This window comes from Oncorhynchus gorbuscha, unplaced genomic scaffold, assembly GCF_021184085.1.
Source record: "Oncorhynchus gorbuscha isolate QuinsamMale2020 ecotype Even-year unplaced genomic scaffold, OgorEven_v1.0 Un_scaffold_1115, whole genome shotgun sequence".
NCBI classification, from domain to species: domain Eukaryota; kingdom Metazoa; phylum Chordata; class Actinopteri; order Salmoniformes; family Salmonidae; genus Oncorhynchus; species Oncorhynchus gorbuscha.
Genome location: NW_025745990.1, coordinates 52,285 through 167,500, shown reverse-complemented (window position 1 = coordinate 167,500; position 115,216 = coordinate 52,285). Strand labels below are relative to the sequence as shown.

General features: G+C 43.9%; 4 protein-coding genes and 1 non-coding gene across 8 annotated transcripts in view; 4 read left to right on the top strand and 1 right to left on the bottom strand.

Moving 5' to 3' along the window:
* Positions 1 to 12,379, top strand: part of LOC124021434 (putative oxidoreductase GLYR1) — a 26,360-nt gene extending 13,981 nt beyond the window's left edge. The window contains 10 exon segments of the mRNA XM_046336622.1: positions 989 to 1,039; positions 3,337 to 3,410; positions 4,550 to 4,649; positions 4,900 to 4,929; positions 4,931 to 5,011; positions 6,308 to 6,409; positions 8,125 to 8,287; positions 8,521 to 8,700; positions 10,483 to 10,607; positions 12,143 to 12,379. Coding sequence (XP_046192578.1) covers positions 989 to 1,039; positions 3,337 to 3,410; positions 4,550 to 4,649; positions 4,900 to 4,929; positions 4,931 to 5,011; positions 6,308 to 6,409; positions 8,125 to 8,287; positions 8,521 to 8,700; positions 10,483 to 10,607; positions 12,143 to 12,217 — 981 coding nt within the window. The 3' untranslated portion in view covers positions 12,218 to 12,379.
* LOC124021441 lies at positions 3,882 to 3,965 on the top strand. Its single transcript, XR_006836237.1, has one exon. It is a non-coding gene; the product is annotated as a small nucleolar RNA SNORD35 (small nucleolar RNA).
* A 3,597-nt stretch (positions 12,380 to 15,976) lies between the features above and the next one.
* On the top strand, positions 15,977 to 58,640 carry rogdi (rogdi atypical leucine zipper). 4 transcript variants are annotated; one of them, XR_006836235.1, is made up of 13 exons: positions 15,977 to 16,037; positions 17,322 to 17,393; positions 21,839 to 21,921; positions 23,535 to 23,579; positions 24,065 to 24,119; positions 48,080 to 48,160; positions 49,930 to 50,025; positions 52,420 to 52,518; positions 52,641 to 52,754; positions 52,908 to 52,957; positions 54,029 to 54,155; positions 56,859 to 57,482; positions 57,526 to 58,640. XR_006836235.1 is itself a non-coding variant. In XM_046336624.1 (12 exons), the coding sequence occupies exons 1-12, from the start codon at positions 16,002 to 16,004 to the stop codon at positions 56,898 to 56,900; spliced, it is 900 nt and encodes a 299-aa protein (XP_046192580.1). In that variant the 5' UTR covers positions 15,977 to 16,001; the 3' UTR covers positions 56,901 to 58,640. The 4 variants fall into 4 exon arrangements, 2 of the variants coding, with proteins under 2 accessions (XP_046192580.1, XP_046192581.1); XR_006836236.1 differs by having other exon boundaries at positions 56,859 to 57,568; positions 57,639 to 58,640; XM_046336624.1 differs by having other exon boundaries at positions 56,859 to 58,640.
* A 4,816-nt stretch (positions 58,641 to 63,456) lies between these two features.
* LOC124021435 (small integral membrane protein 22-like) lies at positions 63,457 to 68,824 on the bottom strand. Its single transcript, XM_046336623.1, has 4 exons — positions 68,709 to 68,824; positions 67,810 to 67,982; positions 67,558 to 67,625; positions 63,457 to 64,041 (listed from the first exon to the last, which is right to left on the bottom strand). The coding sequence occupies exons 2-4, from the start codon at positions 67,937 to 67,939 to the stop codon at positions 63,994 to 63,996; spliced, it is 246 nt and encodes an 81-aa protein (XP_046192579.1). The 5' UTR covers positions 67,940 to 67,982; positions 68,709 to 68,824; the 3' UTR covers positions 63,457 to 63,993.
* Positions 68,825 to 69,087: 263 nt separating this feature from the next.
* Positions 69,088 to 111,384, top strand: LOC124021439 (conserved oligomeric Golgi complex subunit 1-like). The gene is given in 18 exon segments (XM_046336628.1): positions 69,088 to 69,788; positions 70,972 to 71,074; positions 71,394 to 71,527; positions 72,116 to 72,297; positions 74,839 to 75,015; positions 75,751 to 75,907; positions 80,572 to 80,782; positions 81,452 to 81,554; positions 81,591 to 81,824; positions 83,390 to 83,841; positions 84,361 to 84,409; positions 84,412 to 84,506; positions 84,687 to 84,848; positions 87,281 to 87,405; positions 90,951 to 91,059; positions 93,297 to 93,406; positions 94,210 to 94,291; positions 111,039 to 111,384. Coding segments are annotated over 18 exon segments (2,943 nt in total). The 5' UTR covers positions 69,088 to 69,465; the 3' UTR covers positions 111,174 to 111,384.
* The last annotated feature ends 3,832 nt before the right edge of the window (positions 111,385 to 115,216 follow it).

Here is a 115,216-nt window from a genome sequence, read left to right as displayed (position 1 = left end):
TATGCACTCCGGATCTCCCCCTCCTCGGGCAACACTATGCACTCTGAATCTCCCCCTCAGGCAACACTATGCACTCTTGAGTTCCATAATGCCTTGCCTTATTTTAGTACAGCACAAACCGCCAACGTCTAGTCACACAGCAGAAACTACTAGTACACCAGAAACTACTAGTACACCAGAAACTACTAGTACACCAGAAACTACTAGTACAGCACAAACCTCCAACGTCTAGACAGTCAGGAAGCATCAAATTTCCCCAAAAATGATGGATAGAGGACTATTTTGGCACATTTTGACAGAGGATCATTTCTACATTTTCATTGCGGCCCTCCGGAACTGGTGGGAGATTGAATGCGGCTCCTGGGGAAAGTGGGTTTGACACCTCCGCTATAGTCACACACACACACACACACACACACACACACACACACACACACACACACACACACACACACACACACAGACTATGTATATTGTCTGAGGGAGATTCAGAGTGAATTTACACAAACTCAAGAAGACGCTCCATAACACAGCTCGGGTGGAAAGTTAGCAACTCTGTATGTGTATAAAACTATTTAAAAATATATATTTTAAAAATATAAATCCCCCTCTCGTTTTCTACTTCCTCCTTGAATTGGATGAATCAACTCGAAAACTGAATTAGTGAAATCACACCGTCCTCGTCTGTGTTACCAAAGCAGGCCTAGCAGCCTGCTACAAACCCTAGCTAGCATTAGCTTAGCCGTTCAACGACACCACCAGAACTGGGAATAAAAAGTGTCTCTGTTTAGTCAGTGAGTGAATGGCTACGTTTGGCCAAAGCCCCGTCTGGGCCCTGGTCACCAGTAGTGCACTATAAAGGGAACGCAGTGCTGTTTTGGGATGCATCCAGTGTGCTGGTTTTAAGGGGACGTTAGCATTAGCACCAGTGTTTGTTTGTGTGTAAACTAATGTCTGTCCGTTGAACCTTTTCCTCTCCCCTCCTCAGCCTGCCTCGTCTATGGAGCCGATCAGTAAACGCCTGAAGATCGTTGAGGAGGTGAGCAAGCAGTCTGTCTCAAATGGCTCCTGTAATTAGGGCCCTGGGTTCTTCCCTAGGGAATAGGGTGCCAATTGTGACCGTCTATATAGGGAATAGGGTGCCAATTGTGTCCGTCTATATAGGGAATAGGGTGCCAATTGTGACCGTCTATATGGGGAATATGGTGCCAATTGTGTCCGTCTATATGGGGAATAGGGTGCCAATTGTGACAGTCTATATAGGGAATAGGGTGCCAATTGTGACAGTCTATATAGGGAATAGGGTGCCAATTGTGACAGTCTATATAGGGAATAGGGTGGCAATTGTGACAGTCTATATAGGGAATAGGGTGCCAATTGTGACAGTCTTAATGCTTGACCTCTTCACTCACTCACGGTACCATTCTCTATTTGCTGTCTGAGTCTACTTTGGCTCGCCTTAGGAGGTGCAGCTGGAGGTGTATGTTATGTAGAGGTACAGCTGGAGGTGTATGTTATGTAGAGGTGGAGGTGTATGTTATGTAGAGGGGTACAGATGGAGGTGTATGTTATGTAGAGGGGTACAGATGGAGGTGTATGTTATGTAGAGGGGTACAGATGGAGGTGTATGTTATGTAGCGGGGTACAGATGGAGGTGTATGTTATGTAGAGGGGTACAGATGGAGGTGTATGTTATGTAGAGGGGTACAGATGGAGGTGTATGTTATGTAGAGGGGTACAGATGGAGGTGTATGTTATGTAGAGGGGTACAGATGGAGGTGTATGTTATGTAGAGGGGTACAGATGGAGGTGTATGTTATGTAGAGGGGTACAGATGGAGGTGTATGTTATGTAGGGGTACAGATGGAGGTGTATGTTATGTAGAGGGGTACAGATGGAGGTGTATGTTATGTAGAGGGGTACAGATGGAGGTGTATGTTATGTAGAGGGGTACAGATGGAGGTGTATGTTATGTAGAGGGGTACAGATGGAGGTGTATGTTATGTAGAGGGGTACAGATGGAGGTGTATGTTATGTAGAGGGGTACAGCTGGAGGTGTATGTTATGTAGGGGTACAGATGGAGGTGTATGTTATGTAGCGGGGTACAGATGGAGGTGTATGTTATAAAGAGAGGTACAGCTGGAGGTGTATGTTATGTAGAGGGGTACAGCTGGAGGTGTATGTTATGTAGAGGGGTACAGCTGGAGGTGTATGTTATGTAGAGGGGTACAGCTGGAGGTGTATGTTATGTAGAGGGGTACAGCTGGAGGTGTATGTTATGTAGAGGGGTGGGGGTACAGTAGAGGGGTGGAGGTGTATGTTATGTAGAGGGGTGGAGGTGTATGTTATGTAGAGGGGTGGAGGTGTATGTTATGTAGAGGGTGGAGGGTATGTTATGTAGAGGGGTGGAGGTGTATGTTATGTAGAGGGGTGGAGGTGTATGTTATGTAGAGGGGTGGAGGTGTATGTTATGTAGAGGGGTGGAGGTGTATGTTATGTAGAGGGGTGGAGGTGTATGTTATGTAGAGGGGTGGAGGTGTATGTTATGTAGAGGGGTGGAGGTGTATGTTATGTAGAGGGGTGGAGGTGTATGTTATGTAGAGGTGGAGGTGTATGTTATGTAGAGGTGGAGGTGTATGTTATGTAGAGGTGGAGGTGTATGTTATGTAGAGGTGGAGGTGTATGTTATGTAGAGGTGGAGGTGTATGTTATGTAGAGGTGGAGGTGTATGTTATGTAGAGGTGGAGGTGTATGTTATGTAGAGGGTGGAGGTGTATGTTATGTAGAGGGGTGGAGGTGTATGTTATGTAGAGGGGTACAGATGGAGGTGTATGTTATGTAGAGGGGTGGAGGTGTATGTTATGTAGAGGGATGGAGGTGTATGTTATGTAGAGGGATGGAGGTGTATGTTATGTAGAGGGGTGGAGGTGTATGTTATGTAGAGGGGTACAGATGGAGGTGTATGTTATGTAGAGGTACAGCTGGCTACTACCAGTGTTGGTTTTGCATGTGTGTTTCAGACGTGTGTATATTTATCACATGAATGTATGTCCTTGGTTTCAGTCTTCACTCTGAGGAAGACTATTTATACCACAGAGCCCTGTGGTGCTTCCTACATACACATACTGAATGGCATTTATTTTCATCCAGACAGCAAGTACTAGATCAGATAGTAAGACCCAGTAGATACAGTATGTTTGTTCTCCTCTGTGGTCGGGAACTCTCATCCAGACAGCAAGTACTAGATCAGATAGTAAGACCCAGTAGATACAGTATGTTTCTACTCTCGATGCGCCTGTTAAAATGACGGTGGTGTTTTTGTTTGGTCTGTACAGGACACGAGGTCAACGTCTATCCAAGCTGCAGACAGCACTGCCATCAATGGCAGTATTACTCCCACAGACAAACGGTAGGAGATGCTGTATGTATGTATGTATGTATGTGTGTGTGTGTGTGTGTGTGTGTGTGTGTGTGTGTGTGTGTGTGTGTGTGTGTGTGTGTGTGTGTGTGTGTGTGTGTGTGTGTGTGTGTGTTACATTTACATTACATTTAAGTCATTGTGTGTGTGTGTGTGTGTGTGTATATGCATGTGTGTGTGTGTGTGCGTAACAGTATCACTCCCAGTAATATATATAACTGTATTATCTCCATGTCTCTCCTATATTCCATCAGTAATACAGGCTGTTCACTCTGTGTGTATTAACAAGGAATGGAATAAAATCAACTCTGCTGCAAGTGATGTTTTTCTCACGGCGGTCTTCCAAGCCGTTGTGGCGTTGACGAAACGTCCCCTAGTCAACTCTGCTGCAAGTGATGTTTTTCTCACGGCGGTCTTCCAAGCCGTTGTGGCGTTGACGAAACGTCCCCTAGTCAACTCTGCTGCAAGTGATGTTTTCCTCACGGCGGTCTTCCAAGCCGTTGTGGCGTTGACGAAACGTCCCCTAGTCAACTCTGCTGCAGTGTAACTTGCTGATGGAGTGACGTGTTGGTCACCTGCTACACCCATATAGTGGACCAGGATCTGTATTTACACACTGTGCTGATTGGGCCTCAGATTTCCCTTTTACATTACCTGATCCTAGACCAGCTCTATGACTGAATACTGGTCCTATTAGATTACATGGACAGGGTGGACCTGATCCTAGACCAGCTGTATGACTGAATACTGGTCCTATTAGATTACATGGACAGGGTGGACCTGATCCTAGACCAGCTGTATGACTGAATACTGGTCCTATTAGATTACATGGACAGGGGGGACCTGATCCTAGACCAGCTGTATGACTGAATACTGGTCCTATTAGATTACATGGACAGGGGGACCTGATCCTAGACCAGCTGTATGACTGAATACTGGTCCTATTAGATTACATGGACAGGGGGGACCTGATCCTAGACCAGCTGTATGACTGAATACTGGTCCTATTAGATTACATGGACAGGGGGGACCTGATCCTAGACCAGCTCTATGACTGAATCCTGGCCCCAGTTTTTTTTTTTGTCCATTAAGAAAAGGAATAAAAATGTAAACTTGTCTTTCCTTTACAGGATAGGGTTCCTGGGGCTGGGGCTTATGGGTAGCGGAATCGTGTCCAACCTGTTAAAGATGGGCCACATCGTTACAGTGTGGAATCGCACAGTAGAAAAGGTACCACAAGACAACCAACATGTGAGAAAATACGATACAGAATTTACTCCTGTGATTCCGTCAAAAACTATTATTATTTAAACCACAGTTATTTGGTACAGTATTTTATTTTATGCAAAAAAAAAATCATTTATTTATAATGTAAAGTAACAACGTTTGGGTTTGGTGCTGATTTTGACCTACGTCCTGTTGTGACATCACTTCCTGTGAGCTCACTTCCTGCCTTGTTCCTGTTGTCTTCCCGCTGCAGTGTGACCTGTTCATTCAGGAGGGGGCCAGGGCTGGGGCGGACCCCAGCGGAGGTGGTCTCCATGTGTGACATCACCTTCTCCTGCGTCTCAGACCCCAAGGCTGCCAGGGATGTAAGTAACTAAGGAAACATCTCAACAGACGATGTTTGTACGTGTGTAGTCAGGCCAGATTTCCAGGCAGGTGAGAGAGTGAGATGTTTGTATGTGTGTAGTCAGGCCAGATTTCCAGGCAGGTGAGAGAGTGAGATGTTTGTATGTGTGTAGTCAGGCCAGATTTCCAGGCAGGTGAGAGAGTGAGATGTTTGTATGTGTGTAGTCAGGCCAGATTTCCAGGCAGATGAGATGTTTGTATGTGTGTAGTCAGGCCAGATTTCCAGGCAGGTGAGAGAGTGAGATGTTTGTATGTGTGTAGTCAGGCCAGATTTCCAGGCAGGTGTGAGAGTGAGATGTTTGTATGTGTGTAGTCAGGCCAGATTTCCAGGCAGGTGAGAGAGTGAGATGTTTGTATGTGTGTAGTCAGGCCAGATTTCCAGGCAGGTGAGAGAGTGAGATGTTTGTATGTGTGTAGTCAGGCCAGATTTCCAGGCAGGTGTGAGAGTGAGATGTTTGTATGTGTGTAGTCAGGCCAGATTTCCAGGCAGGTGAGAGAGTGAGATGTTTGTATGTGTGTAGTCAGGCCAGATTTCCAGGCAGGTGAGAGAGTGAGATGTTTGTATGTGTGTTGTCAGGCCAGATTTCCAGGCAGGTGAGAGAGTGAGATGTTTGTATGTGTGTAGTCAGGCCAGTGAGAGAGTGAGATGTTTGTATGTGTGTAGTCAGGCCAGTGAGAGAGTGAGATGTTTGTATGTGTGTAGTCAGGCCAGTGAGAGAGTGAGATGTTTGTATGTGTGTAGTCAGGCCAGTGAGAGAGTGAGATGTTTGTATGTGTGTAGTCAGGCCAGATTTCCAGGCAGGTGAGAGAGTGAGATATTCTAAACAGACTGGCTGCCATGTTGCTGATGGTATTGAGCTTGGTGTGATAAGTATTGTAATGCCTTTTAGTTCTGACTGCAGTGACTAATTTATCTCACAACGTATGACTGTTAATACCCCTCTCTCTCCTCTCTCTCCTCTCTCTCCTCTCTCCTCTCTCTCTCTCTCTCTCCTCTCTGTTCTCTCTCTCTGTTCTCTCTCTCTGTTCTCTCTCTCCTCTCTCTTCTCTCTCTCTGTTCTCTCTCTCTGTTCTCTCTCTCTGTTCTCTCTCTCTGTTCTCTCTCTCTGTTCTCTCTCTCTGTTCTCTCTCTCTGTTCTCTCTCTCTGTTCTCTCTCTCTGTTCTCTCTCTCTGTTCTCTCTCTCTGTTCTCTCTCTCTGTTCTCTCTCTCTGTTCTCTCTCTCTGTTCTCTCTCTCTGTTCTCTCTCTTTGCCAGTTGGTGCTGGGTCCCAGTGGAGTGCTCCAGGGCATCAGGCCAGGGAAATGTTACGTAGAGATGTCTACCGTGGATCCAGAGACCATCACAGAGCTCTCACAGGTATACACACACACAGAGCTCGCACAGGTATACACACACACAGAGCTCGCACAGGTATACACACACACAGAGCTTGCGCAGGTATACACACACACAGAGCTTGCGCAGGTATACACACACACAGAGCTCTCACGGGTATACACACACACAGAGCTCTCACGGGTATACACACACAGAGCTCTCACGGGTATACACACACACAGAGCTCTCACGGGTATACACACACACAGAGCTCTCACGGGTATACACACACACAGAGCTCTCACGGGCATACACACACACACAGAGCTCGCGCGGGCATACACACACACACAGAGCTCGCGCAGGCATACACACACACACACACAGAGCTCGCGCAGGCATACACACACACACACACACACACACACACAGAGCTCGCGCAGGCATACACACACACACACACACACACACAGAGCTCGCGCAGGCATACACACACACACACACACACACACACACACACACACAGAGCTCGCGCAGGCATACACACACACACAGAGCTCGCGCAGGCATACACACACACACAGAGCTCGCGCAGGCATACACACACACACAGAGCTCGCGCAGGCATACACACACACAGAGCTCGCGCAGGTACACACACACACACACACACACAGAGCTCTCGCAGGTATACACACACAGAGCTCTCGCAGGTATACACACACAGAGCTCTCACAGGTATACATACACACACACAGAGCTCGCGCAGGCATACACACACACACACACACAGAGCTCGCGCAGGCATACACACACACAGAGCTCGCACAGGTATACACACACAGAGCTTGCACAGGTATACACACACACACACACACACACACACAGAGCTCTCGCAGGTATACACACATAGAGCTCTTGCAGGTATACACACACAGAGCTCTCACAGGTATACATACACACACACACACAGAGCTCTTGCAGGTATACACACACAGAGCTCTTGCAGGTATACACACACAGAGCTCTTGCAGGTATACACACACAGAGCTCTTGCAGGTATACACACACAGAGCTCTTGCAGGTATACACACACACACACAGAGCTCTTGCAGGCACACACACACAGAGCTCTTGCAGGTATACACACACAGAGCTCTTGCAGGTATACACACACACACACAGAGCTCTTGCAGGCACACACACACAGAGCTCTTGCAGGTATACACACACAGAGCTCTTGCAGGTATACACACACACACACAGAGCTCTCGCAGGTATACACACACACACACACACACACACACAGAGCTCTCGCAGGTATACACACACACACACACACACACACACACACACACACACACACACACACACACACACACACACACACACACACACACACACACACACACACACACACACACACACACACACACACACACACACACACACACACACACACACACACACACACACACACACACACACACACACACACACAGAGCTCTCGCAGGTACACACACACACACACACAGAGCTCTCGCAGGTACACACACACACACAGAGCTCTTGCAGGTATACACACACACAGCTTGTGATTCCAGGTGTATGCTACTCCCACTGTCGCTAGGTCATCATCACTCTCCCATTGGCTACTGTCATTACATCATCAATCGTCTTATCCTATGCTCTCTCATTGGCTCCTCTACTGCCACACCACTGTCTGATTGGTTCCTGTCTCCATCTGTCATCAGGTGATATCGTCGCGGGGCGGCCGCTTCCTGGAGGCTCCTGTGGCTGGGAGCCAGCAGGTATCTAACGAGGGCATGCTGGTCATCCTAGCGGCCGGAGACAGGACGGTCTATGAAGACTGCAGCTCCTGTTTCCAGGCCATGGGCAAGACCTCATTCTTCCTAGGTAGATGGTTTGAGTTTTAAGAGTGTCTTATCCCAGGGCTATCCAATTTCCTGCGTGTTATCAGGTGAAGCAGGCTAACGTGTGTGTGTGTGTGTGTGTGTGTGTGTGTGTGTGTGTGTGTGTGTGTGTGTGTGTGTGTGTGTGTGTGTGTGTGTGTGTGTGTGTGTGTGTGTGTGTGTGTGTGTGTGTGTGTGTGTGTGTGTGTGTGTGTGTGTGTGTGTGTGTGTTATCAGGTGAGGTGGGTAACGCAGCGAGGATGATGCTGATCCTCAACATGGTACAGGGAAGCTTCATGGCAACCATCGCCGAGGGGCTGACCCTAGCCCAGGCCACAGGCCAATCACAGCATACCTTCCTGGACATCCTGTCTCAGGGTCAGATGGCCAGCACCTTCGTGGACCAAAAATGCCAGAGTGAGTCAGAAACTAAAGGCGCTGCTGAGTCAGAAACTAAAGGCGCTGCTGAGTCAGAAACTAAAGGCGCTGCTGAGTCAGAAACTAAAGGCGCTGCTGAGTCAGAAACTAAAGGCGCTGCTGAGTCAGAAACTAAAGGCGCTGCTGAGTCAGAAACTAAAGGCGCTGCTGAGTCAGAAACTAAAGGCGCTGCTGAGTCAGAAACTAAAGGCGCTGCTGAGTCAGAAACTAAAGGCGCTGCTGAGTCAGAAACTAAAGGCGCTGCTGAGTCAGAAACTAAAGGCGCTGCTGAGTCAGAAACTAAAGGCGCTGCTGAGTCAGAAACTAAAGGCGCTGCTGAGTCAGAAACTAAAGGCGCTGCTGAGTCAGAAACTAAAGGCGCTGCTGAGTCAGAAACTAAAGGCGCTGCTGAGTCAGAAACTAAAGGCGCTGCTGAGTCAGAAACTAAAGGCGCTGCTGAGTCAGAAACTAAAGGCGCTGCTGAGTCAGAAACTAAAGGCGCTGCTGAGTCAGAAACTAAAGGCGCTGCTGAGTCAGAAACTAAAGGCGCTGCTGAGTCAGAAACTAAAGGCGCTGCTGAGTCAGAAACTAAAGGCGCTGCTGAGTCAGAAACTAAAGGCGCTGCTGAGTCAGAAACTAAAGGCGCTGCTGAGTCAGAAACTAAAGGCGCTGCTGAGTCAGAAACTAAAGGCGCTGCTGAGTCAGAAACTAAAGGCGCTGCTGAGTCAGAAACTAAAGGCGCTGCTGAGTCAGAAACTAAAGGCGCTGCTGAGTCAGAAACTAAAGGCGCTGCTGAGTCAGAAACTAAAGGCGCTGCTGAGTCAGAAACTAAAGGCGCTGCTGAGTCAGAAACTAAAGGCGCTGCTTTATACTACAGCCCTATTCCCTATATAGTGCCCTACTTTAGACCGGAGCCCTATTCCCTATATAGTGCCCTACTTTAGACCGGAGCCCTATTCCCTATATAGTGCCCTACTTTAGACCGGAGCCCTATTCCCTATATAGTGCCCTACTTTAGACCGGAGCCCTATTCCCTATATAGTGCCCTACTTTAGACCAGTGGCAAGTTGGAAACTATGAGCATAGTGAATTCAACACTTGCACAAGCAATGTGCTAGAGGCTTCACTACAGACCCTGGTTCAATCCCGGGCTGTATCACAACTGCCGTGATTGAGAGTCCCATAGGGTGGGGCAGAATTGGCCCAGCGTCGTCCGGGTTAGGGGAGGGGTAGTCCGGGTTAGGGGAGGGGTAGTCCGGGTTAGGGGAGGGGTAGTCCGGGTTAGGGGAGGGGTAGTCCGGGTTAGGGGAGGGGTAGTCCGGGTTGGGGAGGGGTAGTCCGGGTTAGGGGAGGGGTAGTCCGGGTTAGGGGAGGGGTAGTCCGGGTTAGGGGAGGGGTAGTCCGGGTTAGGGGGAGGGGTAGTCCGGGTTAGGGGAGGGGTAGTCCGGGTTAGGGGAGGGGTAGGCCGGGTTAGGGGAGGGGTAGGCCGGGTTAGGGGAGGGGTAGTCCGGGTTAGGGGAGGGGTAGACCGTCATTGACAATAAGACTTTGTTCTTAACTGACTTGCCTAGTTAAAACGTGTCCTGTTTGGGGCCAGTGTTACCCCTAAAAGATTCACTCGTTTAGTAAAAGATGTCCCAGTACTGACTATTACAGAAGTTCCCCTGATCGGTACATGTTGTAAATCCCTTCCTCGTCTATGATTTAAACTATTCAACATGGTTCATTTGTTTCATTACATCTCCACTGGTAATGATGAGCCCCCCCCCCCGATCTCTCCAGATATCCTACAGGGCAACTTCAAACCAGACTACTATTTGAAACACATTCAGAAGGATCTGAGGCTAGCCATCTCCATGGGCGACACAGCCAATCACCCGACTCCTATGGCTGCAGCAGCCAATGAGGTAAGACGTTGTTGGATTGACACACACAAAATGGCCGCCAATGAGATTTCAAATGGCATTGGAGGTAGATCTTAGATGCGGACCGGACACGCGAGCGTCGCAAGATACGTTTTGAAATCCATGTTATTCAATTATTGCACCCACACTGCTCGTGTCCGTCAACCAGCGTCTGCGATGCCAAGGGCTAACACCGAACCCGAACCGGCTGCGTCCGTGTGCCAGCGTGCAAACATTTAATTTGTCCCCCTACACCAAACGCGATCACGACATGCAGGTTAAAATATCAAAACAAACTCTGAACCAATGAAGTTAATTTGGGGACATGTCGAAAGCATTAAACGTGTATGGCAATTTAGCTTGTTAGCTTGCTGTTGCTAGCTAATTTGTCCTATTTAGTTAGCTTGCTGTTGCTAGCTAATTTGTCCTATTTAGTTAGCTTGCTGTTGCTAGCTAATTTGTCCTATTTAGTTAGCTTGCTGTTGCTAGCTAATTTGTCCTATTTAGTTAGCTTGCTGTTGCTAGCTAATTTGTCCTATTTAGTTAGCTTGCTGTTGCTAGCTAATTTGTCCTATTTAGTTAGCTTGCTGTTGCTAGCTAATTTGTCCTATTTAGTTAGCTTGCTGTTGCTAGCTAATTTGTCCTATTTAGATAGCTTGCTGTTGCTAGCTAATTTGTCCTATTTAGATAGCTTGCTGTTGCTAGCTAATTTGTCCTATTTAGCTATAAACCAATGAGGAGATGGGGGAGGCAGTCCTGCTTCTATAAACCAATGAGGAGATGGGGGAGGCAGTCCTGCGTCTCCCATCTCGCTAAATAGCCATACATGTTTAATGCTTTTCGACCTGTCCCCAAATTAATATCATTGGTTCAGAGTTTGTTTTGATATTTGAACCTGCGTGTTGTGATCAGGTTTGGTGTAGGGGGACATAATAAACGTATGCCTGCTGGCGCACGGGCAGCCGGTTCGGGTTCAGTGTTCGCTGTTTCAGATGGAATGAATGTCCACAGACATTTTACCCATATTGTTAACCTGCATAAGGTGAACATATGTCAACATTACTAACTGATATATAATAACCTGGCGCTGTGGGAACACGGGTTCCTAACCTGGCGCTGTGGGAACACGGGTTCCTAACCTGTCGCTGTGGGAACACGGGTTCCTAACCTGGCGCTGTGGGAACACGGGTTCCTAACCTGGCGCTGTGGGAACACGGGTTCCTAACCTGGCGCTGTGGGAACACCAGAGTGTCAGGCATCCAGTACTTCTGGTATTGATTCTCTGTTCACTCTTACTGAGGGACACGAAGCCCTGGGACTCAGACACTGATCAAAACCTCATGTTTCCCAGAGCAGAACCAGACCTGCTACAAGACCATCTGTTTTCTCATCCAGTGAGATGGTTTCTTCTGGAACACCTCTCCTATTCTTTGGACCAAATTCTGTTTCCGTGAACAATAAAGTTGTATGTTTTGTCTCACTTTACGACAATGTTACTTCTTTATACATATTTACCATGGTTTTCTCTCTGTCTGTAGGTCTACAAGAGGGCTAAAGCGCTGGACCAGTCAGACAACGACATGTCAGCTGTCTACAGAGCCTACATTCACTAAACCTCCTGAAGAGCCTCTCCCCCGACCTGTCCTCTCCCCCGACCCGTCCTCGTACCCTTCCTCTCCCCTGTCCCGTCCTCTCCCCTGTCCCGTCCTCTCCCCTGTCCCGTCCTCTCCCCATGTCCCGTCCTCTCCCCCTGTCCTGTCCTCTCCCCCTGTCCCGTCCTCTCCCCCGACCCGTCCTCTCACCCCGACCCGTCCTCTCCCCTGTCCTTCTCTCCTCTCCCCTGTCCTTCTCTCCTCTCCCCTGTCCTTCTCTCCTCTCCCCCTGTCCTTCTCTCCTCTCCCCCTGTCCTTCTCTCCTCTCCCCCTGTCCTTCTCTCCTCTCCCCCTGTCCTTCTCTCCTCTCCCCCTGTCCTTCTCTCCTCTCCCCCTGTCCTCCTCTCTGGACCACACTTATCTTTTTATACATTTTTATTCCCGTTTTATTCATTATTTTTGCACCAGAGATATTGGTGTACTTCCCAAATGCCATCCTATTTCCTACATGGTACACTACTTTTGACCAGGGTCCACGATTTCCTCGTGAATGAAGCTGAATACCCAACTCTGCAGAATCAGGGCACATAAGGGCTCAGGTCAGAAGTAGTGCACCTACACGGGGAATAGTATGTCATCTGGGAGGCAGCTATTCCTTCCCGGTAACGTGATGGGAACCTCTAACTAGTTCACCTGGAACACTGCACTGACTGAGGGTTGTAATAATTCTAGAAGAATGGTCCACAGAAGGTAGCTTCCCTCCTCGCCCACATCTTGGTTTTGTTGTCGTTGGTGTTGGTCAATGATGGTGAAGCACTGTGCAGGGTGTTCGGGAACAGATTTTGGGAAGCGTCTCCATTGCTGACCCCACGGTAAGATGTTCACTAGTGGAACGCGACACATTGCCTGTTTGCTGTCGGGTGGGTTTTGAAGCTGCACGGGGCAGGGATTCATTTATCACCTCTTTATCACCTCTTTCTCTGCATTTTTATTTAATTCTGTGTGTGAAAATGTCGTCTTTAATTAGAATGTCCAGGATTTAATCTAAACGTATAAAGCTGTTATGATCTTTTAAAAGGAGGGTAGAGACTTGATAAAAGCACCAAGAGGAATAATGCCACTGCATTGCCTTAACATTGGATCCATTCAATCTTCTGACATGTATTTATTTATTTTTAGACGCTCTAGAGCTCCTCTATTCTACTTCTCTTTTGGTGCAGTTTGGCCTGGAGTTGTTTCCGTAGTTGTCTGAATCGGAACAGTGTTTTTTGTTTTGTTGTGTTCTAGCCTGTTAGAGAACCTGCCCCCTTAAGGTTATATTAATTAAGGTTATTCTGATGCTTTGTAATACAGTAATTGACTTCATCCTTCTTCTAACCGAGATTCATCCCAAATGGCACCCTACTCCCCTTTTATAGTGAACCACTTTAGACCAGAACTCTGGTCAAAAGTAGTGCTCTAGATAGGGAATAGGGTGCCATTTGTGATGAATCCCGGGACATTAATGTGATGGTGTTTAAACCCATGCAGTGGTCTTAACATTATTAACGACAGGCAAGTTGATCACTTTTTATTGTACATGTATGTTTAGGAACCACGTTGCTTAGCGACCTGTTTTTATTGTACATGTATGTTTAGGAACCACGTTGCTTAGCGACCTGTTTTTATTGTACATGTATGTTTAGGAACCACGTTGCTTAGCGACCTGTTTTTATTGTACATGTATGTTTAGGAACCACGTTGCTTAGCGACCTGTTTTTATTGTACATGTATGTTTAGGAACCACCTTGCTTAGCGACCTGTTTTTACTGTACATGTATGTTTAGGAACCACGTTGCTTAGCGACCTGTTTTTATTGTACATGTATGTTTAGGAACCACGTTGCTTAGCGACCTGTTTTTATTGTACATGTATGTTTAGGAACCACGTTGCTTAGCGACCTGTTTTTATTTTAACATGACTTATAGATCGCTTGGCTTGATGACTTTGGGTGATTGCTCCACAACAGTTCCCCTTTGCAGTGGGGGGGATAGATTTAGCCTGGTTCCCGGTCTGTTTGTGCCGTCATACCAACTCCTTGTCACTCACTGTCGTATCAAACATGTTGGGCTTGACAAGTACAGCAAGGAAAGTTGGCCAAGACCACAAACGGATCTGGGATCAGACTAAGGAGGAAAGATGTATTTATTACCAGATCAATCACCATATAGGAAACCGTCTTAACTACAGAATGTGAATTTCAGTTGACTCATAACCACTCCCTGAGATTCAAGGCCCAAACTATAACCTTTTACGTTCTCCTTAAGGAATACCTGACAGGGCCGTGAGAAGACAGGCGATTGTTACCTGAATGGCAGGGGGGGGGGATTTAGGCTTTTCTGTTTTAGTTCATTTTGATTTGAAAAAATGTGAAACTATTCAACATGTATAACATTAGATTTTTGGTTAAATATAATTTTCACTTCGCAACGACTTGATCATCCCATTTTGTAGAAGTCGATTTTTCCTTTTTTGCCAAACAAGATGTAAATTAAGTTTTTAGGTTTTAATTTGTTTAAAACACGGAAATAGTTTATAAAGATTTAAGAATTATGTTTTTAGTAGGAACCATTCTAACAAATGACTTGTAAATAGCCCGTCTTGGTTGAGTGGAGGCTTTATAAATAAAGGGTCATATAAACTACTTCTGGTTAGACTCCTCTACTGACTGTCAATCATCTTCTGTGTCCCAAATGGCATCATATTCCCTAAATAGTGACCCTGGAGTAGTGCACTACCCTATGGTCTGCGGTCTAATGTAGTACACTACCTTCTGGTTAGACTCCTCTACTGACTGTCATCTGTGTCCCAAATGGCATCATATTCCCTATATAGTGACCCTGGAGTAGTGCACTACCCTATGGTCCGCGGTCTAATGTAGTACACTACCTTCTGGACCCTGGTCTAAAGTAGTGTACTACCCTATGGACCCTGGTCTAAAGTAGTGCACTACCCTATGGACCCTGGTCTAAAGTAGTGCACTACCCTATGGACCCTGGTCTAAAGTAGTGCACTACCCTATGGACCCTGGTCTAAAGTAGTGCACTACCCTATGGACCCTGGTCTAAAGTAGTGCACTACCCTATGGACCCTGGTCTAAAGTAGTGCACTACCCTATGGACCCTGGTCTAAAGTAGTGCACTACCCTATGGACCCTGGTCTAAAGTAGTGCACTACATAGGGAATAGGGTACCATATGAAACACTGTCGTATTAATACTGTAGATTGTTCTGTTCAGTGTTTGCTGTTTTAAATTAATCTCTTGTAAACATGGTCTTTGTGTGGCTTATACAGGTGATGTTGAAATGACTGTTGGGCCCTTTTTTTTGTGCAGGGACGGTGAAACTGTATGGATTTGGGATATTTATGTGAAACATCAAGGCTTTTTGTGCAGTTTATTAAATCCTCTCCTGATTTAAATTGTGTGTTATCATGAAACTCACACACACACAGTAGTGAACATATTTTTTTCACAAGAGAACACAGATCTAATTCAGTTGATATAGATTGCAATCGGTACTTGATTTAACGGTACTGTTGCGTTTTGAGGTCGACCGAGGGAGAAAAGCTTAGGGGCCTGCTGCCTTTCACTGAGGTATAGTAAGAACTGCCTGCTCCAACCAATCTCTTTTCCGCTTTTCCTGGCCGCTGCGGAAAATGTTTTAATGTGACGCAAACCGGAAGTGCATTCCCAAAGAAGGGATTAGGGGGCGGGGCCAAGATTAATTGTTAATGTCCTCAAAGATCTTTATCTGAACTACCAAAGATGTCGGGTCCAAGCCAAGCCGAGAGGGCTGTTTTGGTAAGCAAAACTGGAAGGGTCGGGATCATGACAAGCTAGCTAACAACATAAATGGGTTAATCTTGGCTCGCTAGTTATTCACTGACGTCTAGCTAGCTATTTTTCTAGCCAACTATTGATTGTTATTATGAGTGTATATTTTCTCATGCGATCTTCTTGCGTGATTTAAAAGGGACATTAAGGACACCTGCTCTGTCCTTGATATAGACTGACCAGGTGAAAGCTATGATCTCTTGTCACTTGTTAAATCCTCTTCAACCGGTGTAGACGAAGGGGAGGACTGAGACCGGTTAATAAGGACTTTTTAGACTTGAGAGATGGATTGTGTATGTATGCCATTCAGAGGGTGAACGGTCAAGACAAAATATTGAAGTGCCTTTTGAACGGGGTAGGGTAGTAGGTGCCTGGTGCACCGATTTGTGTCAAGAACTGCAAAGCTACTGGGTTTTTCCACGTTCAACAGTTTCCTGTGTGTATCAAGAATGGTCCACCATCCAAGGGACATCCAGCCAACTGGACACAACTGTGGGAAGCATTGGAGTCAACATGGGAGTCAGCATCCCTGTACGACTCAATATTAGGAAGGCGTCCTTAATGTCTTGTACACTCAATGCCGTAGCGCCTGAATATAACTGCTCTGCTGCCTTGCGTCGGCAAGCTCTGTTCTGCTGGTTGTCAATGACAACGTGATGTACAGTATGATCCAAGTCCTCATAATAGTCACATTGAATGATTGTCACATTTACAGCCTTCGATGGGTGAGGTCACTGCTGCCCTGCCAACCCCATATATCTAGCCTTCTGTACACAGCTCCACCTATAGATCCATAGGTGTCAAGCGTCACATTCAGTCCTCAGGGGGTGGGCTTCATCCAAGAGAGAAGATCTATGCAGGGCTTTCTATACAGCTAGTATACAGAAGCAGGTCTCTTAAAGGTACTGGTATGTATGTAGATACACAGGCACAAGAGCAACATGTCTCTGTTGCTTCCTGTCAGATGACATTTCTACCATAGCTTTAGAATGATTCACTCTAATTCTATGATTCGTGCATTCAGGGAAGTAGAACCACGGCATTCTCAGAACACCCGTGGAATTCTAATTGGAACCACGATAATGTGATCATTCTAGAACAGAATAAGCCTATCTATCCTTATCTCTGCTGACCACCACAATAACTATCTTGTTTGTCTCCTCTCTCTCTCGCTCTCTTTCACCCCTCTCTCATTCACCCCACCCCTCTCTCGTTCTCTCCCTCCCTCCCTCCCTCCCTCCCTCCCCTCAGGAGGAGGAGTTTAACTGGTTGCTGAAAGAGGAGGTCCATGCTGTTTTGAAGCAGCTCCAGGATATACTGAAGGTAAATATTAGTTCTGGGGTGAAGTTTCTCTTTTGTACAGATCTAAGATCAGCTTCCTCTCTCCCTATCCTCACCTTACCGTTAGTGGGGGAAAATCCCAAACTGATTAAATGTAATGTAAATGTAATGATCCAAGATCAGCATCTACAGTCGTGGCCAAAAGTTTTGAGAATGACACAAATATTAATTTTCACAAAGTCTGCTGCCTCAGTTTGTATGATGGCAATTTGCATATACTCCAGAATGTTATGAAGAGTGATCAGATGAATTGCAATTCATCTGATCAAACTCCCTCTTTGCCATGCAAATGAACTGAATCCCCCAAAAACATTTCCACTGCATTTCAGCCCTGCCACAAAAGGACCAGCTGACATCATGTCAGTGATTCTCTCGTTAACACAGGTGTGAGTGTTGACGAGGACAAGGCTGGAGATCACTCTGTCATGCAGATTGAGTTCAAATAACAGACTGGAAGCTTCAAAAGGAGGGTGGTGCTTGGAATCATTGTTTTTCCTCTGTCAACCATGACTACCTCAAATCAAATGTATTTATATAGCCCTTTGTGCATCAGCTGATATCTCTAAGTGCTGTACAGAAACCCAGCCTAAAACCCCAAACAGCAAGCGATGCAGGTGTAGAAGCACGGTGGCTAGGAAAAACTCACTAGAAAGGCCAAAACCTAGGAAGAAACCAGGCTATGAGGGGTGGCCAGTCCTCTTCTGGCTGTGCCGGGTGGAGATTATAACAGAACATGGCCAAGATGTTCAAATGTTCATAAATGACCAGCATGGTCGTATAATAATAAGGCAGAACAGTTGAAACTGGAGCAGCAGCACGGTCAGGTGGACTGGGGACAGCAAGGAGTCATCATGTCAGGTAGAATTAGCCATCGAGCCATCGAGGAGGATCCTATAAGAGGAGATTATCATGACTAAGGATAAACCATGTATTGGACTTAGCTGTGGTACACTGACCCCATAGCCATGTATTGGACCTAGCTGTGGTACACTGACCCCATAGCCATGTATTGGACCTAGCTGTGGTACACTGATCCCATAGCCATATATTGGACCTAGCTGTGGTACACTGACCCCATAGCCATGTATTGGACCTAGCTGTGGTACACTGACCCCATAGCCATGTATTGGACCTAGCTGTGGTACACTGATCCCATAGCCATGTATTGGACCTAGCTGTGGTACACTGATCCCATAGCCATGTATTGGACCTAGCTGTGGTACACTGACCCCATAGCCATGTATTGGACCTAGCTGTGGTACACTGACCCCATAGCCATGTATTGGACCTAGCTGTGGTACACTGACCCCATAGCCATGTATTGGACCTAGCTGTGGTACACTGACCCCAGAGCCATGTATTGGACCTAGCTGTGGTACACTGACCCCAGAGCCATGTATTGGACCTAGCTGTGGTACACTGACCCCATAGCCATGTATTGGACCTAGCTGTGGTACACTGACCCCATAGCCATGTATTGGACCTAGCTGTGGTACACTGACCCCATAGCCATGTATTGGACCTAGCTGTGGTACACTGACCCCATAGCCATGTATTGGACCTAGCTGTGGTACACTGACCCCATAGCCATGTATTGGACCTAGCTGTGGTACACTGACCCCAGAGCCATGTATTGGACCTAGCTGTGGTACACTGACCCCAGAGCCATGTATTGGACCTAGCTGTGGTACACTGACCCCATAGCCATGTATTGGACCTAGCTGTGGTACACTGACCCCATAGCCATGTATTGGACCTAGCTGTGGTACACTGACCCCATAGCCATGTATTGGACCTAGCTGTGGTACACTGACCCCATAGCCATGTATTGGACCTAGCTGTGGTACACTGACCCCAGAGCCATGTATTGGACCTAGCTGTGGTACACTGACCCCAGAGCCATGTATTGGACCTAGCTGTGGTACACTGACCCCATAGCCATGTATTGGACCTAGCTGTGGTACACTGACCCCATAGCCATGTATTGGACCTAGCTGTGGTACACTGACCCCAGAGCCATGTATTGGACCTAGCTGTGGTACACTGACCCCATAGCCATGTATTGGACCTAGCTGTGGTACACTGACCCCATAGCCATGTATTGGACCTAGCTGTGGTACACTGACCCCAGAGCCATCGAGGAGGATCCTATAAGAGGAGATTATCATGACTAAGGATAAACCATGTAGAACAAGTGCATTCCAAGACATTTTAACTTTGGCTAGTTTGTTGTGTAACTAAATTCTTCAAATGTTGTGTGATTTCGGCGTACTGTTGTCAGAGTTGATTGCTATTTGTACTCGCGCTTCTCAAGACATTTGATTGAATTATTAATGGAGATATTTACAGTGCTGTAACTAGATTGTGTACAGGTTCATTATACTGAACCAAAATATAAACGCAACATGCAGCAATTTCATTGATTTTTACTGAGTTACAGTTCATATAAGGAAATCAGTCAAATTAAATATATTCATTAGGCCCTAATATATGGATTTCACATGACTGGGAATACAGATATGCATCTGTTGGTCACACATACCTCTAATGGGCCTCAGGATCTCGTCAGGGTATTTTTGTGCGTTCAAATTACCATAGATTAAAATGCAGTTGTGTTTGTTGTCCGTAGCTTATGCCTGCCCAGACCATAACCCCACTGTCACCATGGGGACCTCTGTTCACATCATTGATATCAGCAAACACCATACCATAACCCCACTGTCACCATGGGGACCTCTGTTCACATCATTGATATCAGCAAACCGCTCGCCCACACAACGCCATACACGTGGTCACACGACGCCATACACGTGGTCACACGACGCCATACACGTGGCCACACGACGCCATACACGTGGCCACACGACGCCATACACGTGGTCACACAACGCCATACACGTGGTCACACAACGCCATACACGTGGTCACACAACGCCATACACGTGGTCACACAACGCCATACACGTGGTCACACAACGCCATACACGTGGCCACACAACGCCATACACGTGGTCACACAACGCCATACACGTGGTCACACAACGCCATACACGTGCCCACACAACGCCATACACGTGCCCACACAACGCCATACACATGCCCACATAACGCCATACACGTGGCCACACAACGCCATACACGTGGCCATACACGTGGCCACACAACGCCATACACGTGGCCATACACGTGGCCACACAACGCCATACACGTGGTCACACACCGCCATACACGTGGTCACACAACACCATACACGTGGCCACACAACACCATACACGTGGCCACACAACGCCATACACGTGGTCACACAACGCCATACACGTGGTCACACAACGCCATACACGTGGTCACACAACGCCATACACGTGCCCACACAACGCCATACACGTGCCCACACAACGCCATACACGTGGTCACACAACGCCATACACGTGGTCTGCGGTTGTGAGGCCGGTTGGACGAGGTTGGAAAACGAGGTTGGAGGTGGCTTATAGTAGAGGAATGAACATTCACTTTTCTGGCTACATCTGGTGGACATCAGCGTAGCCTAGTGGTTAGAGTGTAGAGGCGACAGGTAGCCTAGTGGTTAGAGTGTAGAGGCGACAGGTAGCCTAGTGGTTAGAGTGTAGAGGCGGCAGCGTAGCCTAGTGGTTAGAGCGTTGGACTAGTAACCGGAAGGTTGCGAGTTCAAACCCCCGAGCTGACAAGGTACAAATCTGTCGTTCTGCCCCTGAACAGGCAGTTAACCCACTGTTCCCAGGCCGTCATTGAAAATAAGAATATGTTCTTAACTGACTTGCCTGGTTAAATAATGGTAAAATATATATATATATTTTTTAAATAAACATTCCTGCAGTCAGCATGCCAATTGTACACTCCCTCAACTGGAGACCACCGTGGCATTGTGTTGTGTGACAAAACTGCAAATTTTAGAGTGGCCTTTTATTGTCCCCAGCACGAGGTGCACCTGTGTAATGGTTATGTTTACATTTACATTTAAGTCATTTAGCAGACGCTCTTATCCAAATTTAATCTGCTTCTTGATATGCCACACCTGTCAGGTGGATGGATTATCTTGGCAAAGGAGAAATGCTCACTAACGGGGATGTAAACACATTTGACCACAACATTTGAGAGAAATGAGCTTTTTGTGCGTATGGAACATTTCTGGGATCTTTTATTTCAGCTCATGAAACATGGGACCAACACTTTACATGATGCATTTATATATTTGTTCAGTGTAGATTGTGTTCTGTAGAACTAGATTGTGTTCTGTAGAACTAGATTGTGTTCTGTAGAACTAGATTGTGTTCTGTAGAACTAGATTGTGTTCTGTAGAACTAGATTGTGTTCTGTAGAACTAGATTGTGTTCTGTAGAACTAGATTGTGTTCTGTAGAACTAGATTGTGTTCTGTGTTTATGTCACCAGGAGGCATCCAGGAGGTTCTCCATTCCCACCCCAGGACTGGAGAACCAACTGAAACAGGAGAACTTCATCCTGGGCAGCTCAACGTAAGTCTTGGAGGGATTCATTCGTTGATTTGATTGGTTAATTGATCAGTTGGGTGATTTGATTGGTTGAGTTAGTGACTTTTGATTCTTTTATTAGCCATTTAAAAAACATAAAATGTGTCTCCTTGATTCATAGCAATACAATACACAATGTAAGACAGGTAGCCTAGTGGTCAGAGCAGGTAGCCTAGTGGTTAGAGCAGGTAGCCTAGTGGTTAGTGCAGGTAGCCTAGTCGTTAGAGCAGGTTGCCTAGTGGTTAGCAGGTAGCCTAGTGGTTAGCAGGTAGCCTAGTGGTCAGAGCAGGTAGCCTAGTGGTTAGAGCAGGTTGCCTAGTGGTTAGAGCAGGTTGCCTAGTGGTTAGAGCAGGTTGCCTAGTGGTTAGAGCAGGTTGCCTAGTGGTTAGAGCAGGTTGCCTAGTGGTTAGAGCAGGTTGCCTAGTGGTTAGAGCAGGTTGCCTAGTGGTTAGAGCATGTAGCCTAGTGGTTAGAGCATGTAGCCTAGTGGTTAGAGCATGTAGCCTAGTGGTCAGAGCAGGTAGCCTAGTGGTCAGAGCAGGTAGCCTAGTGGTCAGAGCAGGTTGCTTAGTGGTTAGCAGGTAGCCTAGTGGTTAGAGCAGGTAGCCTAGTGGTTAGAGCAGGTAGCCTAGTGGTCAGAGCAGGTAGCCTAGTGGTTAGAGCAGGTAGCCTAGTGGTTAGAGCAGGTAGCCTAGTGGTTAGAGCAGGTAGCCTAGTGGTTAGAGCAGGTAGCCTAGTGGTTAGAGCAGGTAGCCTAGTGGTCAGAGCAGGTAGCCTAGTGGTTAGAGCATGTAGCCTAGTGGTCAGAGCAGGTAGCCTAGTGGTCAGAGCAGGTAGCCTAGTGGTCAGAGCAGGTAGCCTAGTGGTCAGAGCAGGTAGCCTAGTGGTCAGAGCAGGTAGCCTAGTGGTCAGAGCAGGTAGCCTAGTGGTCAGAGCAGGTAGCCTAGTGGTCAGAGCAGGTAGCCTAGTGGTCAGAGCAGGTAGCCTAGTGGTCAGAGCAGGTAGCCTAGTGGTCAGAGCAGGTAGCCTAGTGGTCAGAGCAGGTAGCCTAGTGGTTAGAGCAGGTAGCCTAGTGGTTAGGAGCAGGTAGCCTAGTGGTTAGAGCAGGTAGCCTAGTGGTTAGAGCAGGTAGCCTAGTGGTTAGAGCAGGTAGCCTAGTGGTTAGAGGCAGGTAGCCTAGTGGTTAGAGCAGGTAGCCTAGTGGTTAGAGCAGGTAGCCTATTGGTTAGAGGCAGGTAGCCTAGTGGTTAGAGGCAGGTAGCCTAGTGGTCAGAGCAGGTAGCCTAGTGGTCAGAGCAGGTAGCCTAGTGGTTAGAGGCAGGTAGCCTAGTGGTTAGAGGCAGGTAGCCTAGTGGTTAGAGGCAGGTAGCCTAGTGGTTAGAGGCAGGTAGCCTAGTGGTTAGAGCAGGTAGCCTAGTGGTTAGAGCAGGTAGCCTAGTGGTTAGAGGGGCGGTAAAAGCGCTGGGCCAGTAACTGAAAGGTTGCTTGATAAAGTCCCAGAGTTGACAAGGTAAAAATCTTGTCGTTCTGCCCCTGAACAAGGCAGTTAACCCCCTTCTGTTAACATGTTTATACATTACACAACCTTCTGTTTACAGACATCAACACCTTTCTAATCTGCCGGGATTTGAGTCTATGACAAGGTGACATTATGACATAGGACTCAGGTCAACAGTAGTGTATAGGGGGCAGGGTTCTATCTGGGACTTCCACAGTGTCGTTATGACATAGGACTCAGGTCAACAGTAGTGTGTAGGGGACAGGGTTCTATCTGGGACTTCCACAGTGTCATTATGACATAGGACTCAGGTCAACAGTAGAGTAGTGTGTAGGGGACAGGGTTCTGTCTGGGACTTCCACAGTGTCATTATGACATAGGACTCAGGTCAACAGTAGTGTAGTGTGTAGGGGACAGGGTTCTATCTGGGACTTCCACAGTGTCGTTATGACATAGGACTCAGGTCAACAGTAGTGTGTAGGGGACAGGGTTCTATCTGGGACTTCCTCAGTGTCATTATGACATAGGACTCAAGTCAACAGTAGTGTAGTGTGTAGGGGACAGGGTTCTATCTGGGACTTCCTCAGTGTCGTTATGAGTCTTGTGAGTCCTGCTGTCTTGTCTTCACAGCATGGACCAGGTGAAAGGAGTACTGACTCTACAGGGAGAAGCCCTGACTCAAGCTGTGAGTGTCTCCTTCCTCTGGTTCTAGACTGTTCTCTGTAAACATTCTCACCGGCAGTGTTTGACTGTGTTTTAGTAGAGAACATGTCACAATGTCAGGTTCTGTCTGTAATGTGTTTTAGTAGAGAACATGTCACAATGTCAGGTTCTGTCTGTAATGTGTTTTAGTAGAGAACATGTCACAATGTCAGGTTCTGTCTGTAATGTGTTTTAGTAGAGAACATGTCAGGTTCTGTCTGTAATGTGTTTTAGTAGAGAACATGTCAGGTTCTGTCTGTAATGTGTTTTAGTAGAGAACATGTCAGGTTCTGTCTGTAATGTGTTTTAGTAGAGAACATGTCAGGTTCTGTCTGTAATGTGTTTTAGTAGAGAACATGTCAGGTTCTGTCTGTAATGTGTTTTAGTAGAGAACATGTCAGGTTCTGTCTGTAATGTGTTTTAGTAGAGAACATGTCAGGTTCTGTCTGTAATGTGTTTTAGTAGAGAACATGTCACAATGTCAGGTTCTGTCTGTAATGTGTTTTAGTAGAGAACATGTCAGGTTCTGTCTGTAATGTGTTTTAGTAGAGAACATGTCAGGTTCTGTCTGTAATGTCAGGTTCTTTTAGTAGAGAACATGTCAGGTTCTGTCTGTAATGTGTTTTAGTAGAGAACATGTCAGGTTCTGTCTGTAATGTGTTTTAGTAGAGAACATGTCAGGTTCTGTCTGTAATGTGTTTTAGTAGAGAACATGTCAGGTTCTGTCTGTAATGTGTTTTAGTAGAGAACATGTCAGGTTCTGTCTGTAATGTGTTTTAGTAGAGAACATGTCAGGTTCTGTCTGTAATGTGTTTTAGTAGAGAACATGTCACAATGTCAGGTTCTGTCTGTAATGTGTTTTAGTAGAGAACATGTCACAATGTCAGGTTCTGTCTGTAATGTGTTTTAGTAGAGAACATGTCACAATGTCAGGTTCTGTCTGTAATGTGTTTTAGTAGAGAACATGTCACAATGTCAGGTTCTGTCTGTAATGTGTTTTAGTAGAGAACATGTCACAATGTCAGGTTCTGTCTGTAATGTGTTTTAGTAGAGAACATGTCAGGTTCTGTCTGTAATGTGTTTTAGTAGAGAACATGTGTTCTGTCTGTAATGTGTTTTAGTAGAGAACATGTCAGGTTCTGTCTGTAATGTGTTTTAGTAGAGAACATGTCAGGTTCTGTCTGTAATGTGTTTTAGTAGAGAACATGTCAGGTTCTGTCTGTAATGTGTTTTAGTAGAGAACATGTCAGGTTCTGTCTGTAATGTGTTTTAGTGGAGAACATGTCAGGTTCTGTCTGTAATGTGTTTTAGTGGAGAACATGTCAGGTTCTGTCTGTAATGTGTTTTAGTAGAGAACATGTCACAATGTCAGGTTCTGTCTGTAATGTGTTTTAGTAGAGAACATGTCACAATGTCAGGTTCTGTCTGTAATGTGTTTTAGTAGAGAACATGTCAGGTTCTGTCTGTAATGTGTTTTAGTAGAGAACATGTCACAATGTCAGGTTCTGTCTGTAATGTGTTTTAGTAGAGAACATGTCAGGTTCTGTCTGTAATGTGTTTTAGTAGAGAACATGTCAGGTTCTGTCTGTAATGTGTTTTAGTAGAGAACATGTCAGGTTCTGTCTGTAATGTGTTTTAGTAGAGAACATGTCAGGTTCTGTCTGTAATGTGTTTTAGTAGAGAACATGTCAGGTTCTGTCTGTAATGTGTTTTAGTGGAGAACATGTCAGGTTCTGTCTGTAATGTGTTTTAGTGGAGAACATGTCAGGTTCTGTCTGTAATGTGTTTTAGTGGAGAACATGTCAGGTTCTGTCTGTAATGTGTTTTAGTGGAGAACATGTCAGGTTCTGTCTGTAATGTGTTTTAGTAGAGAACATGTCAGGTTCTGTCCGTAATGTGTTTTAGTAGAGAACATGTCACAATGTCAGGTTCTGTCTGTAATGTGTTTTAGTAGAGAACATGTCAGGTTCTGTCTGTAATGTGTTTTAGTAGAGAACATGTCAGGTTCTGTCTGTAATGTGTTTTAGTAGAGAACATGTCAGGTTCTGTCTGTAATGTGTTTTAGTAGAGAACATGTCAGGTTCTGTCTGTAATGTGTTTTAGTAGAGAACATGTCACAATGTCAGGTTCTGTCTGTAATGTGTTTTAGTAGAGAACATGTCACAATGTCAGGTTCTGTCTGTAATGTGTTTTAGTAGAGAACATGTCAGGTTCTGTCTGTAATGTGTTTTAGTAGAGAACATGTCACAATGTCAGGTTCTGTCTGTAATGTGTTTTAGTAGAGAACATGTCAGGTTCTGTCTGTAATGTGTTTTAGTAGAGAACATGTCAGGTTCTGTCTGTAATGTGTTTTAGTAGAGAACATGTCACAATGTCAGGTTCTGTCTGTAATGTGTTTTAGTAGAGAACATGTCACAATGTCAGGTTCTGTCTGTAATGTGTTTTAGTAGAGAACATGTCAGGTTCTGTCTGTAATGTGTTTTAGTAGAGAACATGTCACAATGTCAGGTTCTGTCTGTAATGTGTTTTAGTAGAGAACATGTCACAATGTCAGGTTCTGTCTGTAATGTGTTTTAGTAGAGAACATGTCACAATGTCAGGTTCTGTCTGTAATGTGTTTTAGTAGAGAACATGTCACAATGTCAGGTTCTGTCTGTAATGTGTTTTAGTAGAGAGAACATGTCACAATGTCAGGTTCTGTCTGTAATGTGTTTTAGTAGAGAACATGTCACAATGTCAGGTTCTGTCTGTAATGTGTTTTAGTAGAGAACATGTCAGGTTCTGTCTGTAATGTGTTTTAGTAGAGAACATGTCACAATGTCAGGTTCTGTCTGTAATGTGTTTTAGTAGAGAACATGTCAGGTTCTGTCTGTAATGTGTTTTAGTAGAGAACATGTCAGGTTCTGTCTGTAATGTGTTTTAGTAGAGAACATGTCAGGTTCTGTCTGTAATGTGTTTTAGTAGAGAACATGTCAGGTTCTGTCTGTAATGTGTTTTAGTAGAGAACATGTCAGGTTCTGTCTGTAATGTGTTTTAGTGGAGAACATGTCAGGTTCTGTCTGTAATGTGTTTTAGTGGAGAACATGTCAGGTTCTGTCTGTAATGTGTTTTAGTAGAGAACATGTCAGGTTCTGTCTGTAATGTGTTTTAGTGGAGAACATGTCAGGTTCTGTCTGTAATGTGTTTTAGTAGAGAACATGTCAGGTTCTGTCTGTAATGTGTTTTAGTAGAGAACATGTCACAATGTCAGGTTCTGTCTGTAATGTGTTTTAGTAGAGAACATGTCACAATGTCAGGTTCTGTCTGTAATGTGTTTTAGTAGAGAACATGTCACAATGTCAGGTTCTGTCTGTAATGTGTTTTAGTAGAGAACATGTCACAATGTCAGGTTCTGTCTGTAATGTGTTTTAGTAGAGAACATGTCACAATGTCAGGTTCTGTCTGTAATGTGTTTTAGTAGAGAACATGTCACAATGTCAGGTTCTGTCTGTAATGTGTTTTAGTAGAGAACATGTCAGGTTCTGTCTGTAATGTGTTTTAGTAGAGAACATGTCACAATGTCAGGTTCTGTCTGTAATGTGTTTTAGTAGAGAACATGTCAGGTTCTGTCTGTAATGTGTTTTAGTAGAGAACATGTCAGGTTCTGTCTGTAATGTGTTTTAGTAGAGAACATGTCACTGTGTAATGTGTTTTAGTAGAGAACATGTCAGGTTCTGTCTGTAATGTGTTTTAGTAGAGAACATGTCAGGTTCTGTCTGTAATGTGTTTTAGTGGAGAACATGTCAGGTTCTGTCTGTAATGTGTTTTAGTAGAGAACATGTCAGGTTCTGTCTGTAATGTGTTTTAGTGGAGAACATGTCAGGTTCTGTCTGTAATGTGTTTTAGTAGAGAACATGTCAGGTTCTGTCTGTAATGTGTTTTAGTAGAGAACATGTCAGGTTCTGTCTGTAATGTGTTTTAGTAGAGAACATGTCAGGTTCTGTCTGTAATGTGTTTTAGTAGAGAACATGTCAGGTTCTGTCTGTAATGTGTTTTAGTAGAGAACATGTCAGGTTCTGTCTGTAATGTGTTTTAGTAGAGAACATGTCAGGTTCTGTCTGTAATGTGTTTTAGTAGAGAACATGTCAGGTTCTGTCTGTAATGTGTTTTAGTAGAGAACAATGTCAGGTTCTGTCTGTAATGTGTTTTAGTAGAGAACATGTCAGGTTCTGTCTGTAATGTGTTTTAGTAGAGAACATGTCAGGTTCTGTCTGTAATGTGTTTTGTAGAGAACAGGTTCTGTCTGTAATGTGTTTTAGTAGAGAACATGTCACAATGTCAGGTTCTGTCTGTAATGTGTTTTAGTAGAGAACATGTCAGGTTCTGTCAATGTCAGGTTCTGTCTGTAATGTGTTTTAGTAGAGAACATGTCACAATGTCAGGTTCTGTCTGTAATGTGTTTTAGTAGAGATGTCACAATGTCAGGTTCTGTCTGTAATGTGTTTTAGTAGAGAACATGTCACAATGTCAGGTTCTGTCTGTAATGTGTTTTAGTAGAGAACAATGTCAGGTTCTGTCTGTAATGTGTTTTAGTAGAGAACATGTCAGGTTCTGTCTGTAATGTGTTTTAGTAGAGAACATGTCACAATGTCAGGTTCTGTCTGTAATGTGTTTTAGTAGAGAACATGTCACAATGTCAGGTTCTGTCTGTAATGTGTTTTAGTAGAGAACATGTCAGGTTCTGTCTGTAATGTGTTTTAGTAGAGAACATGTCACAATGTCAGGTTCTGTCTGTAATGTGTTTTAGTAGAGAACATGTCAGGTTCTGTCTGTAATGTGTTTTAGTAGAGAACATGTCAGGTTCTGTCTGTAATGTGTTTTAGTAGAGAACATGTCACAATGTCAGGTTCTGTCTGTAATGTGTTTTAGTAGAGAACATGTCACAATGTCAGGTTCTGTCTGTAATGTGTTTTAGTAGAGAACATGTCAGGTTCTGTCTGTAATGTGTTTTAGTAGAGAACATGTCAGGTTCTGTCTGTAATGTGTTTTAGTAGAGAACATGTCACAATGTCAGGTTCTGTCTGTAATGTGTTTTAGTAGAGAACATGTCAGGTTCTGTCTGTAATGTGTTTTAGTAGAGAACATGTCACAATGTCAGGTTCTGTCTGTAATGTGTTTTAGTAGAGAACATGTCAGGTTCTGTCTGTAATGTGTTTTAGTAGAGAACATGTCACAATGTCAGGTTCTGTCTGTAATGTGTTTTAGTAGAGAACATGTCAGGTTCTGTCTGTAATGTGTTTTAGTAGAGAACATGTCACAATGTCAGGTTCTGTCTGTAATGTGTTTTAGTAGAGAACATGTCACAATGTCAGGTTCTGTCTGTAATGTGTTTTAGTAGAGAACATGTCAGGTTCTGTCTGTAATGTGTTTTAGTAGAGAACATGTCTCAATGTCAGGTTCTGTCTGTAATGTGTTTTAGTAGAGAACATGTCTCAATGTCAGGTTCTGTCTGTAATGTGTTTTAGTAGAGAACATGTCACAATGTCAGGTTCTGTCTGTAATGTGTTTTAGTAGAGAACATGTCACTGTAATGTGTTTTAGTGGAGAAATGTCAGGTTCTGTCTGTAATGTGTTTTAGTAGAGAACATGTCAGGTTCTGTCTGTAATGTGTTTTAGTAGAGAACATGTCAGGTTCTGTCTGTAATGTGTTTTAGTAGAGAACATGTCAACATGTCAGGTTCTGTCTGTAATGTGTTTTAGTAGAGAACATGTCACAATGTCAGGTTCTGTCTGTAATGTGTTTTAGTAGAGAACATGTCACAATGTCAGGTTCTGTCTGTAATGTGTTTTAGTAGAGAACATGTCAGGTTCTGTCTGTAATGTGTTTTAGTAGAGAACATGTCACAATGTCAGGTTCTGTCTGTAATGTGTTTTAGTAGAGAACATGTCAGGTTCTGTCTGTAATGTGTTTTAGTAGAGAACATGTCAGGTTCTGTCTGTAATGTGTTTTAGTAGAGAACATGTCACAATGTCAGGTTCTGTCTGTAATGTGTTTTAGTAGAGAACATGTCAGGTTCTGTCTGTAATGTGTTTTAGTAGAGAACATGTCAGGTTCTGTCTGTAATGTGTTTTAGTAGAGAACATGTCAGGTTCTGTCTGTAATGTGTTTTAGTAGAGAACATGTCAGGTTCTGTCTGTAATGTGTTTTAGTAGAGAACATGTCACAATCAGGTTCTGTCAGGTTCTGTCTGTAATGTGTTTTAGTAGAGAACATGTCAGGTTCTGTCTGTAATGTGTTTTAGTAGAGAACATGTCAGGTTCTGTCTGTAATGTGTTTTAGTAGAGAACATGTCACAATGTCAGGTTCTGTCTGTAATGTGTTTTAGTAGAGAACATGTCAGGTTCTGTCTGTAATGTGTTTTAGTAGAGAACATGTCAGGTTCTGTCTGTAATGTGTTTTAGTAGAGAACATGTCAGGTTCTGTCTGTAATGTGTTTTAGTAGAGAACATGTCAGGTTCTGTCTGTAATGTGTTTTAGTAGAGAACATGTCAGGTTCTGTCTGTAATGTGTTTTAGTAGAGAACATGTCAGGTCTGTCTGTCTGTCTGTAATGTGTTTTAGTAGAGAACATGTCACAATGTCAGGTTCTGTCTGTAATGTGTTTTAGTAGAGAACATGTCACAATGTCAGGTTCTGTCTGTAATGTGTTTTAGTAGAGAACATGTCAGGTTCTGTCTGTAATGTGTTTTAGTAGAGAACATGTCAGGTTCTGTCTGTAATGTGTTTTAGTAGAGAACATGTCACAATGTCAGGTTCTGTCTGTAATGTGTTTTAGTAGAGAACATGTCACAATGTCAGGTTCTGTCTGTAATGTGTTTTAGTAGAGAACATGTCAGGTTCTGTCTGTAATGTGTTTTAGTAGAGAACATGTCAGGTTCTGTCTGTAATGTGTTTTAGTAGAGAACATGTCAGGTTCTGTCTGTAATGTGTTTTAGTAGAGAACATGTCAGGTTCTGTCTGTAATGTGTTTTAGTAGAGAACATGTCAGGTTCTGTCTGTAATGTGTTTTAGTAGAGAACATGTCAGGTTCTGTCTGTAATGTGTTTTAGTAGAGAACATGTCAGGTTCTGTCTGTAATGTGTTTTAGTAGAGAACAACTGTAATGTGTTTTATAGAGAACATGTCACAATCAGGTTCTGTCTGTAATGTGTTTTAGTAGAGAACATGTCAGGTTCTGTCTGTAATGTGTTTTAGTAGAGAACATGTCAGGTTCTGTCTGTAATGTGTTTTAGTAGAGAACATGTCAGGTTCTGTCTGTAATGTGTTTTAGTAGAGAACATGTCACAATATCAGGTTCTGTCTGTAATGTGTTTTAGTAGAGAACATGTCACAATATCAGGTTCTGTCTGTAATGTGTTTTAGTAGAGAACATGTCAGGTTCTGTCTGTAATGTGTTTTAGTGGAGAACATGTCAGGTTCTGTCTGTAATGTGTTTTAGTAGAGAACATGTCAGGTTCTGTCTGTAATGTGTTTTAGTACAGAGAACATGTCACAATGTCAGGTTCTGTCTGTAATGTGTTTTAGTAGAGAACATGTCAGGTTCTGTCTGTAATGTGTTTTAGTAGAGAACATGTCAGGTTCTGTCTGTAATGTGTTTTAGTAGAGAACATGTCACAATGTCAGGTTCTGTCTGTAATGTGTTTTAGTAGAGAACATGTCAGGTTCTGTCTGTAATGTGTTTTAGTAGAGAACATGTCACAATGTCAGGTTCTGTCTGTAATGTGTTTTAGTAGAGAACATGTCAGGTTCTGTCTGTAATGTGTTTTAGTAGAGAACATGTCAGGTTCTGTCTGTAATGTGTTTTAGTAGAGAACATGTCAGGTTCTGTCTGTAATGTGTTTTAGTAGAGAACATGTCAGGTTCTGTCTGTAATGTGTTTTAGTAGAGAACATGTCACAATGTCAGGTTCTGTCTGTAATGTGTTTTAGTAGAGAACATGTCACAATGTCAGGTTCTGTCTGTAATGTGTTTTAGTAGAGAACATGTCAGGTTCTGTCTGTAATGTGTTTTAGTAGAGAACATGTCACAATGTCAGGTTCTGTCTGTAATGTGTTTTAGTAGAGAACATGTCAGGTTCTGTCTGTAATGTGTTTTAGTAGAGAACATGTCACAATGTCAGGTTCTGTCTGTAATGTGTTTTAGTAGAGAACATGTCAGGTTCTGTCTGTAATGTGTTTTAGTAGAGAACATGTCAATGTCAGGTTCTGTCTGTAATGTGTTTTAGTAGAGAACAATGTCAGGTTCTGTCTGTAATGTGTTTTAGTAGAGAACATGTCAGGTTCTGTCTGTAATGTGTTTTAGTAGAGTCACAATGTCAGGTTCTGTCTGTAATGTGTTTTAGTAGAGAACATGTCAGGTTCTGTCTGTAATGTGTTTTAGTAGAGAACATGTCAGGTTCTGTCTGTAATGTGTTTTAGTAGAGAACATGTCAGGTTCTGTCTGTAATGTGTTTTAGTAGAGAACATGTCAGGTTCTGTCTGTAATGTGTTTTAGTAGAGAACATGTCAGGTTCTGTCTGTAATGTGTTTTAGTAGAGAACATGTCAGGTTCTGTCTGTAATGTGTTTTAGTAGAGAACATGTCAGGTTCTGTCTGTAATGTGTTTTAGTAGAGAACATGTCAGGTTCTGTCATGTAGGTTCTGTCTGTAATGTGTTTTAGTAGAGAACATGTCAGGTTCTGTCTGTAATGTGTTTTAGTAGAGAACATGTCAGGTTCTGTCTGTAATGTGTTTTAGTAGAGAACATGTCAGGTTCTGTCTGTAATGTGTTTTAGTAGAGAACATGTCAGGTTCTGTCTGTAATGTGTTTTAGTAGAGAACATGTCACAATGTCAGGTTCTGTCTGTAATGTGTTTTAGTAGAGAACATGTCAGGTTCTGTCTGTAATGTGTTTTGTCAGGTTCTGTCTGTAATGTGTTTTAGTAGAGAACATGTCAGGTTCTGTCTGTAATGTGTTTTAGTAGAGAACATGTCACAATGTCAGGTTCTGTCTGTAATGTGTTTTAGTAGAGAACATGTCACAATGTCAGGTTCTGTCTGTAATGTGTTTTAGTAGAGAACATGTCAGGTTCTGTCTGTAATGTGTTTTAGTAGAGAACATGTCACAATGTCAGGTTCTGTCTGTAATGTGTTTTAGTAGAGAACATGTCACAATGTCAGGTTCTGTCTGTAATGTGTTTTAGTAGAGAACATGTCAGGTTCTGTCTGTAATGTGTTTTAGTAGAGAACATGTCACAATGTCAGGTTCTGTCTGTAATGTGTTTTAGTAGAGAACATGTCAGGTTCTGTCTGTAATGTGTTTTAGTAGAGAACATGTCAGGTTCTGTCTGTAATGTGTTTTAGTAGGAACAGTCACAATGTCAGGTTCTGTCTGTAATGTGTTTTAGTAGAGAACATGTCAGGTTCTGTCTGTAATGTGTTTTCAGAGAACATGTCAGGTTCTGTCTGTAATGTGTTTTAGTAGAGAACATGTCAGGTTCTGTCTGTAATGTGTTTTAGTAGAGAACATGTCAGGTTCTGTCTGTAATGTGTTTTAGTAGAGAACATGTCACAATGTCAGGTTCTGTCTGTAATGTGTTTTAGTAGAGAACATGTCATGTCAGGTTCTGTCTGTAATGTGTTTTAGTAGAGAACATGTCACAATGTCAGGTTCTGCCTGTAATGTGTTTTAGTAGAGAACATGTCACAATGTCAGGTTCTGTCTGTAATGTGTTTTAGTAGAGAACATGTCAGGTTCTGTCTGTAATGTGTTTTAGTAGAGAACATGTCACAATGTCAGGTTCTGTCTGTAATGTGTTTTAGTAGAGAACATGTCAGGTTCTGTCTGTAATGTGTTTTAGTAGAGAACATGTCAGGTTCTGTCTGTAATGTGTTTTAGTAGAGAACATGTCACAATGTCAGGTTCTGTCTGTAATGTGTTTTAGTAGAGAACATGTCAGGTTCTGTCTGTAATGTGTTTTAGTAGAGAACATGTCAGGTTCTGTCTGTAATGTGTTTTAGTAGAGAACATGTCAGGTTCTGTCTGTAATGTGTTTTAGTAGAGAACATGTCAGGTTCTGTCTGTAATGTGTTTTAGTAGAGAACATGTCACAATATCAGGTTCTGTCTGTAATGTGTTTTAGTAGAGAACATGTCACAATGTCAGGTTCTGTCTGTAATGTGTTTTAGTAGAGAACATGTCAGGTTCTGTCTGTAATGTGTTTTAGTAGAGAACATGTCACAATGTCAGGTTCTGTCTGTAATGTGTTTTAGTAGAGAACATGTCACAATGTCAGGTTCTGTCTGTAATGTGTTTTAGTAGAGAACATGTCAGGTTCTGTCTGTAATGTGTTTTAGTAGAGAACATGTCAGGTTCTGTCTGTAATGTGTTTTAGTAGAGAACATGTCAGGTTCTGTCTGTAATGTGTTTTAGTAGAGAACATGTCAGGTTCTGTCTGTAATGTGTTTTAGTAGAGAACATGTCAGGTTCTGTCTGTAATGTGTTTTAGTAGAGAACATGTCAGGTTCTGTCTGTAATGTGTTTTAGTAGAGAACATGTCAGGTTTTGTCTGTAATGTGTTTTAGTAGAGAGAACATGTCACAATGTCAGGTTCTGTCTGTAATGTGTTTTAGTAGAGAACATGTCACAATGTCAGGTTCTGTCTTTAATGTGTTTTAGTAGAGAACATGTCACAATGTCAGGTTCTGTCTGTAATGTGTTTTAGTAGAGAACATGTCAGGTTCTGTCTGTAATGTGTTTTAGTAGAGAACATGTCACAATATCAGGTTCTGTCTGTAATGTGTTTTAGTAGAGAACATGTCAGGTTCTGTCTGTAATGTGTTTTAGTAGAGAACATGTCAGGTTCTGTCTGTAATGTGTTTTAGTAGAGAACATGTCAGGTTCTGTCTGTAATGTGTTTTAGTAGAGAACATGTCAGGTTCTGTCTGTAATGTGTTTTAGTAGAGAACATGTCAGGTTCTGTCTGTAATGTGTTTTAGTAGAGAACATGTCACAATGTAAGGTTCTGTCTGTAATGTGTTTTAGTAGAGAACATGTCAGGTTCTGTCTGTAATGTGTTTTAGTAGAGAACATGTCAGGTTCTGTCTGTAATGTGTTTTAGTAGAGAACATGTCACAATATCAGGTTCTGTCTGTAATGTGTTTTAGTAGAGAACATGTCAGGTTCTGTCTGTAATGTGTTTTAGTAGAGAACATGTCAGGTTCTGTCTGTAATGTGTTTTAGTAGAGAACATGTCAGGTTCTGTCTGTAATGTGTTTTAGTAGAGAACATGTCACAATATCAGGTTCTGTCTGTAATGTGTTTTAGTAGAGAACATGTCACAATATCAGGTTCTGTCTGTAATGTGTTTTAGTAGAGAACATGTCAGGTTCTGTCTGTAATGTGTTTTAGTGGAGAACATGTCAGGTTCTGTCTGTAATGTGTTTTAGTAGAGAACATGTCAGGTTCTGTCTGTAATGTGTTTTAGTACAGAGAACATGTCACAATGTCAGGTTCTGTCTGTAATGTGTTTTAGTAGAGAACATGTCAGGTTCTGTCTGTAATGTGTTTTAGTAGAGAACATGTCAGGTTCTGTCTGTAATGTGTTTTAGTAGAGAACATGTCACAATGTCAGGTTCTGTCTGTAATGTGTTTTAGTAGAGAACATGTCAGGTTCTGTCTGTAATGTGTTTTAGTAGAGAACATGTCACAATGTCAGGTTCTGTCTGTAATGTGTTTTAGTAGAGAACATGTCAGGTTCTGTCTGTAATGTGTTTTAGTAGAGAACATGTCAGGTTCTGTCTGTAATGTGTTTTAGTAGAGAACATGTCAGGTTCTGTCTGTAATGTGTTTTAGTAGAGAACATGTCAGGTTCTGTCTGTAATGTGTTTTAGTAGAGAACATGTTACAATGTCAGGTTCTGTCTGTAATGTGTTTTAGTAGAGAACATGTCACAATGTCAGGTTCTGTCTGTAATGTGTTTTAGTAGAGAACATGTCAGGTTCTGTCTGTAATGTGTTTTAGTAGAGAACATGTCACAATGTCAGGTTCTGTCTGTAATGTGTTTTAGTAGAGAACATGTCAGGTTCTGTCTGTAATGTGTTTTAGTAGAGAACATGTCACAATATCAGGTTCTGTCTGTAATGTGTTTTAGTAGAGAACATGTCAGGTTCTGTCTGTAATGTGTTTTAGTAGAGAACATGTCACAATGTCAGGTTCTGTCTGTAATGTGTTTTAGTGGAGAGAACATGTTACAATGTCAGGTTCTGTCTGTAATGTGTTTTAGTAGAGAACATGTCAGGTTCTGTCTGTAATGTGTTTTAGTAGAGAACATGTCACAATGTCAGGTTCTGTCTGTAATGTGTTTTAGTAGAGAACATGTCAGGTTCTGTCATGTCAGGTTCTGTCTGTAATGTGTTTTAGTAGAGAACATGTCAGGTTCTGTCTGTAATGTGTTTTAGTAGAGAACATGTCAGGTTCTGTCTGTAATGTGTTTTAGTAGAGAACATGTCAGGTTCTGTCTGTAATGTGTTTTAGTAGAGAACATGTCAGGTTCTGTCTGTAATGTGTTTTAGTAGAGAACATGTCAGGTTCTGTCTGTAATGTGTTTTAGTAGAGAACATGTCAGGTTCTGTCTGTAATGTGTTTTAGTAGAGAACATGTCAGGTTCTGTCTGTAATGTGTTTTAGTAGAGAACATGTCAGGTTCTGTCTGTAATGTGTTTTAGTAGAGAACATGTCAGGTTCTGTCTGTAATGTGTTTTAGTAGAGAACATGTCAGGTTCTGTCTGTAATGTGTTTTAGTAGAGAACATGTCAGGTTCTGTCTGTAATGTGTTTTAGTAGAGAACATGTCAGGTTCTGTCTGTAATGTGTTTTAGTAGAGAACATGTCAGGTTCTGTCTGTAATGTGTTTTAGTAGAGAACATGTCACAATGTCAGGTTCTGTCTGTAATGTGTTTTAGTAGAGAACATGTCAGGTTCTGTCTGTAATGTGTTTTAGTAGAGAGAACATGTCACAATGTCAGGTTCTGTCTGTAATGTGTTTTAGTAGAGAACATGTCAGGTTTTGTCTGTAATGTGTTTTAGTAGAGAACATGTCAGGTTCTGTCTGTAATGTGTTTTAGTAGAGAACATGTCAGGTTCTGTCTGTAATGTGTTTTAGTAGAGAACATGTCAGGTTCTGTCTGTAATGTGTTTTAGTAGAGAACATGTCACAATGTCAGGTTCTGTCTGTAATGTGTTTTAGTAGAGAACATGTCAGGTTCTGTCTGTAATGTGTTTTAGTAGAGAACATGTCACAATATCAGGTTCTGTCTGTAATGTGTTTTAGTAGAGAACATGTCAGGTTCTGTCTGTAATGTGTTTTAGTAGAGAACATGTCAGGTTCTGTCTGTAATGTGTTTTAGTAGAGAACATGTCAGGTTCTGTCTGTAATGTGTTTTAGTAGAGAACATGTCACAATATCAGGTTCTGTCTGTAATGTGTTTTAGTAGAGAACATGTCAGGTTCTGTCTGTAATGTGTTTTAGTAGAGAACATGTCACAATGTCAGGTTCTGTCTGTAATGTGTTTTAGTAGAGAACATGTCAGGTTCTGTCTGTAATGTGTTTTAGTAGAGAACATGTCACAATGTCAGGTTCTGTCTGTAATGTGTTTTAGTAGAGAACATGTCAGGTTCTGTCTGTAATGTGTTTTAGTAGAGAACATGTCAGGTTCTGTCTGTAATGTGTTTTAGTAGAGAACATGTCAGGTTCTGTCTGTAATGTGTTTTAGTAGAGAACATGTTACAATGTCAGGTTCTGTCTGTAATGTGTTTTAGTAGAGAACATGTCACAATGTCAGGTTCTGTCTGTAATGTGTTTTAGTAGAGAACATGTCAGGTTCTGTCTGTAATGTGTTTTAGTAGAGAACATGTCACAATGTCAGGTTCTGTCTGTAATGTGTTTTAGTAGAGAACATGTCAGGTTCTGTCTGTAATGTGTTTTAGTAGAGAACATGTCACAATATCAGGTTCTGTCTGTAATGTGTTTTAGTAGAGAACATGTCACAATGTCAGGTTCTTTCTGTAATGTGTTTTAGTAGAGAACATGTCAGGTTCTGTCTGTAATGTGTTTTAGTAGAGAACATGTCAGGTTTTGTCTGTAATGTGTTTTAGTAGAGAGAACATGTCACAATGTCAGGTTCTGTCTGTAATGTGTTTTAGTAGAGAACATGTCACAATGTCAGGTTCTGTCTGTAATGTGTTTTAGTAGAGAACATGTCAGGTTCTGTCTGTAATGTGTTTTAGTAGAGAACATGTCAGGTTCTGTCTGTAATGTGTTTTAGTAGAGAACATGTCAGGTTCTGTCTGTAATGTGTTTTAGTAGAGAACATGTCAGGTTCTGTCTGTAATGTGTTTTAGTAGAGAACATGTCAGGTTCTGTCTGTAATGTGTTTTAGTAGAGAACATGTCAGGTTCTGTCTGTAATGTGTTTTAGTAGAGAACATGTCAGGTTCTGTCTGTAATGTGTTTTAGTAGAGAACATGTCAGGTTCTGTCTGTAATGTGTTTTAGTAGAGAACATGTCAGGTTCTGTCTGTAATGTGTTTTAGTAGAGAACATGTCAGGTTCTGTCTGTAATGTGTTTTAGTGGAGAGAACATGTTACAATGTCAGGTTCTGTCTGTAATGTGTTTTAGTAGAGAACATGTCAGGTTCTGTCTGTAATGTGTTTTAGTACAGAGAACATGTCACAATGTCAGGTTCTGTCTGTAATGTGTTTTAGTAGAGAACATGTCAGGTTCTGTCTGTAATGTGTTTTAGTAGAGAACATGTCAGGTTCTGTCTGTAATGTGTTTTAGTAGAGAACATGTCACAATGTCAGGTTCTGTCTGTAATGTGTTTTAGTAGAGAACATGTCAGGTTCTGTCTGTAATGTGTTTTAGTAGAGAACATGTCACAATGTCAGGTTCTGTCTGTAATGTGTTTTAGTAGAGAACATGTCAGGTTCTGTCTGTAATGTGTTTTAGTAGAGAACATGTCACAATGTCAGGTTCTGTCTGTAATGTGTTTTAGTGGAGAGAACATGTTACAATGTCAGGTTCTGTCTGTAATGTGTTTTAGTAGAGAACATGTCAGGTTCTGTCTGTAATGTGTTTTAGTAGAGAACATGTCACAATGTCAGGTTCTGTCTGTAATGTGTTTTAGTAGAGAACATGTCACAATGTCAGGTTCTGTCTGTAATGTGTTTTAGTAGAGAACATGTCAGGTTCTGTCTGTAATGTGTTTTAGTAGAGAACATGTCAGGTTCTGTCTGTAATGTGTTTTAGTAGAGAACATGTCAGGTTCTGTCTGTAATGTGTTTTAGTAGAGAACATGTCACAATGTCAGGTTCTGTCTGTAATGTGTTTTAGTAGAGAGAACATGTCAGGTTCTGTCTGTAATGTGTTTTAGTACAGAGAACATGTCACAATGGCAGGTTCTGTCTGTAATGTGTTTTAGTAGAGAACATGTCAGGTTCTGTCTGTAATGTGTTTTAGTAGAGAGAACATGTTACAATGTCAGGTTCTGTCTGTAATGTGTTTTAGTAGAGAACATGTCAGGTTCTGTCTGTAATGTGTTTTAGTAGAGAACATGTCACAATGTCAGGTTCTGTCTGTAATGTGTTTTAGTAGAGAACATGTCACAATGTCAGGTTCTGTCTGTAATGTGTTTTAGTAGAGAACATGTCAGGTTCTGTCTGTAATGTGTTTTAGTAGAGAACATGTCAGGTTCTGTCTGTAATGTGTTTTAGTAGAGAACATGTCAGGTTCTGTCTGTAATGTGTTTTAGTAGAGAACATGTCACAATGTCAGGTTCTGTCTGTAATGTGTTTTAGTAGAGAGAACATGTCAGGTTCTGTCTGTAATGTGTTTTAGTACAGAGAACATGTCACAATGTCAGGTTCTGTCTGTAATGTGTTTTAGTAGAGAACATGTCAGGTTCTGTCTGTAATGTGTTTTAGTGGAGAGAACATGTAACAATGTCAGGTTCTGTCTGTAATGTGTTTTAGTAGAGAACATGTCAGGTTCTGTCTGTAATGTGTTTTAGTAGAGAACATGTCACAATGTCAGGTTCTGTCTGTAATGTGTTTTAGTAGAGAGAACATGTAACAATGTCAGGTTCTGTCTGTAATGTGTTTTAGTAGAGAACATGTCACAATGTCAGGTTCTGTCTGTAATGTGTTTTAGTAGAGAACATGTCAGGTTCTGTCTGTAATGTGTTTTAGTAGAGAACATGTCAGGTTCTGTCTGTAATGTGTTTTAGTAGAGAACATGTCAGGTTCTGTCTGTAATGTGTTTTAGTAGAGAACATGTCAGGTTCTGTCTGTAATGTGTTTTAGTAGAGAACATGTTACAATGTCAGGTTCTGTCTGTAATGTGTTTTAGTAGAGAACATGTTACAATGTCAGGTTCTGTCTGTAATGTGTTTTAGTAGAGAACATGTCACAATGTCAGGTTCTGTCTGTAATGTGTTTTAGTACAGAGAACATGTCACAATGTCAGGTTCTGTCTGTAATGTGTTTTAGTGGAGAGAACATGTAACAATGTCAGGTTCTGTCTGTAATGTGTTTTAGTAGAGAACATGTCAGGTTCTGTCTGTAATGTGTTTTAGTAGAGAACATGTCAGGTTCTGTCTGTAATGTGTTTTAGTAGAGAACATGTCAGGTTCTGTCTGTAATGTGTTTTAGTAGAGAACATGTCACAATGTCAGGTTCTGTCTGTAATGTGTTTTAGTAGAGAACATGTCAGGTTCTGTCTGTAATGTGTTTTAGTAGAGAACATGTCACAATGTCAGGTTCTGTCTGTAATGTGTTTTAGTAGAGAACATGTCAGGTTCTGTCTGTAATGTGTTTTAGTAGAGAACATGTCAGGTTCTGTCTGTAATGTGTTTTAGTAGAGAACATGTCAGGTTCTGTCTGTAATGTGTTTTAGTAGAGAACATGTCAGGTTCTGTCTGTAATGTGTTTTAGTAGAGAACATGTCACAATGTCAGGTTCTGTCTGTAATGTGTTTTAGTGGAGAGAACATGTAACAATGTCAGGTTCTGTCTGTAATGTGTTTTAGTAGAGAACATGTCAGGTTCTGTCTGTAATGTGTTTTAGTAGAGAACATGTCAGGTTCTGTCTGTAATGTGTTTTAGTAGAGAACATGTCACAATGTCAGGTTCTGTCTGTAATGTGTTTTAGTAGAGAACATGTCAGGTTCTGTCTGTAATGTGTTTTAGTAGAGAACATGTCAGGTTCTGTCTGTAATGTGTTTTAGTAGAGAACATGTCAGGTTCTGTCTGTAATGTGTTTTAGTAGAGAACATGTCAGGTTCTGTCTGTAATGTGTTTTAGTAGAGAACATGTCACAATGTCAGGTTCTGTCTGTAATGTGTTTTAGTAGAGAACATGTCACAATGTCAGGTTCTGTCTGTAATGTGTTTTAGTAGAGAACATGTCAGGTTCTGTCTGTAATGTGTTTTAGTAGAGAACATGTCAGGTTCTGTCTGTAATGTGTTTTAGTAGAGAACATGTCAGGTTCTGTCTGTAATGTGTTTTAGTAGAGAGAACATGTCAGGTTCTGTCTGTAATGTGTTTTAGTAGAGAACATGTCAGGTTCTGTCTGTAATGTGTTTTAGTAGAGAACATGTCAGGTTCTGTCTGTAATGTGTTTTAGTAGAGAACATGTCAGGTTCTGTCTGTAATGTGTTTTAGTAGAGAACATGTCAGGTTCTGTCTGTAATGTGTTTTAGTAGAGAACATGTCAGGTTCTGTCTGTAATGTGTTTTAGTAGAGAACATGTCAGGTTCTGTCTGTAATGTGTTTTAGTAGAGAACATGTCAGGTTCTGTCTGTAATGTGTTTTAGTAGAGAACATGTCAGGTTCTGTCTGTAATGTGTTTTAGTAGAGAACATGTCAGGTTCTGTCTGTAATGTGTTTTAGTAGAGAACATGTCAGGTTCTGTCTGTAATGTGTTTTAGTAGAGAACATGTCAGGTTCTGTCTGTAATGTGTTTTAGTAGAGAACATGTCAGGTTCTGTCTGTAATGTGTTTTAGTAGAGAACATGTCAGGTTCTGTCTGTAATGTGTTTTAGTAGAGAACATGTCAGGTTCTGTCTGTAATGTGTTTTAGTAGAGAACATGTCAGGTTCTGTCTGTAATGTGTTTTAGTAGAGAACATGTCAGGTTCTGTCTGTAATGTGTTTTAGTGGAGAGAACATGTTACAATGTCAGGTTCTGTCTGTAATGTGTTTTAGTAGAGAACATGTCAGGTTCTGTCTGTAATGTGTTTTAGTACAGAGAACATGTCACAATGTCAGGTTCTGTCTGTAATGTGTTTTAGTAGAGAACATGTCACAATGTCAGGTTCTGTCTGTAATGTGTTTTAGTAGAGAACATGTCAGGTTCTGTCTGTAATGTGTTTTAGTAGAGAACATGTCAGGTTCTGTCTGTAATGTGTTTTAGTAGAGAACATGTCACAATGTCAGGTTCTGTCTGTAATGTGTTTTAGTGGAGAGAACATGTTACAATGTCAGGTTCTGTCTGTAATGTGTTTTAGTAGAGAACATGTCAGGTTCTGTCTGTAATGTGTTTTAGTAGAGAACATGTCACAATGTCAGGTTCTGTCTGTAATGTGTTTTAGTAGAGAACATGTCACAATGTCAGGTTCTGTCTGTAATGTGTTTTAGTAGAGAACATGTCAGGTTCTGTCTGTAATGTGTTTTAGTAGAGAACATGTCAGGTTCTGTCTGTAATGTGTTTTAGTAGAGAACATGTCAGGTTCTGTCTGTAATGTGTTTTAGTAGAGAGAACATGTCAGGTTCTGTCTGTAATGTGTTTTAGTAGAGAACATGTCAGGTTCTGTCTGTAATGTGTTTTAGTAGAGAACATGTCAGGTTCTGTCTGTAATGTGTTTTAGTAGAGAACATGTCAGGTTCTGTCTGTAATGTGTTTTAGTAGAGAACATGTCAGGTTCTGTCTGTAATGTGTTTTAGTAGAGAACATGTCAGGTTCTGTCTGTAATGTGTTTTAGTAGAGAACATGTCAGGTTCTGTCTGTAATGTGTTTTAGTAGAGAACATGTCAGGTTCTGTCTGTAATGTGTTTTAGTAGAGAACATGTCAGGTTCTGTCTGTAATGTGTTTTAGTAGAGAACATGTCAGGTTCTGTCTGTAATGTGTTTTAGTAGAGAACATGTCAGGTTCTGTCTGTAATGTGTTTTAGTAGAGAACATGTCAGGTTCTGTCTGTAATGTGTTTTAGTAGAGAACATGTCAGGTTCTGTCTGTAATGTGTTTTAGTAGAGAACATGTCAGGTTCTGTCTGTAATGTGTTTTAGTAGAGAACATGTCAGGTTCTGTCTGTAATGTGTTTTAGTAGAGAACATGTCAGGTTCTGTCTGTAATGTGTTTTAGTGGAGAGAACATGTTACAATGTCAGGTTCTGTCTGTAATGTGTTTTAGTAGAGAACATGTCAGGTTCTGTCTGTAATGTGTTTTAGTACAGAGAACATGTCACAATGTCAGGTTCTGTCTGTAATGTGTTTTAGTAGAGAACATGTCAGGTTCTGTCTGTAATGTGTTTTAGTAGAGAACATGTCACAATGTCAGGTTCTGTCTGTAATGTGTTTTAGTAGAGAACATGTCAGGTTCTGTCTGTAATGTGTTTTAGTAGAGAACATGTCAGGTTCTGTCTGTAATGTGTTTTAGTAGAGAACATGTCACAATGTCAGGTTCTGTCTGTAATGTGTTTTAGTGGAGAGAACATGTTACAATGTCAGGTTCTGTCTGTAATGTGTTTTAGTAGAGAACATGTCAGGTTCTGTCTGTAATGTGTTTTAGTAGAGAACATGTCACAATGTCAGGTTCTGTCTGTAATGTGTTTTAGTAGAGAACATGTCACAATGTCAGGTTCTGTCTGTAATGTGTTTTAGTAGAGAACATGTCAGGTTCTGTCTGTAATGTGTTTTAGTAGAGAACATGTCAGGTTCTGTCTGTAATGTGTTTTAGTAGAGAACATGTCACAATGTCAGGTTCTGTCTGTAATGTGTTTTAGTAGAGAGAACATGTCAGGTTCTGTCTGTAATGTGTTTTAGTACAGAGAACATGTCACAATGGCAGGTTCTGTCTGTAATGTGTTTTAGTAGAGAACATGTCAGGTTCTGTCTGTAATGTGTTTTAGTAGAGAGAACATGTTACAATGTCAGGTTCTGTCTGTAATGTGTTTTAGTAGAGAACATGTCAGGTTCTGTCTGTAATGTGTTTTAGTAGAGAACATGTCACAATGTCAGGTTCTGTCTGTAATGTGTTTTAGTAGAGAACATGTCACAATGTCAGGTTCTGTCTGTAATGTGTTTTAGTAGAGAACATGTCAGGTTCTGTCTGTAATGTGTTTTAGTAGAGAACATGTCAGGTTCTGTCTGTAATGTGTTTTAGTAGAGAACATGTCAGGTTCTGTCTGTAATGTGTTTTAGTAGAGAGAACATGTCAGGTTCTGTCTGTAATGTGTTTTAGTACAGAGAACATGTCACAATGGCAGGTTCTGTCTGTAATGTGTTTTAGTAGAGAACATGTCAGGTTCTGTCTGTAATGTGTTTTAGTAGAGAGAACATGTTACAATGTCAGGTTCTGTCTGTAATGTGTTTAGTAGAGAACATGTCAGGTTCTGTCTGTAATGTGTTTTAGTAGAGAACATGTCACAATGGCAGGTTCTGTCTGTAATGTGTTTTAGTAGAGAACATGTCACAATGTCAGGTTCTGTCTGTAATGTGTTTTAGTAGAGAACATGTCAGGTTCTGTCTGTAATGTGTTTTAGTAGAGAACATGTCAGGTTCTGTCTGTAATGTGTTTTAGTAGAGAACATGTCAGGTTCTGTCTGTAATGTGTTTTAGTAGAGAACATGTCAGGTTCTGTCTGTAATGTGTTTTAGTAGAGAACATGTCACAATGTCAGGTTCTGTCTGTAATGTGTTTTAGTAGAGAGAACATGTCAGGTTCTGTCTGTAATGTGTTTTAGTACAGAGAACATGTCACAATGTCAGGTTCTGTCTGTAATGTGTTTTAGTAGAGAACATGTCAGGTTCTGTCTGTAATGTGTTTTAGTGGAGAGAACATGTAACAATGTCAGGTTCTGTCTGTAATGTGTTTTAGTAGAGAACATGTCAGGTTCTGTCTGTAATGTGTTTTAGTAGAGAACATGTCACAATGTCAGGTTCTGTCTGTAATGTGTTTTAGTAGAGAGAACATGTTACAATGTCAGGTTCTGTCTGTAATGTGTTTTAGTAGAGAACATGTCAGGTTCTGTCTGTAATGTGTTTTAGTACAGAGAACATGTCACAATGTCAGGTTCTGTCTGTAATGTGTTTTAGTAGAGAACATGTCAGGTTCTGTCTGTAATGTGTTTTAGTAGAGAACATGTCACAATGTCAGGTTCTGTCTGTAATGTGTTTTAGTAGAGAGAACATGTCAGGTTCTGTCTGTAATGTGTTTTAGTACAGAGAACATGTCACAATGTCAGGTTCTGTCTGTAATGTGTTTTAGTAGAGAACATGTCAGGTTCTGTCTGTAATGTGTTTTAGTGGAGAGAACATGTCACAATGTCAGGTTCTGTCTGTAATGTGTTTTAGTAGAGAACATGTCAGGTTCTGTCTGTAATGTGTTTTAGTAGAGAACATGTCACAATGTCAGGTTCTGTCTGTAATGTGTTTTAGTAGAGAACATGTCAGGTTCTGTCTGTAATGTGTTTTAGTAGAGAACATGTCAGGTTCTGTCTGTAATGTGTTTTAGTAGAGAACATGTCAGGTTCTGTCTGTAATGTGTTTTAGTGGAGAACATGTCAGGTTCTGTCTGTAATGTGTTTTAGTAGAGAACATGTTAGGTTCTGTCTGTAATGTGTTTTAGTAGAGAACATGTCAGGTTCTGTCTGTAATGTGTTTTAGTGGAGAACATGTCAGGTTCTGTCTGTAATGTGTTTTAGTAGAGAACATGTCACAATGTCAGGTTCTGTCTGTAATGTGTTTTAGTAGAGAACATGTCAGGTTCTGTCTGTAATGTGTTTTAGTAGAGAACATGTCACAATATCAGGTTCTGTCTGTAATGTGTTTTAGTAGAGAACATGTCAGGTTCTGTCTGTAATGTGTTTTAGTAGAGAACATGTCAGGTTCTGTCTGTAATGTGTTTTAGTAGAGAACATGTCAGGTTCTGTCTGTAATGTGTTTTAGTAGAGAACATGTCAGGTTCTGTCTGTAATGTGTTTTAGTAGAGAACATGTCAGGTTTTGTCTGTAATGTGTTTTAGTAGAGAACATGTCAGGTTCTGTCTGTAATGTGTTCTAGTAGAGAACATGTCAGGTTCTGTCTGTAATGTGTTTTAGTAGAGAACATGTCAGGTTCTGTCTGTAATGTGTTTTAGTAGAGAACATGTCACAATGTCAGGTTCTGTCTGTAATGTGTTTTAGTAGAGAACATGTCAGGTTCTGTCTGTAATGTGTTTTAGTAGAGAACATGTCACAATATCAGGTTCTGTCTGTAATGTGTTTTAGTAGAGAACATGTCAGGTTCTGTCTGTAATGTGTTTTAGTAGAGAACATGTCAGGTTCTGTCTGTAATGTGTTTTAGTAGAGAACATGTCAGGTTCTGTCTGTAATGTGTTTTAGTAGAGAACATGTCAGGTTCTGTCTGTAATGTGTTTTAGTAGAGAACATGTCAGGTTCTGTCTGTAATGTGTTTTAGTAGAGAACATGTCACAATGTCAGGTTCTGTCTGTAATGTGTTTTAGTAGAGAACATGTCACAATGTCAGGTTCTGTCTGTAATGTGTTTTAGTAGAGAAAATGTCAGGTTCTGTCTGTAATGTGTTTTAGTAGAGAACATGTCAGGTTCTGTCTGTAATGTGTTTTAGTAGAGAACATGTCAGGTTCTGTCTGTAATGTGTTTTAGTAGAGAACATGTCAGGTTCTGTCTGTAATGTGTTTTAGTAGAGAACATGTCAGGTTCTGTCTGTAATGTGTTTTAGTAGAGAACATGTCAGGTTCTGTCTGTAATGTGTTTTAGTAGAGAACATGTCAGGTTCTGTCTGTAATGTGTTTTAGTAGAGAACATGTCAGGTTCTGTCTGTAATGTGTTTTAGTAGAGAACATGTCAGGTTCTGTCTGTAATGTGTTTTAGTAGAGAACATGTAACAATGTCAGGTTCTGTCTGTAATGTGTTTTAGTAGAGAACATGTCAGGTTCTGTCTGTAATGTGTTTTAGTAGAGAACATGTCAGGTTCTGTCTGTAATGTGTTTTAGTAGAGAACATGTCAGGTTCTGTCTGTAATGTGTTTTGGTAGAGAACATGTCACAATGTCAGGTTCTGTCTGTAATGTGTTTTAGTAGAGAACATGTCAGGTTCTGTCTGTAATGTGTTTTAGTAGAGAACATGTCAGGTTCTGTCTGTAATGTGTTTTAGTAGAGAACATGTCAGGTTCTGTCTGTAATGTGTTTTAGTAGAGAACATGTCAGGTTCTGTCTGTAATGTGTTTTAGTAGAGAACATGTCAGGTTCTGTCTGTAATGTGTTTTAGTAGAGAACATGTCAGGTTCTGTCTGTAATGTGTTTTAGTAGAGAACATGTCACAATGTCAGGTTCTGTCTGTAATGTGTTTTAGTAGAGAACATGTCACAATGTCAGGTTCTGTCTGTAATGTGTTTTAGTAGAGAACATGTCACAATGTCAGGTTCTGTCTGTAATGTGTTTTAGTAGAGAACATGTCACAATGTCAGGTTCTGTCTGTAATGTGTTTTAGTAGAGAACATGTCACAATGTCAGGTTCTGTCTATAATGTGTTTTAGTAGAGAACATGTCAGGTTCTGTCTGTAATGTGTTTTAGTAGAGAGAACATGTCACAATGTCAGGTTCTGTCTGTAATGTGTTTGATTGCTTTGTCTTCGCAGGACATCAATCTGAAAACTGCTAAAAGCAACCAAGTGATGCATTTCACATTCAGGGATGATAAGCACTGGAAATTACAACAGGTACTGTGTCTCTCTGTGTCTCTCTGTGTCTCTCTGTGTCTCTCTGTGTCTCTCTGTGTCTCTCTGTGTCTCTCTGTGTCTCTCTGTGTCTCTCTGTCTCTCTGTGTGTCTCTGTGTCTCTCTCTGTGTCTGTGTCTCTCTGTGTCTCTCTGTGTCTCTCTGTCTCTGTGTCTCTCTGTGTCTCTGTCTCTGTGTCTCTCTGTGTCTCTCTGTCTCGTTTCATTTGTAATGTCATGTGCGCAAGTACAGTGAAATGCCTTTGTTGCCTCTAAACCAAGAATCATCAACTAGATTCAGTCACAACGTTTTCTTGAGAGGATGGTCGGGAGTCAGTACGAAATAAAACCAATATTTATAAGATTTCGAATTGACCGCGAGAAGCCTAAACGGATATAATATTAGATTATAATCATAATCATTTGAAACCCTGATTACATTTGGGGACATGGCCCTGCGTAGGGTGCCGTCTTTCAGATGGGACGTTAAAATGGGTGTCCTGACTCTCTGTGGTCATTCAAAATCCCATTGCATTTAATGTCAGAGTAGGGGTGTACACCCTGGAGTCATGGTGAAATACCCAACCTGGCCACATTCCTAAATTCCCATCTCTCCCTCCGATCTAATAATACTGACTCTGTCTCTCCCTCAGATCTAATAATACTGACTCTGTCCCCGTCTCAGATCTAATAATACTGACTCTGTCTCCGTCTCAGATCTAATAATACTGACTCTGTCCCTCCCTCAGATCTAATAATACTGACTCTGTCTCTCCCTCAGATCTAATAATACTGACTCTGTCTCTCCCTCAGATCTAATAATACTGACTCTGTCCCCGTCTCAGATCTAATAATACTGACTCTGTCTCTGTCTCAGATCTAATAATACTGACTCTGTCCCTCCCTCAGATCTAATAATACTGACTCTGTCCCCATCTCAGATCTAATAATACGGACTCTGTCCCTCCCTCAGATCTAATAATACTGACTCTGTCCCTCCCTCAGATCTAATAATACTGACTCTGTCCCCGTCTCAGATCTAATAATACTGACTCTGTCCCTCCCTCAGATCTAATAATACTGACTCTGTCCCCGTCTCAGATCTAATAATACTGACTCTGTCCCTCCCTCAGATCTAATAATACTGACTCTGTCCCTCCCTCAGATCTAATAATACTGACTCTGTCCCCGTCTCAGATCTAATAATACTGACTCTGTCCCTCCCTCAGATCTAATAATACTGACTCTGTCCCCGTCTCAGATCTAATAATACTGACTCTGTCCCTCCCTCAGATCTAATAATACTGACTCTGTCCCTCCCTCAGATCTAATAATACTGACTCTGTCCCTCTCTCAGATCTAATAATACTGACTCTGTCTCTCCCTCAGATCTAATAATACTGACTCTGTCCCTCCCTCAGATCTAATAATACTGACTCTGTCCCTCTCTCAGATCTAATAATACTGACCCTGTCCCTCTCTCAGATCTAATAATACTGACCCTGTCTCTCTCTCAGATCTAATAATACTGACTCTGTCCCCATCTCAGATCTAATAATACTGACTCTGTCCCTCCCTCAGATCTAATAATACTGACTCTGTCCCCATCTCAGATCTAATAATACTGACTCTGTCCCTCCCTCAGATCTAATAATACTGACTCTGTCTCTCCCTCAGATCTAATAATACTGACTCTGTCCCTCCCTCAGATCTAATAATACTGACTCTGTCTCTCCCTCCGATCTAATAATACTGACTCTGTCTCTCCCTCAGATCCAGGATGCTAGGAACCATGTGAATCAGGCTCTGCAGCTGCTGAGTGGTAGAGATGAGAGCTACCACTTTAAGACTGGGGCCGAGGTCAACAAGGTAGGAACACACACACAGCTACCACTTTAAGACTGGGGCTGAGGTCAACAAGGTAGGAACACACACACAGCTACCACTTTAAGACTGGGGCCGAGGTCAACAAGGTAGGAACACACACACAGCTACCACTTTAAGACTGGAGCTGAGGGTAATGAGGTTAGTTTCCACCAGGGAAAACAGTGATAATTACTGTCAGAAATAAACTGCTTTCTGTGTCATAGCGGAGCTAACAGATATAACAGAGCTATCAGGGAAGTGGTTTTCCTCTCTTTTCTATGTCAACATTAGACTACACTACACATCATTAGACTACACTACACACCATTAGACTACACTACACATCATTAGTCTACACTACACATCATTAGTCTACACTACACATCATTAGTCTACACTACACATCATTAGTCTACACATCATTAGTCTACACTACACACCATTAGTCTACACTACACACCATTAGTCTACACTACACACCATTAGTCTACACTACACATCATTAGTCTACACATCATTAGTCTACACTACACATCATTAGACTACACTACACATCACTAGACTACACATCATTAGTCTACACTACACATCATTAGTCTACACTACACACCATTAGACTACACATCATTAGTCTACACTACACATCATTAGTCTACACTACACATCATTAGTCTACACTACACACCATTAGTCTACACTACACACCATTAGTCTACACTACACACCATTAGTCTACACTACACACCATTAGTCTACACTACACATCATTAGTCTACACATCATTAGTCTACACTACACATCATTAGACTACACTACACATCACTAGACTACACATCATTAGTCTACACTACACATCATTAGTCTACACTACACACCATTAGACTACACTACACACCATTAGACTACACTACACACCATTAGACTACACTACACACCATTAGTCTACACTACACATCATTAGTCTACACATCATTAGACTACACTACACACCATTAGACTACACTACACACCATTAGTCTACACTACACACCATTAGTCTACACATCATTAGACTATACTACACACCATTAGACTATACTACACACCATTAGACTACACTACACACCATTAGACTACACTACACACCATTAGACTACACTACACACCATTAGTCTACACTACACATCATTAGTCTACACATCATTAGACTATACTACACACCATTAGACTATACTACACACCATTAGACTACACTACACACCATTAGACTACACTACACACCATTAGACTACACTACACACCATTAGTCTACACTACACATCATTAGTCTACACATCATTAGTCTACACAACACATCATTAGTCTACACTACACATCATTAGACTACACTACACATCATTAGTCTACACTACACACCATTAGTCTACACTACACATCATTAGTCTACACTACACATCATTAGTCTACACTACACATCATTAGTCTACACTACACACCATTAGACTACACTACACACCATTAGACTACACTACACATCATTAGTCTACACATCATTAGACTACACTACACATCATTAGTCTACACTACACATCATTAGTCTACACATCATTAGTCTACACAACACATCATTAGTCTACACTACACATCATTAGACTACACTACACATCACTAGACTACACTACACATCACTAGACTACACTACACATCACTAGACTACACTACACATCATTAGACTACACTACACATCACTAGACTACACATCATTAGACTACACTACACATCACTAGACTACACTACACATCACTAGACTACACATCATTAGACTACACTACACATCATTAGACTACACTACACATCACTAGACTACACACCATTAGACTACACTACACATCATTAGACTACACTACACATCATTAGACTACACTACACATCATTAGACTACACTACACGTCATTAGACTACACATCATTAGACTACACTACACATCACTAGACTACACACCATTAGACTACACTACACATCATTAGACTACACTACACGTCATTAGACTACACATCATTAGACTACACTACACATCACTAGACTACACACCATTAGACTACACTACACATCATTAGACTACACTACACATCATTAGACTACACTACATGTCATTAGACTACACATCATTAGTCTACACTACACATCATTAGACTACACTACACATCATTAGACTACACTACACGTCATTAGACTACACATCATTAGTCTACACTACACATCATTAGACTACAACTTTGCTCCACCATGTACCCGTTCATTACCTAGAACAACTTTTCCATCCCAGAGTGCATCTCTTCATTTCCTCTATATCTCAGGTTGTATTTGTTCCCAGTTGATGACTGTAGTTGATGATGACTGATGATGTCGTTGTTGTAGCTGATGGACGCAGTGATGCTCCAGCTGACCAGGGCTCGTAACCGCCTCACCACTCCGGCAGCCATGACCCTGCCGGAGCTGGCAACCAGCGGCCTCATGGTGAGTCTCTCATAGGTTATAGGTCATAGCAGAGAAACTGGTCTCGCCGTCTACTGTATGCAATTTACATCACAATGACTCTCTCGCTCTCTGTCTCTTTCTCTCTCTCTCTCCTTCTCCAGAAAATGTTCACTCCTCCAATGCCAGGCGATGTGATGGTGAACTTCTATATCAACCTGAGTAAGCTGTGTCTGACTGTCTACCAGCTGCACGCAATGCAGCCCAACACCACCAAGGTACACAATCACAAACTCTCATGCAGATACAGTCTGCGGATCGAATCCATCCCTGAGACGACTTTCGCAAAACAAGATCACAGCTGTTAGTTCTGTAATCACATGTGGTATTGTGAAGATGCATCAGTTTGTCTACCTGTGGTGTTTCAACAGAACTTCAAGCCGTCTGGAAGCTCCGTGTTACACAACCCCGGAGCCATGTTGTAAGTTCTGCTTGATATAAGGCTTCACATCATGTCGGTCACTAACACGTTCAGATGGACTGTCTGTGGTCAGTACAGGATCTTTTCATGTCCATTTCATATCTGGTTGACGTGAAGATATTCGTGTGTCTCTAACAATACTAACTACCGTTTAATTAAATAAATAAAAATTGTCACTAGTCAGCTGCATAGTAAATTATGCTTGTTGGGTCTAACCCTGAGTCCTCTCATTTCTGAACACTTTCACACACACAGTTCCCAACTTGTTTAAACACACACAGTTCCCAACTTGATTAAACACACACAGTGCCCAACTTGATTAAACACACACAGTGCCCAACTTGTTTAAACACACACAGTGCCCAACCTGTTTAAACACACACAGTGCCCAACCTGTTTAAACACACACAGTTCCCAACCTGTTTAAACACACACAGTTCCCAACCTGTTTAAACACACACAGTTCCCAACCTGTTTAAACACACACAGTGCCCAACCTGTTTAAACACACACAGTTCCCAACCTGTTTAAACACACACAGTTCCCAACCTGTTTAAACACACACAGTGCCCAACCTGTTTAAACACACACAGTGCCCAACCTGTTTAAACACACACAGTGCCCAACCTGTTTAAACACACACAGTTCCCAACCTGTTTAAACACACACAGTTCCCAACCTGTTTAAACACACACAGTTCCCAACCTGTTTAAACACACACAGTTCCCAACCTGTTTAAACACACACAGTGCCCAACCTGTTTAAACACACACAGTGCCCAACCTGTTTAAACACACACAGTGCCCAACCTGTTTAAACACACACAGTGCCCAACCTGTTTAAACACACACAGTGCCCAACCTGTTTAAACACACACAGTGCCCAACCTGTTTAAACACACACAGTGCCCAACCTGTTTAAACACACACAGTGCCCAACCTGTTTAAACACACACAGTGCCCAACCTGTTTAAACACACACAGTTCCCAACCTGTTTAAACACACACAGTTCCCTTTCCAATACATCCAACTGCTTTCTGGTTGACCTCTTTCCCTGCTGTCTTCCCCCAGCGAGCTGAACAATGCTAAGTTTGAGGTGAGCCAGGTTCACAAGGTGGAGTGTGTTGTCCCCTGGCTCAACAACACCCTGATCTTCTTCACCATCTCGCTGCAGCTCTGTCAGCAGCTCAAGGACAAGGTGGGTGACGTCTGTGGGCAGCAGGACACTTTTTTTCCCCAACACTCCCCATTGGTCCACAGAATAAACTGAAGTGAATGAGTAGCTGCGGTATTGGCATTGATTCAGGCTGTGGGTCAGTTGGTATGAAGTAGATTGATTCAGGCTGTGGGTCAGTTGGTATGAAGTAGATTGATTCAGGCTGTGGGTCAGTTGGTATGAAGTAGATTGATTCAGGCTGTGGGTCAGTTGGTATGAAGTAGATAGATTCAGGCTGTGGGTCAGTTGGTATGAAGTAGATTGATTCAGGCTGTGGGTCAGTTGGTATGAAGTAGATTGATTCAGGCTGTGGGTCAGTTGGTATGAAGTAGATTGATTCAGGCTGTGGGTCAGTTGGTATGAAGTAGATTGATTCAGGCTGTGGGTCAGTTGGTATGAAGTAGATTGATTCAGGCTGTGGGTCAGTTGGTATGAAGTAGATTGATTCAGGCTGTGGGTCAGTTGGTATGAAGTAGATTGATTCAGGCTGTGGGTCAGTTGGTATGAAGTAGATTGATTCAGGCTGTGGGTCAGTTGGTATGAAGTAGATTGATTCAGGCTGTGGGTCAGTTGGTATGAAGTAGATTGATTCAGGCTGTGGGTCAGTTGGTATGAAGTAGATTGATTCAGGCTGTGGGTCAGTTGGTATGAAGTAGATTGATTCAGGCTGTGGGTCAGTTGGTATGAAGTAGATTGATTCAGGCTGTGGGTCAGTTGGTATGAAGTAGATTGATTCAGGCTGTGGGTCAGTTGGTATGAAGTAGATTGATTCAGGCTGTGGGTCAGTTGGTATGAAGTAGATTGATTCAGGCTGTGGGTCAGTTGGTATGAAGTAGATTGATTCAGGCTGTGGGTCAGTTGGTATGAAGTAGATTGATTCAGGCTGTGGGTCAGTTGGTATGAAGTAGATTGATTCAGGCTGTGGGTCAGTTGGTATGAAGTAGATTGATTCAGGCTGTGGGTCAGTTGGTATGAAGTAGATTGATTCAGGCTGTGGGTCAGTTGGTATGAAGTAGATTGATTCAGGCTGTGGGTCAGTTGGTATGAAGTAGATTGATTCAGGCTGTGGGTCAGTTGGTATGAAGTAGATTGATTCAGGCTGTGGGTCAGTTGGTATGAAGTAGATTGATTCAGGCTGTGGGTCAGTTGGTATGAAGTAGATTGATTCAGGCTGTGGGTCAGTTGGTATGAAGTAGATTGATTCAGGCTGTGGGTCAGTTGGTATGAAGTAGATTGATTCAGGCTGTGGGTCAGTTGGTATGAAGTAGATTGATTCAGGCTGTGGGTCAGTTGGTATGAAGTAGATTGATTCAGGCTGTGGGTCAGTTGGTATGAAGTAGATTGATTCAGGCTGTGGGTCAGTTGGTATGAAGTAGATTGATTCAGGCAGTGGGTCAGTTGGTATGAAGTAGATTGATTCAGGCTGTGGGTCAGTTGGTATGAAGTAGATTGATTCAGGCTGTGGGTCAGTTGGTATGAAGTAGATTGATTCAGGCTGTGGGTCAGTTGGTATGAAGTAGATTGATTCAGGCTGTGGGTCAGTTGGTATGAAGTAGATTGATTCACCTTGTTCAAGTGTGTCTGTAAACTAAAGAAATGTCCGACTCAGAAAAGAGAAGACTGGGAGAGCTGTTTGGCTTCTGTGAAGATGTTCTAAATGGTATTATTGTAATTTTATTTTATTTTAACTAGGCAGTGTAGCCTAGTGGTTAGAGCGTTGGACTCGTAACCGGAAGGTTGCAAGTTCAAACCCCGAGCTGACATGGTACAAATCTGTCGTTCTGCTCCTGAACAGGCAGTTAACCAACTGTTCCTAGGCCGTCATTGAAAATAAGAATTTGTTCTTAACTGACTTGCCTAGTTAAATAAAGGTAAAAAATAAAAACCAAATTCTTATTTTCAATGACGGCCTAGGAACAGTGGGTTAACTGCCTGTTCAGGGGCAGAACGACAGATTTGTACCTTGTCAGCTCAGGGGTTTGAACTTGCAACCTTCCGGTTCGAGTCCAACGCTCTAACCACTAGGCTACCCTGCCACCTCTACACTCTAACCACTAGGCTACCCTGCCGCCTCTACACTCTAACCACTAGGCTACCCTGCCACCTCTACACTCTAACCACTAGACTACCCTGCCGCCCCTACACTCTAACCACTAGGCTACCTGCCGCCCCTACACTCTAACCACTAGGCTACCCTGCCGCCTCTACATTCTAACCACTAAGCTACCCTGCCGCCTCTACACTCTAACCACTAGGCTACCCTGCCACCTCTACACTCTAACCACTAGGCTACCCTGCCACCTCTACACTCTAACCACTAGGCTACCCTGCCACCTCTACACTCTAACCACTAGGCTACCCTGCCGCCTCTACACTCTAACCACTAGGCTACCCTGCCGCCTCTACACTCTAACCACTAGGCTACCCTGCCGCCTCTACACTCTAACCACTAGGCTACCCTTCCGCCTCTACACTCTAACCACTAGGCTACCCTGCCTAGTTAAAATAAAATCAAATCTAAATCGACTGAGAAGCAGAGAAGTTGTGGCGTATATCCCAGAAAACCATCAAACTGAAAGCTTATGTGCAACACAAAGCCAAGGCACTTCTTTAGTGATCTATATTATAAAGCCTTTATTATATTGGCTCACATTAACTGGATTTTCCTCCTCTTCCTCCTTCTAGATTTCCGTCTTCTCTAGTTTCTGGAACTACCGACCGTACTAACCTCCTGCAGCTAGCTGACCGTCAGAATGCCTTGGTGTTCTAAACCTCCTGCAGCTAGCTGACCGTCAGAATGCCTAGGAGTTCTAAACCTCCTGCAGCTAGCTCACCGTCAGAATGCCTAGGTGTTCTAAACCTCCTGCAGCTAGCTCACCGTCAGAATGCCTAGGTGTTCTAACCTCCTGCAGCTAGCTGACCGTCAGAATGCCTAGGTGTTCTAAACCTCCTGCAGCTAGCTCACCATCAGAATGCCTAGGAGTTCTAACCTCCTGCAGCTAGCTGACCGTCAGAATGCCTAGGTGTTCTAACCTCCTGCAGCTAGCTGACCGTCAGAATGCCTAGGTGTTCTAACCTCCTGCAGCTAGCTGACCGTCAGAATGCCTTGGTGTTCTAAACCTCCTGCAGCTAGCTGACCGTCAGAATGCCTAGGGGTTCTAACCTCCTGCAGCTAGCTGACCGTCAGAATGCCTAGGGGTTCTAACCTCCTGCAGCTAGCTGACCGTCAGAATGCCTAGGTGTTCTAACCTCCTGCAGCTAGCTGACCGTCAGAATGCCTAGGTGTTAGCTGACCGTCAGAATGCCTAGGTGTTCTAACCTCCTGCAGCTAGCTGACCATCAGAATGCCTAGGTGTTCTAACCTCCTGCAGCTAGCTGACCGTCAGAATGCCTAGGTGTTCTAACCTCCTGCAGCTAGCTGACCGTCAGAATGCCTAGGTGTTAGCTGACCGTCAGAATGCCTAGGTGTTCTAACCTCCTGCAGCTAGCTGACCGTCAGAATGCCTAGGTGTTCTAACCTCCTGCAGCTAGCTGACCGTCAGAATGCCTAGGTGTTCTAACCTCCTGCAGCTAGCTGACCGTCAGAATGCCTAGGTGTTCTAACCTCCTGCAGCTAGCTGACCGTCAGAATGCCTCGGTGTTCTAACCTCCTGCAGCTAGCTGACCGTCAGAATGCCTAGGTGTTCTAACCTCCTGCAGCTAGCTGACCGTCAGAATGCCTCGGTGTTCTAAACTCCTGCAGCTAGCTGACCGTCAGAATGCCTAGGTGTTCTAACCTCCTGCAGCTAGCTGACCGTCAGAATGCCTCGGTGTTCTGTCCAAATCCTTCACACAAACCAACCCAGATAAAAGGGATGTCTTGAAAATATTGTCTGAATTGAAGTGTGTTTTGTTTGTATAATTTACAGGAGAACAGCCGGATCAAAGTCCATATACATTACCAGTGTTTAGTATTCCAGGGTTTAGGACCCTTCCATGTGTTACAGCTGCTTTAATTCAGTCCCAAATCAACCCCTAACCCCTAGACTACACTCCCTACTTGTGAAGAAAGTATAGGACTAAGCAATATGGTGGGGCTACTACCATATCTATCCAATACATTCAGTGTTTCCCCTAGATGGGGGTCGTTAGCGCAATGACTAGAAGTCTATGGGAATGAATATAGGGGAAACACTGCATGACTAGAAGTCTATGGGAATGAATATAGGGGAAACACTGCATGACTAGAAGTCTATGGGAATGAATATAGGGGAAACACTGCATTCTGATCTAGACAAGTTGGGACTCGGGGTTGATTTAGGATTGGGTGCATGTATCTCACGGTGTGTCATCTGTTGTATAGTACAAACTAACTAGGACCTCCCTGTTGTATAGTACTAACTAACTAGGACCTCCCTGTTGTATAGTACTAACTAACTAGGACCTCCCTGTTGTATAGTACTAACTAACTAGGACCTCCCTGTTGTATAGTACAAACTAACTAGGACCTCCCTGTTGTATAGTACAAACTAACTAGGACCTCCCTGTTGTATAGTACAAACTAACTAGGACCTCCCTGTTGTATAGTACTAACTAACTAGGACCTCCCTGTTGTATAGTACTAACTAACTAGGACCTCCCTGTTGTATAGTACTAACTAACTAGGACCTCCCTGTTGTATAGTACAAACTAACTAGGACCTCCCTGTTGTATAGTACAAACTAACTAGGACCTCCCTGTTGTATAGTACAAACTAACTAGGACCTCCCTGTTGTATAGTACAAACTAACTAGGACCTCCCTGTTGTATAGTACAAACTAACTAGGACCTCCCTGTTGTATAGTACAAACTAACTAGGACCTCCCTGTTGTATAGTACTAACTAACTAGGACCTCCCTGTTGTATAGTACTAACTAACTAGGACCTCCCTGTTGTATAGTACTAACTAACTAGGACCTCCCTGTTGTATAGTACTAACTAACTAGGACCTCCCTGTTGTATAGTACTAACTAACTAGGACCTCCCTGTTGTATAGTACTAACTAACTAGGACCTCCCTGTTGTATAGTACTAACTAACTAGGACCTCCCTGTTGTATAGTACTAACTAACTAGGACCTCCCTGTTGTATAGTACTAACTAACTAGGACCTCCCTGTTGTATAGTACTAACTAACTAGGACCTCCCTGTTGTATAGTACTAACTAACTAGGACCTCCCTGTTGTATAGTACTAACTAACCTCCCTAGGACCTCCCTGTTGTATAGTACTAACTAACTAGGACCTCCCTGTTGTATAGTACTAACTAACTAGGACCTCCCTGTTGTATAGTACCTCCCTGTTAACTAACTAGGACCTCCCTGTTGTATAGTACTAACTAACTAGGACCTCCCTGTTGTATAGTACTAACTAACTAGGACCTCCCTGTTGTATAGTACTGAACTAACTAGGACCTCCCTGTTGTATAGTACTAACTAACTAGGACCTCCCTGTTGTATAGTACTAACTAACTAGGACCTCCCTGTTGTATAGTACTAACTAACTAGGACCTCCCTGTTGTATAGTACTAACTAACTAGGACCTCCCTGTTGTTAGTACTAACTAACTAGGACCTCCCTGTTGTATAGTACTAACTAACTAGGACCTCCCTGTTGTATAGTACTAACTAACTAGGACCTCCCTGTTGTTGTATAGGACCTCCCTGTTGTATAGTACTAACTAACTAGGACCTCCCTGTTGTATAGTACTAACTAACTAGGACCTCCCTGTTGTATAGTACTAACTAACTAGGACCTCCCTGTTGTATAGTACTAACTAACTAGGACCTCCCTGTTGTATAGTACTAACTAACTAGGACCTCCCTGTTGTATAGTACTAACTAACTAGGACCTCCCTGTTGTATAGTACTAACTAACTAGGACCTCCCTGTTGTATAGTACTAACTAACTAGGACCTCCCTGACCTCCCTGTTGTATAGTACTAACTAACTAGGACCTCCCTGTTGTATAGTACTAACTAACTAGGACCTCCCTGTTGTATAGTACTAACTAACTAGGACCTCCCTGTTGTATAGTACTAACTAACTAGGACCTCCCTGTTGTATAGTACTAACTAACTAGGACCTCCCTGTTGTATAGTACTAACTAACTAGGACCTCCCTGTTGTATAGTACTAACTAACTAGGACCTCCCTGTTGTATAGTACTAACTAACTAGGACCTCCCTGTTGTATAGTACTAGGACCTCCCTAGTACTAACTAACTAGGACCTCCCTGTTGTATAGTACTAACTAACTAGGACCTCCCTGTTGTATAGTACTAACTAACTAGGACCTCCCTGTTGTATAGTACTAACTAACTAGGACCTCCCTGTTGTATAGTACTAACTAACTAGGACCTCCCTGTTGTATAGTACTAACTAACTAGGACCTCCCTGTTGTATAGTACTAACTAACTAGGACCTCCCTGTTGTATAGTACTAACTAACTAGGACCTCCCTGTTGTATAGTACTAACTAACTAGGACCTCCCTGTTGTATAGTACTAACTAACTAGGACCTCCCTGTTGTATAGTACTAACTAACTAGGACCTCCCTGTTGTATAGTACTAACTAACTAGGACCTCCCTACTAACCCTAGGACCTCCCTGTTGTATAGTACTAACTAACTAGGACCTCCCTGTTGTATAGTACTAACTAACTAGGACCTCCCTGTTGTATAGTACTAACTAACTAGGACCTCCCTGTTGTATAGTACTAACTAACTAGGACCTCCCTGTTGTATAGTACTAACTAACTAGGACCTCCCTGTTGTATAGTACTAACTAACTAGGACCTCCCTGTTGTATAGTACTAACTAACTAGGACCTCCCTGTTGTATAGTACTAACTAACTAGGACCTCCCTGTTGTATAGTACTAACTAACTAGGACCTCCCTGTTGTATAGTACTAACTAACTAGGACCTCCTGTTGTATAGTACTAACTAACTAGGACCTCCCTGTTGTATAGTACTAACTAACTAGGACCTCCCTGTTGTATAGTACTAACTAACTAGGACCTCCCTGTTGTATAGTACTAACTAACTAGGACCTCCCTGTTGTATAGTACTAACTAACTAGGACCTCCCTGTTGTATAGTACTAACTAACTAGGACCTCCCTGTTGTATAGTACTAACTAACTAGGACCTCCCTGTTGTATAGTACTAACTAACTAGGACCTCCCTGTTGTATAGTACTAACTAACTAGGACCTCCCCCTAACTAACTAGGACCTCCCTGTTGTATAGTACTAACTAACTAGGACCTCCCTGTTGTATAGTACTAACTACTAGTACTAACTAACTAGGACCTCCCTGTTGTATAGTACTAACTAACTAGGACCTCCCTGTTGTATAGTACTAACTAGGACCTCCCTGTTGTATAGTACTAACTAACTAGGACCTCCCTGTTGTATAGTACTAACTAACTAGGACCTCCCTGTTGTATAGTACTAACTAACTAGGACCTCCCTGTTGTATAGTACTAACTAACTAGGACCTCCCTGTTGTATAGTACTAACTAACTAGGACCTCCCTGTTGTATAACTAACTAACTAGGACCTCCCTGTTGTATAGTACTAACTAACTAGGACCTCCCTGTTGTATAGTACTAACTAACTAGGACCTCCCTGTTGTATAGGACCTCCCTGTTGTATAGTACTAACTAACTAGTACTAACTAACTAGGACCTCCCTGTTGTATAGTACTAACTAACTAGGACCTCCCTGTTGTATAGTACTAACTAACTAGGACCTCCCTGTTGTATAGTACTAACTAACTAGGACCTCCCTGTTGTATAGTACTAACTAACTAGGACCTCCCTGTTGTATAGTACTAACTAACTAGGACCTCCCTGTTGTATAGTACTAACTAACTAGGACCTCCCTGTTGTATAGTACCTCCCTAACTAACTAGGACCTCCCTGTTGTATAGTACTAACTAACTAGGACCTCCCTGTTGTATAGTACTAACTAACTAGGACCTCCCTGTTGTATAGTACTAACTAACTAGGACCTCCCTGTTGTATAGTACTAACTAACTAGGACCTCCCTGTTGTATAGTACTAACTAACTAGGACCTCCCTGTTGTATAGTACTAACTAACTAGGACCTCCCTGTTGTATAGTACTAACTAACTAGGACCTCCCTGTATGTATAGTACTAACTAACTAGGACCTCCCTGTTGTATAGTACTAACTAACTAGGACCTCCCTGTTGTATAGTACTAACTAACTAACTAGGACCTCCCTGTTGTATAGTACTAACTAACTAGGACCTCCCTGTTGTATAGTACTAACTAACTAGGACCTCCCTGTTGTATAGTACTAACTAACTAGGACCTCCCTGTTGTATAGTACTAACTAACTAGGACCTCCCTGTTGTATAGTACTAACTAACTAGGACCTCCCTGTTGTATAGTACTAACTAACTAGGACCTCCCTGTTGTATAGTACTAACTAACTAGGACCTCCCTGTTGTATAGTACTAACTAACTAGGACCTCCCTGTTGTATAGTACTAACTAACTAGGACCTCGTTATGAATCAATGTGTTGTTGTTTTAGTCTGAAACACTTCTCTTGTTACTGAATACTAACGTTCCTCCTTTCCACACAGTTATTTTTAATTTTAATGTATGGTTTATTTGGGTAGGGACCGATACAAACACATAGTCTTCTCCTACACGGTTCCAGCATCTACAGTTAATGAGTAACCAGGCCAGCTTGGTTTGCTCAGCAGTGTGAAAAAGGTATTGGAAACTAAATTTGTCAAGCAGATTGTGGTAAACGCCCTGGATAAGAGCGTCTGCTAAATGACTTAAATGTAAACCATAGTAGTATACGTGTGTGACATGAAACAGTTACCGTGACTCTTCATAGTGAAATGAACTTGTAGGGTTTCTGACTCTCTATATTCCTTGGAATAATGCTTTTATGTCAAAGTGTAAAGGGAAACTGACATTCCCAGCTTTTGAAGAGTAAACATTCATGCCTCCTCGGCGCTTATAAGCTGTTATTCATTTTTGTATCAGTTAATTTTACTGTTTTGTTAATGTTTTTATTTATTCAATCGTTTTATTTTTGCACTTGTTACTTTGCCTTTGATTCCCTGTGAAGTGAAGATCCATTCCAATGTTGAACAAACATAATTATTACTGCAAGTGTTTTAAAATCTATTTAGAGATGTGTACATGTATATGTTGTGCACCATATGATCTATTATATGTGCAATAAAGAGATGTTATACAGGAGTGTTCGGTCAGTCAATCAGGACAGATTCAATACAAAATGATTTAATCATTTGAATGAGTACATTGGAATGTACATGTTTCAACATTGAATTATGTTGTTAATATAATTAAAGTCATTGAATCAATACTACTACATTATCTATCGTTCCTCATGAAGTACAAAGCGTTGATTCCACTACACAAAAGAGTTGGTGCCTAGTTTTTCATGAACCGTTAGTGAAAGCCCTTTAATCTTCTGGTTGTGACTGTTTTCACCTTGCTCTCCTATCTGGCGTCCTAGCAACAACCGATAGCCGTGCAGGGAACACGTAAACAAACTGATTCATATGACCTCCAATGACTTTCCACCATTAGACGGCAGCTAAACCGGGTTACCACAACATTTTCCAACAGTCAAAAGTAAATAGATGGAACCAGAATGAAAACAAGTTACACAACTCTTGGTTTGGCACACAGATTAAAAGTGCAGATTTTAAAGTGCATCGGAAAAAAAATATTATAAAAAGGACTAATCAATTTAAGTGTTGTCATTGTGGAATCTTCTATTCTGTTCCAAGTTCCTTTCAGGTCTCCATTCCAAAGTTTTCATGACCCACTTTGTGTCTTCTCGGCTGTTGGGAAACACACAGAGAGAGAGAGAGGAGGGGAAATCATGCATCTTTCAACACATCTTTATTCAGAGGAAATGCAGTGAACGTTTGTCTGACACAGACTCCTTGATACAGCCATGTTAAATCTGGTCACACTATAACAGACCCTCTTGTCTGACACAGACTCCTTGATACAGCCATGTTAAATCTGGCCACACTAAAACAGACCCTCTTGTCTGACACAGACTCCTTGATACAGCCATGTTAAATCTGGCCACACTAAAACAGACCCTCTTGTCTGACACAGACTCCTTGATACAGCCATGTTAAATCTGGTCACACTATAACAGACCCTCTTGTCTGACACAGACTCCTTGATACAGCCATGTTAAATCTGGTCACACTATAACAGACCCTCTTGTCTGACACAGACTCCTTGATACAGCCATGTTAAATCTGGTCACACTATAACAGACCCTCTTGTCTGACACAGACTCCTTGATACAGCCATGTTAAATCTGGTCACACTAAAACAGACCCTCTTGTCTGACACAGACTCCTTGATACAGCCATGTTAAATCTGGTCACACTATAACAGACCCTCTTGTCTGACACAGACTCCTTGATACAGCCATGTTAAATCTGGTCACACTATAACAGACCCTCTTGTCTGACACAGACTCCTTGATACAGCCATGTTAAATCTGGTCACACTATAACAGACCCTCTTGTCTGACACAGACTCCTTGATACAGCCATGTTAAATCTGGCCACACTATAACAGACCCTCTTGTCTGACACAGACTCCTTGATACAGCCATGTTAAATCTGGTCACACTATAACAGACCCTCTTGTCTGACACAGACTCCTTGATACAGCCATGTTAAATCTGGTCACACTATAACAGACCCTCTTGTCTGACACAGACTCCTTGATACAGCCATGTTAAATCTGGTCACACTATAACAGACCCTCTTGTCTGACACAGACTCTTTGATACAGCCATGTTAAATCTGGTCACACTAAAACAGACCCTCTTGTCTGACACAGACTCCTTGATACAGCCATGTTAAATCTGGCCACACTATAACAGACCCTCTTGTCTGACACAGACTCCTTGATACAGCCATGTTAAATCTGGTCACACTATAACAGACCCTCTTGTCTGACACAGACTCCTTGATACAGCCATGTTAAATCTGGTCACACTATAACAGACCCTCTTGTCTGACACAGACTCCTTGATACAGCCATGTTAAATCTGGTCACACTATAACAGACCCTCTTGTCTGACACAGACTCTTTGATACAGCCATGTTAAATCTGGTCACACTAAAACAGACCCTCTTGTCTGACACAGACTCCTTGATACAGCCATGTTAAATCTGGTCACACTATAACAGACCCTCTTGTCTGACACAGACTCCTTGATACAGCCATGTTAAATCTGGTCACACTATAACAGACCCTCTTGTCTGACACAGACTCTTTGATACAGCCATGTTCAATCTGGTCACACTATAACAGACCCTCTTGTCTGACACAGACTCTTTGATACAGCTATGTTAAATCTGGTCACACTAAAACAGACCCTCTTGTCTGACACAGACTCCTTGATACAGCCATGTTAAATCTGGTCACACTATAACAGACCCTCTTGTCTGACACAGACTCCTTGATACAGCCATGTTAAATCTGGTCACACTATAACAGACCCTCTTGTCTGACACAGACTCCTTGATACAGCCATGTTAAATCTGGTCACACTATAACAGACCCTCTTGTCTGACACAGACTCCTTGATACAGCCATGTTAAATCTGGTCACACTATAACAGACCCTCTTGTCTGACACAGACTCCTTGATACAGCCATGTTAAATCTGGTCACACTATAACAGACCCTCTTGTCTGACACAGACTCCTTGATACAGCCATGTTAAATCTGGTCACACTATAACAGACCCTCTTGTCTGACACAGACTCCTTGATACAGCCATGTTAAATCTGGTCACACTATAACAGACCCTCTTGTCTGACACAGACTCCTTGATACAGCCATGTTAAATCTGGGACCGGGCTATAGAAACCAACAGATCTGACACCAGTCTATAGAAACCAACAGATCTGACACCAGGCTATAGATACCAACAGATCTGGGACCAGGCTATAGATACCAACAGATCTGAGACCGGGCTATAGAAACCAACAGATCTGAGACCAGACTATAGATACCAACAGATCTGGGACCGGGCTATAGATACCAACAGATCTGAGACCGGGCTATAGAAACCAACAGATCTGGGACCAGGCTATAGAAACCAACAGATCTGACACCAGTCTATAGAAACCAACAGATCTGGGACCAGGCTATAGAAACCAACAGATCTGACACCAGTCTATAGAAACCAACAGATCTGACACCAGTCTATAGAAACCAACAGATCTGACACCAGTCTATAGAAACCAACAGATCTGAGACCGGGCTATAGATACCAACAGATCTGAGACCGGGCTATAGAAACCAACAGATCTGGGACCAGGCTATAGAAACCAACAGATCTGACACCAGTCTATAGAAACCAACAGATCTGACACCAGTCTATAGAAACCAACAGATCTGGGACCAGGCTATAGAAACCAACAGATCTGGGACCAGGCTATAGAAACCAACAGATCTGGGACCGGGCTATAGAAACCAACAGATCTGGGACCAGGCTATAGATACCAACAGATCTGGGACCGGGCTATAGAAACCAACAGATCTGAGACCGGGCTATAGATACCAACAGATCTGAGACCGGGCTATAGAAACCAACAGATCTGAGACCGGGCTATAGATACCAACAGATCTGAGACCGGGCTATAGAAACCAACAGATCTGAGACCGGGCTATAGATACCAACAGATCTGACACCAGGCTATAGAAACCAACAGATCTGACACCAGTCTATAGAAACCAACAGATCTGAGACCAGGCTATAGATACCAACAGATCTGACACCAGTCTATAGAAACCAACAGATCTGACACCAGTCTATAGAAACCAACAGATCTGAGACCAGGCTATAGATACCAACAGATCTGAGACCGGGCTATAGAAACCAACAGATCTGGGACCAGGCTATAGATACCAACAGATCTGGGACCGGGCTATAGAAACCAACAAATCTGACACCAGTCTATAGAAACCAACAGATCTGGGACCAGGCTATAGATATCAACAGATCTGAGACCGGGCTATAGAAACCAACAAATCTGACACCAGTCTATAGAAACCAACAGATCTGGGACCAGGCTATAGATATCAACAGATCTGAGACCGGGCTATAGATACCAACAGATCTGAGACCGGGCTATAGAAACCAACAGATCTGGGACCAGGCTATAGATACCAACAGATCTGGGACCAGGCTCCAGATACCAACAGATCTGGGACCAGGCTATAGATACCAACAGATCTGAGACCAGGCTATATACACCACACATTTCTCACAGAAACAGGCCATTACATTTTATTGAGTGATTGCTACATTACCTGTTCATCACAGCAGCAGCAGCAACAGCATCGGATCAGAACCAGGACAACAAGCAGCAGAACCATGCCTGAAAGGATGAAGGTGGACAGTCAATTGTGTACGTGTGTGTGTGTGTGTGTGTGTGTGTGTGTGTGTGTGTGTGTGTGTGTGTGTGTGTGTGTGTGTGTGTGTGTGTGTGTGTGTGTGTGTGTGTGTGTGTGTGTGTGTGTGTGTGTGTGTGTGTGTGTGTGTGTGTGTGTGTGTATTCCTACCGATGAAGATAAAGAAGACAGCGAAGGAGGCGATGTCCCAGTCAGACTGGAACAGCTGTTTAGACTGCAGTCTGGACACCACATCTGTAAACTGATCCTTAAACTCTTCCTGTAGGCTCCTCTGGTCCATGGCTACAGCTGGGCTAGAATTAGTCTCAGTAAGGGTTCACACTCTGGAGAAGAACAGTAGAGGGTTTATTATGATTATAAAATACAGGACCCACTGGGAGAAGAGATGTGATTCTGATATAGACCACAAGGTTTCTCTGGTCCATAACTGTACCAGTCAGGGTTAGTACAGGACCCACTGGGAGAAGAGACGTGTGGTAATTCTCTATAGACAAGTACAATGCACCTGACTGGCTGACTATGTCGGTCTATAAAGTAGGCCTAAAATATACAAACCAATATGTTATTTCATTGTAAGGGAGATCATGCTGCATTTTGAATGTACCTCATAAACTGGATCAGAGTTCGGCGTACCTGCTCTGCCCTAGACACAGTACGCTGCCCTAGACACAGTACGCTGCCCTAGACACAGTACGCTGCCCTAGACACAGTACGCTGCCCTAGACACAGTACGCTGCCCTAGACACAGTACTTTCACATAGACTACTATGATGAGATATAGATCAACTAGCCAAATACAGACTCTATTTTACATCTAAAAATGACAATATTTGCTTTTAACTTCTTTAACACAAGACCAACATCATTATCGTTAGTGTTTGACTGACTGTGACATCTTGATGAATTACAGCCTCAGACTTTCACTTTTAAAGAATATTCCAAGATGACCTATATATCTGACTTCACTTGAACATAAACAACTACAGTAAACTCGTATTTTCGGTAGTAATCAAACACGTTTCTACATATTTTTCCGAAGTTCATTGTACCTGTAACTCGAACAAGCTCCTGTTTTTTGTTCTCTCTTCTTCCGGGTACCTGCCCGACTGACGCACCTGTCGCCGTGTGAGTCACTGTACACTGATTTGCATGGGGCAAGGGTAGGTCGTTTGAATCCTGCTTCATTTCCTCCGAGTAGATAATAATAATAATATATGCCATTTGGCAGACGCTTTTATCCAAAGCGACTTACAGTCATGTGTGCATACATTCTACGTATGGGTGGTCCCGGGGATCGAACCCACTACCCTGGCGTTACAAGCGCCATGCTCTACCAATAGATCTAAAGGTGTCTCGTGATCATGGACTTGCCGTATGTGAGAGATACTGCCAGTCGTTTCCACCATCGCTCTTGGCCATGTCTTTTCAAACGAAACGTTTATGATGTGACTGGAGGAAATGAAGTCAGAACAATTCATATGTGTGACGCATGTATATAAAACTATCATTTGTCATAGCTACATTTCTGTTTTCATTGCAGTAAATTATAAATTTATTTTTTTCTATAGTAAACCAGCTGATTTACATTATTCAAAGGAATAGCAATATTGTGTCAGGTTGAGTTGCGGTCATATGATGTGTTGTAGTAACATATTAGTTCCGTATGAGGCGCTGTTACTTTCCCGGCTTCTCATTTTCCGTTTTTCACCTCTGATGCATTGTTTACGTGGAAGTGAGTTTCGCTCCGTCTTCCGGGTTGTAAGATCCTTCAGGTTGGCATTTCGCTTACAGTGAATCTCAGCTGCGATGGCCGTGGTTCCTGCTCAATCTCTCCGGGTTTCGGATATCCGAGACCCGACGGTTCTGTTCGAGCGGTACAACACCGAGGAGATACGCGGCATCGAGCGGAAAGTCCGCGCAGAGATCGAGCACAAGAAGGAGGAACTTCGTCAGATGGTGGGCGAGCGGTACCGCGATTTGATCGACGCCGCCGACACCATCGGAGAGATGCGTCAGTGTTCGGAGAGCGTAGTTACGTCCATCCAGGACATGCACCGCTATTGCCACAAGCTGAAACAGGGAAAAGCGTTCCCCAAAGCAACAGCAAAGAAGAGGTATGTGGCTCCACTGTGAAGCTAACGAGCGGTGGTGATGGCTAACTAGTTCTGTTGATTTAGATAGCAAACTGTTCTGCAGAATACCATTCCCCGATCCCTTCTGGACGGTTTGTGATGTGCGATTAGACTCCGACAGGTTCCACCCGCTGTGAGATGAATGGTATATGTCATTGATGGGTATATCTGGGTTTCAATATCTACTACACCCTATATATCTGTGTGATTGTCTCTCTGCCCGTCCCTTTATTTATGTATGTAATGTAGCCTGTCTCAGGCCAGCTCTCCCATCAAGTCACAGGAGAGGTTCTACACCATGGCCTCTCAGATCAATCACTGTGTATCCCTGTGATTCTCTCTCTCGCTCTCTCTCTCTCTCTCTCTCTCTCGCTCTCTCTCTCTCTCTCTCTTTTTTTCAGGTCCAGAGGCAGTCCCAGGAGTGGTTCTACACCTTGGCCTCTCAGATCAATCACTGTGTATCCCTGTGATTCTCTCTCTCTCTTCACACCAGGTCCAGAGGCAGTCCCAGGAGAAGTTCTACACCATGGCCTCTCAGATCAATCACTGTGTATCCCTGTGATTCTCTCTCTCTCTTCACACCAGGTCCAGAGGCAGTCCCAGGAGAAGTTCTACACCATGGCCTCTCAGATCAATCACTGTGTATCCCTGTGATTCTCTCTCTCTCTTCACACCAGGTCCAGAGGCAGTCCCAGGAGAAGTTCTACACTATGGCCTCTCAGATCAATCACTGTGTATCCCTGTGATTCTCTCTCTCTCTTCACACCAGGTCCAGAGGCAGTCCCAGGAGAAGTTCTACACTATGGCCTCTCAGATCAATCACTGTGTATCCCTGTGATTCTCTCTCTCTCTTCACACCAGGTCCAGAGGCAGTCCCAGGAGAAGTTCTACACTATGGCCTCTCAGATCAATCACTGTGTATCCCTGTGATTCTCTCTCTTCTTCACACCAGGTCCAGAGGCAGTCCCAGGAGAAGTTCTACACTATGGCCTCTCAGATCAATCACTGTGTATCCCTGTGATTCTCTCTCTCTTCACACCAGGTCCAGAGGCAGTCCCAGGAGAAGTTCTACACTATGGCCTCTCAGATCAATCACTGTGTATCCCTGTGATTCTCTCTCTCTCTCTCTCTCTCTCTCTCTCTCTCTCTCTCTCTCTCTCTCTTCACACCAGGTCCAGAGGCAGTCCCAGGAGAAGTTCTACACCATGGCCTCTCAGATCAAGCTGCTGCTGGAGATCCCAGAGAGGATCTGGAGTTCCATGGAGGCCTCTCAGTACCTGCAGGCAAAGACACTTATTACTAAGACAGTGGACTGTTAGCATTTCCCATAGGAAGACACGGCATACTTAGCCATCGTTGCTAATACTAGCCGGGCATGGCCAATGATGTATGTAAACCCACATTATAGGGCACTGCTAATGCTAACGAGCTAACTCTTGGTTTAATGGACACTCCTGACCAGCCAACCGATATTTAATTTCAGAATTGGTTCAAATTAGGTTACGGTCAGTTTTAGAGTTTGGGTAGTCGGGCTGTCAATGGGATGCTGGTCAGAAAAGCCCTTATAGCCTCTCCCTGGTTTTACCACCCTCTTTGCTGCAGGCCACACGGCTCTACCTGCTCTGCTGCCACCTGCACAGACAGCTCCACCTGGAGGCTGGAGGACCACAGTACAGCCCCGTCCTCGCCCGCTTCCCCATCCTGGTCAGGCAGGTGGCTGCTGCTGGACACTTCAGGTGAATGTCATCGTGATGTCATTTTGGATGAGGGAGACTATTATCAAATCTGGATTTTCTGTGAAATTGAAGAGCCTACCTCAGCAGGGCGAGGAGCACCACGTTCAATATAGGAGCACCACGTTCAATATAGGAGCACCAGGTTCAATATAGGAGCACCACGTTCAATATAGGAGCACCAGGTTCAATATAGGAGCACCAGGTTCAATATAGGAGCACCACGTTCAATATAGGAGCACCACGTTCAATATAGGAGCACCACGTTCAATATAGGAGCACCACGTTCAATATAGGAGCACCACGTTCAATATAGGAGCACCACGTTCAATATAGGAGCACCACGTTCAATATAGGAGCACCACGTTCAATATAGGAGCACCACGTTCAATATAGGAGCACCACGTTCAATATAGGAGCACCACGTTCAATATAGGAGCACCACGTTCAATATAGGAGCACCACGTTCAATATAGGAGCACCACGTTCAATATAGGAGCACCACGTTCAATATAGGAGCACCACGTTCAATATAGGAGCACCACGTTCAATATAGGAGCACTCTCTCTCTCTCTTCTACCCCCCTCCCAGGTCCACCATTTTGCTGGACAGTAAGTGGGTCCTGCGTGGTCGGGCGGTGTCTGACCAAGCCATCGCTGAGGCCCTAGTGTCCACCATGCTCCTCGAGGACAGCTCTCCACGTCAGGCTCTGGCTGACTTCCTCCTGGCTAGGAAGGCCTCTATCCAACAGCTACTCAACCAGCCACAGCATGGTACTAGTATATACCACTGTACCACAATACAATACCACACATACTTCCTACACAATACAACCAGCCACAGCATGGTACTAGTATATACCACTGTACCACAATACAATACCACACATACTTCCTACACAATACAACCAGCCACAACATGGTACTAGTATATACCACTGTACCACAATACAATACCACACATACTTCCTACACAATACAACCAGCCACAGCATGGTACTAGTATATACCACTGTACCACAATACAATACCACACATACTTCCTACACAATACAACCAGCCACAGCATGGTACTAGTATATACCACTGTACCACAATACAATACCACACAACACAATACAACACAACACAACACAACACAACATCCTACACAACACAACATCCTACACAACACAACACAATACAACACAACACAATACAACACAATACAATCCTACAATACAACACAACATACACAATACAACACAACATCCTACACAATACAACACAATACAACACAATACAACACAACACAACACAACACAACACAACACAACACAACACAACACAACACAACACAACACAACACAACACAACACACTACACTACACTACACTACACTACACTACACTACACTACACTACACTACACTACACTACACTACACTACACTACACTACACTACACTACAATACAATACAATACAATACAATACAATACAACACAACACAACATCCTACACAACATCCTACACAACATCCTACACAATACAACACAATACAATACAACACAATACAACACAATACAACACAACACAATACAACACAATACAACACAATACAACACAATACAACACAATACAACATCCTACACAATACAACACAATACAACACAATACAACACAATACAACACAATACAACATCCTACACAATACAACACAATACAACACAATACAACACAATACAACACAATACAACACAATACAACACAATACAACACAATACAACACAATACAACACAACACAACACAACACAATACAACACAACACAATACAATACAACACAACACAATACAATACAATACAACACAATACAATACAACACTACAACACTACAACACAACACAACACTACAACACAACACAACACAATACAACACAACATCCTACACAATACAACACAACATCCTACACAACACAACACAACACAACACAACACAACATCCTACACAACACAACACAACATCCTACACAATACAACACAACATCCTACACAACACAATACAACACAACATCCTACACAACATCCTACACAATGCAACATCTCATCTTACGTAACACAAGACCATCTCTATTCAGCTCGTCAACAGGCGAAGCCCCGACATGGTGTTAAACCAAACACAATACAACATATTACAGCCTTGACACTTCCTCTCCAAGTCAACATGTCCTGTTATCACACTTCCTCTCCAAGTCAACATGCCCTGTTATCACACTTCCTCTCCAAGTCAACATGCCCTGTTATCACACTTCCTCTCCCCTGTTATCACACTTCCTCCCCAAGTCAACATGTCCTGTTATCACACTTCCTCTCCAAGTCAACATGCCCTGTTATCACACTTCCTCTCCCCTGTTATCACACTTCCTCTCCAAGTCAACATGTCCTGTTATCACACTTCCTCTCCAAGTCAACATGTCATGTTATCACACTTCCTCTCCAAGTCAACATGCCATGTTATCACACTTCCTCCCCAAGTCAACATGTCCTGTTATCACACTTCCTCCCCAAGTCAACATGCCCTGTTATCACACTTCCTCCCCAAGTCAACATGTCCTGTTATCACACTTCCTCCCCAAGTCAGCATGCCCTGTTATCACACTTCCTCTCCAAGTCAACATGCCCTGTTATCACACTTCCTCTCCCCTGTTATCACACTTCCTCCCCAAGTCAACATGCCATGTTATCACACTTCCTCCCCAAGTCAACATGTCCTGTTATCACACTTCCTCCCCAAGTCAGCATGCCCTGTTATCACACTTCCTCTCCAAGTCAACATGCCCTGTTATCACACTTCCTCTCCCCTGTTATCACACTTCCTCTCCCCTGTTATCACACTTCCTCTCCCCTGTTATCACACTTCCTCTCCAAGTCAACATGTCCTGTTATCACACTTCCTCTCCCCTGTTATCACACTTCCTCTCCAAGTCAACATGTCCTGTTATCACACTTCCTCTCCCCTGTTATCACACTTCCTCTCCCCTGTTATCACACTTCCACCCCAAGTCAACATGTCCTGTTATCACACTTCCTCTCCCCTGTTATCACACTTCCTCTCCAAGTCAACATGCCCTGTTATCACACTTCCTCTCCCCTGTTATCACACTTCCTCTCCCCTGTTATCACACTTCCTCTCCAAGTCAACATGTCCTGTTATCACACTTCCATCATGCTTGGATTGTTTGGGAAAACCATTTCACTTCCTCATCTCTGTTCAGTGGACCGGTGTGGTGTTTTGATGTGTGGTTCAGGTTGACAGTCATGTCTGTGTGTGTACCAGGTGCTGGTATTAAGGCCCAGGTGTGTAGCCTGGTAGAGCTGCTGGTGACCACTCTGTACCAGGCCTACGCTGTCTTCTACGTAGCCCCAGAAGGGAGTCCTCGGCTGGGGGACGGATGGCTGAGCTCCGGCCTCCTCTTCACCACTCTGGAGAACGTCACCTCCACCACACCTACAGGTACATTACCTATAATACCTTGCAAGAAATGGTTGAAGAAGAAAAAATACTTATTTATTTATTTAACCTTTATTTAACCTTTTATTTAACTAGGCAAGTCAGTTAAAATCAAATTATTATTTACAATGACGGCCTAACCTACTTTCATCCCATTTTAGGCCCAAACTGATCTGGAGCCCCTTACTTTGATTAGATTATATACGCGTTAGATTATAGATATTAGATTATATAAGCGTTAGATTATAGATATTAGATTATATAAACTTTAGATTATATAGATATTAGATTATATAAGCGGGTTATGTTAGATTGTATAAGCAACATGGTAACAGCTCTACCTTGACCTTTTGATTGGCCGGGTAGAATTTTCGCCATGTTGCATACACCTATCCAATCCTCTCTGAGGGATATTGACTTTCAACAATGGATCATTTTAATACCAATTATAAACCGAGGAGTTTGGGTCTTGGATGCTGATGATCTGAAACAGTGTTTCAGCTGTGTGTGTATATCCAACAATATACCATGGGTATGTTGTAAAGACACAAAAGATACTTGTTTACTGTTAGATGTTTGTTGGTAACCAGTTTATAACAGCATTAAGGCACCTTGGGGGTTTGTGGTATTTGGCCAATACACCACACCCCTGTGGGCCTTATTGTTGAATTATAGAACTGTAGACATCTCTGTGGTCATCTGTCCTTCCGGTCTCACCTGTTGTCCCCTGTTGTCCAGGTAAAGGGAGGCGTGTCCTTCAGGAGGAGGTGAGTACAGGAAGCTGGTTCAAGTACCTCCCCTCTTCCATCGCTGAGTTCCAGCCCGCGCTCAGAACCCTGGCTCAGCCAATCCAGAGAGAGCAGCTCAGAGACACCCTACAGCAGTGGATCAACACGTAAGACCTCATCCAATCAATACCCTTCATTTGCATGTAGAAACAGCTGCTATATTTCAGCCAATCAATACCCTTTACTTTTGCATATATAAATAGCTGCCATATTTCAGCCAATCTATGCCCTTTAATTTCAACAACTGATATTCAATATCGATCATAGTCGGCTGTAGAACTAGAATAAGATTAGTAAGGAGAGTCTGATCTGGGACCAGAATATAACCAGCTTCTTCAGGAACTATATCTACTCTGGGAACCAAATCAACCAAACTGGAACTCTCACATGCTGACTGGGGGGGGGTTGGCAGATTTGAACACTGAAAAACACCTAAATTGGTGGCTGTTCAGTAACATGCTATACATGACATCAGAGCTCAGTGTCTGTACAGTAACATGCTATACATGACATCAGAGCTCAGTGTCTGTACAGTAACATGACATCAGAGCTCAGTGTCTGTTCAGTAACACGCTATACATGACATCAGAGCTCAGTGTCTGTTCAGTAACATGCTATACATGACATCAGAGCTCAGTGTCTGTTCAGTAACATGCTATACATGACATCAGAGCTCAGTGTCTGTTCAGTAACATGCTATACATGACATCAGAGCTCAGTGGCTGTACAGTAACATGCTATACATGACATCAGAGCTCAGTGTCTGTACAGTAACATGCTATACATGACATCAGAGCTCAGTGTCTGTTCAGTAACATGCTATACATGACATCAGAGCTCAGTGTCTGTACAGTAACATGCTATACATGACATCAGAGCTCAGTGTCTGTTCAGTAACATGCTATACATGACATCAGAGCTCAGTGTCTGTACAGTAACATGCTATACATGACATCAGAGCTCAGTGTCTGTTCAGTAACATGCTATACATGACATCAGAGCTCAGTGTCTGTACAGTAACATGCTATACATGACATCAGAGCTCAGTGTCTGTTCAGTAACATGCTATACATGACATCAGAGCTCAGTGTCTGTACAGTAACATGCTATACATGACATCAGAGCTCAGTGTCTGTTCAGTAACATGCTATACATGACATCAGAGCTCAGTGTCTGTACAGTAACATGCTATACATGACATCAGAGCTCAGTGGCTGTACAGTAACATGCTATACATGACATCAGAGCTCAGTGTCTGTTCAGTAACATGCTATACATGACATCAGAGCTCAGTGTCTGTTCAGTAACATGCTATACATGACGTCAGAGCTCAGTGTCTGTACAGTAACAGGACATCAGAGCTCAGTGTCTGTTCAGTAACATGACATCAGAGCTCAGTGTCGGTACAGTAACATGCTATACATGACATCAGAGCTCAGTGTCTGTTCAGTAACATGACATCAGAGCTCAGTGTCGGTACAGTAACATGCTATACATGACATCAGAGCTCAGTGTCTGTTCAGTAACATGCTATACATGACATCAGAGCTCAGTGTCTGTTCAGTAACATGCTATACATGACATCAGAGCTCAGTGTCTGTTCAGTAACATGACATCAGAGCTCAGTGTCGGTACAGTAACATGCTATACATGACATCAGAGCTCAGTGTCTGTTCAGTAACATGCTATACATGACATCAGAGCTCAGTGTCTGTTCAGTAACATGACATCAGAGCTCAGTGGCTGTTCAGTAACATGCTATACATGACATCAGAGCTCAGTGTCTGTTCAGTAACATGCTATACATGACATCAGAGCTCAGTGTCTGTACAGTAACATGCTATACATGACATCAGAGCTCAGTGTCTGTTCAGTAACATGCTATACATGACATCAGAGCTCAGTGTCTGTTCAGTAACATGCTATACATGACATCAGAGCTCAGTGTCTGTTCAGTAACATGCTATACATGACATCAGAGCTCAGTGGCTGTACAGTAACATGCTATACATGACATCAGAGCTCAGTGTCTGTTCAGTAACATGCTATACATGACATCAGAGCTCAGTGTCTGTTCAGTAACATGCTATACATGACATCAGAGCTCAGTGTCTGTTCAGTAACATGCTATACATGACATCAGAGCTCAGTGTCTGTTCAGTAACATGCTATACATGACATCAGAGCTCAGTGGCTGTTCAGTAACATGCTATACATGACATCAGAGCTCAGTGTCTGTTCAGTAACATGCTATACATGACATCAGAGCTCAGTGTCTGTTCAGTAACATGCTATACATGACATCAGAGCTCAGTGTCTGTTCAGTAACATGCTATACATGACATCAGAGCTCAGTGTCTGTACATGACATCAGAGCTCAGTGTCTGTTCAGTAACATGCTATACATGACATCAGAGCTCAGTGTCTGTTCAGTAACATGCTATACATGACATCAGAGCTCAGTGTCTGTACAGTAACATGACATCAGAGCTCAGTGTCTGTTCAGTAACATGCTATACATGACATCAGAGCTCAGTGTCTGTTCAGTAACATGCTATACATGACATCAGAGCTCAGTGTCTGTACAGTAACATGCTATACATGACATCAGAGCTCAGTGTCTGTTCAGTAACATGCTATACATGACATCAGAGCTCAGTGTCTGTACATGACATCAGAGCTCAGTGTCTGTTCAGTAACATGCTATACATGACATCAGAGCTCAGTGTCTGTTCAGTAACATGCTATACATGACATCAGAGCTCAGTGTCTGTTCAGTAACATGCTATACATGACATCAGAGCTCAGTGTCTGTACAGTAACATGCTATACATGACATCAGAGCTCAGTGTCTGTTCAGTAACATGCTATACATGACATCAGAGCTCAGTGTCTGTACAGTAACATGACATCAGAGCTCAGTGGCTGTACAGTAACATGACATCAGAGCTCAGTGTCTGTACAGTAACATGCTATACATGACATCAGAGCTCAGTGTCTGTACAGTAACATGACATCAGAGCTCAGTGGCTGTACAGTAACATGCTATACATGACATCAGAGCTCAGTGTCTGTACAGTAACATGACATCAGAGCTCAGTGGCTGTACAGTAACATGCTATACATGACATCAGAGCTCAGTGGCTGTACAGTAACATGCTATACATGACATCAGAGCTCAGTGTCTGTTCAGTAACATGCTATACATGACATCAGAGCTCAGGCTCTGTGCTTCACAGCTCTGTCTGGGTTTTGACTGACAGCCGTTATGAACTAGAGCCCCGCACGTGACCAGAAGTTGTCCCCATCCCTGCCCCTAACTGGGCAACTTTTGAAAAATGTTTTGTTGACCGAGTGAAGGAAATGCTGTGAATGAAGAGGACTCAAATCAAAGCAGTCTGGTTAGGGTTGTTATCATGTTGTATTGTTTCTCCCAGCTGTAACAGAGTCAGCAGTCTGGTTAGGGTTGTTATCATGTTGTATTGTTTCTCCCAGCTGTAACAGAGTCAGCAGTCTGGTTAGGGTTGTTATCATATTGTATTGTTTCTCCCAGCTGTAACAGAGTCAGCAGTCTGGTTAGGGTTGTTATCATGTTGTATTGTTTCTCCCAGCTGTAACAGAGTCAGCAGTCTGGTTAGGGTTGTTATCATGTTGTATTGTTTCTCCCAGCTGTAACAGAGTCAGCAGTCTGGTTAGGGTTGTTATCATGTTGTATTGTTTCTCCCAGCTGTAACAGAGTCAGCAGTCTGGTTAGGGTTGTTATCATGTTGTATTGTTTCTCCCAGCTGTAACAGAGTCAGCAGTCTGGTTAGGGTTGTTATCATGTTGTATTGTTTCTCCCAGCTGTAACAGAGTCAGCAGTCTGGTTAGGGTTGTTATCATGTTGTACTGTTTCTCCCAGCTGTAACAGAGTCAGCAGTCTGGTTAGGGTTGTTATCATGTTGTATTGTTTCTCCCAGCTGTAACAGAGTCAGCAGTCTGGTTAGGGTTGTTATCATGTTGTATTGTTTCTCCCAGCTGTAACAGAGTCGGCAGTCTGGTTAGGGTTGTTATCATGTTGTATTGTTTCTCCCAGCTGTAACAGAGTCAGCAGTCTGGTTAGGGTTGTTATCATGTTGTATTGTTTCTCCCAGCTGTAACAGAGTCAGCAGTCTGGTTAGGGTTGTTATCATGTTGTATTGTTTCTCCCAGCTGTAACAGAGTCGGCAGTCTGGTTAGGGTTGTTATCATGTTGTATTGTTTCTCCCAGCTGTAACAGAGTCAGCAGTCTGGTTAGGGTTGTTATCATGTTGTATTGTTTCTCCCAGCTGTAACAGAGTCAGCAGTCTGGTTAGGGTTGTTATCATGTTGTATTGTTTCTCCCAGCTGTAACAGAGTCAGCAGTCTGGTTAGGGTTGTTATCATGTTGTATTGTTTCTCCCAGCTGTAACAGAGTCAGCAGTCTGGTTAGGGTTGTTATCATGTTGTATTGTTTCTCCCAGCTGTAACAGAGTCAGCAGTCTGGTTAGGGTTGTTATCATGTTGTATTGTTTCTCCCAGCTGTAACAGAGTCAGCAGTCTGGTTAGGGTTGTTATCATGTTGTATTGTTTCTCCCAGCTGTAACAGAGTCGGCAGTCTGGTTAGGGTTGTTATCATGTTGTATTGTTTCTCCCAGCTGTAACAGAGTCGGCAGTCTGGTTAGGGTTGTTATCATGTTGTATTGTTTCTCCCAGCTGTAACAGAGTCGGCAGTCTGGTTAGGGTTGTTATCATGTTGTATTGTTTCTCCCAGCTGTAAGGAGGACATCTGTAATGGTGTCAGCAGTCTGCTGGTCTATGTGAACAGTCTGAAGGGCCTAGCCTCCATCAGAGATGCTGTGTGGGACCTCCTCTCCACCGACTCCATCAGTCAACACTGGAGCTTCATCTGCCAGCGGCTGTTAGAGCGCCCCCTAGCGCTGTGGGAGGACTTCCTACAGCAGCTCTTCCTCCAACGCCTGCAGGTAATTAGCTACACTCAGGTCCTGTTTCCAGAACACAGATTAAAGCTAGTCTTAATCTAGGTTTAGATTAACGAGATCCAGGCCTCGTCCCCAGGCTTTGATTGTGGACGCTTGGAAGGAAGTGTGTGGTACACCACATTAGAGTTCCTCCTGGAGGAAGTAGCACCTTCTATGGAGAATCTCTGTTGACCAGGCTTTTCAGTCTAGGACTAATCTATGTCCATGTTATAAAATAGAAAGGAGCGCTGACAGTTTAGCTGTTGTTGTTAATATTATTCTCTAGTCGTGTGTATTCTATACACACTGCTCCTCTCCATTACATTGAGCTGTTCCCATGCAGACAGTGGGGAAACTTTTAGAAACAGGACAACAGGTTTAACCTGCCGATTTAACTAGCTAGTAGCTACAGCTGACTTCTGTCTTCTAGCTATCTAGTAAACTAATTCTCCTCTCCAGAATAGTTCTAATCTGCTCACTGTGTCTGTCTGTTTCCTCTCCCTCTCTCTCCTTTCCTGTCACTCTCTCATCTCCTTTTCTACCCCCCCCCCGCCTTCCATCTTCCTCCCTCCTTTCTATCTCTCCCCTTCTCTATCTCTCCCCTTCTCTATCTTCTGCTCCCTTAATTCTCCCGTTCTCAATCTCCCCCTCTTCTTCCATTCTCTCCCCCAGGCGATCACCCAGGAGGGTACAGAGACTATCTCCACCAGCTGCAGACAGCTCCTCTCCTCTGCCCTTCGAGATCTAGAGGGCCATCCCACCCCTCCAGGCCCCGGTCCACCGGGCTCCAGCCCTCCCCTCCCCAGCCGAGGTGCTCTCTACGAGGCAGACGTGGCCTCCTTCCTGTGGTCCGAGGCCCAGGGGGATCTACTGAGCGACGCGGCCTGGGTCAGTGTATCCCAACGGGGGCCACAGCACCGGAGCGGCCTGGCCATGAAGACTCAGGCCCTGACACCCTGTGTCCAGATCTTCTGTTCATCACTGGATGCTGCTCTCAGAGACAGACTGGATGACCTGCAGCACTACCTGCCCTCTGGTAACACAGGTAGGGAGACAGATGGATTACCTGTCCTCTGATAACACAGGTAGGGAGACAGATGGATTACCTGTCCTCTGATAACACAGGTAGGGAGACAGATGGATTACCTGTCCTCTGATAACACAGGTAGGGAGACAGATGGATTACCTGTCCTCTGGTAACACAGGTAGGGAGACAGATGGATTACCTGTCCTCTGGTAACACAGGTAGGGAGACAGATGGATTACCTGTCCTCTGATAACACCGGTAGGGAGACAGATGGATTACCTGTCCTCTGATGAGACAGATGGATTCTTGGACTTTATTTCTACAGGAGGTCCCATTAAGATATTGTCCCAGGGAGACCTGGTCTAATAATAATGTAATGTGAATTAAGGTGAAATACTTAACATGAAGTCATCAATATCGACTGCATCTCAAACTCTCTTCTCATTATAGTGGACTCCTTTTGACCAGAGGTTCTCCTCCGTCTCCTTCCTCCACTCTACCTCCTCCCCATCTACTTCCTCCTCCATCTCCTCCTCCAACCCCCCTATACCATCTTCTCTACCTCTACCTCCTCCTCCCCCTCTACTTCCTCCTCTACCTCCTCCATCTCCACCTCAACCTCCCCTTCCCCCTCTACTTCCTCCTATACCTCCTCCTCCACCTTTACTATTTCCTCCCTCTCTACTACCTCCATCTCCTCTTCCTCCTTCTCTACCTCCTATTCCTTCTCCCCCTCCCTGACCTCCTCCTTTTCTCCCTCTACCTCCTTCTCCTCCTCCTCTACCATCTCCTCCTCCACCTCCCCTATACCTCCTCCTCCACCTCCCCCTATACCACCTCCTCCACCTCCCTCTCTACCACCTCCTCCATCTCCTCTTCCACCTCCCCCTCTACTACAACCTCCTCTTCCTCCTCTACCACCTCCTCTATCTCCTCCTCCACCTCCCACCTCTACTACTACCTCTACCTCCCCCTCTACCACCTCCTCCATCTCCTCCTCCCCCTCTACCCCCTCTAACATCTCCTCTACCCCTCTACCATCTCCTCCTCCCCCTCTACCACCTCCTCCATCTCCACTTCCTCCCCCTCTACCACCTCCTCCATCTCCACTTCCTCCCCCTCTACCACCTCCTCCATCTCCACTTCCTCCCCCTCTACCACCTCCTCCATCTCCACTTCCTCCCCCTCTACCACCTCCATCTCCACTTCCTCCCCCTCTACCACCTCCTCCATCTCCACTTCCTCCCCCTCTACCACCTCCTCCATCTCCACTTCCTCCCCCTCTACCACCTCCTCCATCTCCACTTCCTCCCCCTCTACCACCTCCTCCATCTCCACTTCCTCCCCCTCTACCACCTCCTCCATCTCCACTTCCTCCCCCTCTACCACCTCCTCCATCTCCACTTCCTCCCCCTCTACCACCTCCTCCATCTCCTCCATCTCCCCCTCCCCCTCCATCTCCTCCTCCCCCTCTACCACCTCCTCCATCTCCTCCATCTCTCTCTCTTCCTCCCCCTCTACCTCTTCCTTCTCCTCCTCTTCATCCACAGATCCCCAGGTCCCCTCCGTCTCCTTCACTATAGGCCTCGGCTCTGGGTCCAGTTCTGGTTCCGGTACCGTCTCATCATTCGACCGGTTCACAGACGCCGTGGCGGTAGAAGAGACCCTACGTGAACGCTGTCTGGCATGCGTACGTGACATCATCACCTGCGTGCGCTCTAAACTGGAGGCGGCCTCACCTGTTGGCTCCTCCCCCGGCCCAGCCCGTCTCAGCTCGGTGCTCTTCATGGCCCGCCTCTGTCAGTCCCTCAGCAAGCTCTGCCCCAACCTCAGGCAGTGCATCCTGGGTAAACAGGGCTGTGCTGCAGCTGACCCTGTTACCAAGGGAACACCCCGCCAAAGCAGGAAGTTGGGGAAGGCGGCTGCCAAGGCGACAGAGGTTAGCCCCGCCCAGGCCAAGTGGGCGTGTCTGAAAGAGGATCTTCTGGTTGTCAGTATGGAAGCATATCGGATATGGAGCTCCGCCCTCTCTAAGGTGAGGGGGTTACTTGGAGGGATAGTTCACCACTAAATCAAAGTTTGTCAGACATTTTCTGGGGCTGTTTAAACATCTCAGAGTTGGAGTGGGGCTCTAGGATCAGTTTAGCCTTTTAGATTCAAATGAAATGCATGGACAGGGGGACCTGATCCTAGACCAGCTCTATGACTGAATACTGGTCCTATTAGATTACATGGACAGGGGGACCTGATCCTAGACCAGCTCTATGACTGAATACTGGTCCTATTAGATTACATGGACAGGGGGACCTGATCCTAGACCAGCTCTATAACTGAATACTGGTCCTATTAGATTACATGGACAGGGGGGACCTGATCCTAGACCAGCTCTCTGGGAGGCTTGATACAAACAGAGTTTTGTTGTCTAAGAATGTCAGACAAACTTCCAACAATCTTTGAAATGAAATCACAACCCAGTCAGTTTAGGCCGAGCCATCCTTCCTTTGATGTCATGTCTTTTATTACCTTACCCCTGGTCTCTCTCTTTCTCCCCCAGGCGCTGGTGGGTCGGTTTGCGACCTCGCTGCACGCAGAGTCTGCCGGGGCTATCTAGCAAACGCCACCAACTGGGAGGAGCTAGAGATCCAGGAAGAGGCGGAGTCAGGGAGCAGCGTCACCTCCAGGATCAGACTTCCCGTCCAGGTAAGAGTGATGTTATGACATCATCGCTCAGCTCAGCAGGACCTGACCAGTAGTGTCTCACAGAGAGGAGAAAGGATTTTCAAATAGAAAATTAACACTGAGATGCTGCAATATTATCTCTCTCTGTGTCTCTGTCTCCCCCCCCACCACCTCTCCCCCCCTCCCCCCCCCCCTCCATAGCCGTCGTGGTTTGTCCAGTCTCTGCTGTTCCACCTGTGTCTGGAGGTGAATGGTGTAGGGGGTCATGCTGTGCCCCGCCCCACCCTACAGGAATTACTACAAGGCTGTATGGACCTGGTGCTGCACCAGTACCAGAACCTCATACACACAGCGCAGGACAAGGTAACACACACACAGCGCAGGACAAGGTAACACACACACAGCGCAGGACAAGGGAACACACACACACAGCGCAAGACAAGGGAACACACACACACAGCGCAGGACAAGGTAACACACACACACACAGTGCAGGACAAGGTAACACACACACACACAGCGCAGGACAAGGTAACACACACACACACAGCGCAGGACAAGGTAACACACACACACAGCGCAGGACAAGGTAACACACACACACACACAGCGCAGGACAAGGTAACACACACACACACACAGCGCAGGACAAGGTAACACACACACACACACAGTGCAGGACAAGGTAACACACACACACACACAGCGCAGGACAAGGTAACACACACACACACAGCGCAGGACAAGGTAACACACACACACACAGCGCAGGACAAGGTAACACACACACACACAGCGCAGGACAAGGTAACACACACACACACAGCGCAGGACAAGGTAACACACACACACACAGCGCAGGACAAGGTAACACACACACACACAGCGCAGGACAAGGTAACACACACACACACAGCGCAGGACAAGGTAACACACACACACACAGCGCAGGACAAGGTAACACACACACACACAGCGCAGGACAAGGTAACACACACACACACAGCGCAGGACAAGGTAACACACACACACACAGCGCAGGACAAGGTAACACACACACACACAGCGCAGGACAAGGTAACACACACACACACAGCGCAGGACAAGGTAACACACACACACACAGCGCAGGACAAGGTAACACACACACACACAGCGCAGGACAAGGTAACACACACACACACAGCGCAGGACAAGGTAACACACACACACACAGCGCAGGACAAGGTAACACACACACACACAGCGCAGGACAAGGTAACACACACACACACAGCGCAGGACAAGGTAACACACACACACACAGCGCAGGACAAGGTAACACACACACACACAGCGCAGGACAAGGTAACACACACATACACAGCGCAGGACAAGGTAACACACAGACACACACAGCGCAGGACAAGGTAACACACACATACACAGCGCAGGACAAGGTAACACACACATACACAGGACAAGGTAACACACACATACACAGGACAAGGTAACACACACACACACAGCGCAGGACAAGGTAACACACACACACACAGCGCAGGACAAGGTAACACACAGACACACACAGCGCAGGACAAGGTAACACACACATACACAGTGCAGGACAAGGTAACACACACATACACAGCGCAGGACAAGGTAACACACACATACACAGGACAAGGTAACACACACACACACAGCGCAGGACAAGGTAACACACACACACACAGCGCAGGACAAGGTAACACACACACACACAGCGCAGGACAAGGTAACACACACACACACAGCGCAGGACAAGGTAACACACACACACACAGCGCAGGACAAGGTAACACACACACACACAGCGCAGGACAAGGTAACACACACACACACAGCGCAGGACAAGGTAACACACACACACACAGCGCAGGACAAGGTAACACACACATACACAGCGCAGGACAAGGTAACACACAGACACACACAGCGCAGGACAAGGTAACACACACATACACAGCGCAGGACAAGGTAACACACACATACACAGGACAAGGTAACACACACATACACAGGACAAGGTAACACACACACACACAGCGCAGGACAAGGTAACACACACACACACAGCGCAGGACAAGGTAACACACAGACACACACAGCGCAGGACAAGGTAACACACACATACACAGCGCAGGACAAGGTAACACACACATACACAGCGCAGGACAAGGTAACACACACATACACAGGACAAGGTAACACACACACACACAGCGCAGGACAAGGTAACACACACACACACAGCGCAGGACAAGGTAACACACACACACACAGCGCAGGACAAGGTAACACACACACACACAGCGCAGGACAAGGTAACACACACACACACAGCGCAGGACAAGGTAACACACACACACACAGCGCAGGACAAGGTAACACACACACACAGCGCAGGACAAGGGAACACACACACAGCACAGGACAAGGGAACACACACACACACACAGCGCAGGACAAGGGAACACACAGCGCAGGACAAGGGAACACACACACACACAGCGCAGGACAAGGGAACACACAGCGCAGGACAAGGTAACACACACACACACAGCGCAGGACAAGGGAACACACAGCGCAGGACAAGGTAACACACACACACACAGCGCAGGACAAGGGAACACACAGGGCAGGACAAGGGAACACACAGGGCTGACACTGTAATCATAGAGCCTGGACAATGAAATGAGTTGTCATCCTAAAGAGATGAACATCCCCCTCTCTCTCCCCTTCCCCCCCTCTCTCCCCCCCCTCTCTCTCTCCAGGACTGTCTGTTCCCTATGACTCAGAACAGGTCTCTACAGCTGTTATTTGACCTGAGATATCTCACTGCTACCCTGGGTACCAAACTAGAGGATGGCAGGGGCTTCCGCTCTCAACAAGACCCCAGGTACACACACACACACACACACACACACACACACCTGGTCTCTCTATGTTACAGGGTTCAGTAACATCCTGGTCTCTGTGTGTTACAGGGTTCAGTAACATCCTGGTCTCTGTGTGTTACAGGGTTCAGTAACATCCTGGTCTCTCTATGTTACAGGGTTCAGTAACATCCTGGTCTCTCTGTGTGTTACAGGGTTCAGTAACATCCTGGTCTCTGTGTGTTACAGGGTTCAGTAACATCCTGGTCTCTGTATGTTACAGGGTTCAGTAACATCCTGGTCTCTGTGTGTTACAGGGTTCAGTAACATCCTGGTCTCTGTGTGTTACAGGGTTCAGTAACATCCTGGTCTCTCTGTGTGTTACAGGGTTCAGTAACATCCTAGTCTCTGTGTGTTACAGGGTTCAGTAACATCCTGGTCTCTGTGTGTTACAGGGTTCAGTAACATCCTGGTCTCTCTGTGTGTTACAGGGTTCAGTAACATCCTGGTCTCTGTGTGTTACAGGGTTCAGTAACATCCTGGTCTCTCTATGTTACAGGGTTCAGTAACATCCTGGTCTCTGTATGTTACAGGGTTCAGTAACATCCTGGTCTCTGTGTGTTACAGGGTTCAGTAACATCCTGGTCTCTGTGTGTTACAGGGTTCAGTAACATCCTGGTCTCTCTGTGTTACAGGGTTCAGTAACATCCTGGTCTCTGTGTGTTACAGGGTTCAGTAACATCCTGGTCTCTGTGTGTTACAGGGTTCAGTAACATCCTGGTCTCTGTGTGTTACAGGGTTCAGTAACATCCTGGTCTCTGTGTGTTACAGGGTTCAGTAACATCCTGGTCTCTGTGTGTTACAGGGTTCAGTAACATCCTGGTCTCTGTGTGTTACAGGGTTCAGTAACATCCTGGTCTCTGTGTGTTACAGGGTTCAGTAACATCCTGGTCTCTCTGTGTGTTACAGGGTTCAGTAACATCCTGGTCTCTCTGTGTGTTACAGGGTTCAGTAACATCCTGGTCTCTCTGTGTGTTACAGGGTTCAGTAACATCCTGGTCTCTGTGTGTTACAGGGTTCAGTAACATCCTGGTCTCTGTGTGTTACAGGGTTCAGTAACATCCTGGTCTCTGTGTGTTACAGGGTTCAGTAACATCCTGGTCTCTGTATGTTACAGGGTTCAGTAACATCCTGGTCTCTCTGTGTGTTACAGGGTTCAGTAACATCCTGGTCTCTCTGTGTGTTACAGGGTTCAGTAACATCCTGGTCTCTCTGTGTGTTACAGGGTTCAGTAACATCCTGGTCTCTCTGTGTTACAGGGTTCAGTAACATCCTGGTCTCTCTGTGTGTTACAGGGTTCAGTAACATCCTGGTCTCTCTGTGTGTTACAGGGTTCAGTAACATCCTGGTCTCTCTGTGTGTTACAGGGTTCAGTAACATCCTGGTCTCTCTGTGTGTTACAGGGTTCAGTAACATCCTGGTCTCTGTGTGTTACAGGGTTCAGTAACATCCTGGTCTCTGTGTGTTACAGGGTTCAGTAACATCCTGGTCTCTGTGTGTTACAGGGTTCAGTAACATCCTGGTCTCTGTGTGTTACAGGGTTCAGTAACATCCTGGTCTCTGTGTGTTACAGGGTTCAGTAACATCCTGGTCTCTGTGTGTTACAGGGTTCAGTAACATCCTGGTCTCTGTGTGTTACAGGGTTCAGTAACATCCTGGTCTCTGTGTGTTACAGGGTTCAGTAACATCCTGGTCTCTGTGTGTTACAGGGTTCAGTAACATCCTGGTCTCTCTGTGTGTTACAGGGTTCAGTAACATCCTGGTCTCTCTGTGTGTTACAGGGTTCAGTAACATCCTGGTCTCTGTGTGTTACAGGGTTCAGTAACATCCTGGTCTCTGTGTGTTACAGGGTTCAGTAACATCCTGGTCTCTGTGTGTTACAGGGTTCAGTAACATCCTGGTCTCTGTGTGTTACAGGGTTCAGTAACATCCTGGTCTCTGTGTGTTACAGGGTTCAGTAACATCCTGGTCTCTGTGTGTTACAGGGTTCAGTAACATCCTGGTCTCTGTGTGTTACAGGGTTCAGTAACATCCTGGTCTCTGTGTGTTACAGGGTTCAGTAACATCCTGGTCTCTGTGTGTTACAGGGTTCAGTAACATCCTGGTCTCTGTGTGTTACAGGGTTCAGTAACATTCTGGTCTCTCTCTATGTTACAGGGTTCAGTAACATCCTGGTCTCTCTGTGTGTTACAGGGTTCAGTAACATCCTGGTCTCTCTCTATGTTACAGGGTTCAGTAACATAGGGTTCAGTAACATCCTGGTCTCTATGTTACAGGGTTCAGTAACATCCTGGTCTCTGTGTGTTACAGGGTTCAGTAACATCCTGGTCTCTCTGTGTGTTTCAGGGTTCAGTAACATCCTGGTCTCTGTGTGTTACAGGGTTCAGTAACATCCTGGTCTCTCTGTGTGTTACAGGGTTCAGTAACATCCTGGTCTCTCTGTGTGTTACAGGGTTCAGTAACATCCTGGTCTCTCTGTGTGTTACAGGGTTCAGTAACATCCTGGTCTCTATGTTACAGGGTTCAGTAACATCCTGGTCTCTGTGTTACAGGGTTCAGTAACATCCTGGTCTCTATGTTACAGGGTTCAGTAACATCCTGGTCTCTGTGTGTTACAGGGTTCAGTAACATCCTGGTCTCTGTGTGTTACAGGGTTCAGTAACATCCTGGTCTCTGTGTGTTACAGGGTTCAGTAACATCCTGGTCTCTGTGTGTTACAGGGTTCAGTAACATCCTGGTCTCTGTGTGTTACAGGGTTCAGTAACATCCTGGTCTCTGTGTGTTACAGGGTTCAGTAACATCCTGGTCTCTATGTTACAGGGTTCAGTAACATCCTGGTCTCTGTGTGTTACAGGGTTCAGTAACATCCTGGTCTCTGTGTGTTACAGGGTTCAGTAACATCCTGGTCTCTCTCTATGTTACAGGGTTCAGTAACATCCTGGTCTCTGTGTGTTACAGGGTTCAGTAACATCCTGGTCTCTGTGTGTTACAGGGTTCAGTAACATCCTGGTCTCTGTGTGTTACAGGGTTCAGTAACATCCTGGTCTCTGTGTGTTACAGGGTTCAGTAACATCCTGGTCTCTCTGTGTGTTACAGGGTTCAGTAACATCCTGGTCTCTGTGTGTTACAGGGTTCAGTAACATCCTGGTCTCTGTGTGTTACAGGGTTCAGTAACATCCTGGTCTCTGTGTGTTACAGGGTTCAGTAACATCCTGGTCTCTGTGTGTTACAGGGTTCAGTAACATCCTGGTCTCTGTGTGTTACAGGGTTCAGTAACATCCTGGTCTCTGTGTGTTACAGGGTTCAGTAACATCCTGGTCTCTGTGTGTTACAGGGTTCAGTAACATCCTGGTCTCTCTGTGTGTTACAGGGTTCAGTAACATCCTGGTCTCTCTGTGTGTTACAGGGTTCAGTAACATCCTGGTCTCTGTGTGTTACAGGGTTCAGTAACATCCTGGTCTCTGTGTGTTACAGGGTTCAGTAACATCCTGGTCTCTGTGTGTTACAGGGTCCAGCAGGTGTGTGATTCGCTGGAGAGCTCCATTGATCCCTTTGACCTGGATGTGTTCATGCCGCCATTCAACAGCAACCTCAACCGCCTATCACAGAGGAGTTCGGTACGAATAGCCCCGCCCCCTGACACTACTAACGTGATTGGAGACTAAAATAAATCATGATAGTCAGTGTAGAGTAGGGTTATCCTGGGTTACCCTGATTTATCCTGGGTTACCCTGATTTATCCTGGGTTACCCTGATTTATCCTGGGTTACCCTGATTTATCCTGGGTTACCCTGATTTATTCTGGGTTACCCTGATTTATCCTGGGTTACCCTGATTTATCCTGGGTTACCCTGATTTATCCTGGGTTACCCTGATTTATCCTGTGTTACCCTGATTTATCCTGTGTTACCCTGATTTATCCTGTGTTACCTGTGTTATCCTGGGTTACCCTGGGTTACCCTGATTTATCCTGTGTTATCCTGTGTTATCCTGGGTTATCCTGGGTTACCCTGATTTATCCTGTGTTATCCTGATTTATCCTGTGTTATCTTGGGTTACCCTGTTACCCTGATTTATCCTGGGTTATCCTGGGTTACCCTGATTTATCCTGGGTTACCCTGTGTTACCCTGATTTATCCTGGGTTATCCTGGGTTACCCTGATTTATCCTGGGTTACCCTGGGTTACCCTGATTTATCCTGGGTTATCCTGGGTTACCCTGATTTATCCTGGGTTACCCTGTGTTACCCTGATTTATCCTGGGTTATCCTGGGTTACCCTGATTTATCCTGGGTTACCCTGTGTTACCCTGATTTATCCTGGGTTACCCTGATTTATCCTGGGTTACCCTGTGTTACCCTGGGTTATCCACTGTGTATTGATCGTTCAGTAACTTTGGTCACAATTTGTATTTCTCTCAGAGGTGCTGTTGGGGACTCAGATGTTGTATTGACGTTGTGATCATTTATGTGGTGTGTTTATATTGTACGATTGTGGTGTTTTGGTTGCGTTAAGGTTGTTGTGCTAACTTTGTGATAATGTTGTCATAACATTTAAAAGGGAATTTCCAGGTCAACAAAACAAAACAAAAAATGAAGAGAGAAATGGTTGATAGTAACGGAGAAAATGTCCAACTTCGGCCTCTTCTCTGAGAAGGCTGTTATATCATAATGACACAGCACCAAATGTTCTGTAAACACCGGCTGAGAGGCTCGTAGGATTTCACAGCGGCTACAGATCACAGAGGCTACAGATCACAGTGTTACAGATCACAGTGTTACAGATCACAGTGTTACAGATCACAGTGTTACAGATCACAGTGTTACAGATCACAGTGTTACAGATCACAGTGTTACAGGTCACAGTGTTACAGGTCACAGTGTTCCGGGTCACAGTGTTACGGATCACAGTGTTACGGATCACAGTGTTACGGATCACAGTGTTACAGATCACAGTGTTACAGATCACAGTGTTACAGATCACAGTGTTACAGATCACAGTGTTACAGATCACAGCCGCTACAGATCACAGCCGCTACAGATCACAGCCGCTACAGATCACAGCCGCTACAGATCACAGCCGCTACAGATCACAGCCGCTACAGATCACAGCCGCTACAGATCACAGCCGCTACAGATCACAGCCGCTACAGATCACAGCCGCTACAGATCACAGCCGCTACAGATCACAGTGTTACAGATCACAGTGTTACAGATCACAGCCGCTACAGATCACAGCCGCTACAGATCACAGCCGCTACAGATCACAGCCGTTACAGATCACAGCCGTTACAGATCACAGCCGTTACAGATCAGTGTTACAGATCACAGTGTTACATCCTGTACAACCCTCCTCACATCCTGTACAACCCTCCTCACATCCTGTACAACCCTCCTCACATCCTGTAAAACCACAACACTTGAAATCATGGAGTCTAGTGACCATCAACTCACATCCTGTAAAACCACAACACTTGAAATCATGGAGTCTAGTGACCATCAACTCACATCCTCTACAACCACAACACTGGAAATCATGGAGTCTCGTGACCATCAACTCACATCCTCTACAACCACAACACTGGAAATCATGGAGTCTAGTGACCATCAACTCACATCCTCTACAACCACAACACTGGAAATCATGGAGTCTAGTGACCATCAACTCACATCCTCTACAACCACAACACCGGAAGTCATGTGATTTACACACAGGCGAAATGTAGCAATATGCTAAAGCCCCGTGTTAATGACTTAATTCTCTTTAAATGTCCCCATTCCAAACACCGTGTTAATGACTTAATTCTCTTTAAATGTCCCCATTCCAAACACCGTGTTAATGTTGTGTGGTTCCAGGTGTTGTTGGGGTTGTTGACGGGGACAGAGAAGCAGTTTGTTTCCCGTGGTAACAGCGCAGCCTCTCAGGAACCCTACAACATCCTGCCGCTGGCCAGCACCCAGATCAGGTGACTACACACACCAGCACCCAGATCAGGTGACTACACACACCAGCACCCAGATCAGGTGACTACACACACCAGCACCCAGATCAGGTGACTACACACACCAGCACCCAGATCAGGTGACTACACACACCAGCACCCAGATCAGGTGACTACACACACCAGCACCCAGATCAGGTGACTACACACACCAGCACCCAGATCAGGTGACTACACACACCAGCACCCAGATCAGGTGACTACACACACCAGCACCCAGATCAGGTGACTACACACACCAGCACCCAGATCAGGTGACTACACACACCAGCACCCAGATCAGGTGACTACACACACCAGCACCCAGATCAGGTGACTACACACACACCAGCACCCAGATCAGGTGACAACACACACACCAGCACCCAGATCAGGTGACTACACACACCAGCACCCAGATCAGGTGACTACACACACCAGCACCCAGATCAGGTGACTACACACACACCAGCACCCAGATCAGGTGACTACACACACCAGCACCCAGATCAGGTGACTACACACACCAGCACCCAGATCAGGTGACTACACACACCAGCACCCAGATCAGATGACTACACACACCAGGACACATATTCATTAATAAAAAGTGAATACTGGTCCTATTAGATTACATGGACAGGGGGGACCTGATCCTAGACCAGCACTTTTACCTTGAGATGCCTTATGAGTAGGCTACAGGTCCTTTCGTATTATAGCCCAGTACCCTGTCTATAGGCTACATGTCCAGAACTATTTTAACCCAGTACCCTGTCTCTGTTCTCCAGGTTTGGGCTGTTACCTCTGAGCATGACCAACTCCCGTAAAACCAAGTCCTCCACACAGGGAACTGACATCACACGCCCACTGGTGAGTCACATGGACAGACGAGCGGGGGGGTGTTGGGGGAGGACGGACGGACCGGTGGGGGGTGTTGGGGGAGGACGGACGGACCAGTGGGGGGTGTTGGGGGAGGACGGACGGACCAGTGGGGGGGTGTTGGGGGAGGACGGACGGACCAGTGGGGGGTGTTGGGGGAGGACGGACGGACCGGTGGGGGGGTGTTGGGGGAGGACGGACGGACCGGTGGGGGGTGTTGGGGGAGGACGGACGGACCGGGGGGGGTGTTGGGGGAGGACGGACGGACCGGCGGGGGGGCTGTTTGGGGAGGGGTAGGACGGACGGACGGACTGGCGGGGGGAGGGGAGGACGGGGTCTGAGGTTGAACATATAACTGAGGTTTTCATATAAGCCTGCCTGTATGAATGTCAACCTCACCTCAAGTTTTAGTCTGTTTTTAACCTTGGCCATGTCTGTTGATTTCCTACAATGTGTATCATGATGTTTTATGTCTGCTTTTCCAGCTGTTTTGAGGGCAACAGACCCAGGACAGCAGCAACAGGTCATTGTGTGTGTGGGAGGTATCTTTAGTGTGTGGGTGGTATCTTTAGTGTGTGGGTGGTATCTTTAGTGTGTGTGGGTGGTATCTTTAGTGTGTGTGGGTGGTATCTTTAGTGTGTGTGGGTGGGTGGTATCTTTAGTGTGTGTGTGTGGGTGGTATCTTTAGTGTGTGTGTGTGGGTGGTATCTTTAGTGTGTGTGTGTGGGTGGTATCTTTAGTGTGTGTGTGTGGGTGGTATTTTTAGTGTGTGTGTGTGTGGGTGGTATCTTTAGTGTGTGTGTGTGTGGGTGGTATCTTTAGTGTGTGTGTGTGTGGGTGGTATCTTTAGTGTGTGTGTGTGTGGGTGGTATCTTTAGTGTGTGTGTGTGTGGGTGGTATCTTTAGTGTGTGTGTGTGTGGGTGGTATCTTTAGTGTGTGTGTGTGTGTGGGTGGTATCTTAGTGTGTGTGTGTGGGTGGTATCTTTAGTGTGTGTGTGGTATCTTTAGTGTGTGTGTGTGGGTGGTATCTTTAGTGTGTGTGTGTGGGTGGTATCTTTAGTGTGTGTAATGTCTTTAGTTATCTATCTTTAATGTGTTATATTCTATGTGCCATGAAGTGTTTTTGCAGTGGGGAGGTTTGCAGTGGGGAGGTTTGCAGTGGGGAGGTTTGCAGTTTGCTAAGCCAACTTCTATTTTTCCTGCGTTTGGTTTTTAACGTGGCTTCGGTTTGGTTTGATGTTGCCTCAGATCGCTAACTAACGAGAACATGTGATCAGTGTCCTCAATGCCATCCTATTCCCTGTAAAGAACACTGTTTTTGAGCCCTGTGGGTTTTGCTGACGGCTAACCTGGTTTCACGCTGTCTGCCGGGATCTACAGTCAATTTGATATTCGATTCATGAATCGGCAATGTTCCTATTTTTTATCTAAGAGGATTTTTCAATTCTCAACTGATTTTTGTAGTGACCAGACAAACAGCGAGTGTTCCAAACCGTATCTGTGACCAGACAAACAGCGAGTGTTCCAAACCGTATCTGTGACCAGACAAACAGCGAGTGTTCCAAACCGTATCTGTGACCAGACAAACAGCGAGTGTTCCAAACCGTATCTGTGACCAGACAAACAGCGAGTGTTCCAAACCGTATCTGTGACCAGACAAACAGCGAGTGTTCCAAACCGTATCTGTGACCAGACAAACAGCGAGTGTTCCAAACCGTATCTGTGACCAGACAAACAGCGAGTGTTCCAAACCGTATCTGTGACCAGACAAACAGCGAGTGTTCCAAACCGTATCTGTGACCAGACAAACAGCGAGTGTTCCAAACCGTATCTGTGACCAGACAAACTGCGAGTGTTCCAAACCGTATCTGTGACCAGACAAACAGCGAGTGTTCCAAACAGCGAGTGTTCCAAACAGCGAGTGTTCCAAACAGTATCTGTGACCAGACAAACAGCGAGTGTTCCAAACCGTATCTGTGACCAGACAAACAGCGAGTGTTCCAAACAGCGAGTGTTCCAAACAGCGAGTGTTCCAAACAGTATCTGTGACCAGACAAACAGCGAGTGTTTTCACATCAATTTTCCATGGGGGTGCATCTCAATACTCTGACGTGGCTTCCTCTCATTGTCTCCTCGCCTTCATCTGCACTGATCTGAACGAACAAAACAAAGGAAGCCGACCCGCTTCCTTGCTTATTAGGGAGGAGACAAGGACATGAGGCCAGGGTCGAGTTCATGTCACGCACACTATGGAAAACATTAGTTCAGGTAGTCATTCTCTATTTCTCTCAGTTCAGGTAGTCATTCTCTATTTCTCCCAGTTCAGGTAGTCATTCTCTATTTCTCCCAGTTCAGGTAGTCTCTCTCTATTTCTCTCAGTCCAGGTAGTCTCTCTCTATTTCTCCCAGTTCAGGTAGTCATTCTCTATTTCTCTCAGTCCAGGTAGTCTCTCAGTTCAGGTAGTCTCTCTCTATTTCTCCCAGTCCAGGTAGTCTCTCTCTATTTCTCCCAGTCCAGGTAGTCTCTCTCTATTTCTCTCAGTTCAGGTGGTCTCTCTCTATTTCTCTCAGTTCAGGTAGTCTCTCTCTATTTCTCCCAGTCCAGGTAGTCTCTCTCTATTTCTCTCAGTTCAGGTGGTCTCTCTCTATTTCTCTCAGTTCAGGTAGTCTCTATTTCTCCCAGTCCAGGTAGTCTCTCTCTATTTCTCCCAGTTCAGGTAGTCTCTCTCTATTTCTCCCAGTTCAGGTAGTCTCTCTCTATTTCTCCCAGTTCAGGTAGTCTCTCAATTCAGGTAGTCTCTCTATTTCTCCCAGTTCAGGTAGTCTCTCTATTTCTCCCAGTCCAGGTAGTCTCTCTCTATTTCTCCCAGTCCAGGTAGTCTCTCTCTATTTCTCCCAGTTCAGGTAGTCTCTCTCTATTTCTCCCAGTCCAGGTAGTCTCTCTCTATTTCTCCCAGTTCAGGTAGTCTCTCTCTATTTCTCCCAGTCCAGGTAGTCTCTCTCTATTTCTCCCAGTTCAGGTAGTCTCTCTCTATTTCTCCCAGTCCAGGTAGTCTCTCTCTATTTCTCCCAGTTCAGGTAGTCTCTCTCTATTTCTCCCAGTCCAGGTAGTCTCTCTCTATTTCTCCCAGTTCAGGTAGTCTCTCTCTATTTCTCTCAGTTCAGGTAGTCTCTCTCTATTTCTCCCAGTTCAGGTAGTCTCTCTCTATTTCTCCCAGTTAAGGTAGTCTCTCTATTTCTCCCAGTTCAGGTAGTCTCTCTATTTCTCCCAGTTCAGGTAGTCTCTCTCTATTTCTCCCAGTTCAGGTAGTCTCTCTCTATTTCTCCCAGTTCAGGTGGTCTCTCTCTATTTCTCCCAGTTCAGGTAGTCTCTCTCTATTTCTCTCAGTCCAGGTAGTCTCTCTCTATTTCTCCCAGTTCAGGTAGTCTCTCTCTATTTCTCCCAGTTCAGGTAGTCTCTCTATTTCTCTCAGTTCAGGTAGTCTCTCTCTATTTCTCCCAGTTCAGGTAGTCTCTCTCTATTTCTCCCAGTTCAGGTAGTCTCTCTCTATTTCTCCCAGTTAAGGTAGTCTCTATTTCTCCCAGTTCAGGTAGTCTCTCTCTATTTCTCTCAGTTCAGGTAGTCTCTCTATTTCTCTCAGTTCAGGTAGTCTCTCTCTATTTCTCCCAGTCCAGGTAGTCTCTCTATTTCTCCCAGTTCAGGTAGTCTCTATTTCTCTCAGTTCAGGTAGTCTCTCTCTATTTCTCTCAGTTCAGGTAGTCTCTATTTCTCCCAGTTCAGGTAGTCTCTCTCTATTTCTCTCAGTTCAGGTAGTCTCTATTTCTCTCAGTTCAGGTAGTCTCTCTCTTTCTCCCAGTTCAGGTAGTCTCTCTCTATTTCTCCCAGTCCAGGTAGTCTCTCTCTATTTCTCCCAGTTCAGGTAGTCTCTCTCTATTTCTCCCAGTTCAGGTAGTCTCTCTCTATTTCTCTCAGTTCAGGTAGTCTCTCTCTATTTCTCCCAGTTCAGGTAGTCTCTCTCTATTTCTCCCAGTTCAGGTAGTCTCTCTCTATTTCTCCCAGTTCAGGTAGTCTCTATTTCTCTCAGTTCAGGTAGTCTCTCTCTATTTCTCCCAGTTCAGGTAGTCTCTCTATTTCTCTCAGTTCAGGTAGTCTCTCTCTATTTCTCCCAGTTCAGGTAGTCTCTATTTCTCTCAGTTCAGGTAGTCTCTCTCTATTTCTCCCAGTTCAGGTAGTCTCTCTATTTCTCTCAGTTCAGGTAGTCTCTCTCTATTTCTCCCAGTTCAGGTAGTCTCTATTTCTCTCAGTTCAGGTAGTCTCTCTCTTTCTCCCAGTTCAGGTAGTCTCTCTCTATTTCTCCCAGTCCAGGTAGTCTCTCTCTATTTCTCTCAGTTCAGGTAGTCTCTCTCTATTTCTCCCAGTTCAGGTAGTCTCTCTCTATTTCTCTCAGTTCAGGTAGTCTCTCTCTATTTCTCCCAGTTCAGGTAGTCTCTCTCTATTTCTCTCAGTTCAGGTAGTCTCTCTATTTCTCTCAGTTCAGGTAGTCTCTCTCTATTTCTCTCAGTTCAGGTAGTCTCTCTATTTCTCTCAGTTCAGGTAGTCTCTCTCTATTTCTCCCAGTTCAGGTAGTCTCTATTTCTCTCAGTTCAGGTAGTCTCTCTCTATTTCTCTCAGTCCAGGTAGTCTCTCTCTATTTCTCTCAGTTCAGGTAGTCTCTCTATTTCTCCCAGTTCAGGTAGTCTCTCTCTATTTCTCTCAGTTCAGGTAGTCTCTATTTCTCTCAGTTCAGGTAGTCTCTCTCTTTCTCCCAGTTCAGGTAGTCTCTCTCTATTTCTCCCAGTCCAGGTAGTCTCTCTCTATTTCTCTCAGTTCAGGTAGTCTCTCTCTATTTCTCTCAGTTCAGGTAGTCTCTCTCTATTTCTCTCAGTTCAGGTAGTCTCTATTTCTCTCAGTTCAGGTAGTCTCTCTCTATTTCTCCCAGTCCAGGTAGTCTCTCTCTATTTCTCTCAGTTCAGGTAGTCTCCCAGTTCAGGTAGTCTCTCTCTATTTCTCCCAGTTCAGGTAGTCTCTCTCTATTTCTCTCAGTTCAGGTAGTCTCTCTCTATTTCTCTCAGTTCAGGTAGTCTCTCTCTATTTCTCCCAGTTCAGGTAGTCTCTCTCTATTTCTCCCAGTTCAGGTAGTCTCTCTCTATTTCTCTCAGTTCAGGTAGTCTCTCTCTATTTCTCTCAGTTCAGGTAGTCTCTCTCTATTTCTCTCAGTTCAGGTAGTCTCTATTTCTCTCAGTTCAGGTAGTCTCTCTCTTTCTCCCAGTTCAGGTAGTCTCTCTCTATTTCTCCCAGTTCAGGTAGTCTCTCTATTTCTCCCAGTTCAGGTAGTCTCTCTCTATTTTTCTCAGTTCAGGTAGTCTCTCAGTTCAGGTAGTCTCTCTATTTCTCCCAGTTCAGGTAGTCTCTCTCTATTTTTCTCAGTTCAGGTAGTCTCTCAGTTCAGGTAGTCTCTATTTCTCCCAGTTCAGGTAGTCTCTCTTTATTTCTCTCAGTTCAGGTAGTCTCTCAGTTCAGGTAGTCTCTATTTCTCCCAGTTCAGGTAGTCTCTCCCTATTTCTCCCAGTTCAGGTAGTCTCTCTCTATTTCTCTCAGTTCAGGTAGTCTCTCAGTTCAGGTAGTCTCTCAGTTCAGGTAGTCTCTCTCTATTTCTCCCAGTTCAGGTAGTCTCCCTATTTCTCCCAGTCCAGGTAGTCTCTCTCTATTTCTCTCAGTTCAGGTAGTCTCTCTCTATTTCTCCCAGTTCAGGTAGTCTCTCTCTATTTCTCCCAGTTCAGGTAGTCTCTCCCTATTTCTCCCAGTTCAGGTAGTCTCTCTCTATTTCTCTCAGTTCAGGTAGTCTCTCAGTTCAGGTAGTCTCTCAGTTCAGGTAGTCTCTATTTCTCCCAGTTCAGGTAGTCTCTCTCTATTTCTCTCAGTTCAGGTAGTCTCTCTCTATTTCTCCCAGTTCAGGTAGTCTCTCTATTTCTCCCAGTTCAGGTAGTCTCTCCCTATTTCTCCCAGTTCAGGTAGTCTCTATTTCTCCCAGTTCAGGTAGTCTCTCTCTATTTCTCCCAGTTCAGGTAGTCTCTATTTCTCCCAGTTCAGGTAGTCTCTCTATTTCTCTCAGTTCAGGTAGTCTCTCTATTTCTCTCAGTTCAGGTAGTCTCTCTATTTCTCCCAGTTCAGGTAGTCTCTCTCTATTTCTCTCAGTTCAGGTAGTCTCTCTATTTCTCTCAGTTCAGGTAGTCTCTCAGTTCAGGTAGTCTCTCTCTATTTCTCTCAGTTCAGGTAGTCTCTCTATTTCTCCCAGTTCAGGTAGTCTCTCTCTATTTCTCTCAGTTCAGGTAGTCTCTCTATTTCTCTCAGTTCAGGTAGTCTCTCTCTATTTCTCCCAGTTCAGGTAGTCTCTCCCTATTTCTCCCAGTTCAGGTAGTCTCTCAGTTCAGGTAGTCTCTCAGTTCAGGTAGTCTCTCTCTATTTCTCCCAGTTCAGGTAGTCTCTCCCTATTTCTCCCAGTTCAGGTAGTCTCTCCCTATTTCTCCCAGTTCAGGTAGTCTCTCAGTTCAGGTAGTCTCTCAGTTCAGGTAGTCTCTCTCTATTTCTCCCAGTTCAGGTAGTCTCTCCCTATTTCTCCCAGTTCAGGTAGTCTCTCCCTATTTCTCCCAGTTCAGGTAGTCTCTCTCTATTTCTCTCAGTTCAGGTAGTCTCTCTATTTCTCTCAGTTCAGGTAGTCTCTCAGTTCAGGTAGTCTCTCTCTATTTCTCCCAGTTCAGGTAGTCTCTCTATTTCTCTCAGTTCAGGTAGTCTCTCAGTTCAGGTAGTCTCTCTATTTCTCCCAGTTCAGGTAGTCTCTCTCTATTTCTCTCAGTTCAGGTAGTCTCTCTATTTCTCTCAGTTCAGGTAGTCTCTCAGTTCAGGTAGTCTCTCTCTATTTCTCTCAATTCAGGTAGTCTCTATTTCTCTCAGTTCAGGTAGTCTCTCTATTTCTCCCAGTTCAGGTAGTCTCTCTCTATTTCTCTCAGTTCAGGTAGTCTCTCTATTTCTCTCAGTTCAGGTAGTCTCTCTCTATTTCTCCCAGTTCAGGTAGTCTCTCCCTATTTCTCCCAGTTCAGGTAGTCTCCCAGTTCAGGTAGTCTCTCAGTTCAGGTAGTCTCTCAGTTCAGGTAGTCTCTCTCTATTTCTCCCAGTTCAGGTAGTCTCTCCCTATTTCTCCCAGTTCAGGTAGTCTCTCCCTATTTCTCTCAGTTCAGGTAGTCTCTCTCTATTTCTCCCAGTTCAGGTAGTCTCTCTCTATTTCTCTCAGTTCAGGTAGTCTCTATTTCTCCCAGTTCAGGTAGTCTCTCTCTATTTCTCTCAGTTCAGGTAGTCTCTATTTCTCCCAGTTCAGGTAGTCTCTCTCTATTTCTCCCAGTTCAGGTAGTCTCTCTCTATTTCTCCCAGTTCAGGTAGTCTCTCTCTATTTCTCTCAGTTCAGGTAGTCTCTATTTCTCTCAGTTCAGGTAGTCTCTCCCTATTTCTCTCAGTTCAGGTAGTCTCTCAGTTCAGGTAGTCTCTATTTCTCTCAGTTCAGGTAGTCTCTCTCTATTTCTCCCAGTTCAGGTAGTCTCTCTCTATTTCTCTCAGTTCAGGTAGTCTCTATTTCTCTCAGTTCAGGTAGTCTCTCTCTATTTCTCCCAGTTCAGGTAGTCTCTCTCTATTTCTCTCAGTTCAGGTAGTCTCTCTCTATTTCTCCCAGTTCAGGTAGTCTCTCTCTATTTCTCTCAGTTCAGGTAGTCTCTCTCTATTTCTCTCAGTTCAGGTAGTCTCTCAGTCCAGGTAGTCTCTCTCTATTTCTCCCAGTTCAGGTAGTCTCTCTCTATTTCTCTCAGTTCAGGTAGTCTCTATTTCTCTCAGTTCAGGTAGTCTCTCTCTATTTCTCCCAGTTCAGGTAGTCTCTCTCTATTTCTCCCAGTTCAGGTAGTCTCTCTCTATTTCTCCCAGTTCAGGTAGTCTCTCTCTATTTCTCCCAGTTCAGGTAGTCTCTCTCTATTTCTCCCAGTTCAGGTAGTCTCTCTCTATTTCTCTCAGTTCAGGTAGTCTCTATTTCTCTCAGTTCAGGTAGTCTCTCTCTATTTCTCCCAGTTCAGGTAGTCTCTCTCTATTTCTCCCAGTTCAGGTAGTCTCTCTCTATTTCTCTCAGTTCAGGTAGTCTCTCTCTATTTCTCCCAGTTCAGGTAGTCTCTCTCTATTTCTCCCAGTTCAGGTAGTCTCTCTCTATTTCTCCCAGTTCAGGTAGTCTCTCTCTATTTCTCTCAGTTCAGGTAGTCTCTATTTCTCTCAGTTCAGGTAGTCTCTCCCTATTTCTCTCAGTTCAGGTAGTCTCTCAGTTCAGGTAGTCTCTATTTCTCTCAGTTCAGGTAGTCTCTCTCTATTTCTCCCAGTTCAGGTAGTCTCTCTCTATTTCTCTCAGTTCAGGTAGTCTCTATTTCTCTCAGTTCAGGTAGTCTCTCTCTATTTCTCCCAGTTCAGGTAGTCTCTATTTCTCCCAGTTCAGGTAGTCTCTCTCTATTTCTCCCAGTTCAGGTAGTCTCTCTCTATTTCTCCCAGTTCAGGTAGTCTCTCAGTTCAGGTAGTCTCTCAGTTCAGGTAGTCTCTATTTCTCCCAGTTCAGGTAGTCTCTATTTCTCCCAGTTCAGGTAGTCTCTCAGTTCAGGTAGTCTCTCAGTTCAGGTAGTCTCTATTTCTCTCAGTTCAGGTAGTCTCTCAGTTCAGGTAGTCTCTCAGTTCAGGTAGTCTCTCCCTATTTTTCTCAGTTCAGGTAGTCTCTCTCTATTTCTCCCAGTTCAGGTAGTCTCTCAGTTCAGGTAGTCTCTCTCTATTTCTCCCAGTTCAGGTAGTCTCTCTCTATTTCTCCCAGTTCAGGTAGTCTCTCTCTATTTCTCCCAGTTCAGGTGGTCTTTCTCTATTTCTCCCAGTTCAGGTAGTCTCTCCCTATTTCTCCCAGTTCAGGTAGTCTCTCTTTATTTCTCTCAGTTCAGGTAGTCTCTCTCTATTTCTCTCAGTTCAGGTAGTCTCTCTCTATTTCTCTCAGTTCAGGTAGTCTCTCAGTTCAGGTAGTCTCCCAGTTCAGGTAGTCTCTCTCTATTTCTCTCAGTTCAGGTAGTCTCTCTCTATTTCTCTCAGTTCAGGTAGTCTCTATTTCTCTCAGTTCAGGTAGTCTCTCTCTATTTCTCCCAGTTCAGGTAGTCTCTCAGTTCAGGTAGTCTCCCAGTTCAGGTAGTCTCTCTCTATTTCTCTCAGTTCAGGTAGTCTCTCTCTATTTCTCCCAGTTCAGGTAGTCTCTCAGTTCAGGTAGTCTCCCAGTTCAGGTAGTCTCCCAGTTCAGGTAGTCTCTCTCTATTTCTCTCAGTTCAGGTAGTCTCTCTCTATTTCTCCCAGTTCAGGTAGTCTCTCAGTTCAGGTAGTCTCCCAGTTCAGGTAGTCTCTCTCTATTTCTCTCAGTTCAGGTAGTCTCTCTCTATTTCTCTCAGTTCAGGTAGTCTCTCTCTATTTCTCTCAGTTCAGGTAGTCTCTATTTCTCCCAGTTCAGGTAGTCTCTCTCTATTTCTCTCAGTTCAGGTAGTCTCTCAGTTCAGGTAGTCTCTCTCTATTTCTCTCAGTTCAGGTAGTCTCTCAGTTCAGGTAGTCTCCCAGTTCAGGTAGTCTCTCTCTATTTCTCTCAGTTCAGGTAGTCTTTCTCTATCTCTCCCAGTTCAGGTAGTCTCTCTCTATTTCTCTCAGTTCAGGTAGTCTCTCAGTTCAGGTAGTCTCTCTCTATTTCTCCCAGTTCAGGTAGTCTCTCTCTATTTCTCCCAGTTCAGGTAGTCTCTCTATTTCTCCCAGTTCAGGTAGTCTCTCTCTATTTCTCCCAGTTCAGGTAGTCTCTCTCTATTTCTCCCAGTTCAGGTAGTCTCTCTCTATTTCTCTCAGTTCAGGTAGTCTCTCCCTATTTCTCTCAGTTCAGGTAGTCTCTATTTCTCCCAGTTCAGGTAGTCTCTCTCTATTTCTCTCAGTTCAGGTAGTCTCTATTTCTCCCAGTTCAGGTAGTCTCTCTCTATTTCTCTCAGTTCAGGTAGTCTCTCCCTATTTCTCTCAGTTCAGGTAGTCTCTCAGTTCAGGTAGTCTCTATTTCTCTCAGTTCAGGTAGTCTCTATTTCTCTCAGTTCAGGTAGTCTCTCCCTATTTCTCTCAGTTCAGGTAGTCTCTCAGTTCAGGTAGTCTCTATTTCTCTCAGTTCAGGTAGTCTCTCTCTATTTCTCCCAGTTCAGGTAGTCTCTCTCTATTTCTCCCAGTTCAGGTAGTCTCTCAGTTCAGGTAGTCTCCCAGTTCAGGTAGTCTCTCTCTATTTCTCTCAGTTCAGGTAGTCTCTCTCTATTTCTCCCAGTTCAGGTAGTCTCTCAGTTCAGGTAGTCTCCCAGTTCAGGTAGTCTCCCAGTTCAGGTAGTCTCTCTCTATTTCTCTCAGTTCAGGTAGTCTCTATTTCTCTCAGTTCAGGTAGTCTCTCCCTATTTCTCTCAGTTCAGGTAGTCTCTCAGTTCAGGTAGTCTCTATTTCTCTCAGTTCAGGTAGTCTCTCTCTATTTCTCTCAGTTCAGGTAGTCTCTATTTCTCTCAGTTCAGGTAGTCTCTCCTATTTCTCTCAGTTCAGGTAGTCTCTCTCTATTTCTCCCAGTTCAGGTAGTCTCTCAGTTCAGGTAGTCTCTATTTCTCTCAGTTCAGGTAGTCTCTCCCTATTTCTCTCAGTTCAGGTAGTCTCTCAGTTCAGGTAGTCTCTATTTCTCTCAGTTCAGGTAGTCTCTATTTCTCTCAGTTCAGGTAGTCTCTCTCTATTTCTCCCAGTTCAGGTAGTCTCTCAGTTCAGGTAGTCTCCCAGTTCAGGTAGTCTCTCTCTATTTCTCTCAGTTCAGGTAGTCTCTCTCTATTTCTCCCAGTTCAGGTAGTCTCTCAGTTCAGGTAGTCTCCCAGTTCAGGTAGTCTCCCAGTTCAGGTAGTCTCTCTCTATTTCTCCCAGTTCAGGTAGTCTCTCAGTTCAGGTAGTCTCCCAGTTCAGGTAGTCTCTCTCTATTTCTCTCAGTTCAGGTAGTCTCTCTCTATTTCTCTCAGTCCAGGTAGTCTCTCTCTATTTCTCCCAGTTCAGGTAGTCTCTATTTCTCCCAGTTCAGGTAGTCTCTCTCTATTTCTCTCAGTCCAGGTAGTCTCTCTCTATTTCTCTCAGTTCAGGTAGTCTCTCTCTATTTCTCTCAGTTCAGGTAGTCTCTCTCTATTTCTCTCAGTTCAGGTAGTCTCTCTCTATTTCTCTCAGTTCAGGTAGTCTCCCAGTTCAGGTAGTCTCTCTATTTCTCCCAGTTCAGGTAGTCTCTCTCTATTTCTCTCAGTTAAGGTAGTCTCTCTCTATTTCTCTCAGTTAAGGTAGTCTCTCTCTATTTCTCCCAGTTCAGGTAGTCTCTCTCTATTTCTCCCAGTTCAGGTAGTCTCTCTCTATTTCTCTCAGTTCAGGTAGTCTCTATTTCTCTCAGTTCAGGTAGTCTTTCTCTATTTCTCTCAGTTCAGGTAGTCTCTCTATTTCTCCCAGTTCAGGTAGTCTCTCAGTTCAGGTAGTCTTTCTCTATCTCTCCCAGTTCAGGTGGTCTCTCTCTATTTCTCCCAGTTCAGGTAGTCTCCCAGTTCAGGTAGTCTCTCTCTATCTCTCCCAGTTCAGGTAGTCTCTCAGTTCAGGTAGTCTCTCTCTATTTCTCTCAGTTCAGGTAGTCTCTCTCTATTTCTCTCAGTCCAGGTAGTCTCTCTCTATTTCTCTCAGTTCAGGTAGTCTCTCTCTATTTCTCTCAGTTCAGGTAGTCTTTCTCTATCTCTCCCAGTTCAGGTAGTCTCTCAGTTCAGGTAGTCTCTCTCTATTTCTCTCAGTTCAGGTAGTCTCTCTCTATTTCTCTCAGTCCAGGTAGTCTCTCTCTATTTCTCTCAGTTCAGGTAGTCTCTCTCTATTTCTCTCAGTCCAGGTAGTCTTTCTCTATTTCTCCCAGTTCAGGTAGTCTCCCAGTTCAGGTAGTCTCTCTCTATTTCTCCCAGTTCAGGTAGTCTCTCTCTATTTCTCCCAGTTCAGGTAGTCTCTCTATTTCTCCCAGTTCAGGTAGTCTCTCTCTATTTCTCCCAGTTCAGGTAGTCTCTCTCTATTTCTCCCAGTTCAGGTAGTCTCTCTCTATTTCTCTCAGTTCAGGTAGTCTCTCCCTATTTCTCTCAGTTCAGGTAGTCTCTATTTCTCCCAGTTCAGGTAGTCTCTCTCTATTTCTCTCAGTTCAGGTAGTCTCTATTTCTCCCAGTTCAGGTAGTCTCTCTCTATTTCTCTCAGTTCAGGTAGTCTCTCCCTATTTCTCTCAGTTCAGGTAGTCTCTCAGTTCAGGTAGTCTCTATTTCTCTCAGTTCAGGTAGTCTCTATTTCTCTCAGTTCAGGTAGTCTCTCCCTATTTCTCTCAGTTCAGGTAGTCTCTCAGTTCAGGTAGTCTCTATTTCTCTCAGTTCAGGTAGTCTCTCTCTATTTCTCCCAGTTCAGGTAGTCTCTCTCTATTTCTCCCAGTTCAGGTAGTCTCTCAGTTCAGGTAGTCTCCCAGTTCAGGTAGTCTCTCTCTATTTCTCTCAGTTCAGGTAGTCTCTCTCTATTTCTCCCAGTTCAGGTAGTCTCTCAGTTCAGGTAGTCTCCCAGTTCAGGTAGTCTCCCAGTTCAGGTAGTCTCTCTCTATTTCTCTCAGTTCAGGTAGTCTCTATTTCTCTCAGTTCAGGTAGTCTCTCCCTATTTCTCTCAGTTCAGGTAGTCTCTCAGTTCAGGTAGTCTCTATTTCTCTCAGTTCAGGTAGTCTCTCTCTATTTCTCTCAGTTCAGGTAGTCTCTATTTCTCTCAGTTCAGGTAGTCTCTCCCTATTTCTCTCAGTTCAGGTAGTCTCTCTCTATTTCTCCCAGTTCAGGTAGTCTCTCAGTTCAGGTAGTCTCTATTTCTCTCAGTTCAGGTAGTCTCTCCCTATTTCTCTCAGTTCAGGTAGTCTCTCAGTTCAGGTAGTCTCTATTTCTCTCAGTTCAGGTAGTCTCTATTTCTCTCAGTTCAGGTAGTCTCTCTCTATTTCTCCCAGTTCAGGTAGTCTCTCAGTTCAGGTAGTCTCCCAGTTCAGGTAGTCTCTCTCTATTTCTCTCAGTTCAGGTAGTCTCTCTCTATTTCTCCCAGTTCAGGTAGTCTCTCAGTTCAGGTAGTCTCCCAGTTCAGGTAGTCTCCCAGTTCAGGTAGTCTCTCTCTATTTCTCCCAGTTCAGGTAGTCTCTCAGTTCAGGTAGTCTCCCAGTTCAGGTAGTCTCTCTCTATTTCTCTCAGTTCAGGTAGTCTCTCTCTATTTCTCTCAGTCCAGGTAGTCTCTCTCTATTTCTCCCAGTTCAGGTAGTCTCTATTTCTCCCAGTTCAGGTAGTCTCTCTCTATTTCTCTCAGTCCAGGTAGTCTCTCTCTATTTCTCTCAGTTCAGGTAGTCTCTCTCTATTTCTCTCAGTTCAGGTAGTCTCTCTCTATTTCTCTCAGTTCAGGTAGTCTCTCTCTATTTCTCTCAGTTCAGGTAGTCTCCCAGTTCAGGTAGTCTCTCTATTTCTCCCAGTTCAGGTAGTCTCTCTCTATTTCTCTCAGTTAAGGTAGTCTCTCTCTATTTCTCTCAGTTAAGGTAGTCTCTCTCTATTTCTCCCAGTTCAGGTAGTCTCTCTCTATTTCTCCCAGTTCAGGTAGTCTCTCTCTATTTCTCTCAGTTCAGGTAGTCTCTATTTCTCTCAGTTCAGGTAGTCTTTCTCTATTTCTCTCAGTTCAGGTAGTCTCTCTATTTCTCCCAGTTCAGGTAGTCTCTCAGTTCAGGTAGTCTTTCTCTATCTCTCCCAGTTCAGGTGGTCTCTCTCTATTTCTCCCAGTTCAGGTAGTCTCCCAGTTCAGGTAGTCTCTCTCTATCTCTCCCAGTTCAGGTAGTCTCTCAGTTCAGGTAGTCTCTCTCTATTTCTCTCAGTTCAGGTAGTCTCTCTCTATTTCTCTCAGTCCAGGTAGTCTCTCTCTATTTCTCTCAGTTCAGGTAGTCTCTCTCTATTTCTCTCAGTTCAGGTAGTCTTTCTCTATCTCTCCCAGTTCAGGTAGTCTCTCAGTTCAGGTAGTCTCTCTCTATTTCTCTCAGTTCAGGTAGTCTCTCTCTATTTCTCTCAGTCCAGGTAGTCTCTCTCTATTTCTCTCAGTTCAGGTAGTCTCTCTCTATTTCTCTCAGTCCAGGTAGTCTTTCTCTATTTCTCCCAGTTCAGGTAGTCTCCCAGTTCAGGTAGTCTCTCTCTATTTCTCCCAGTTCAGGTAGTCTCTCTCTATTTCTCTCAGTTCAGGTAGTCTTTCTCTATCTCTCCCAGTTCAGGTAGTCTCTCTCTATTTCTCTCAGTTCAGGTAGTCTCTCAGTTCAGGTAGTCTCTCTCTATATCTCCCAGTTCAGGTAGTCTCTATTTCTCTCAGTTCAGGTGGTCTCTCTCTATTTCTCTCAGTCCAGGTAGTCTCTCTCTATTTCTCTCAGTTCAGGTAGTCTCTCTATTTCTCCCAGTTCAGGTAGTCTCTCTCTATTTTTCTCAGTTCAGGTAGTCTCTCAGTTCAGGTAGTCTCTATTTCTCCCAGTTCAGGTAGTCTCTCTTTATTTCTCTCAGTTCAGGTAGTCTCTCAGTTCAGGTAGTCTCTCAGTTCAGGTAGTCTCTATTTCTCCCAGTTCAGGTAGTCTCTCCCTATTTCTCCCAGTTCAGGTAGTCTCTCTCTATTTCTCTCAGTTCAGGTAGTCTCTCAGTTCAGGTAGTCTCTCAGTTCAGGTAGTCTCTATTTCTCTCAGTTCAGGTAGTCTCTCCCTATTTCTCTCAGTTAAGGTAGTCTCTCTCTATTTTTCCAGTTCAGGTAGTCTCTCTCTATTTCTCCCAGTTCAGGTAGTCTCTCAGTTCAGGTAGTCTCTCTCTATTTCTCTCAGTTCAGGTAGTCTCTCTCTATTTCTCCCAGTTCAGGTAGTCTCTCTATTTCTCCCAGTTCAGGTAGTCTCTCTATTTCTCCCAGTTCAGGTAGTCTCTCCCTATTTCTCCCAGTTCAGGTAGTCTCTATTTCTCCCAGTTCAGGTAGTCTCTCTCTATTTCTCCCAGTTCAGGTAGTCTCTATTTCTCCCAGTTCAGGTAGTCTCTCTATTTCTCTCAGTTCAGGTAGTCTCTCTCTATTTCTCCCAGTTCAGGTAGTCTCTCTCTATTTCTCTCAGTTCGGGTAGTCTCTCAGTTCAGGTAGTCTCTCTATTTCTCCCAGTTCAGGTAGTCTCTCTCTATTTCTCTCAGTTCAGGTAGTCTCTCTATTTCTCTCAGTTCAGGTAGTCTCTCAGTTCAGGTAGTCTCTCAGTTCAGGTAGTCTCTCTCTATTTCTCCCAGTTCAGGTAGTCTCCCAGTTCAGGTAGTCTCTATTTCTCTCAGTTCAGGTAGTCTCTCCCTATTTCTCCCAGTTCAGGTAGTCTCTCCCTATTTCTCCCAGTTCAGGTAGTCTCTCTCTATTTCTCCCAGTTCAGGTAGTCTCTCAGTTCAGGTAGTCTCTCTATTTCTCTCAGTTCAGGTAGTCTCTCAGTTCAGGTAGTCTCTCTCTATTTCTCCCAGTTCAGGTAGTCTCTCTCTATTTCTCTCAGTTCAGGTAGTCTCTCTCTATTTCTCCCAGTTCAGGTAGTCTCTCTATTTCTCCCAGTTCAGGTAGTCTCTCTCTATTTCTCTCAGTTCAGGTAGTCTCTCTCTATTTCTCCCAGTTCAGGTAGTCTCTCTATTTCTCCCAGTTCAGGTAGTCTCTCTCTATTTCTCTCAGTTCAGGTAGTCTCTCTCTATTTCTCCCAGTTCAGGTAGTCTCTCTATTTCTCCCAGTTCAGGTAGTCTCTCTCTATTTCTCTCAGTTCAGGTAGTCTCTCTCTATTTCTCCCAGTTCAGGTAGTCTCTCTATTTCTCCCAGTTCAGGTAGTCTCTCTATTTCTCCCAGTTCAGGTAGTCTCTCTCTATTTCTCCCAGTTCAGGTAGTCTCTCTCTATTTCTCTCAGTTCAGGTAGTCTCTCTATTTCTCTCAGTTCAGGTAGTCTCTCTATTTCTCTCAGTTCAGGTAGTCTCTCTATTTCTCCCAGTTCAGGTAGTCTCTCTCTATTTCTCTCAGTTCAGGTAGTCTCTCTATCTCTCCCAGTCCAGGTAGTCTCTCTCTATTTCTCTCAGTTCAGGTAGTCTCTCTATTTCTCTCAGTTCAGGTAGTCTCTCTCTATTTCTCCCAGTTCAGGTAGTCTCTCTATTTCTCTCAGTCCAGGTAGTCTCTCTCTATTTCTCCCAGTTCAGGTAGTCTCTCTATTTCTCCCAGTTCAGGTAGTCTCTCTCTATCTCTCCCAGTTCAGGTAGTCTCTCTCTATCTCTCCCAGTTCAGGTAGTCTCTCTATTTCTCCCAGTTCAGGTGGTCTCTCTCTATTTCTCTCAGTCCAGGTAGTCTCTCTCTATTTCTCCCAGTCCAGGTAGTCTCTCTCTATTTCTCCCAGTCCAGGTAGTCTCTCTCTATTTCAGTTTCAACCCGTTATCTTCTGTATAGTGCCTAATGAACATCAACAAGTTCTGACTGTTAAGTCATTCACCCCATATCTGTTGTTTGAAATCCTCTCCTCCATTTCTCTCTCCCCTCCTATAGGCCTCACCCACCTGTAAACCCGCCCATGACGACACCTTCCGCCCTGGCAACCTGTTCAGACAGCTAGCCAATCAGGAGGAGGAGCCCGTGGCGCCACCGTCGCTATTCAAGCTGGGCTGGCTCTCTGGCATGTAGTGCACTACTTTTCTCTCTATTCCCACTATGTAGTGCACTACTTTTGACAAGGACCTATGGGAACTATTCCCACTATATAGGGAATAGGGTGCCATTTAACACTGAACCCAAATAAGGAGTGTGACTGTTTGTATTCTTTAAACACCTTGTACTGTACAGAGACTGTTAGAAGATATGAATCAATATTACAGTTTGAACAGATTATTCATGAGATTGTGTTGATGTGTGATTTATTTCATTAATGTAGTGGAGATAATGTTTTAGTATATACCTGACCACTGTCTGGGTCCTGCTGATAGTCACATACACACAGTACATACACACAGTACACACACACAGACAGACAGACACAGACAGACACCCAGACAGACAGACAGACAGACAGACAGACAGACAGACAGACAGACAGACAGACAGACAGACAGACAGACAGACAGACAGACAGACAGACAGACAGACAGACAGACAGACAGACAGACAGACAGACAGACAGACAGACAGACAGACAGACAGACAGACAGACAGACAGACAGTACACCCAGACAGACACAGTACACCCAGACAGACAGACAGTACACCCAGACAGACAGACAGTACACCCAGACAGACACCCAGACAGACAGTACACCCAGACAGTACACCCAGACAGACAGACAGACAGACAGACAGACAGACAGACAGTACACCCAGACAGACAGACAGTACACCCAGACAGACAGACAGTACACCCAGACAGACAGACAGTACACCCAGACAGACAGACAGACAGACAGACAGACAGACAGACAGACAGACAGTACACCCAGACAGACAGACAGTACACCCAGACAGTACACCCAGTACACCCAGTACACCCAGACAGACAGACAGACAGACAGACAGACAGACAGACAGACAGACAGACAGACAGACAGACAGACAGACAGACAGACAGACAGACAGACAGACAGACAGACAGACAGACAGACAGTACACCCAGTACACCCAGACAGTACACCCAGTACACCCAGTACACCCAGACAGACAGACAGTACACCCAGACAGACAGACAGTACACCCAGACAGACAGACAGACAGACAGTACACCCAGACAGACAGACAGACAGACAGTACACCCAGACAGACAGACAGTACACCCAGACAGACAGACAGTACACCCAGACAGACAGACAGTACACCCAGACAGTACACCCAGACAGACAGACAGTACACCCAGACAGACAGACAGACAGACAGACAGACAGACAGACAGACAGTACACCCAGACAGACAGACAGTACACCCAGACAGACACCCAGACAGACAGTACACCCAGACAGACAGACAGACAGACAGACAGACAGTACACCCAGACAGACAGACAGACAGACAGACAGACAGACAGTACACCCAGACAGACAGACAGTACACCCAGACAGACAGACAGTACACCCAGACAGACAGACAGACAGACAGACAGTACACCCAGACAGACAGACAGTACACCCAGACAGACAGACAGACAGACAGACAGACAGACAGTACACCCAGACAGACAGACAGTACACCCAGTACACCCAGACAGTACACCCAGTACACCCAGTACACCCAGACAGACAGACAGACAGACAGACAGACAGACAGACAGACAGACAGACAGACAGACAGACAGACAGACAGACAGTACACCCAGTACACCCAGACAGTACACCCAGTACACCCAGACAGACAGACAGTACACCCAGTACACCCAGACAGACAGACAGTACACCCAGACAGACAGACAGTACACCCAGTACACCCAGACAGACAGACAGTACACCCAGACAGACAGACAGTACACCCAGACAGACAGACAGTACACCCAGACAGACAGACAGACAGTACACCCAGACAGACAGACAGTACACCCAGACAGACAGACAGTACACCCAGACAGACAGACAGTACACCCAGACAGACAGACAGTACACCCAGACAGACAGACAGTACACCCAGACAGACAGACAGTACACCCAGACAGACAGACAGTACACCCAGACAGACAGACAGTACACCCAGACAGACAGACAGTACACCCAGACAGACAGACAGACAGACAGACAGACAGACAGACAGACAGACAGACAGACAGACAGACAGACAGACAGACAGACAGACAGACAGACAGACAGACAGACAGACAGACAGACAGACAGACAGACAGACAGACAGACAGACAGACAGACAGACAGACAGACAACTGTTATCTATCTAGTTGCAGACTGGTAACGATAACTGTTATCTATCTAGTTGCAGACTGGTAACGATAACTGTTATCTATCTAGTTGCAGACTGGTAACGATAACTGTTATCTATCTAGTTGCAGACTGGTAAAGATAACTGTTATCTATCTAATGCAGACTGGTAACGATAACTGTTATCTATCTAGTTGCAGACTGGTAAAGATAACTGTTATCTATCTAATGCAGACTGGTAACGATAACTGTTATCTATCTAATGCAGACTGGTAACGATAACTGTTATCTATCTAATGCAGACTGGTAACGATAACTGTTATCTATCTAATGCAGACTGGTAAAGATAACTGTTATCTATCTAATGCAGACTGGTAACGATAACTGTTATCTATCTAATGCAGACTGGTAACGATAACTGTTATCTATCTAATGCAGACTGGTAACGATAACTGTTATCTATCTAATGCAGACTGGTAACGATAACTGTTATCTATCTAATGCAGACTGGTAACGATAACTGTTATCTATCTAATGCAGACTGGTAAAGATAACTGTTATCTATCTAATGCAGACTGGTAACGATAACTGTTATCTATCTAATGCAGACTGGTAACGATAACTGTTATCTCTCTGGCTTTCGATTTCCTTCTAACAGTCATATTCCTCTTCACGTTCTATTTGTGGCTCTTCCAGATGTATATATTTCTCCACTACAGCAGTTGATGTTGTAGTATGTTGTGTAGTAGTATGTTGTGTATTCGTTGATGTAGTAGTGTGTTGTGTAGTAGTATGTTGTGTATCAGTTGATGTAGTAGTATGTTGTGTATTAGTTGATGTAGTAGTGTGTTGTGTAGTAGTATGTTGTGTATCAGTTGATGTAGTAGTGTGTTGTGTAGTAGTATGTTGTGTAGTAGTATGTTGTGTATCAGTTGATGTAGTAGTGTGTTGTGTAGTAGTGTGTTGTGTATCAGTTGATGTAGTAGTGTGTTGTGTAGTAGTGTGTTGTGTAGTAGTGTGTTGTGTATCAGTTGATGTAGTAGTGTGTTGTGTAGTAGTGTGTTGTGTAGTAGTGTGTTGTGTAGTAGTATGTTGTGTATCAGTTGATGTAGTAGTGTGTTGTGTAGTAGTGTGTTGTGTATTGTTAAGTGACTGTCCCACTGGATGTCATAAGGTGAATGCACCAATTTGTAAGTCGCTCTGGATAAGAGCGTCTGCTAAATGACTTAAATGTAAATGTAAATGTAGTAGTATGTTGTGTATCAGTTGATGTAGTAGTATGTTGTGTAGTAGTGTGTTGTGTAGTAGTGTGTTGTGTAGTAGTGTGTTGTGTATTAGTTGATGTAGTAGTGTGTTGTGTAGTAGTGTGTTGTGTAGTAGTATGTTGTGTAGTAGTATGTTGTGTATCAGTTGATGTAGTAGTGTGTTGTGTAGTAGTATGTTGTGTAGTAGTTGATGTAGTAGTATGTTGTGTAGTAGTGTGTTGTGTATTAGTTGATGTAGTAGTGTGTTGTGTAGTAGTATGTTGTGTATCAGTTGATATAGTAGTATGTTGTGTAGTAGTGTGTTGTGTAGTAGTGTGTTGTGTAGTAGTGTGTTGTGTATTAGTTGATGTAGTAGTGTGTTGTGTAGTAGTGTGTTGTGTAGTAGTGTGTTGTGTATCAGTTGATGTAGTAGTATGTTGTGTAGCAGAGGGCCCCTACAGACAGTCCCTGTTCTCTGTGTGTTGTGTAGTAGTATGTTGTGTAGCAGAGGGCCCCTACAGACAGTCCCTGTTCTCTGTGTGTTGTGTAGTAGTATGTTGTGTAGCAGAGGGCCCCTACAGAC

Excerpts from the sequence above, each read along its gene's own strand:
- rogdi (XM_046336624.1), top strand. The coding sequence starts at position 16,002 with ATGTCGGGTCCAAGCCAAGCCGAGAGGGCTGTTTTG. Across the intron at positions 21,922-23,534 it reads TTCATCCTGGGCAGCTCAAC|ACATCAACACCTTTCTAATC; the intron begins GTAAGTCTTGGA and ends TTCTGTTTACAG. Across the intron at positions 24,120-48,079 it reads GAGAAGCCCTGACTCAAGCT|GACATCAATCTGAAAACTGC; the intron begins GTGAGTGTCTCC and ends TTGTCTTCGCAG.
- LOC124021435 (XM_046336623.1), bottom strand. The coding sequence starts at position 67,939 with ATGGACCAGAGGAGCCTACAGGAAGAGTTTAAGGATCAGTTTACAGAT. Across the intron at positions 67,626-67,809 it reads TGTCTTCTTTATCTTCATCG|GCATGGTTCTGCTGCTTGTT; the intron begins GTAGGAATACAC and ends TCATCCTTTCAG. Across the intron at positions 64,042-67,557 it reads GCTGCTGCTGTGATGAACAG|CCGAGAAGACACAAAGTGGG; the intron begins GTAATGTAGCAA and ends GTTTCCCAACAG.